At 38.7% G+C, this 143,142-nt stretch overlaps 3 protein-coding genes and 1 pseudogene across 9 annotated transcripts; 1 reads left to right on the top strand and 3 right to left on the bottom strand.

Moving 5' to 3' along the window:
* Positions 1-33,158: 33,158 nt before the first annotated feature.
* On the bottom strand, positions 33,159-42,714 carry HESX1 (HESX homeobox 1). Of its 4 annotated transcripts, none has more exons than XM_074878828.1 (7): positions 42,512-42,714; positions 40,108-40,209; positions 38,350-38,409; positions 35,421-35,679; positions 35,097-35,302; positions 34,684-34,785; positions 33,159-33,666 (listed from the first exon to the last, which is right to left on the bottom strand). In XM_074878828.1, the coding sequence occupies exons 4-7, from the start codon at positions 35,611-35,613 to the stop codon at positions 33,568-33,570; spliced, it is 600 nt and encodes a 199-aa protein (XP_074734929.1). In that variant the 5' UTR covers positions 35,614-35,679; positions 38,350-38,409; positions 40,108-40,209; positions 42,512-42,714; the 3' UTR covers positions 33,159-33,567. The 4 variants fall into 4 exon arrangements, with proteins under 4 accessions (XP_074734929.1, XP_074734928.1, XP_074734930.1 ...); XM_074878827.1 differs by having other exon boundaries at positions 40,113-40,209; XM_074878829.1 differs by lacking the exon at positions 38,350-38,409 and having other exon boundaries at positions 40,113-40,209.
* Positions 42,715-42,932: 218 nt separating this feature from the next.
* Positions 42,933-75,344, top strand: APPL1 (adaptor protein, phosphotyrosine interacting with PH domain and leucine zipper 1). Of its 4 annotated transcripts, XR_012630264.1 has the most exons (23): positions 42,933-43,100; positions 47,854-47,952; positions 49,019-49,078; positions 50,971-51,042; positions 51,838-51,925; positions 53,511-53,552; positions 54,368-54,426; positions 54,907-55,053; positions 56,510-56,592; positions 56,694-56,852; positions 58,133-58,321; positions 59,025-59,067; positions 61,021-61,077; positions 62,871-62,962; positions 63,537-63,719; positions 66,032-66,081; positions 66,471-66,645; positions 66,749-66,785; positions 68,294-68,440; positions 68,692-68,742; positions 69,100-69,189; positions 69,787-70,010; positions 71,253-75,344. XR_012630264.1 is itself a non-coding variant. In XM_074879318.1 (22 exons), the coding sequence occupies exons 1-22, from the start codon at positions 43,047-43,049 to the stop codon at positions 69,934-69,936; spliced, it is 2,103 nt and encodes a 700-aa protein (XP_074735419.1). In that variant the 5' UTR covers positions 42,933-43,046; the 3' UTR covers positions 69,937-75,344. The 4 variants fall into 4 exon arrangements, 3 of the variants coding, with proteins under 3 accessions (XP_074735419.1, XP_074735418.1, XP_074735420.1); XM_074879318.1 differs by having other exon boundaries at positions 58,157-58,321; positions 69,787-75,344; XM_074879317.1 differs by having other exon boundaries at positions 69,787-75,344.
* Positions 75,345-76,103: 759 nt separating this feature from the next.
* On the bottom strand, positions 76,104-86,529 carry ASB14 (ankyrin repeat and SOCS box containing 14). Its single transcript, XM_074879330.1, has 9 exons — positions 86,402-86,529; positions 85,819-85,878; positions 84,374-84,525; positions 84,119-84,277; positions 81,949-82,194; positions 80,135-80,306; positions 78,203-78,746; positions 77,187-77,340; positions 76,104-76,397 (listed from the first exon to the last, which is right to left on the bottom strand). Exons 1-9 carry the CDS (start codon positions 86,527-86,529, stop codon positions 76,204-76,206), a joined length of 1,809 nt encoding a protein of 602 aa, XP_074735431.1. The 3' UTR covers positions 76,104-76,203.
* A 3,162-nt stretch (positions 86,530-89,691) lies between these two features.
* LOC141947546 (dynein axonemal heavy chain 7-like) lies at positions 89,692-111,220 on the bottom strand (annotated as a pseudogene).
* Between the last annotated feature and the right edge of the window lie 31,922 nt (positions 111,221-143,142).

Genomic DNA, 143,142 nt, shown 5'->3' with positions numbered 1-143,142 from the left:
ACAACTAACGAAAGTATTACATATTCACAGGAGCTCACGACTGAAGAAAACTAATGCACATTGGTTTTGTAGGAACAACATACGAATAGACCGAAGTTTTGGTTCTGGAGGAGGCAAGGTAATTTAGCAATAACTCCACTCTACTGATTAGAGTGCCACAGAACTCATAAAACTTTTAAAGTAGATAGGATTTGGGATTGTTCCATGTTAATCCCTCCCTTTGAAGTAATGCAATTATTTTGGACATAAAACCTTATTCTTAGGGATTTACAAACACACAACTGTACTCATCCATAAGACTTTAAAACTGAAAATTCGTAAGCAGTACGGTTTAATTCCAGGAACAATCAATTATTTGCTTGCCAAAATCCCGTGTTCCAGCTTTAAAGAATCTTTCACCATTTCCCCAACAGTGTTTTTAATACCTCACATGAAACTTGTTTTTGCAGGAGACTAAGTAAAAAAACAACTTTCTTTAAAATGATATGAGCATCTCTTCCCAAAGTTACCATCTTTGTGAACTACATTACTTAAAAAGGCTCAGGCAATGAGAAGCTATGACTTCAAATGTGATAGGCATCTACTCAGTAGCAATGCAAAGGTACCTTTGGCATTAAGTTCAATATCATGAAGGACATAAGAAGAATAACAACATAGCAAAAAGTGCCACATTTGTTCCATATACAGCCATGTTATACAATCCCCCCATCAAAACTGAGGGGCAGATCGCTAGAGTTTCAGAATAGATGGCATAATGAGTAATCTGGATGGGAAAAAAACAAAACAGCAAAAACGGAGGGACCATTATGTCAAACATAATGACTAAAACTACTTTTTGGTTAGAAGTAAAAGTCCTTGTACATCAACTATGCTAATAAACTAAACTACCTTTCCCTATAAATCTGTCCCCAGGAAGCAATCAAGTATTCCTCCCTTTCTTCCTTTCACAAAATTAATGGACAAGCTGCATAAACTGGCTTCCTGCAGAGTTAGAACCAAGCCTCAGCTATGCTGCTCTTCCTTCTAACCGTGTTAAAGGTATGGGCTTTGGTTCCTTCACTGCTACGCATTGTTACTCCCACCTCTCTGAGACAAATATGCAAACAGCTATTCCTACTGCTGAACTATGCGCTTTTAGCAAATAAATTTCTTCTTAGAGCCTCCATCTAGTCCTGGTCCACAGAGAAGATGAAAATTACTCTCACAGCTTAAGCACTAATACAATCAGCAGGGAGGATTAGAAGGTCCAGTGCTTACTATGTACTGATGATCCACATGGTTGAGCTTCAGAGACACAGGCAGATACATTTGGTGGCTGAAGATTTAAAAGCTTCAGCTGCCAGGGAATTTATATAGACTCCTGGTTACCCTCTATGGAGTACAGCCATCATCTGCAGCCAAAAAAACTCCATTTGGAATGTGTCAGAAATAAACACAAAGCTGCACAAACACTTCTGGCTCACCTGAAGGATAAGTGGAAGAAATAATAGTCAAATATTCCAACTATACCGGCCCCTCTCTGCAAGCAAACTGGAGCCTCCCCACTTACAGCCATTTAAGTAGGAACGGCTCCACCAAATGATGATCAACGCCAGGAATTTGAACATAACACATTAAAACCATCCAAAATACAGCTTTCTGAGGAGACTTTCTTGAGAATGTTTCTGAGAACCACCAGTCTTGAATAGTTTACCTCAGAATTCACCTGATCGTCAAGGCTGACTTTCTTCTAGAGTTTTTATTTTCGCACTCTGCAAATCCATGTATTTTGTCCCTAATTGTGCTATTCAACCATCTCTTTACACAGAATAGCTTCTGCCATCAACACTGTTGAGGCTTTTCACAATGAAAAAAGGATGAAGACAGAACACATTCAGATACTCCTGTGTGCTCATCTCTCTTCAGTACTTGGATTTGAAAAGCATTAAGTATTGCTAAATCTTACTGTTGGAAAAAAATAAAGGAAATGTGTGTATTTCAAGTATATCTCTCATGGAAACTCTTTAGGCGTTATGTGCTATCAAGTCCCATGAGGTTTTTAACTACTAAAAAAGGGAACCTAAATAAAATTTTTTAAATAGAGATTTAATGTTTGAAATCGTATTGAAACTCCAGTCTGACTGCTTTCAGTTTCCACTAATAAAAGTCACACCCGATGGATATCACACTTTATAATACACTTGAACAAGTAAAACAGTTTAAGAGATGCATTTTTCCTACATATTTCATGTTAAGTGCTTTTGAAAGTAGGCCAAAGCAAAGGTTACACGTTCTAACCGTACAGTATATGGCCAGTTCATAACTGCCATTTTCATACTAATTAAGACACTACTTGACATGAAATGTGGTATCTGCTAAAACACTGACAACCTGTATCACAACCTGCTTGAGTTTTAAATTACTTCATTGGTGCCATTTGCTTAACTACTGTTTAAGCTCTTGCAATATTTTAATTCTAATTCTTTTTCATGAAGTATTGCTCTTACCCAGTTCCTAGAACCTTGGAGCACTTTTTGTTCTTGTATTATTGGTTAAAATTGGATTATCCAATTAAAAAAAAAATGGTGAAGAAATCTACATCTTGATAACATTTAATTTTTCAGTCAAAGCAGCTTTCTTTTAAATAAGAAATTTCCATACTCACTAATAAATAACAATAGAAACTCACACCTTGGGAAAAGTAACAGGAACCCTAAAATCAAATGCCTGATGTACAAATGCAGACTTGGCATATGGGTCTACTCTCTCATGGCCTACTCTGACAAAATGCAGGAATGGTACAAAGTGCATTTAGCCTCAGGAAAAATACCATTACTGTGCTGCTCTGAAGAAATTCCTCCAGTTTCCACAGAAGCAGCACCAATAAGATCCAGACTCAGTCCTCACAAGTGAAAGGAACCTGAAGGGAGTGTATCCTAAACTGTAATTTCACCCTACCTCACTCAAATTGCCAGAAATAAAAAAGTCATTTTAGAATACTGTATCAAACACATAAGCTGTTCAAGCAAAAAAAAAAAAAAAATTCAGTGAAGACATATTTTCTTACATAGCATTTCTACTGTGGCAACACCTAAAAGGTCAAGCCAGGCTAGGTGTCAGTATGCAGGAGGCTGTAACTGATTATCACCATGACGTATTTTATAATGTCCAGTCATAGACCAGCATGTTCCTGTGGTGTTGCACATACATGTGAGGGGGACAGTGACAATCCCAAAGCCTTAAAACTGAAAAAAAGATTCTCAAACTCACCTTCCTTCTCACCTAAGTCTTTGTGAAATGTATTAGACATGAAGCACTGACCATTAAAAAACAAACAGAAAATACATAAACACCTTTTGCACCGTGTTTTGAACAGAAGAATAATCTTGTGATTTCTCCCTGCTCAGACACTCAGGAAACACAGATTCATTTCCTGCTTTATCCATATCCTATGTCACCAGCTTTGAGGAAGTCATTTAATACCTTTCATGCTTTAGCCTCTCATCTGTAAAACGGGATAACAGAATTTCCTTTCCTCTAGTTGTCTATGAATAATTTCAGATAGCAAAGTACTCAGAGCAAGGAGTTCCATTTAAAATGTGTACATATACCACCACACACTCAGCGTAATGAGATACAGATTTCAGTTCACGTCCTTTGGTGATATTCATAGTAACTAATAAGTTTTACAACAGATCCATAGTTTAAACTTTTCCTGTCTTTAAAAGGGGAGTGTTTTGTTCTTACATACAGATTTAATTCATTATTTTTTTAAGACTACTCCTCAGATAATAAAACTTCTCCAAAGTGCCAAAGTTCAGTAATAAATCTTGACCCTATTAAGGTTTGTTTTTCAGCTTTGCAGGAATGCAAAACAAAAAAAATCCCATACACCTAAATAACTTACTTGATGCAGAGTTGATATACAGAAGCTAAGGCTTCACTGTAAAAGAAAATAGACTCAGTTTTCCTCTTAAAATTTGTGAATTATTTGCTTGAGTTGTTTTGATTAGTAATAAGGTGCGAGGTTAAGTTAGTATAATAGTATAATCAGGGTGACTGGCACTAAGTGCTGATAGAAATTTGACAAGAACAATTTGAAACCTACACTATAATCTACTGAGGCTTCAGAAAAAAAAACCTTACAAAGTTAGTATGTAAAACATTTAAAGATGAACAAAGGTCACATTTACAGTGGCAATACGTTGAGCTTTCTACAAGGTGATATTCAAGACACTGAATTACAATCTAGCAGAAACAGGGTGTCAAGTCAATAAAATAATCATTCACTCTGATTTTAGTGACAGGGTATATTAACTTTTCTCTTGATTAAGTAAATAGTTAGCTTTGTGTAATAATTTTACCATGATTGGACAGAAATCAATCAAGCAAATACGGCAAGTTATTATTATCTGAACTCTATTTAATCTGTCTAATGTGATGATCTTCATTACTCCATCCCAGATCCTCCAAGGCCTGAGACACACCAAATTCACTGCTTACTCGTGTTCTGTAAAATAATGAATAAAAAGCTTCAGAACTGATTTCTCTGTTTACAAATATACTCATCACATCAAGGTATACACACTCCCAGAAGGAAAGCAATCATACTAGACTTCTATTATTTCCATTTGAACACTACAATGAATTCCTTTTTCCTTCTAACACTTCTAACCTAGTCAAAGCATAACATAAATTAGTTGAAAGAGAAACGAAAATTATCAGATTTAGTGTTCAATGGCCACTACATGGTACTGTTTTGTTCTCACATGCTCTTCTCACATAATTTCCCTCGAAATAACACCTGATAAACTGGTTTGCACCAAAAAAGTTAAATTGACACCCACCTTTCAGTAAATGAATTTTAATTAGTCTCATACAGTATCTGTACTGTAAAAACATCTCTGTCTCTGCTACAAATCTTTGAAAGAAGGAAATATACAATTGGTTCCAAACTTTTATAACCACATATTAATGCACAACAGTATGAAAATGAAAAATGGAATATTTCAGGATGTTAATACATGCTAAAGATAAAAATGTAAAACTTCTTTCCCCAGTTATAATGTCCCCTAGACAAACATATCCATTTAAAATGTATAATTATTTGAAATGTTTTTAATGCTTTAAATTGTTAGAGCTGTTCAAATGCTACTTAACACATGAAAAATATACAGAAACTTCAATCTGACTGCTTGAAGTTTCCATTAATAAAGTTACAATCCATGGATCTCTCACTTTATAATACATCTGAAAAGGAGACAACTTGAAGAAATCCATTAAGATGGAAGAACCTAATCATCACATAGGAGTTTACACTCTTAAAAAAACCAACCAATTACAAATACAGAGGCCTGAGACTTTGAAGCAGTTTGGCCACCGTACAGTAACTCATCAAATTGCTGTTCACTTGGCATGTATATTTACCTGAAAATACATTACTATTATTCCTTCTGCCGTGAAAAGATTAAGAGATCAATACTGAAATACAGAAAGTATGAGACATTAAGTAGTATCTTTACATAAAATACTATAAAGCAAAAAAAAAAAAAGAAAAATTATACTCTTAAATAAATACTTTATTACATCGATATTCACAGTGATTTTTCTGAAATCAGATGCTTTCACCCTAGACCATAAGATTGAAGCGATTTGAAATGGAAATATTTCCTGTCCACTCGCTGCCAGTTTCTGTTCCCAGAGTGATATAACAGATGACATCCAGTACAATAAATTCTTTTATTAACCATAAATTTGAGACTGCTTTAGGGATTTAAAGTGTTCAGTTTCATGCTGAAAAAATGTAATGTTATCCACAGACCATCAGCATGTGTAACAAAAACAGAGCCACAGGTTATGTGACTTTGATCAAATTATGAAAAAAATTCTTTTGAATTTAAAAATACTTGAAAAAGCATTTACAATAATTTTTTAACCTCTTATTTTTAAAGAGCTATGCACACCGATCTTTTTCTGTAGGAAACAATCACTTCTAACAAAAAAATCTCTATACCAAAAGTCAATACCATGAACAAGTTCCCTTCTAGCAGTCATCTTATTTAAGAAGCCAGAACTGGTTTAGTTTTAAGAAGTTTTGGAAGCTTAAGCATTTAAATACACAGATTTAAAAGTTAAATTGAACCTCTATTTCTCTCAAACTTTTACTTGACTTCCTTTTATCAAAGTTAAACTGAATATATAAATAGCTAATCCTAAAGCACTGAACAGAAAGATAAATACAATACAGAATATAAAACCCTTTCAGTTTAAACCTTTGTCTCTATTAAAATAAGATCAGGTTATTGGAGTGAATTGAGAAATAGATCCAAAGACCAGCAAGTTTCACTTCCAATATAAATGATAACTTACAACACGAATACTACTTGGATGTGACTGTAAAATATAAACATGGAAACAATTATTTTCTCTGTTGCAACAAAACCTAACCCTATTGGGGGCAGAGGGGGGAAATCATGTCTATGACTACAAATCAACTTTCCACATACAAGCATGCAAATAAACTACTGGAGTTTACATATTGCTAACTTCTGCAGTTGAATAGAATATAATAAACAATAGCTAAAACATATATACCAAATGTAATGTGGCTACCCTGAACAGTCATCCATATCTATCAGCATTGTTAGATGATACCAGGCGTTATTCTATCACTTATTTTGAGGCTTTGATTCCTACATTTACTGCCAGAATGTAATAAAAAGAAAGTTCTGTCGTTGCAGCTCATTCTTTAGTGAGCTGAATGTCCCATTTTCAAACCTCTGCATGACATTTCACGGCTAGTGGTCCTTACTGAAAGAGAACCCCAAAAGTGAATGGCATGATTAGTGAATTACTCTTACAAATGCAACTATATGGAGAAACCTAAGCTATTCCAACTTGTATTATTCCTAACTAATGAATAAAAGATAAAGGTTTTGTTTCCATTGATGTTCTGAAGAAGCATGGAATAATAACTTTTCACCTGTTACGGGTCAGGCTGAGTTAGGTGTTTGTTTTGTCTTTTTCATTCCTATTTTAACTTTTTTTGTGGTTAACCTATTACTCCTGTCAGAAGGTAAACTAAGGTAAAGATAATTATTAAACACCACCAATATAATTTGCTGAAAAAATGAAAACAATAAAGCAAAACTGTAACTATTTTGGAATAGACCATGTTACTCTTTGAAAGTATCTTAGCTAAATATTTTGTATTATACAAGAGAAAAAGCAAAACATTAGATATTCTTTTATAACAAAAGCATCAGGCTATACATACGGCCCTTTCTTCTTTTGGGGCTGTGAATACATGTCTTGTGAAGCAGTATCAGGAGGCCTCAGATAAAATTCTGATGCAGTAAATAAAATCAAAGCTCTTTATAACGGGGAATAATCCTTAACTGTACTCTGTAACTACACAAATTTGCTCATAGATACTGTACTAATAGGAAATGTGGTCTACAGAGCAAGATAAGAAATAGAAGGAGTTATGTAAGACCTAGTGGGTCATTCTGTAATTTTAGTGGTAATCTGCCCAAATTCCATTCACAAACTATAGGCTGTATAGTGAAGTCCCCCCCTCGGGTTACAAATGAATACACTGCTCTTCATTTCCTGGCAGGAAGGGTTGTATAGCGTTACTGTGCACTCTGTATTCCACCACAGAGTTGGCTGCATTTCAACAGGAGGTGATTTCTGAAACATTATCATCTTCTTGCTTATAAAAAATTCACTGTTTAAAAAATGGTCACATGAAAAATCTTGTATAATTTAGACTTTAAAGTTTCATATATGCTCAGTATACTAACCTCAAACTCTTTTGATAAGGGACTTTTTTTAAAGGTATCTAAATTAACACACCTCAAGAGTGGGAATTTTAGAAATATCTGAATAGTTACACGGAACACTGACTTAATCACAAAATTAGCTCAGGGATTTCCTGACTCCCCTGTCCAGTCCTTGGCTCTTCCTTCACGGTGTAGTTCACCACTGCTGAACATATACTTTACATAACTGCATGGGAACCTCATTTTACTCATGTCACTGAAATGTCTCTAGTTGTGAAAAGAAAAAAAAAAAAGATACTTTCAATTCAAACTGTTTTAATAATGTGATTTACAATGCAGCTCACAAACAGGTGCATTAAAACAGGTGGGGAGGGAAGGGCAAACAGCAACACCAAAGTGGGAGGAAGCAGATGAGAGTGAAAATTTCACCAACCAGCTTCACTGCTGAGTCAATATAAGATGTAACTACACCCTGAGCCACAAAAGAGAACAAATCCCATTGAAAGTTAATAGGAGTTAGGGCACTCCATTCTTTTTCAGAATCCCACTCCAAGCTTCTAAGGATCTGCTCACACTTACAGGGTGAAGCTTAAATGACCCATTTATACTCCATATCGCTAAGACTTCAAGGGGAAGCCCAGCACAAGCTTGAAAACTTTGCTAAAAAGGTTTGTGATTCAGCAACGCCCCCTTCCCACACCATATTTAAAGCTCATCCAGACAGAGCAGTCTTTATGCTCAGAGTAAATTGCACAACTTACTGGTTCCAACTTCCATCCTCATTTTGTTACTACTGCCTATAATTAGGGGCAAGCCCAGACAGGGAGGTAACATTGATCCCCACAGAAATTGGAGGACTATGAAGCAGTGCATATAGGCTTTACAAGGGCTTTGAGACAAGATACAGACTGGCACCTGAATAGCTCAGGGGAAAGGGATGGAATTCTTCATTGTCTGGGCAGCTGTACCCAAAGTTACTCTGGTACATTAAAAAAGAATAAATCTATCCCTAAGGGCCTGTTTGTAAAGGAAGTTATTACTAAGATGTAACTTTACAGTGTACTACCTACTCCATGACAATACACTACATGGGTTATTCCGGGACACACCTACACAACCCTGAGATTGAAGATAGCTATTATCAAGAAAGCCTAAGCATCCGAAATTGCCATGCCAGCAAACTGCTCTGCTTTGGGTCAGCCATGAACACAAGTACACCCCACTACCACAGCTGTCCTGCTTCTGGTACTCAGTCCCCCCGGCTCCGAGTCAGTCCGGCTGTCTGCAGCACTGCCTTGTGCTGAGAAGATGCACCCAAAAACTCTCCACATGGGACGTTACTGTGGAAGCAAACTGCATTCTGAACTTACCGTCCTAGTTTAGTGGGTAGTAATATTCCCATATACACAAAAAAGCAGCCAGAAAAGGTTTGTTTTTCAAGTGTGCAAAGCACTCAGCTTTTGCACTGAAGTCACACAGCTGTTTAGTACTGGGTAATCACAAAGCATCAAGCCACCTGAGGTACAAAAGACAAAATCCTATCAAAATGAAAGTCAAAGTTTTGCCACCAATTTTAACAGGTAGGACTTCAGCTCTTAAAAAAAACCCCAGAAAACAACCAACAAACAACAGAAGCAAAACCACTCGACAAAACCCTTAGTATTTTATGTTTAAAAGGAAAACAGATTGGAGTGTTGTTTCCACAAGTAGATGACAAATAGAGGCCTGCATACAGTTTGCTTAAATCACTGCATAAAATAAAAAGATAGTGTGACTATTAAAAGTCTCAAAAGTTGTAATTTTTTATGCTTTCTGATTCCAGGCCAGTCACACCTGGAATACATATGTTTAACCAAGCTTCTAGTTTTAACAATTTAGAAGATTTACTGTTTGGACCTAAAAATTCTCATATTATGCCTTCCTACTAGCTAAACTAAATTCACACATAATTTTAACCTGCATTATTTAAAAAACAATAAAATCATTATCTTTTATCTTGCAAAATTAAAATTATAAAAAGAGGACTTTTACAAATCAGATTACTCTTTGGAACTTGATATGCAAATAGACAACACTGAACTTCACTATGGATACGCAAACAAACAAACAAAAATTTCCTTTCATGAATCCCAGAATCTAACCCAATAGCTTGTTTTAATCTTGAAGTTCTACAACTTTAACGGAAAATACTAGAAAAATACATAAATATTTTTTATGCTATAAATACAAAACTCAAGAAAATAAGTTTATTTTATAAAGGTAGGGTGTATTTTAAGTGACAATATTAGGAGTTTGGGATTCCCATGGAGGACTAAAATCCTCCATTTGAAAATACAAAGCAAAATTAATTAGAAAACACAGTTTGAGTGAAACGTATTCTTGCAAAAAGTTCTTAGAAAGGATCACCTTGAATGTGTTTGATGCTGAGGAGACGCCATAACTTTTCTTCACACAAAAGCAGTCATCAACAGAGCACAACCAGATGTTAAGTTTTCTTTTCTTAGTTTCTGTAAACCTCTGTGACCTCCCTCAAATTAAAAAAGGGAAAAGCATTTTTAAAGCCACAGGAGCTATCATTAGTGAAGCATTCTAAGGATTTTCATTAATTCATAGCCAGCCAACCAGGAATTTTCCCACAGCCGTATACAAAAAAAGTCAGAGAAGTCACTGATTGCTTGGTTGGATTTGAATGTAGTCAGAAGTAAGATCAGAAATATCTAGTCCCTCCCACTGATACAACAGTGAAGAACATAGGGAAGGTCAGAAATTAAAATCTGAGTCTGCCCACCAACCACGAGGAAAATCCAGCATTGCCGTTATTACAGTGGGTACAGAAATGGTCATTGCATAGCATTTTTGTGAGGTAAGAGAATCATATAGATAGATTGATAGAAATCAATTACCTGGACACCTTTAAGCACAGAATGTGCAGCTCCAAGCAGAACTGCATGCCTATCATCTCCACCTAGCAGCCTCAAGGCTTGGATTGATGTTGCCTAGTTAGTGTAATACCCACCATTTACAGCAACTTATGGCCTGGACACATGTTTAGTTAGAGCCCTTTGAACTCTGCATGCTCCTCATTTGCTCCTTATACTATTCTATCAACCCAGGGTTCCAGCACAGAAGCAGCTTGTACTTTCAATGTTAGAGCATCAGAATACAAAGGTTACAGAAAACTGAAGTACGCATTTCAACAGCACTTCCCTTGAAGACATTACAATGACCTCTGCATTACTGTGACACGTTATGCTCTGTACAGCATTTGTAAAGGAAAAGGACAGGTACAGACTGAGACTGCTAGCTTGCAGACTCCAGGCTGCCAACAAGAAGGTGCATCTGTCAACACAGATGTCATCATTTCACAGCCACCTCCGTACACTGTCAGATCACCAAGTGGTACAAATTTGATTTAGATCAGTCATGGACACACAACTCTGATTCTGTTGAATTAACCAGAATATACATTTCAGAGTTTATGCTCTCAGGCCTGCAAGACAAGATGTGATACACGATCTAGCATGAAATCTCCTACGACAACGCTACCTCTCACATCTATTTGGGCACATTAGAATAAGCAGCATGAGTGATGTGCCTCAAAACCAGAATTCTTGCTGAATAACAGCCCAAGACCAGACCCATAAGAGTAAGAAAAACATAAGGTGCTCACGCACCTACAGCTTTAAACTTAAGAGGCAACGTGAAGAAAGATCATAACATGCATTTAACAGGTTGCTATGACATATATTCCACATGTTCAATATCCATTTATGTACTACTGATAGATTTTGACACTTTATTGAAAATGTTGCTCACTTGTCTTGGAGCCAGCCTCAGTATGGTTTTCATGCAGTAGGTGAGCTATAAGTCTGTTTCTTCCTACCTGCCCTAGAAGTGCATTGCCCTCTTCTAGAAGGTCTTGATGACTATTCAGAGGTAGTGTCCTACCAGTGAAATGAAAGAGCAAGGATTCTTTGGTCATCTAAAAGAAAGTAATCCCCACCCCTTACGTTCTGCATCATGCACACCTGCAGGTTGATACTGAAATTAATCTTGTTGTACTGCTTATTTCATCTCTGCATAAACCTATTCAAAAGGTTTTGCTAGCCACTATTCCAACCCAAATGATTGATAACATATTAGGAAAAGGATTTCATACTTAACTCTTTTAACCTTGTCACTATAGATTAAGGAACTCATCTAGGGTCTTAACTCAGGCTGAAGGAGGAACAGAGGAGTTTAACGTACGGGATAGCTCTGGCAGTAGCAGACAGCTACTCTTCTAAGCCAATAGAAGGAATTCATCCATCTGAAGACATTCATCACCTACTGCCGAAAGAGCCTACTAAGGAATGAAGGGGGTTGAGTATGTGTGCTTTACTAGAATCTAACAGACCATTCTGAGTTTCAAATGTGTGAAAAATCCTCATCAAAAGTCAAGAAATGAGGAAAAATGTGGGTGACCATCGAACAGGATATCAAATTAGGATGCAGACACTTTCTAGCCCCTGAATTAGCTTCCTTTTGCTATCCCTTAGTATCTGAATGATGTGCCAAGTACAGGGTACCAAGAGGCAGCGTGCTGGCATACCAACAGGACTTCTGCACCATTATCGGCACAATGAATAATAAAACATGACCAGAACAATTCTTCAAAGCCAATAGTGCTATGACACTGTAACAGCCTTCAAGTGAGACAATTCCAGAGAATACAGTATCTCTTGAAACATGTGCTGATGCTTGCTAAACCTCTAATCCAAGCTTTAATTATTTTTAATAATCAAGTCAAACTTCGAGAGAACAAATCCCTACCTGCGCATTTAATTTCCCTTGTTCTCTTGGAATCTATCCATACAGTGGTGAGAGGTGGCAGGAGGACAAGAACAATGATGAGACTTGTAAATGTGGCTTCATGTACTGTTGCCTCTATTACCTTTTAAAACGTTACGAACACAACTGCAGATTGCTAATTGCAATTTTCCTTATCTTGGTCTGGAATCTGCTTCTCTAAGGCTTCCTCAGTGGGTTCCTGAAGTTTGTTGGCTTTGTTTGGTTTTTAAAAAAAAAAAAAATCTGAAATTTGTTCTTCGAACATCCTCTAGTTGACCTGTCCAGGTGACCTGTGCTAGAACCTAATCCCAGAACCGTCAGCTACGCCTCATCTTGCTCTGTTGTACCATGACAGGCTCCTTGGGTGCTGTTTCCATCTCTTCTGCCTCCAACTCTGCTCTGTTTGGAAGTCTAAAGACTCTACTTTGGGCAGAGGTGAGAATTTAGTCAAACTCTGCACAAGTATGACTGGCAGTTACTGCTGGACTGGCAGCTGCTCTAACTTGCCCTGTCATAAATGTTTCACTTTTTAGTGCTCTTTCTACTAGATGGGCTCCAGCTAAACTGACTTCCAACAATTTCTCTGAGGTACTGTTAAATCACAGTAAGTTTGTTCCCTCAGAATCATGTTCTTCATTGCAGTCACACCATAAATTAACCAGAAGCCCACTGCTATTTTTCAGTCAAGGAACAGTGCATTTGGACAGTATCTCCTACGGGTATTTGACTGATACTGCCAAACAGAACCCACCCCATGAACAGAGGGATTAACACACCAGGTATCAGCTTGCCTTCTGAGTGTCAGTGGCAATGAAGCAATTTGTAAGACAGAAAGCTTGGCAAGCAGAGACCCACTGAAAACTGGTTGTTACTAGAAGACTTAGCAAAAACTCAAATGCTGATATAGGTTCATCAGATGCATATTCACTGTAAAGTCAGTTACGCCAAGTCCTTTTCAAAACCAAAGCACAGGCCCTTGTCTATACACATGACCAACCAAGAAAGTCTGTGTTCAAAGTGTTTTTAAGCCAGATGCAAAAGCACTGCTGATAGGCTAAAACCAAACAGTTAAGAACCTGCAGTTATACAGTATTTATGACCTTTAGAAAATACAGCATTAAGAATTTATATATTTATTAGAAATAGGTTTACTGATAGTTTTCTGAGTTTTGGTGGCAAACAAGAAGTAATTTGTAAGACACTTGATATACATAGGCACAAAGAAAACTGCACAGCCACTGAAATTTACAGTTAAGAAGTATTTCTTAATACTTTCCTCTGTTCCTTAATATTTATTGTCTACATAGTTTGACTTACTTCCAAAAATTACATCTGCTTGTTTTGCACCAGTACACACATGTGATAAGGGGCATCTTCTCCAATCCACAGTGGTCACCCATGTTTTTTTAAAATCCAGAAATTATGTCTTAGATATGATGTTGAAAGTACAATCTATTAAGTAAAATAGGTTCAAGCATGTTAAAATACATATTTGTACTCTGGCTTGGCTGGCAGAATGTTGGATAATCAAAGTGATAATATATATGTTTCTGTTAAATAAATATTGCAGTGAAACTACAGAAATGAGTCTATCCATTACTGGCACAAGCCTGTATTCACTACTTTAGTGAGTGTATATCTGGTTAAAGTCTTTATAAGAAAATCATGTAGAAGTTTTAGGTGTCAAGATGGGTGACTCCTACTCAGGAGATCTGGAAAAAACAAATAGCTGGACAATGTAACAATTGTAAAATACTGTATGCATAGAAGGACAAAATCCTTTAGTTTTGATCCTTAAATAAAGTCTGACATTACCATAACCTAAAATTAGGTACTTAATATGTACTGATCTAGCCACAGTTCCTTGTTTTAAGTTACTGTAACTTTCACTTCCATAAAATAATTTCTCATAATTAATATAGAGAGGATATAACAAATAAACATCCATGTATTTGATATAACTTGTATGTGTTTTTCTAGGTGTGATGTATTTATGCATAATGCTCATTTTTAAACGTAAAAACAACATATGGTAAAGAAACATCAGCATTAACCTAAAGTTTCAGAAAAAAATGTATTTAAAATAGACATTATACTGGTAGCAGTACATATAAAAACAAAGCAATATACTTTAAAAATAAAAAAATATTTTTACTTTTAAAAATTAAAAATGGTATTCAAGCTTAACAGTTCTCTGGTAATATTTCACACTCCTCTTATTTTGTTTGCTTCTAAAAAAATGCTAGATTTATGGGTAATATTCAGCCTTTGAGCAGAATTAAGCAGGCAAGTTCACATCAAAGCTTTGTTTCATCATCTTTAGACTGATCTGTTGGAAAAGACAGCTGGTCCTTATTAAACACCTTTAAATGTTGCAGTTTTAATTAAGTAACATCCATGTTATATTAACATTACCAAATAATTAACTAAAGAAAAGCTAGTATCATCTAATCATGACTGCTTCACCAGCAGACTATAAAATCTATTAAAGCAGAACTTGTCTTAAATAAGTGTCTGAAGATTTTAAATTAAGAAGTCTGATAGAGTAGTTAACTACACTTCTACTTACTCAAAAGCAGATTTGAGGCTGGGAGTGGAGTTAAACATCTAAACTAATGGACATGATCTAGAAAAGAAAATTAATCAAATCTGTAACAGTCCTAAGATACTTCAGCTGCAGAAACCTTGTTAAGTCAACAGCTTATGAATTAGCCTCATATTCAGATTTCTCAATTTCACACAAACATACAAAGAAATACACATTTTTGTTGTTAATACTGAGAGTTAGTTTCAATTACGTAAGCAGGCTTATGTTTCCATAGTTCTGTTCTCTAGGTTGTGTGTTTGAATCTCATTCTGAAAACACAGCACTTAAACTGTATAACCTCACAGTTCCTGAAGAAACATTCATCTGCTGATTTAAACACTAGTTTGTGCATTTTTAAATTAACTTAAACAGGCAGATGGTCATCAACACTTTCTGACACTGGAGTGAAAATGGGGTCATGTTCTCTGTTACATTACTTGATAAATGAAACTCAGAAAAAAACCCAAACAACCAACCCTGGAGTGATCTTGAAGCCAAATTCTAAGCAAAACAAAAGTAATACAGATGCCTACCTGCATGACTGACCATGCTTGCAAAGCCTTGCACTCAACATGTTGCATTATATCTAATCAAGGAAACGCATTAAGCTTTAAATGACACGTCTAAACAATTTAAAATGCTATCACATTGTTCGATATGCCAGTGGAGAGAAATCTATTGATTCTAAAAATGCAGAAAAAAATCGAGGCTACAGAATTGCTGGCATCTGGTGTGCAGAGCTTCCAACCAACTCTGGAACTGTCTATAGATTAAAGAACCCCCTGATGGCAAACACTAACACCTTCCACTATGCTTCATCTTAGGTCTGTCTTCTGCTCAATACCCCTTAAAATTTTTAAATACTCTGCAAGAGAAATTTGATTTTTAACTGATGGAAAATAGTAAGAAATAAAGGGAGGAATTTAAATTCTGGTAAATTATTTCTTAGCATTTTAGGGGGTATTCTTCCTCCTAAATAAAGTTCTCAAAATATATATTTAGCTGGGAAAATTACTTCAGTATGACTTAGCTCTGTGCTTAGAAAATTCCTAGCTGTAGAGAAGAGTAAGTGTGTGTTGGGAGGGATGCTTGAGGAGATAAATGTAGGGACATAGCAGCATGAGCCTAAAGAATAATGAGGCAGGCAGAGCTCCTGATAGTAGAAAGGTAGGAAACTGGGATCTTCAGAGTCTCTGCTGTGAAAGAAAAAGGAAATCAAAAGTTCCTTAAATAAACAGAACAGAAGACACAGGGAGAGTTTCAGGGGAGAATGCACAGGAACAGAGACCCCTAGTAAGTCTGATAAGCTTTGCTTAGCAGTGCAAAGGAAGGTACAACTCTCTGCTAACAAGGGCAGGGGGGGGAAAGAGCTTTGCTAAAATGCTGTATTTTTTTTTTCTCATCATACAGTCTCATTAAATTTAAGCTTTATACTGAACACGGTTCAGTGACAGGAACTTCAGAGGAATTAAACATATGAAAAAAATTACTCATGTGTGTAGTCCCATTAGAATCTACAAAACAACTTGAAAGTAAAGTTGCTCATGTGTTTAACAGCAAATAAATGAATCTGAAATATATTCAAATCATCATCAGAGCCCAAGTCTGTCTTCTCTGTACACCTCATGGCTTGTTTATAGGATGAATTCAGACTACTTTTCCAGATTAGCTCCCCATGTGGACATACTTATTCTAGATTAAAAGAGGCCCTTCCCTGATTTATTTTTTCTGGATAAAGGTACACATATGATGTAGTAAGACCATCCATATGGAAAGCTACTTTGCAATACTATTCTGCTTTAAGCAAACGTTCTACCATAATCTGAAATAACATTAAGTGTAGGAAAACATTAAAATTTCTGTTAAAGATCAATGAAAGAAATCCTAGACTTAAAGTCAATCCCAACTCTAAAATCCTAGACCCACTGAAATCACTGATAATTTTTAGCAACTGTAATGTTAAGTTACTCATCCTGATATTAACTTCTTTCCTGCTGAAGATATATGTTGAGCTTGCAAGACAAATGCTAAAGTATTACTAGAGAAGGCAATTTAATAGAGGCATATATTTTGCAATGGAACTTGTAAAAATCACATCTAAAGACTTCAGTTTTGAAAACACTGGCTATTAAGAATAATTTCAGGAGCTGTGAAACAAAACATAAAATAATTCCTCATCACATTCTTTTAACCATACTTCAGTATGGTTCTCAACAAGTCAAGCTTTTACTGCCACAAAATACTGAGGAAACTTAAAACTGTATTTCGTAGAGTGAAAGGAAAATGAGCATTATTTGTATAAAAGTACCAAGATGGCACTCAGATTTTCAAAAACAACACTCAAACAATAAAAAAGATTCATCAGGGGTGGGAGGTGCACCACACAATCATAGTTTTAGCTGAGGAAAATATACGACATGTGTGTATCTAAATGTACATACAAACACCCAGCTATCTACATGTTATTTCTCCTTAGATTAAGTGACCATTAAAAGTTAACTGATATTTTTCTGGATTGTTTACTTATGGCAGTGAGAATTACCTCAACTGCTTCATTTAATGCAATCTAGAGATTTTTACTTTCTGTATATAGAACGTTAAGATTTATCCAGGTCCTTAACATACATTAATTAAACACTACTTATAAATAACCTGCAATAAGAATATCTATTTGAATAGGATACAATTACTTCAGGGCTTGTGTCTTTTCAATCAGTCAGTGTCCCTGCAGTGTTTAGAGTGGCAGAGGGGAAGTGGCCTGTGGTTAAACAGAGGAAATACCAAGGAATTTTAATAGAGCAAATAGTCTCTTTACTTCCTACAGGGTACTACTTCAAAGGCAACCCTGCTCCAGAGCAGACAATGTGTTAGAGGGGCCATCAGTCATTTAATAGTGTGTCAAGTCTACTCAAAACTTACATGCAGACCAAGATAAATACCACATAACTGAGACAACGGGTACCATCCTGCAGTCATTACTCTAATAAACACTCCCCTGCCTGGATTATGTAGGCAATCATAAACAAGATTAGTGTTACAAAATCAGACTATGAAATTATAACTAAACCATCAGACAAAATATCTAATAAACTGGCTAGCGAAGTCTGAACTTGAAGCTGAAAATATCATAAAACCAGAAACTAGTACAAATATTTAATAAGCTAAAATGTTACATTTCTTATGAGCAATAAAGACAAAGGTGTTTTTTATGCTAATTAGAAAGAGTGCAATTTTTACTGATCTAAAAGCCGGTCAAAACAATTATATGAAAATAATTATAATGTGATACATTCAGGTTTAATACACACAATGACATTAATTATCTAGGCAAAAATAAATCCAATACAAACTGCATCTGCATATTTCTACAAACGTCCAAATGCACTAACCGAGTCTTATGACTTTTAATATTGATAGATTATTTAATAGCTGATGCAAACCTTGACAGAAATATACATAGCAGTTGTTATGAGCCTGTGGAGTATCCTGCCTGAATCTGGTGAAACATACAATAGACATACTGAGCCAAAACATTTTATTCCTAATTTTCAGTTTAAAAGACCTAATAGGAGAGTCTAAACGTTCAGCAGTTCCATACAACAAAAAGATGTAGGTGTTAAGCTTTGTCGGGGTTTGAAGTTTGTTTTTCCACACTCTTCTACTCATTTTCTAACGCTTTCACCTTCCTAAACTATGCCCTACAAACTTCTGAACTGTGTGTTGCAGTAACGTTCTCAAAGGATCTGATCTGAAACCAAGACAATCCTTAGTGACAGTCTAACAAAAAGAAAAAGCAATGAAAGTCAGTTGTGTTCCCTCCAGTGTTCCTGGATCACCATGCTTCAACTAAATTTGTAACTAGACATCAGGAGAAAGGAAAAAAACAAAACCACACAGCTCAGAAGTTAAAATTATCAAAAAAGGAAAAGCAATCAAGAAAAGTCTGACAGCAAAACACACCAGGAACAGGAACAAAAGGCAAAAACCAGTAACAAAACGTTTATCACCTTCCTCCCCCCTTCCCCCTCCCGTAAATTTCCTACATCCTCTGTATAATGATCAGGCCTGAAGCTAAGACCCCAAGCCGGCCTCGAATCATTAAAATAACAAAGCCCAAGTGATCGCTTTTATCCTTCTCGCAGCGCAGGTCGACTTAAGGAAAGGGAGAGCGCTGGTGGCAAAGGACCTGTTGAGCGACTTCTTCACACTCGCTGGTTACAAGATGCCTCCCTCCCCCAGGCGAGAAACCGGTAAAGGTCCCTTCCCGGGAAATGCCACCCTCTCTCCCGGCCGCAAATTAACCACCAGATGCAGAGCCCCGGAGCAGCTTTATTAGTTGCAGAAGACGCTCTTCCCCTCGAAGGCAGCCCGCTGCCCCCTCGCCCACCCGGGCAAGTGCCCGTCCCACCTGTACTGCTCGCACGGCCACTCGCCCACGGGACAGCGCCCCACACCCCAAGAGAGAAACCTCTCAGCATCTCCCCTCAGACACTTCCTTTTTTTTTTTTTTTTTGCAAAAAGCCCCACTCCACGAACACGCCCGCCCGCGAGGGGAACCGAGCAGCAGCGCTCTGCTCTACTCACCCTCGCTCCGCAAGGCTCGGCCGCTGCCCCCCTCCTGCCGCCGGCTGCCCCGGCGGCCCCAGCGAGCTGGCGACCATCGAAACAGGCGACGAGCGCGAAGAAGAAGGAGCCGAGCTTCAGCCCGGGTGCCATGGTCACAGCGAGCCCGGCAGCCCGGAGAGCGGAGGCAGCCCAGCGGCACCGGGGGCGGAGGGCTGCGGCTGCTGCCGCCGCCGCCGTGTGCATGCGCGCCGCCGGCCCGGGGGCGGGGGGCTCCTCCTCGGCCGGGCCCCGGCGCAAGGCCCGGCCCGGCCCCGCCGCCCCCGCCCCAACCCCAGCCCCAGCCCCAGCCCCGCGCGGGGGGGCCCGGCCCGGCCCCGCTCCAGCTTGGGCCGCCACTGCAGACAGTAACAATGGGCATCGGCGGGGCGCGGGGCTGCCCCTGCCCCCACGGGTGCACCTCCCCCGAGGGGCTGCGGGGACAGCAGCGGGTTTGTGCGTCTTCCCTGGAAGGTAACGGGGTTGAGGTAGTGCCTGATCGCCTTCCCACGGTGCGGTGCTGCACTGCTGATCCCGTTACTGCCCTGCGGAGCGGGACGGAGCCCGCAGTAACGCTGCGGTTTGCGCCCCCTCTGCCCTCCAGCAAGGGGGGAGAGATGGGCACCACTTCACCTAGTCCGTGCCACTTCGCTAACGGGCCGGAGCTGCATCAGGCGGAGCGGCACAGCCCAAGGACTGTGCAAGATCAGGGACACAGGCCAAAGATCAGTCACAGAACTTCAACAATTAAAGAGTAACGCATGAAATATTAAGACAGACAAGCTGGAGGAATACACTATCATGGAAGTTCAATTGCAGAAATGCCATAGAAGTTGTATGTAGCAATAAATATGTCCGCTTTTTTCAAGTGGAGTCTCTACACTTCATTTTGGTATTACATGCCTTGACCAAAACATTTTTCTTCAAAAGAAAATAAATCACATTTCTTATAAACTTCAAATGCAAACTGCTCTGATATATCAGTGAGTTACATCAATTACAATTCCTTGCCTGAAATTCTCAAAATCATGTAAGAGACTTATTAGCCCAAGGTTCCTCCAGAGCACAGCCCCTGGTATAATTTAGCTTGGAAGGGTCTTCAGGGGGTCATTAGGTCTAACTGTCTGCTCAAAGTAGTCCTAACTTCAGTTTTAGATCAGGTAGCTCAGGCCCTCATCAAACATCACTTCTACATGTCACATAACTCCAATAATTTTTGAAAATTTTGATTAGCACATTCTGTTGCTATGATTAATAATGGACAAAACCATAATCCTAATAGAATAGCCAAACCCATCAGTATTATAAAAGACAACACGTTTTGGATTAAAATAGTATGCAAACACACCGCTAAGCCAATCAGTTGAAAGGAAGCATGACCAGCTGGTAATTTCTAAGCTAATACTTACTTTACACCTCATAGGGCTTTCCATCCTTTGTGGCTCTTGGCAAAAATAATACAATAAAACTCTCTCAAACTGCTTAAATTGATGAATCACAGCTCCTGCACTCACAGTTACCTTTGAAAACAGGTTTGTGACTTAAGACTGGTCATAGCCCTTCATTGTGACATGAACAGAAATTAGATGATTGCCATTAAACATTTTTTAGCGCAAATTGGAGATTAGGCCACAGTCCTTTTAAAGCTCTGGGAACACATGAACATAGTCCTTTTAAGGCTCTGGGGACAAGTGATACTTACTTGTGATCTTCATTCCCCCTGCAGGCTGAAAAAGGGACTCTTAAGACTACTCATTCTATAGGTGTAATTTCACTGATTTTATGATGAGAAGTTTTCTAAGGTCAAGTAAATCCCAGACCAGAATTAAAGTTTAGCGCATGTTTCTTCACTGTACACCATACATTTCTATCTGGGTATTATTGCTTTACTTTCTCCTTGCATTACTCAGAAGCGACCAAACGAGCCTGAAAACTATATAAGCCTTTTTTTTTTAATCAAGTCAGGCTGTATAAAAACTGTAAAGAACTCATCCTTTTTATGTTTTAATGCATTACAAAGGGTATAAAGCAACACAATATCATGGCTAAAGAAAGGAAGAAACAGGTACAATTTCTTTACAGGACAATAATATCTCTGCTGCCCAAAACCACCTATGACAAGCCATGACTCCCTGTTGAACACATCTCCACTGATCTGCAAACAGATCTTCTAAACTATGGGGAAATCTGTTTGGCATTTTCTGCTAACAGAGATTTAGACTGCTGGAGAAGCTGAAATTTCTAAGTGAGAACTAAGAGGAAAATTAGCATTATCTATGCTATTGACGCATTAGCCTACAATGATTTTAATATAAACAAAGACACATAGTAACATTTCCTGGGTAGCAGAATAATTGAAGAACTCGTGGCTACCACTGATTACACTGGCAGTACCCAGGAAGCAGCAAAATGCTTTGGTCTTATTTACTAAGACCTCAAACTTGTTAACACAAAGCAAAGATGCCACCTGACAAAATCAGCGTTGATGCCCCCTTCCCAGTATATCAGCTTCTGCTAATAACAAAATGACACATCTGAAAAAAAATTATCTCCATGCTGCCACCATGTCCAACTTACTAACATGAATGAACTGAATACAGAAGTTTTTCATTGCTTTGTATGCATTTAGAATAACTTCCACTGAAATATTTTGTGGAAAAGGGTAGGGGAGAGGTGGGAATCAAATGACAGCAGTTAAAATTTTTAGCTAGATTCTCCAAAATGCTGCTAGCTAATGTAAGGTCTAAAGTGGGGACTCTGCTTTTCTGTAGGTTCTTTTGTCCTTTTTACAACAGTCTCTTGTTTCCAAATAGTATAGAATGCATAATATCCAAGAGTCATGGGTATCAATATCATGCATTCTACAGCTGGTTTTGGTTGCCACTCTACCTTCTTGCTTAAAGCTAAAAAACATATTTTTTTTTCTTCCCCTTTCTGAGCAGCTGTTCCCAGATGGAGGGGACAGTGAGAACTCAGCAGTTCCTATAAATACATGAAAGCTTATATAATAAAAAGTTCTGATAATATGGTTAAAAATTCCCTACCAAATTTTTCTGTTTCTCAGTAAAAATTCCTTCTTAGACTTGGAAGCTGTATGCTCCATCCATGTTTCACATTTCTAGCACTGAAATCTCTCTCAAGAAAGACTGACCTTGATTGCAAAAGGAGTTATGAAAACAGATCATTTTTGGGCCAGAAAGCATGCATCATGCTTGTAAAAGTATTCAGCTTAGACAGTCATGACTATTGCAATATCACACTTCTGTTACAGAGAAACACCACCCGCTGTTAGGAAATGAGGATGAGCTACGGTGAACCCAGCAGACAGTATGCTAAAAGAACAGCAGGATCTCAGAAAGCTCTTACAGGTCTGGAATCACAAAGTATCATCTCACTCTTCATAAAAGCACAAATAAGATCCCAGAACAGAAAACCCACAATGCAAGGGTCTTCTGGAACTTCAGCTGGCAGATACCGGAAGACAGAAAATTTTGAAAATAACCACTTATACTAAAGTGTTCCTCTTCCATGGGGATGGTTTACCTATGGAATGAACATCTAGCATAAAAAGGAGGAAGAAAGATCTTCCAGTATGAAACCTTAAGAATAAAATTAGAAAGTGTGAAATGAATGTGGACACTCTCAGCAAGTGCGTGAACGTTCCCACCAGTGTCAAGGGTCCCAAAAATTCTTCTCTGATGGAATCTTCCATATTATAACATGCCATAGTCTCAAAAGGTCTGGCTAAGCTCAAGTAAAAGCGTATCACCTGATAAGACAGTGACCCCAGGCCATAAAATTGAAATGAAATTTGAATCAAATTTATCAATTCTTATGAATACCTATCTCATTCAAGGCAACTTTTAAATCTCTAGGCCTTGAGAAATATGCCAAAAATTCATGAAAAACACTGAGTTCTGAAAGGAAAATCTACATTACTAGTCCCATTTTATAGATGGGGAAACTTAAACACAGAGTCATAAAGATGCCTGCTTTTATGTGTTGCACACATGCTCAAGGCTAAACCAATAATTAGATTTGGAGTCAGGAAAGACTCTGCCCCTTAGTAAGGCAGGAAAAGACCCCTGGGTGTAGGTTTTTTTGTTTTTAATTTGCTCCTTTCTGTAGACACATACTCTACTTCCTAAGGTCATCCAGACATTACCAGTGGGTGCCTAAAATAGCGTGGGCCATGGAGCCCAGATCCAGCCTCCAGAGCAATTCCATCCAAGTGGCTGCTTCTATCTCACAAGTGGCAAAGAGCACAGCATGCTGTCCTGGCAGCCAGCGGTCTCCTGCTGTGTCCAAACATTTATTGGCACTTCTGGAGTAGCTGCTGCTGTGTCCAGATGGGACTTAAAAGTGGAATTAGATGCATGAATTCTGCTTTGACACTGGCAGCCACCACTTCTATATCCAGATGCTTTGCAACAAATCCTGAAATTGAGCATCCAGTCCTTAATGCCAAATAAGCTAGACCTTACAGAACCCCTTGTAGTGGACTAGCAGTTGTATTTCTCTCCCCCTCACTTTTTATGTCACACTGTTATGTTTGAGCTTTTTTCTTAAAAAAATCTTAAGTTTATCTTTGGGTATTTGGGGATGTTTTGAGGCTTGTAAAGTTCAGAGTAGGGAGTGAATGGTCTTGTGACCTTTCTGGATGACTTAATGTCTTCTACAGGAAATTGCACTTAATGACCAAGGAAGTTTCAGTCCTCTATTCCTAAAGGGTCAAGTTAGCATCAGATGTAAGAATAAGTTATGGTAAAAAGGAACTGACTGAAATAAACCAAACAGTCATTATATGAAAATTACCTCTGATCACCATCAAAATTACAATTTATCAGTGATCCATGGATGCAAATCTTCATATAATATTACCACTCCCCAGACCTCACAGTTCTTTCTATTGTATACAGGCCAGCTTGTTCTGCTGGCAGGGAATGTTTGCAGCCAAATGTCAACTTGCTATATTTCTGTTTAGTTTTGCATCTGTTTATTCATATGAATATAATAAAGGAACAGACAGCTCAGATGACTCAACGTACTGATGTGCCACCAAATACACTCCTCCCTGCTCCAAAAGCATGCTCATTTGGCTCACTCCGTGGCCACATGTTGTTTCTGAGAAAAAGAGGGAGCAGGGCAGGACCACATCTTTCAGCAGCAGTTTTCTGTTGTACTGGATTAGGTGTAATATGAAACTACACTTTTAGAGAAAGGTAGATTTGTGATGCAAAGAAAATTTAAAATTGCATGGAAGAGTCATTTTTCAATAAAAATTCTGTTGAACTAAAAATATTCCAAATCAACAACTGTATCCCCAAAGTTATGTATGCTTTATTGTTTAGCAATCATAATTTTTCATACTCAATTTTAAAATATTTTTCTGCAATATAGGCATTTCATCTCAATCAACTATTAGAAATGCAAATCAAGATCCTCACAATAAAGTTTGAATAAATGCGAGAAATATTAATAAAGTTTTCACAAGTTTCTCAGTTTTACTTCTAATCTCAACCCTTTCTTATTACAGCACAATACTTTCCATCCAGACAGCTTGACATTTTCCTTCTGCAGGGAAATATGGGGGAAGGGGGTTCAGTGAGGGGAACAACCCTAACCTGATTTAACAGTCTGTTCTGAAATTCAACAGCATCCTGTGGCAACGTCTGCAAAATTAATCCTAGCACACTAAGGGACCCCTCACTGAGCATAACCTGCCTTAAACCCTTTCCCATTTATCTGAAGGAGAGGTATTTGCTCAAGCACTTCAGGATGACATCATCTGTTATTTGAGGCCAAAAGCTAAGGGTAATTAATGCTAAAGAAAATGTTTTGAAGATTTTTGTAATTAAAACGCACAGAGACACTAGTAACAGATACTGTTACAGAACAATAGGAACATGGCTGGAAGAATTAAAAAAAAAATCTTACTATTGTGTAACCATTATGGAAGATTGGAAAGCACTTTGTCAATAGCACCTCATTCTACTCCCACTAAGGGAAATACACAAATGAAAGAAAATACGAAGGCTGGAAGCATATGGAAATTGCAATCTTTGTTTATATGATAGATATGTAACAATATTTCAGAGAAGAATTTTAAAACAATTTATAGCAGATTTATAAAAGAATCCACAGCAATTCTATAAGACTAAGCTAAATAAAAAGAGGAAGGGCCCTGTTAGGAATGACAACTGTTCCTGGCAGCCCTACCTCTCAAACAAACTCAAGATTCTTTTTATCTACAGTCTGGCACATTCTTTTAAAACAAAAATTTGAAGCATATTGGAATATATCAGGATTGAGTTAGCTGCTTATTTTTGGAAAGAGTAAGATAAATATGCAGATAATAATAGACTGATCAAACACAATGAACAAGATTTGTTAATAATTACATAGAAAGTTAATGCATGTTAATATGAGTTGCAAGAGATAATTATTATTTGTTTCTAATTAGATGATAATAGTAACAATCACTGAAAACACCAGTTCTACTAAACTGTAATTTGTGATAAAACTTATTGCCCAGGACCATATGTTTAGAGAGGAAAGAAGGGAAAGATTGGATCAGTTTTCTCATTTAAACAAAAATGTCTACAGAAAAGGAGGTTTTACACTTAACTTATGTTTCACAAAAATATCTAGCTATAGCCAACTGCATTCTAAGGGCAATGCTGGTGCCTCATTAGAATGCTTCCCTACAACTTCCTTTCTCTGTCAAAATCAATTACAGCAATTTGCAATTATATTGTCAGATAGCCACATCCTGTAGCATAGAATAAAATGCTGTTGCAACTCTGAAGTGAGAGAATTGCATTTCACTCTATGCCTCATATCCAGAGATCTATCTACCAGAACTTACAAATATTTGAATCGAGAAAGAAATTAAAGTGGATACTATCACATTTTTTATTATTTTAGCCTGCCTGAACACTTTGAAATGCAAGACAAACTGTTAAGAAATGCACAGTATTTAAACAGCACAAAGTAATTTCTTACCCTTCTAATGTCATAAACCAATAATAAATGAAAAGTCTGGTGGTAATAGGTGTTTCTGCATGGCAAACCTTTGCATTGTTGACATTGCATTTATTATAACAAAATAATTATATTAGTAGATATTGTACCAGAAATAATTCTAAGTTTTACACTGTAAGGGGTGTTTTTTTTAAGAATTACTGGACACTTTGTCAAATGCTTTCTGGAATGTAAAATGATTCTGCTACTATAAATTGACTATGTTGGGCAGTCTTATAAATATGTACTCATGAAAGCAACCTAAATTATTTTAGAGGCAAGATTTTAAAAGGTTGGCTGCCCAAAAGTGAATTCTTAAGATAATAGCTAATTATTAATAAATGTTCAGACTATCAAAAATATGAAGCACCCACCAATTTTCACTAGGTTCAGTTCAATATTGACCACTCAGAACTTCTGAAAATGAGGCCCAACATCAAGCATTTGTATGCATGTACAATATAAAATTGGTCACAAAGTTTGTACAACAATTAAAATAGGTAGTCACCTGCTGGTGTTCTGTCTATCCACAGACTAACTCATGACTGTAGATTTTACTCAAAATTAATTTAACATGTAGGACTGTAATTATAAAATCTAGACACAAGAGGGCAAAAGCAGCCCAGCATTTTTCTAGGCATTTCAAATACAGACCCTTTTGTTTCAGAATGTATTAATTTAAAGTCTGATTTAATATGGAAAAGGAAAGTGTTTAAGATGCAGCTAATATATAGCCAACTGTCTTTAATGCAGAATATTTGATCTACTACCTTCTTAATTTGCTTAATATGGCATCATTCATAGACACTGAATCCCAAGATTTGGAGTATTGCTCTGATTGATGCAATGCAATTCTGAATACTAAAAGAGTGTGAAATCTATCATTAAAAGATATATATTCATTTTAATTTGATTTATAAACCATAATTTGGATATACATAGACAAAAGACTGCCCCAGAATCTAGAAATTGAGGACAGGCACTTATCACCTTAGAAGCAGTAAAATTACATGGACTGATAAAATAAAAAATTGGTGTTAAAAGAGTAAGAAAGGATTAGAGAAAAATAAAGTACAATAAATTGGTGCAAGGTTACAGATTTTTTTTTTTTTTCACAATGAGGTAATGAGTTTGAAACACATTCTTACATATTTAATTAAAAAATGGCAAATTCCCAAACTTTTATAGTGATTAATAACAAGACTAATAACGTAGATAACTTTTAGTGAAAGGGACTATCTTATACCACCAGCTAACTTTTGTCCTTTTTGCTCCAAATTGCACAAGATTAAGGCAAAGCATCATAGACTACACTCAATGGGTTCTCCAGTCACCACAGTGGCAGAGGAAAACCTGGGTTTGGAGCTAGGAAAATAAAACATTGGACTGTAAATCTGAAAAGAAAGAATATGTATTTCCTTCCCAATCCAGGTATGGTTTCATGTTTATAGGCCACACATACAGATCCTTACAACATCCCAAGCCAGGTGACTGTGCTTGAAAATTGGTATCAAAAGCATTACTTGCACCCTGTGTGAATCAAGAGATACTCTGTTTGCTGAAGGCACTAGACTTTATGCCAACTGATTTGCACCATGGATCAAAACACACCTGAAAAATCTATTATTTCACTGCTTTTTTGTTCTTCTTTGCCTTTTTTTTTTTTTTTTTAATTAAGGCACAGGCAATGCACCACTTGTTTTATCACTCTAATACCAGCACCGTACCACATTCATATGACCGTATATAAAACATACATGGTGGTATGAAAGTCATTGACAGTTATACCACAACTACACCAAAACCTGTATATCCCTAAGCATTTTTCATCATGTTCTTACCTCATGGCTAATAACCACCATTCTGCAAAAACAGATACTAGAAGAAATTAAATTTATTGCTTCTTCTGAACTCAGCAAATATATGATTAGTTTTCTATTTTACTAGTCAATCTAAGAAAGCAAAACTGCAATGCTAATACTGTGTCATGCTAACTTCATACCTTCTGAGATTCCCCTGACTTGTCTAAGAAAATACTGCTGGCACATGCCAATATCAGTTTTGGGTGTCCAAAATAGAAAGACTGGTCTTACACACTTTCTGTCAACCCTTTCCCCCTCATGTCATACAAGTCAAGGGACTATTCCCCCACAAAGGAATCTAGAACTGATGGCTTTTCAACAGCCCTAAATTCCTCTCCCTCACTAACAATCCTGTTTGCCCATTCTGACCACATGAACTTCCTTTGTAATGCAATCAGATGGGATCTTTCCCCCTCAAGATGGTGAACAGCCCCAGCTCCTGCTCACATAATGATCATTACTATTTTGTCTTTTTGCAGTTCCATTATCAAATAAGTATATGAGATGTTCTAAATAGCTCTAATAAAAGTAACAAATATGATTTTGAGTCAAGATGAATCCATGACACAAATAACAGGACATGAAATAATAATTGAGGTCAATCACCATTGTTCAAAAGTATTTCTGAAATTAAAATATCTTATATTTCCCATCCAATTATGTAATAGTAAGTCCTTTAAAATGAAGGGACAAAGAGCATCGACCTAACAACTGATAGGGAAACTAAGTCAATCCAAGGAATCAAAAAAAAAAGTTATTTTACAACCAATTTCTAAAAAGCTTTTATTTTATGATTGCTAGTTAACCCTGAGAGCTAGTCTCAACTGTTTAAAATTTGCCTAATTTAATGTTAGGTAAACTGAAGGTGTTTGCAAATGATTTTACGTTACTTTTGTGTAAGTCTTTTGTTAAATCCAGTCACATAAATGCTGGATGATTTTTAAAGCCACATTTCCTTTTAATAATATTATGAACACAGAGTTAATCTTCTTACATACCATTCTAAAAAGTCCTGGGTTTCATTGCTTTAGAATTATTTTCAATGCAAAACTTTGAGCAACTAGAAAAATGTAGATGTACCCATGCACACCAGGAAAATTATAACATACAGTTTGGTGGTGTACTAGCTTGCTATTTGTAAGCAGACTTGATAAACTAAATAACTGCAAATTCAAAGTTTTAAATGACAATTTAATGAACGGTGTTCTAAATCTGGGCTTTCAATGTTAACATTGGTAATTTAAAGACTAAGTTTCAGACTATGTTTTTATATATGCCTCAAATAACAATGGAACTTTGGAAGCATTGGCTCTTTGGTATGAATTAATTTGAATCTGCTTTCAGACCATGAGCATAGTTCATCTTTTTTGGACAGCATTGGGCATTGCTAAAGTTTGTGGTTAGAAAAAAATTTTAAGATAGAGACACTAATTAAGAGAAGAACATCAAGTTAAAACAAATAACTATGCAGCCCAACATCCTAGTTAGGGTCACAGACACTGGACCTATTTCAGGAGAGCACTACTAGAATGTTTAAGTGCCATTACAGTCAGTGACAGAAGCTCATTATCAACCTGACCCTAGTCTAAATTGTAGCTGTTGATGGATGCTGATGTAACAGCTTGCCAATATTAAGAGTGAGAAGTCTTATGACTAGCCAGGTTTTTTGCTAGAACAGTTTTTCACCATCCTAGTAAATTTATCAGCTTATCACAGGGTCAAATGATCACTGGAGCCAATGAAAGGCAACATGGCTGGATGTAAAAGAGGTTGTGGCTTCACAAAGCTTAAGTCAGAATAGGAACCAAGAAGATTGAGACTTCTCTGATCACAGTTCTGAAGGGTAGACAAACAAACAGAAACACTACAAGACAACGTATGCAGAACTGGAGTGAGACCAGATTTCAGCAGGCATAGTGGCCTCTCCTGACAGTCTCATCCACTATCATTATTTGGACTGGCTGTGCCTAGACAGATAACATAGCGTATTACATGTATTACCAAGGTAGCCCAGAAAGCTGCATATTATCAGGAAGTACAAGATTAGAAAATCCTGAGGAGTCCAGACTACTATTTTTTAAGTTGGAAAAAAATTCAGCTGTATTTGAGAAAGTGATGGCCACAATTTAAACCCATGCTGGTCAAAGTAGGTATAAATCTAAAGTTAGAGGCTCTCCTTTAACTTGTTGATGTATTTACTTTAGGAAGAACAAGCTAAGCCAAGACTAACCAAATAATGCAATTATGCCATTAAACTTTTTGCCCCTCAGCAATATGTGCGACAATCTTAGTACCTTACATCCTCCTGGTAACATTTGCTAATTGGGAGCTGGATACCAGGACCAGTGCTATTATTATTCTGCTACTATTCTACTCCTTCTCTTAAATTGCTTTGTCAGACTTCCGTCACTTGAGACAAGTTCCATTATAAGAGACATTAGGTGTATTTAGGTATTTGCCAGATAATAGACTAAGGTTCTTAGGCATCAATCTGTACAGATTAGTCTAATCTGTTGCTGCTGGAAACCTTGTTTCCAGCAGTAAAGTAGACAATAGTTTCAAATTACCAGCAATAAGGTTAAGCTATGGGCAATATATGTTTTGAGGTGAGAAGAAAAACAAAATAGAACTCATGCATTCCCAATATTGTCTTTACCTTTACCAGATCAGGTAGGTATCTGAATTGAGATTCCAATTTCTCTAAAAAACTATTCCTAATGGATTTGGCTCCATTTAAACTGCTTTATTTGTGAATGTTCTCTTAATTATTTTTGAATGCAGGATACAACAGAAGCTCAGTTAGTAATGTTATTTCCTGAATCCAACAAAGCATGAACAATTAGCATTTCAATATTGGATAAAAGTTTGTCATTTTCACACTAATAGGTTTTCCTATTAGTTTAGGAGAAAAGTAAAACATTTCAAGATTTGGGATTCTATAAAAGTGAAGGCAATGAGCCCAGGATGTTAAAGACAGAAAATGGCAAATACCTGTAGTCCGGTTCTAAAGTAATGCAGCTGTTCAGTAATATTTTTCAGAAAACATAGAATTGTTTTTTATTTAAACTCTTATATCTCAACTTATCATTCAAAATATCAACTAAGGACTGAAGTCAGATCATCCTTCCCTTTAGCTTTTCCTAGTATGAGACTACATAAAATTAAGTTTTTTCTATGACCCCTTTTCTCAAACTTACCTTTCATTCTATAGGACAGCAGATACCATGGATACAAGCATCAGGAAACGAAGAGCAATACTTGGTTTGTTCATGATATAACAGGTACAATGTTATGTCGTAAAATCCTAAACTAACTGCATATCGCAATGCCTTGCAAACATTCAGCAAAGCTACATTAAATCCTCCATTATAACAACTGAAATGTAGAGAGCTGTTTTAAGAAAGAAAACAAAGAAAAGGAAAAGCAGAGCATGTTACAAGAGATACAGGAATCAAAAAATGCCTGGAAGCAGTAGAGACAGGTCTTTAAAATTTTAAACACTTACCTCTTCTAGAGACTATACTACATGAAAAGTAACATGCCAGAAAAAAAATAAATCCATTGTCATTTTATTATTATTAAACAAGAAAGTGCAAGTGAAGAACAATCTAACTGTATCTGCACTACTAAAGCACTACAAGAATCTATGGATTTAGTTTTTCCCCTTTTTCGCTATTTACATTTAGCCTGTATTAACAGTGAATTGCTGACTTCTGTGTCCTCAGTGTCCTAACTGACTTCATAGAAGCTGAGTGTCAGACTGAATGAGCCTGGTGGCTAAGGTAGGTAAATTGAAGACTTTGGCTCAAATTCTTCCTCCAGGGAACATCAGAGTACTTTGTATAAAGCAATACTGTTTCCACAAGAAATCTGGAAACATCATAGCTCAGTGGCTAGGCATTCCTTCAATGTGGGATAGTTAGTCTGAGATCTATACTCTGAATTAGATAAAACAATCTGAATGCCATAAACACTCACACAGTTTCTTCTCTCTAGTTTTCAGAATTTTTCCCTATTTTCTTTTTTTTTAAAAAAACAGATTAAATGATTCAATTCAGTTTTTTTGACTACTATAAATATAGTTTTGGCTCAAAATAAAACTTATTTTTCACATCAGCCAGTGGGAAAATCCAATTAACAAAGCTTTATGTCTAAATTATTTGGGATTTACTGGTTCTTTCAGATTTACAGATTGAAATGTTGCAATTTGTCATTAAAAGATAATAGGGCAACTTCCACAACTGAAACACTTATACTGACAAAAGAGGAGATATCCAAGTTGAAGTACTGAATAGGCAAATATCCTAAATTAATTAAAATATGATATAAAAAAAATATAATTTTCAGTTTCTTTTAACCAAACAATTGTTCAAACTGAACAGTCAGGTGAATACTAGCCCTTCCATTTGAGATACATTTTTCTAAAAAACATGTTCTTTATGAAAACTATCATACTCTTTATAAATAAACTCCAATGTAATGTGCAATCTGTTTCAGGTAGCAAAATCTATTTTGCATATTGTGTATTTCAGACTTTAAACAGATTTTGTTTTTTTAAACCATGAAATTTTGTTACGTCATCTTCAGTTAAGCTGCAGTAATTCATACTAGTGAAAATCTTGTACAACCTAGGGTTTGGATTTTTTTTAAACTGCAAAAATATCTGAACTTTTCTGGAAATACTTATTAAAATATATAGAAAAAGTTCACTTTTCCCACAAAAAGTAAATTATAATAATACTTCAAGTATTTACAGTTTATTTGAATGAAAATTATGATAAACTTTAAAATTGGGATAAAATCATAATTAATATATCATTATTACTTAATACAAGTTATGAAAATTCCAATAATTCTTCGTGTTCTACTGTAGTACCGTAACAGCAAACCATCCTTCTTTCTACTCTAGCAGGCTGGAGGTGAAAGTATTTTTCACCATTAGAAACTGAGATTCTCGGTGTGATCTTTTCAGCTTTGCACGACGGTTCTGGAACCAGATCTAAAATTGAAAGAAAAGGCATGCTTTTCAGAAATACAGCTCTGTAAGCAGAATAAGCATTGAAACTTAAAAGTATTCATACAACTTCACAGTATTTTGTGTAATGACAGTAGTTTGAAAGTTCAATACTAAATTTAAAATCTGCAGATGATGGCATGTAGCTACCTGCAATAATTTTAACACCACAGATGAAGAAAATAATACCTCAACTTGAAAGTGGACCTGAAACTTGGACCTCAACCAAAAAGTGAGGCCCAGTTTCACTGAAAAGTGAGGACCAGCTTCACTTTAATATAAAAATTAATATTAACTTCGGTGACACTAAATCAGACCCTGGAAGATCCTGAGCATCTGGAATTCACAAACAAGTCTTGAAGTCTTATTTCGTCAGCTGCTTGCTTAATCACAGCATCAAACTTCCCATCAACCTTAATATAATGCTTGCATCAAAAGCTTAATGAATGCCAAGGTCAGGCCCAAATTCTAATGTTTACGGTATGCTTCTTATCACATTGGACTACCTGGAAATCAATAATTAAAGTCCCTGAGTAGATTTTGCTTTTGGCCAGATGAAGACAGGCTCAAACATTGGTTTAACACATTTATGCTCTACTGACAGTCTCACAAAGTAATTAGACATTCATACAAATTGTTTCAATATTTGTTTCAGATTTGTTTTTCAAATACTGTGACAAGCATAATATAAGCATGATTTTAAAACGTGGAAGCAAATATCAAGTTCTGCACATGATAACTAGAGATTAACAGAGTAGATATCATGGAAATCTTATAGTGATGAATACCTCATCGATGCTATGGAAGAAGGTTTAAGATTTCAGAAGGAATTCAATGGCTTCCATTCCACAAATCATTGAAGGTATACCACATGTATAAATGTACATTGTTTTAAATTGAGACTGTTAAAATTATTGCTACTGCTGTCAAACTACTTATTCATATAATGAGAGAATATATAGAGATGGAATTACAGAAAAGTTCAAATAAATTTTTTATTACCTGGATCCTGTCTTCATCTAAATCTAATTTGCGAGCCAGCTCTTCTCTAATATCAATGCCAGGGTAGGAGTTCATTTTAAAAACATTTTCCAAGACTTCAATCTGAGGAGATTAAAACACACTTTTTGAATAGTTATCACTACCTTCATAGTAGTAACAAAGAAAATAAATATAAAAAACAGTTTAGTTTGTTCAGCAGGAGACTTCCAAGCAGTGTTTGCACAATTCTGATTCCATGCATAAACACAAGTCTTCTGAAATTAGCAAAATTACTATTAATTTATACTAGTTCCTGGTTTCTTTTCTCTCTACAGAGGTACAACATACTGAATTAGTCAGCTATTACAGGCTTCTACCAACATTTTACTAAACTACATCATTATTCATTTATTAAATACTGAGAAAATCCCTACCTGGTTTCTAGTGAATGCAGTTCTTGGTCTTCTACCCCTGTACCAGCTCAATTCTCGTTTGAAAGACAGCCTTTCAGTGACTGAAAAATATTTTTCACATTTCAAAACTTTTTCCTCTTGCACTGGATTACTGTTAGCATGAAATAATGGATTTTCATAGCAAACAACAGGAATTTGCAGACGGGGATTACTGTCATCACCTAAAACTAGGAAAAGCAAGGAATGGAGAGCTTCAGTTTACTGGTTTTCAGTAGAAACATGAAAATACACACATCTTTAAAGGAGCAAAAGCTTGAGAGATTACAAAGCAGACTACTGACTTACCCAAGTTGGTGCATGCATCCATCCATGGTCTGTGAGGTTTCACAGCTGGAATGCCATCTTTTTTCTGCTCCAGTCCCAAAATACTTTCAATGGAAAACGAGCACTGTGTGGTTTTATTTTCTACAAAACCAGACACTGTGCGAAGGTTCTGAGACGCTGATGTATTAGCAGCACATAGCGATGTACTTGCCATGCTTTCACCTTCTGCCAGCAAAGCATGTATACTGTACTTGCATTTCTCCACAAGTCCTCCTTATAGCTATGTTGACAAGGGGGTTGGATTTGCAACGTCATTAATTAAAATCTTTTATTAGAAAGTTTTAGCATGTCAATGAAAACTCTCCCACCAAGAGGCACGAGGAGTTAATTGTTTATTTGTTTGCAAGTAATTAGCAACTAATGGTGACACTAGGGGGGCCACCAAGAGGGACAAAAAGTGTTATCTCTCCTAACCAGAACATCGACTTAACTTTCTCAAAAGAAGCTGTGCACAAATATAGTACTTCTCTTTTATTTGAAATCATTAATGTATAAAATCAGTTTTTTAAAAAACTTTATACTCTAATGGACTCCACTTACCTAAACATAGCAGCATGATAGGAAACCAGTCAAGTAATAAGTAATCTCATTTAAGTGAATTTCCTTCCAAGGAAATTTAAAAAATAATCTCTTAATGCTATTAGGGTAATCCCGATGAAAATGCCTCTGTTTTTTCATATGCATATGTAATGGTGAACGTGGTCAATAAAACAACAATAGTTTTTGGCATAAGGCACTGTGCAGTGGGTTGGCAATGTTGTCAAAGCTCAGTGTAATTGCCTTCCAAGTGCCTGGATTAGTTAACAGGAACAGTTGCACCAACTATTTTAAATAATTCATGCATTAATTTTTCTTATTAAAATAACTTTGTTGCGGCTTTTTTGAAACATTCCATATGTGAAATTTCCCGATCATTCTTTACAACATAAAAACAAAACTTAAATTAATAGCAGCATTACATCAAATTTACTCTGTCAAGAACTTCCTTTTACTGCTAGATATTCCTCCCTTCTGGTAGGTTTACAACCAATAGAAGTTTATTTAAATCCTACAGAGCAAACACTCAAAACGACCAAAAACCATGAGTAATGGGGAGAAAAGAGGTAAAGATTTTGTAATGAAGTTCAAAGTTTGAAAACAGAATTCTGATTTAATTCATTATAAAGAAACTACCGACTATAACATTTTTACATTCAAGCTCACCTGTCAGCTGCACAGCAGTTTACATGTCACATGTTCAAAACCAGCTTTTGATTCAGGATAACCTCTCTACAGAGATTCCTCCTTTTCTTATTTTGGACAAAGCTTTATACGATAACATGCAAATATGGAAACAATAATTTAATTTCAGGATGCCAAAGTTACCCCTCTTAAATAAAACTTTTAATTTGGAGCACGCAGTGTAGGAGCACATGAGCACATAGGACTGTATGCTTTTAGAGGAAAAACCTGGCCCTCTATTTTTTCTTGTTTTACCAGAGTAGTTTATTCTGTATAATCAATCACATTCACATGGCAAACAACTAATATTAAGGAAATAAACAGTAACTCCACTTTGATTTTCTGTACATTTGTTAACAACCCAAGATTAATCTTTAGGGACAGAAACAAGAAAATTGTTAAGAAAATGGCACAATCTAGAACTGACAATACTGTGCTGAGGGAGATTCTACAGAGAAAAATGCAATCCAGATGTGGCTTTTTATCAGAAAGATGTTCAGCTGAAGAATATTGACTTACTGAACTGACTTTGTGTTGTGTGATGAGATCGTTGTCAAACCAAACTATCAAAAGGAGTGACAATTCCAGAAGTGATATTACCAAGGACACCTTATCAGTGTGCATCAATGAATCTTGAAGTCTCAATGTAACTGCAATGACCACCTGCAAGCTAAGGTCCAACCATCATTTAACAGCCTCAGCAACCACAAAGTGTAGATATAAAAAAAAGCCATAAGGAGCTATGTATGAAGCCACTGCTTGCTGGAATATTTGGTGAAGTAGAGGTGAGTGGGAAGCAGTGTTAAGCAAGGGCCTTACAGCCCTTCATGTTTCAGTACAGCTGTTCCCAACAAGGCATCCTATGAGCTTAAAGCAACAGGACTCCTTTTCTTGATTGTAGGCAGTTATGTTGAGTATTCAGACTGCACACCAGCTCCAGAGGTTAATAAAAGATAATGCAAAGCCTCTCATACAGCAGTGATTGGTAGATCAGCTTTCTGCCTCTACAGTCTCTACATGGAACACCAGATTTTTTTTAAAAAATTACTTTAAAAAATTCCCACAAAGCACATTAACTCAAAAAGAAAAAAATGCATCTTCTTCTGTACTGAACTTGGAGCTGCTTACCGATTTCTCTATCCCAAAGAGGTCAAAAGCATGATCACTGATAGAGACACAGCCTCCTGAATCCAGAAACTAATGTGGACTTTAGTAATACAAAAAACCTCTTAATGTTTATAATATAAACAGCTAGTTTCCAAATACAGCCTTTAAACTGGGCCACAAAGTTGAGACTCAGATTACCATGTACTTCAAATCCCAAAGGGATAAATACCTTCCTAGGTGTTCTTGTCAGAAAGCTATCAAGAACTATCAATAAAGAGAGGCATATGTGGTGGCAAGACATTTATGAGAGGCACATATCTTCCCAAAGCTAGCCATTAAGCTAGCCAAGTAATTATAACTTATTTTTGATCTCTGAGATTGTGGAAGATGGAAAATAACTTCAGGGTAGTCTGCTTTTAACTCCCAGTTGGAAACACTCATTCTTTCAGAGTTTTTTAATGACTTTTCAGGGAAAAGAGATCTTGATAGCTCTCAAAAAGAATTTTCATAAAACACGCCAAAACGAGTTAACGCATTTGCTAGGCGCAGGTCAGACGCTCACCTAATACTGCCATCTGGTGTTTAGGCTTGCCCAGCTGGTAAATTCATTCAGCAATGGTATCTGAGTAAGAAACCGTGTTATTATTAAAATTATCATATTACTTTCATTTGCTCAATGTTGAATTAAACCAGACCTGGAGACCGCAATGCAGTCACTGAAACATATCAGCATTCTTCTTTTTAAACAGAGTTCATGGCTGCAACCACATATAGGAACAGGGAGCACCAATTCAGAAGGTCACAAGGTAGATGCTCACATTATGCTCTCTAATTTCTGAGAAATTCAGTTAAATTGAATCACCGTATATCTATGGTGACCTTCATAATGCTAATGCAGGTCCACATAACTGTTTATAAAAATTCCACAAGAGATTATTCTAAAGATAAGAAGTCTGCATTATGCCAAAATTCCATTATATCCCTGGAAGTGTTCAAGGTCAGGCTGGATGAGGCTTTGGGCAACCTCATACAGTGAAAAATGTCCCAAAGGGGGTTTGGAACTAGATGATCTTTAAAGGGCCCTCCCAATCCAAACCCTTCTGTGATTCTAAAACAATGTATACTTAGAAATAAATCTAACTAGAAAGTTGGCCTGAGGGTCTAGCATTCAAATGTTCCTAGATTTGTTTGAAGAGAAGCTTGCTTAGTTGTAAAAGAAAGCTATTTATTTTCAAGATAAACAGTGAACAAACCTTTCTGTAAGAAATGAGGATTAAAATATGTTTTCCACAGGGCAGAAAACTTAAAAATTTTAGATCCAAGAATACCTCGTAGTAAAGAACCAGATTAAATTTCTACGATTTCCCACTGAAAGTGTAAAGAGACCTTGAGCCTTCACTCAAAAACTGTATTTCATTATTTTGGCCCATTAGAAATGATCAATACTTTCCTTGCAACCCGTATGAAATTCCTATAGAGTTTTAGCTAAATACCATTGTAGGGGCAATTAGAGCAACACAACAAACATGGAGTTGAAAATCCTAAGTAATCAACAACAGGAGAAATCACTGCTCCTTGGATATGCAAATCCAATCCTCTTACAGCATCACATACTTGATGAGGCAGCAAACTAATCTCCCTTTTAGATTTTGCACCACTGTTTTTTGCCCAGGAACAGTAGAGTTCATCTGTTTAGGAGATGAAGCTCTTGTTCTTTAGAGATGGGAAGCGTCTAAGGACTCTGTTTATACCAGCCGAAGAGACCACACCAAGAGCTCTTGGTGGCTTTGGTCTGAAACCCCCAATGCCTCTAGTGTTGTTACCTTTTGCTGGTCTCGCCCATCGCCACTCCACTGCCAGGTCACCTTTCACAATAGCCTGTGCAATATTTTCAGCTTTTTAGAAAGGTATAAATGGTATATATAATCTTTCCTGATTACTTATCACACACAAAAAAATGCCTTTCATCTCACCTTTCCCACAGCTTCTTTATACCACTGCATCTGTATTTCACCACCTCAGGTAGTCTGCTGCATATAGCTCCCTTTCAAATGCTTTGAACATGAATAATAAAGATTATATTCAAAGCCAACTTCAAAACTCAAAAGGTTTTTTTAGGCAAGAATACCTCAAAACTGCAAACACCAATTTTCACAAAACATGACTAAAGGCAGTTAGCTATTTCTTGACTGAGGGAAAAGCTGTTTTGACCCAGGGAGATTAAGTCAACACATAAATTCAAGGTAAATCCAAGGGTGGCACTAGCAAAAGTCTGAGAAACAGAGTGTTAAACAGTGGGTAATATGCAAATAAAGCCTACCTTACCCAGACAGCTACCTTCACCCTCCTGCAGAGGCAAAATGTTCTCTCCATTAGGAAACACTTCTGGAATCCTCTAAAGAGCCGTTGGCTGCTCTTCTCCCTGTTTACATAGTGCCAAGTGTTAGTTCCCCACATTTTTAAGGCCTCTTAGTATTTTGCAGAAAGAACACCCCCCCACCCTCCCCAAGAAACAGAAAATATCACACACTAACAAAAACCCTACAATGCCAAAAAAATTTTGTAACTTTAAAACCACACTTATTGGAGGGTTCAGAGGAATTCTTCGATCCATTACTATGGAATCTCATCTGTTGCTGTCACATTTGTATCTCAGATAAAACTTTTGGATATCTTGTAACGTTGTAAGAAACATACACAAAAGGTAAGAGGGAGATTAGTAATACCTTACAGAGTGCTTCAACATAAGGGATCTATTAAAAAAGCTGAATACTCATTCAAAGAAGCCCTGGTATACTACAAAATTATTACAAAGGCCCCCCCCCTCTTGCTACTAAACCAAACTGAATCATTAAACTGAATCACTAAGACCAACAGAAACAAGACACATTTTTATGCTACATGCCAGCTGAGATATCAAAGCACATTTATACATATTAAAGATATGTTTGTTAGTGTTTTGTTGTTTCTTCTACAAAACATTTAATTCTCAAAGAGCTGTTCTCTATTCGTAGCAGGTAGAGAAATGCGGGTTTTTTTTCCTCAGTCACTTATAGCTGTAAATATACAAACCTAACTAAACCCAATTCCGTTTAAAGTTAGTACTTTTCTAAATTCTGCTAGGGAAATGAATCTTATAGTACAAAACAGAGAACATTTCTTGCAGAAGACCACTGTAAAACTTAGTCACAAGTTAACTGACCTCAAAACCTGAAAGCTATCCACATATACATAGGTCACGAACCAATACTAGTGTTGTCACATAATAATTGCAGCTGCAAGACTTAGTCCTTAAAATACCTTGTAAGATAACTATATTATTGCTGTCATATGACAGGGAAAGAGAGAAGTGGTGTGACTCGCTTCAGTCAGATGAGTCACCAGTTGAGCTGGTAACTTTGAAATTTCCTCACCATACCCTAGAAAAAAAACCACAAAACAAACACCCCACCCCCACCTCAAAAATCTTTAATTGTTTGTAATTTAATACCAGCCTTTTCCTTTATCCGCTTTTAAAAGTAAAATGTGATCTGACACAACATAAAGAAAGGTCTCCATAGCAAGACTGCACAATAGTTAATCATTTGCTCTACTGGATGACTTCGTGTACTTTCTAATCTGGTTTTATACTAAGATCACCTGGCCCAAAAAAGGCAAAACCAGCACGGGAACAGCTTTTTTTTTTTTTTTTTTCCTTCCCTAAACTGTAATGATAAATGTATCTAAAAAGTTACCAATCTATTAAAATGCAGAAATGAAATATCATCAAGTAATTTCAGAGTTGAACCAGTCTGCAAATTCAAGTATGATGTACAATTTGGTTTTGCTTTTGTTAGTTTTAAGAGTGAGAATTTTATGCAGCCTCTTGTTTGACAGACAGTATATTTTAATCTGTTCTTAAATTAATGGAAATTTAGACGGATATTCTTGATTAGCAATTTGTACATACTCAAGACCTCCTAAGAGACCTACTCTTGAAATATGAATTGCTTAACCTGCAGGAATAACTTAAAGTGCAACAACTTTGGTCAAAACATACTAATCACAGAGGGCAATTCAAGAATACGCTCTTTTTTAAACAGTGCACAATGATCTGGTTCAATTCCAGCACACCCTCACAGTAGTTTTAAGCATTTAAAATCGGCCACCAACCTGTAGCACCAAGCTTATCCAGACTAAGAAAGTAGAGTCCGTTAGAACTCATTATACTCCTGCTTCTGAAGGGGAAAAATTGTGGTCAGCAATGGTTTTGGGTTTTTTTAAGACACAAGCAGATACACCAGGTCCTCAGCTGAAGCTGTCGCATGGTACCAAAAAATACTGGGTGGTTAGGGATAGAAATACTTTTTTGATAAAAGCCCTGGTAGATGGTGGAGAAAGACATGACAGGGATAAAAGGAGACTTCTGTGAAGGGATGCTCCAGGTAACATCAGGAATGCAAAAGATGCTTCCATCAGGACAGGGACACAACAGCATTAGTCCCACTATGGCCTTGCCCCCAAGTTAACTGTCAGTTCTGAGAAGACGGCAGCACCCAGAACAACAACGAACAGGGCTGGGAAGACCTATCAGTATGTGTAACACGGAGCATGTAACTGCAAACGCAAAAAGAAAAAAAAAAAGTTCGCTTGTTTTTTTTCCCAGCAGCGTCGCTTGGCAACCATCACCTGTCCACCGCACCTCAGCGTGGAAAGGCCCCTTGCTGCCTCCGCTCCCCACTCACCTCCCCGCACCGGGGCCGGCCCCACGCAGCGGGTGAGGGGCGCTCTCCCGAGAAGCGGGAGCCGATCCGGCCGCCCACAGGCGCCTCTTGGCCGTTCCTCGTTTGCACTGAGGGAGAGGAGGACAAGGAGGAGGACACGGGGTGGGGGGGGAAGGGCGCGGCTGAGCCGCAGGGACGCACTTCTCTTCCTCCGCTGAGGGACGGCGCGCGCCCCTCCCGGGCAGCCGCCGGGGCGAGGGCGGGAGCGGAGGAGCAGGAGCCGCGCGCCCACGCAGACGCGCGTCCCACCTCCCGGCGCCAGCAGCCCCGCGCGCGCGTGCGGGCAAACGGATGGACCCGCTCACCAGTAACGAGCTGGGCAGGCTGCGGGAAGAACCAATAGAAAGGCCAAGCGGGCGGCGTGGGGGTGGGACATCCGGCGCGGAGCGGGCGGGGGCGCCCGTGTTGTGGCTGGGGCCGAGGGGAGGGGAGCAGTCAGCTGGGCGCTGTGGGGTGCGGGAGCTGTAGCGGCGCAGAGTCAACCCCGGCGGCCGCCATGCCCGGCATCGACAAGCTCCCCATCGAGGAGACGCTGGAAGACAGCCCCCAGGTAAGAGAGGCAACACGCAGCCCGGTGGGCGGAGGCCAGATCGGGCCCATCGCGTGGGCGCCGGGCCTAGCGCGGCTCCCTTCTCTCTCCTTCCCCCCGTGTTCCCTCGGGGAGATGCTGAGGAGTCTCGGTGGCGGCCGGGCGGGAGGGGAAAGCTCCGCGGCCGCGGGGCGGGGACGCTGCGTGCACGGCCAGGTGCCTTCCTGTCCTTCTCGCCCCTGTGGCGGGGCGGGGGCTTGGCGCCAGGAGCGGCGGCTCTCGGGCTGTCAGCTTGGGCAGTGCCCCCTGCGAGGTCTCGCCCCGGTGTCCGCGGCAGGGTCTTCCCGTTCGCACCACCGCTTCCTCCCGGGTGTCCTGCGGGCTGGGGAGCTGTTTGCACAGGGGCGAGCTCGGTAGCGATTTTCCAGAGGTACTGTGCTTCAGCGTGCATTGGCTCCCTCACTGCCCCACCCCCGCGTTTACCTTCATGATTTATTTTGGAGACCTCGTGTTGACAAAACCCGTCTTTACTTCTCAAGTCGATTTTTCTTATCTTTATTTTTTACGATAAACGCATTAAGGTTTAATAGATGCGTATGAAAAGTAGTTATCGGATGCGGTTATCGTGGCGGTTGTTAAGGCTGTGAGTAGGTGGGAAACGCATGGTGCTGAGAGGCCTTTAATTGCTCTGGTGTCTTCACTTCCATCTCTGCTGCTTGACCTTTGTCAGGGATGCCATGTATTGCATTGGCATTTCATACTACTATTAAGCAGGAAGTGCTTTATTCAGTTGCTGTCGTTGCTGCCAGCAAGAGAAACCAGTGCAAGTACTTTGTACTGCTCTTCCTAGATGCAAAAGAAAAAAAAAAGTTTACAATGTATTTTCTTTTATCGCAGCCTTTTGAATTAAGATCCTTGTTTTGCTGCATTGTCTGGGTAGACAAGCAAGGCTTCCTATATTGTAATAATATATGCATTGGTAGTTTTGATACCTCAACCATAGGAAGAGAAAGTTTCACTTGCTTAATAGGGAATTTTAACACCCCAAATGACAACCATTTTAACAAATCTACATCGAGTGGAGGGACGACTTAGAAAAGGCAACAGAGAAAGGCCGTGCAGAAAGTGTATCATTGCTTTGTGAGTGGCCCATGTAGCTCAAATACTAGATGTTAGATGAGGGCTAGCCTGTAGTGTGGTCTCTGGGCCAGAGACTAAACCTGATATACTCTTGTGAAGAGAAAAAAAAATTTAAACTGTTACAGTAATTTAACAAAATTATCTCTTGAAGGTCTGTTCTCAGTATGCGGAAGTCAGAACTTTATAGGCAATGTCAAATGTAAGATAAACTTAGGACTCCTAAAAAGTGGGATGTAGGGGTTTTTTTTCCAAGCAATTAAGACTGGAATGTCATTTGGGAAGAACATGCAAAGAAGTTACATATTGGAACATAATTATAAATTCTAGAATCTTCCAGTTTAGGTTATTTGTGATACAGACTAGCAAAGCCTAATTTAGCCCAATGAGTTTGATGTGCTTAAACTATTAGATTTGCCAATATCTTCTTCTATTTTAGCCACAAAATTTTACATCTTCATGTCAAGGTGAATTCAGGTCTTTTTTTTACATCTTCAAGTTCAGGTGAATTCTCTGGCTAACCACCTCATAGAAGAACATAACAAGGACTCTATAGTCTTCTATTAGTTCATTTTTGTTATTTTGAAATCAGTACAATGAAAATGGCAACAAATGTTGCTTGAAGAAACAAGAAACCTTGCTTTCTTTAGGAGTTATCATGACTTTGTGATTGATGTGTTCATGCTGTAATTTCTGAAAAAGATCATCAGTCTAGGTTGTTTAGTGCTGAACTATGGACTGGAGTTTTGCACCTTTAGACACTAACTTCAGTGTCATGTTTAAGACACTAACTTTAGGTATATAAACATCATATCAAACTTACTCTGCATCTGAGGGAAGGAAAGGCTTTTCTAAAATGGCAAAACCCATTCATTTCCTCTTTTCTCAGGATTAAAATCTAACCACTGTTTTTAGATGTAAACCAAATGACAAGTTTAACATTGTCTTTTGCTAGGCAAAGCAGTGCAATTTAAATATTAACTTAGGACATATATATAAACACTGAGTATGTGTGTAATATATATTTAGAGAGAGTTTCTGCTCAGACTTATTTGCATTCCTGAAGCATTGCACAATAAAAAAGCCAAGAGACTTGATAGTATAGGCTCTATGTCATGTCACTTACATTGCCATACATATGATGACATAGAATGCTTTACAGTTCACTGACTTCTAACTAGGTGGTTTCTTTGTGCAGTTTACCACTGGTAGTTTCTAGTGTACCTGCTCGTATAAATGGGTTGAAAGCATCTTAAAGAACATGCAGAGTGATGCAAAATTTTACTAGAAACCTGAGTAAACAATTCCTCTAATTTTTTGCTAAGCAATAGTCTGCCATAGCCTGTTTGCAGTTTCAGGTTATTTTCTTTCCATCAATATCATACAATGTCAGTTTGAAGTTCGGATGTCAGTAACATATTTTTACAATAAACCAGAAATGCTTTTGTTCTACAGTTTTAAAGAGTAGGCATAATCCAGACACTTTACATGATACTCCTTTAAAATTGCAAGTTCAGCTTTATTGATGTTCAGGTTTAAAGGTCATGAGTATATAATTCAGTGGTTATGGTACTATGTAATTTTTTTCTTTTGCATTCCTTCATGTATGTCTCCTTTAATGGGAGAGTCACAGCTATTAAGGTGACACAACCTGTTGCCACACCTGGCAAACGTTTTGAGTTCTTCTCCACCTCTTTCCTCCTCTACCCCTCTTTTCCAGTTGCTTTATAAACTAGAACCACCATTAAAGTGATTTATTGTGTTGATGATGCTGTTTGATTATATCTTTTTTATATTTAACTATCCTGTAGGCATTATATCGTATGACAATATTTGTGAGACAGCCAGGCATCTAATTCAAGTTAAATAAAAGAATTTCATGTCCAAAGAATGGTCAAATAATACACTTTGTACAGGTTTAATATGTAATTCTTGGTTATCATTAAAAGCAGAAAATCAGAAAAGCAGCTGAAAAAGACCTCCATGGTTCAAGGGGAGATGGACTAAAGTCTAAGTCAGTTCAAGACAAGTCTTTGACATAGCAAGAATTCCTAATAATAAAACCCCCACAATTCATATGCAGGGTGATGCAGTGCTTTTTGCTAATCTCATCAGAGAGGTTTTCCTGATGTCCAGACTTCTTGTGTCAGTCTTTCATTCTTTTCCGAGGTCCCGTAAGTTCCTTCCCTTCCTCTTTGAGGAAACTACAGTTATTTAGCCTAGGAAGGACTAAGAAAAAGAATTTCCAATTTCAAGTGTTTAACAATCATAATTTTTCAGGAAAAACAGTTACATACTTATAATTCTTTCCAGTTTCTGTCTGGACATTAATTATAGTGTTAACCTAAAACCAAAGCACGGTCATCCTGCTAAAACATTACTAGAGTTAAAGGGTTTATTTTGTGCATCTTGCAAGCAATACTCCTGTTTCTACATCCAAGCATCCCAACCAGTATTTGCTATCAGGAAAAGCAAATGTAGTCTGTGGAGAGTTACAGGTACATTCTCTGCTCTTCCCCTTTTGGGTTTTTGTTTTGGTGGAAGGAACCTATTCCATATCCTTCTGGTAAGGAGTAACATTACTTCCAAGTGCAAAAAAGGATTAAAGAACACTGAGTCAGCATCTCCTTTAAGCCTAAGGGCAAATTGCGCCCGAGCAACCTGATTGCCCTCTCATCCAGAGCCAGTCATTTCATCACAGGGAAGATCAGTGGATGTCATTTACCTTGACTTAAGCAAGAATTCTGACACGGTTTCAGGTAACATTCTTCTGGCCGGAGATTGTGACCTGAGTGGAAAAACTGGCTGGATAGTTGGGCTTAAAGAGTAGTGATCAGTGTTTTGAAGTCTAATAGGTGGACAGTGGTAAAGAGGTTGATTTTGGGGTGGATACTGTTAAGCACCTTCATCAGTGATGCAGGCAGTGCAGTAGGATGCATAGTCATCAAGCTTGTGGGTGACACCAGCTAAGGAACAGACCGATTGACAAGTTGAGGTAAGGACAAAAGGACAAGGATGTTTTCACTCCCTTTCACTGTTAAGTGGTGAGGGGGAGAAACCTGTTGATCTTAAAATACATGATGTAGGTTGTACTGTTTTGGATTGGTTTAGCTTTTAGTTCCTCAGCCTTTTGATTACAGAATTGACTGTTATTGCACTGGTGAATTACAGGTCCAAGCACAGCCAGCAGCTGTCTTTGTGCAGGGTGGATAGTATCAGAAAGCCACAGCCTGGTGTTTTGATCTCACTGCAGAAGAAATGTGTATACCTGGCATGCTATTTAATACTAGTCATCTATACCCTTTTCCTTAGGGATGTACCATAGTGGGTCCAGGAATTGCCCACAGTTTCAACTTTGTTATACACTTAGCCATCTCCCTTGGTCCTTTCCTTCCTGAAAATGTACTTGTTTTAACCTGGAGAGAGGCACACAGCAGGAGTGAGGCTGAGCTTGGATATCTTTAAGATTCTCTGGCATGCAACAGATATCATTCCTGTAAACAGTATTGAAGGGTTTATAAACCTTTCAGTAATGAAACCTGAAACAACGCTGTTTAACTTTGAAATTCTGTTACATTTAAATACTGTTTTTCTAAGTTGACATGTTAGTGTCTTGGGTGTTTCATTTTTTTTACAGACCCGGTCTTTGCTGGGAGTATTTGAAGAAGATGCTGCTGCAATTTCCAATTACATCAATCAGTTATTTCAAGCCATGCACAGAATATATGATGCTCAGGTAATGTTAATGAAATTTTTGAATGCATTATAAAGCTTTTGAACCACATTTAATGTCTCTTGCTTTTTTAAAAATTCTTACAAGTAATATTTTTTTTAAACTTCTACATTCTTTAAATGTGGAAGTGAAACAAAATAAGAATTAAATTATTGTTTTTCTATGTGTTAGGGAGTGGTAAAGACTAAATTCTTGTGATTTCTTTTGCAACAGAATTTCTTATGACAAGTAAAAAGATTTTCTTGTCTTCTAGTAGTTCTATTGTATTTCCCAAGTGTTTCTAAAATGTTTCTTGTCATGACCTTAGTATGTACCAAGTGGGAGATAATTTTTTACCCACAATATATTCATGTTTTGCTTATCATCTATAAGTAACTGCACTTTTATGCCAAAGCCAGAATCTTGTTTTATGTGTTTTTTCTGAAAAATGAGTTTATGGCTGTATTTTTAATTTGTATGTACTTGAACTCTTTGACTTTTTTACTGATTTATTACTGTTGGTTTTCATATTTTTATTTTACTGTTGTTTTTACTGTTATGACTAGTGTGTTTATTGTAGGTTTGCTGCTATGTAGTTTTACTTTATTGCCTATTTAGCTTGTAATTTCTGTGCTTTCTCCTTCAACTGCATCATGAAAGATGAAGTTATTCCATACCATGAATCTGCTAATTAGGTCTTGTCTGTGTACATGTACAGAGCAGTTTGTAACCTGGTAGTACTGAGGTTCATTGTAATCTTGTCTTTCCTGCACAGATTCCTAATACTCAGTAACTAGGGCAGCTAATTTGAAATAATTAAATGTAAATATGCATTGCCTAATGTGAAAAATACAGAAATCAGTCCACATAGTACAGGCTGTGAACTTGGTATTTGTAAAAACTGATTACCTGTAACTCAGCAATGTTAGAGAAATTGAAGGGCAGGATGCTTAGGTTTTCTGAAAATCTGTAGTCAGATTTTAAGTTCCATGTCTGTAATAGTTTTCTCTTTAAATATGTGATTTTTTTAATATTAATTTAAATCAAAAAGTAACAAGCTTGGTTTTGTGGTTGTTTTGTTTTAAATCAGAATGAATTAAGTGCAGCAACTCATCTGACTTCAAAGCTTCTGAAGGAATATGAGAAACAGGTACTGTGTAAATCATTGTTGTCTTTATGTGGTCAGGACTGTGTATTTTTGTAGTCTTTTATCTCCCAGAGCACACTGTAGAACATGTTTAGGTTTGGTCCAGATAAAATAAATTGCTGTGGTTGGTGGCTTGAATTTTTGCCAAAAGAATTTACTGTCATCATGTTAGTTCTTCCAAGTAAAACAGAATGAAGTTTCTCTTACCATGATGAATATTAGTAAGTTCTGAAATATTTCACTTTTGGATCAGTGTCTGGGGGTTGCTCAGGGTCATGGTGGTGGTTTGTTTTTGTATATAAACCTGTTTACTGTTAAGTGCTTTAATTTTACTAGTCACAAAGAGGAGAGATTGCATATCAGTCTTCATTTAACAACCATAATTTACCCTCGTAGTGAGAATAATTCCATCTCTGAAAGCGTGGGTTGTGGACTCCTAACTTTCTCCTCTGGCAGCCTGTACTGTGAAGGGTTTCCTTTTTGTAGCTGTGCTTCTGGGACCCCTCTTCTGAGATGCACGTTAAAAACAAAAAGTTGCTTCTTTTAAGGAGGCTGGCAGTCCCTATCATCATTCTCCACCTAATGAGATAAACTGGAAAATGTACTATTTACAAATTATTTTGGTTTGGTGAGTCTTTCTAGAGGGCTGAGATGACACTATTTTTCTTTTGCTAAATGTTACTAACGAATAGGTGTAATGCAGATAGGATCAAAAATACAGTGGTGCTGATCCAAAAGAATAGTGAGTATTCATACCTACAGTAGTCCCATTAGGAAGAGATGGAGAAACAGGGAGATGTAGGGTGTCTTTATTTAAAAAAAAAAAAAAAAGTCTTATGTTCCTAATGACAGACTGGAAATGCTGCCTAAGATGTCTGTGCACTCTCTGAATTATAGCAGGAATTAAATTATTTCTGCTTTTTTTTTTTTTTTTTTCAGAAGTAGCTGCAATACTGCCATTTGAATTGTTTTAACATTGTTCATACAATACCAAATTGACTTTAATGGCACAGCTATTTAATGAATTGCACTGTTTCTGCCATTTCCTAGCAAAAATACAGTATTTGCAAAATCAAAATGAAAAGAACTAGTTTCAATTTAGAAGAACCAGTTAGGGGAAGATATTTGTTAGCAGTTATGGATATCAAAATATACACCAAATATCCTTATTTCAATTATAGTTTGTTACATTCATTGAGAAGAAGGAGGGGGGGACCTAACAAGCTGGAAGGAGCTGCTCAAGATTTTTAATAAAGAAGCTGTGTTTTTGAATATTTCCAAGTGTTTTAAATTATTTTTATGATTGGTCTCCTTTGGACTGCTTTTTTTCCCAGTCAGGAGATTATCTTAAAAATACACAAATGATGTTTTAACTGGATTATTTTTTTTTCAGTTGTGATCATTTTGGTCATATTTTGGGTAACCTCCATTGAGGCCTTTTAGAAGTAAACTGTTTTGGCTGGTTTGAAAATTTCATGTAATCACGTAATTTAAGAGCTAGGAATTTAAGATAATCACCAAATATTGCTTAATTTTTTATAATTTTAAAATAATTTGCAAAGCTGGATAAAAATCTTCATAGATGTCAAGTCTGCATCTTTCCTGATTTTTTTTTTTAATAATAAAATCTATTAATTACTTTGTAAAATTATTAATTGGATTAATGAATTAATATATTTTGAAAATAGAATTATTTTTTAAAAATGAGAATTGTTTATTACTTCCTCCCATGCCCCCAATATTCCTTCTCCACAGGACAATAAAGTGCTTCAGTGTATCTTAACTGTATAATGTTTGAATGTAATGGAATACCTAATATATTTATAGACATGATTAATACAGTTTTGTGAATGGCAGAAAACACTGCAAACATGCCTCCTTTTATTTTCTTTTAGCGTTTTCCACTAGGGGGAGATGATGAAGTTATGACTTCCACTCTACAGCAATTTGCAAAAGTGATAGATGAGGCAAGTACTTTTATTTGTTTCACTTACTTTGCTAATGTTGTCATGTATAGACTTTAACTTGCTTAATTATTCCAGCCTTTTTTAAGATAGGAGGTACAGAAATGGCTTTCTTTTGTCAATAAGTTAACACTGAATTGTATATTGCAGCATATATTAAAGTTACATGACCTGAAGATATAGAATCAACTCAGCAAAATGAGGATACATTGTTGAGAAAGAATGTAGTTTAACTTACTGTAGGTACAGCCATAAAATGTTACAGAATGGCCGTTAGAAACTCTTTTTCATGAGGGTATTTGCATTGCCTGATTTTTAGATACCTGATGGACAAATGAACCTCGTGCTGTGTCTGTATTAGAGACATACTGACTCTTACAAAAGACAATTTAGCATCAGGACTTTTTCTGTGATCCCTCTCCTTAAACAGAATTTTGGGAGGAAGAACACATTTGTTCTACCTCAGTAACCTGTGAAAGATGGGCTGTGATGTAGCTGGAGGGAGACTGGAGAAATAAACTGACTAGTCATCAGAATGTATGAGGCCATCTTCTGACATGATCCACTTGGAATAAAGTTGGAAAAGTAGGGACAAATACTAAACTCTAAAGGTTTCTATAAAAAGCTAGTGATGAGATCAGGAAGCTAGAAAAGAGTAGTTGCAAAAAAATGAATGTGCAAAATTATGTTTGAGTTGTATGTGTCATCTTTGAATGAAATTGATGTCAATCTATCTTGATTTGATTTAGTCTCAGCACTGTTTTCCTAAAATTTCCTTCTTTCTCTTGTCTTTTACAGCTCAGCTCTTGCCATGCAGTACTTTCAACTCAACTTGCAGATGCAATGATGTTTCCTATTACCCAGTTTAAAGAAAGGGATCTAAAAGGTAGAGTGCTCGAACAAATACCGTTTTTATCAACAGCAGCAATAAAAAACCACACCATTTAATCTCCATGGCTGCTGTTTCACTAAATAGAATACGCCACTTATTTTTCAGCTCTCAAAAGTAAGCATCTCCCAGTTTTTTAAAAAATGTAAGTTATTTCTATTCATGAGTATTACAGTTGAAGAACTTAACACTTACTGTTCCAAGAAAAATATTGTTTATATTATGGAAGCACTTCTATTCAAGATGAAAATTTTGCAGGTACTGTAAACATTAGGAAAGAATAATTTCAGATCGTTTTCATGTTCAGGAAACATTTGTATATATGATAATACCATGACAATATAGTGGCTGGACTAAACTCAAAAGGCAAAGTGCCAAAGTTGTAGTACTTGTTATATTATTAAGATTTAGTAAGGTGGCTCTTCCACACTGCTGGTAACATAGGTGACTTCTTACATGCAGGCATAAGATGCTTCCAACTTCTTTCTTTTGTAACAGCTGTATCTTACTCTGCCTGGTCTAGAATAATATATAACATGTCTGACTATGATAGGTTTTACTCAAGATGCTAAAGTGAATAGGCTGGTGTGGCACATGGTTTCAAATATAAATGATAACAGTTAAAACCAAAATAGCATAAATCCCTAATGTGAATATCCTAGAGTGGTTATACCTAACATATGAATGTCTTAAGTCTAAATTGAAATCAAAATTACAGCCCTTCCACAAGTCTTCTACTCTTTATGAATCTTGGAAAATACTTCTTTGGCAATAGTGTGTTACAAAATTATGGATTAAGTAGATGATGCTCTCTGAGAAAGGGCACATGAGTATCTCAAGGCTAGTATTACTCCTCAGAACCTGGAGAAATCTCCAGTTAATATTTCCTGAAGAAGCATCCCTGAAGCAATAATTGCAAATTGAATTTTCCTACTGGGAAGTTATTAACCACCAACTGATGTAGTATTTAATGATGCCATACTTTATGGACTTCACAGGCACTTTCTGTAAAGCTTTTCCATGTTTTTTCTTTCTCTTTGCTTTACCATAAAGTTGAACATAGCTCTCTGTTGATGTTGTAATATGACACAAAACCACGATGAAGATCAGAACAAGTGCTAAGTATTGCGCTGTTTTCTGCTCCCTGATACACTGGGACTAAAGAACCATCTAGAACATGACTGATTTTAGGTAGGAGGAATCACAATGTGTTTGGGGCTTTCCTTTGATCCCATGATACTTCCCCATCTCCTGTGTTTCCACTTCCCCAACTCAGACCAGAACTCTGACCAGAACTGTAGGTGACGAATCTGTATTGACGATGTCTTTCAAAGTATTTTGAAAAGAAGTTCCTCCTTAATTTAGAGTATCTTTTTTTGGTAAACCAAACAGCCACATAAATGATACTCGGGCCCTATGTAGGAGCAGACTTCCCTGGCCACATAGCACCTGTGCTTTTAACTCAGCATGGTACAAGGTATGACCTACAACTGTTCAGTAGTGAAATATTGCAATAGAAACCTTAATGTATAAATGTTATGTTAATAACAACTTATTTAAATTGTGATATGTTGTTTTGTAGAGATACTAACTCTAAAAGAAGTTTTCCAAATTGCAAGCAATGGTAAGTGTAAAATACTTAATGTTACAGATATTACAAGATGGCAGTATTATAGTAGATTATTTACTCAGAAAACTAGTGAAGTTATTTGCAAGGTTTAAAGTGACTGATTAACATGTAATTTTTTTCAGTGATACTTAAGCACCCAGCTTGCCTTGAGTCACTTGTAAATCCCTGCTTTGTGTACCGAAGTGTTAAGGCAAATTGACAGTATTAGTCTTTTTTTACAATACTCAAAATGTATATATAATTATTAAATAATTTAGGATTATGCTACCAAAATTACTAAAAATAGTAAGGTGCTACCTCACTTCTTAAAGTCAGGACTGGATTAATAAACAAATTTTACCTCCCTAAAACTCATTTGATAGTTCTCTTCCCTGTTGTCAGAAGTTACTTTTTTTAGCTAGCTCTACTACAGAGAACATATTATTTACGTAAAGATTAAGTAAGGATTCTGCTTATCTCAGTGTAAATTGCTTCATTGCTTTAGAAGCAAAAAAAGATTAGACACAGGTTTTAATGATGGAAAGTTGTTTCTACTTATAAAAATTTTTTTCTTTGAAGAATATTAGATGTTTAGGGAAATTTGTAACAATTTAGCCATATTTGCAGCTGGTTAGAATTCTTCTTCAGCCTAAATATTTGTGGTACTGAAGTAATTATAGACAGGCAAGAACAATTCTTAAAGGTTTTAATATAACAGAACTTTGCATTCAGCTGGCTGTGCAACACACAGTGATATAAAAGGTTTTCTGCTCTGTTTCATAAGCCATTAAGTTACCAAAATGATTGTACATTCTCTCTTGATTGCTTAGACCATGATGCTGCCATTACCAGATACAGTCGGTTGTCAAAAAGAAGGGAAAACGAAAAGGTTCGTAAAACCAAATACTTAATATTAAGATTTTTAGAGGAGATAAATAATTTTCATCTATGTATTTATGATGGAAGACAATGTATGTCAGATTCTACCTGAAGTTTGATAGTTTATGTTTTAGCACCCTAGACAGTTTGCTTCAGAACAGAAAAGCAGGCTTGCCCAATAAATGCCTCTTTTGTACTGAAAAATGCTCTATGATTAAGATTGTGATACTATATTCAATTTATTTTTGTAAAGAAATAACTGCACTTTCCAGGGAGAAAAGAACGTTGTAGTTGTTTTTCATGTATCTCTCACGTATAAGTTAGAGAAGTGGAATTGTAGGGTAAAATATGCAATTGCTGATGATAGAGTGTAGAGAACATTACTGTGTTGAGTTTTCCATGCTGACTATAAAGCTGTCCAGAAGGCATGTGATGAATACCAAGTCTCAAATGTTCCTTTTTCCCCCTCCCCCTGTCTGTTTCTCTGTAGATCAAGGCTGAAGTTACAGAAGATGTGTATACTTCAAGGAAAAAACAGCATCAGACTATGATGCATTATTTCTGTGCATTAAATACTCTTCAGTACAAAAAGAAAATCGCTATGCTAGAACCCTTGCTAGGATACATGCAAGCTCAGGTAATTTCAGATTCTGAAAGCTGTAGGTCTGAAAGAAGATGTAAAAGTACTTCATGTACTGAAATCCATTGCAAGACCTCTTTTGCAATCCAAGGAAGCAAATGGCGAAGAAGAAATATCCCATCCTCATCCCTGTAGCTGTCACAGCTGCTGCCATGAACAGTGTCATTAGCTAGCACTAGGCATTTCCCACTCAGTACATGAATCTCGTCATGACGTACCCTCACTCCCATTGGAGAATCTTTTAGGAAAGTCTGGGTGACAAATATAAAATTCTACCCCAAAACCCAGATGGCTAAATTTAATGCACTGCCTAAATTTTCATTGCTGGGAACTTTTTTTCCTCACTAATGGGAATAGCTGATGAAAACTTTCATGCATGGAAGTCCACATGGAAGTGTAACTTCTTAGAAAGTAATGTGAAGACAGTTAAACTCTCTCCTGTGGCAGCTATTCTGAGGTGAGATAATTATCAAAGTCACATCACTACTGTTTTCAGCCAAGGGTGTGGAAGAACTGAAATGCTAAAAATCATTCGGTCTTGGTTTTGTTTAATATAAATGAGTTTATGATTGGTTTATTTGAGGATGGGTGCAATAGAAAATACAGTTATGAAAAAGTTCTTTGTAGAGACTTAACTTGTATTTTCAGAAATATGTCATCGGTATGGTTTTTTTAAAACAAAGTCAGACTCAAGCATTTGGCACTGCCACAGTGTCCTGAGTAGAACTTAACTTCTACATACTGTCTGAAAGCTTCCCAAGTCCAAGAAAAACTCTTACTTCTTTTTGAAACTTTGCAGCTTCTATTTCAGAACTAAGCTCTGAATGTTTTCTGTAGCAAAGTAGATAGTGCAACTTGTTCAGGTGCAGGTTTTTGCTGAATCTAAGAATGGGAAGGGCAGGGCCATACCCTGTGATTCCCTATTCTGAGATTTCATATGGCTAAACTCAATTTAGATGTGGCAGGTTTTCTGGACCAATATGGAGCACACTCTATTTAAGATAAATATTGTCAGGTTTCCTTGGCAGGGTCCACAGTTAGAGGATGGTTCTGGACAAGTCCTCATAGGTTTCCCCTCCCCTATGCCCCCCAAATAACCCCACCCATAACACAACAGTTAGCAGACTGGTGATCTTGAAAAAGTATAGAGAGACTTTGACATCACTGAAAGATCAGATCTTTTTATTTTGCAGGGCACTATCTGCATATTTCTATATTTCCTCCAGGTGACTTTGCGCATTCTCTTGACACAGTGAAATCCCACTGCAATGTCAGCATCAGCCTTCACTTGCAGACAAAACCATGCCTTTACTGAGAGGCTTTGATGGGAGTGAGGGATGAAAGATTTCTCTGAGAAACTTTAACCTCCTATGGTTTCATCTGTTAATTGTTAATGTAGTTTTATTAATGACTAAATTCTCCCTTTTCCTCCTCTTTTTCTTTTTTTTGAAAGATAAGTTTTTTTAAAATGGGTTCAGAAAATCTTACTGAGCAATTGGAAGAATTTTTGACCAATATTGGCACAAGTGTACAGAAGTAAGTTGTTTTTGTTGCAATTTTGAACTATTAGACAATTATTTTTTATGTTTCTACTGATTAATAAGTTATCTTTGTTAATAACACATTATTTACCTTAGTGTTCGCAGGGAAATGGAGTGTGAAGTAGAAAACATGCAACAAACTATTGAGGACTTGGAAGTAGCTAGTGATCCACTGTATTTGCCTGATCCTGATCCTATGAAATTTCCTGTCCATAGAAATCTAACACGGAAAGCTGGCTATCTCAATGCAAGAAAGTAAGACTAACTTGGTACTTCAAAATTTCAGAGTATTTAATTTTGGGAAAGGAAAGCTAAAAAAAGTATGCAACTTTTTTTGAAGTTAGCTATGCTGATTTTACATACTTAGTTGAGTAAGTCACATAGGAGCTGTTCTGTTTCTTTCTTTGACTCCTTCACTTAATTAATATTAATTTAATTGTTACACTGACATAGTGTCATTCAGGTGCAAAGCATTATTCTGATTTTAGTCTAATTTTGCCTGAATTTTCACATCAAAAAGAAAAAGTTTGAGAGCACAGTTTCACTTGATTGTAATTGGAAAACGGCAAGATTGCAGCTATCAGGATTGTTCTGTAAGTATCTGTTAGAGATCTGAGATTCAAATTACTAATAAAATACGACAAGCTTGAGATATACAAGGCAAAACATTCTCTGTTAATCGAAATAACTTTGAATGGCCTTCTCAATTTCATGGGGTAGTCTTTTGTCCACTGGAGGGAGCTGTTACTCTATTAAAGTCTAGCAGCTCATTTTTATAGTTATTAAAAATAAGTTGTAATACTCAGAGTTTTTTCTGTAAATTATATAATAAGCTCCAAGGAATTTTTTAAAAAATGTAGATTACTTTTACAACAACAGTTAGAGTAACATACTTGCTGAATGAATTTCTGTAGTAGAACACAGTTGCAGCAATTAATATTGAAGAGAGTATCTGAACAAGAAGAGAGGCCAAACTGCAAGTGTTACTGATTTTTGGTTTCAGATTGTTCCTCTTCTGTAGTTCTGGGGAAAAAAAAAACAGAAACAACCCACACCACTAAAAAAACCAACATGCTCTAAGCAAAATTTTGGAAATGGTACAAAATGTTTGAAAGTTGAGGTATCTTACATGACTAAGCTAATTCTTAGCACGAAGTTTTTTAAAACTTAGTCTTAACAATGTAAGTGTGGAGTTCAGAGGTCTTATCAACTATATTGATAATGCATATCACTTGAAGATGCATATTGTGTAAAGCAATACCATAAAAGCTGATCATCAAAACTGATGCCTTTTTATTCTAAATTGTTTCACATAATTTAAGAAAGCAATTATTACTGTTTTATGTATTCTTTGCCCAGCAATAGGTTTAGCATGGAAAAAATAATGGGTGTAAAGAGACTAATTTAGCTGTAAAGCTAACCTAAAACAGTAAATGGGGAAAAAAGTTCTATTTAGTGCCAGATGGTTTGTTCCATGTGACTTTCAGCTCAGCTGAACTCTTAATCTACTAACTAAGAACCTCTTCATCTTTTAGTAAGACAGGGCTGGTATCTTCCAGTTGGGAGAGACAGTTTTACTTCACTCAAGGTGGAAATCTGATGAGCCAGGCAAGAGGTGATGTAGCTGGGGGACTTGTCATGGATATAGATAATTGTTCTGTAATGGCTGTGGACTGTGAAGACAGACGGTACTGTTTTCAGATAACATCTTTTGATGGCAAAAAGTAAGTATTCTTACATTACTGTTATCTGTAGGTAATACTGGACTCACTAATTAAGAAAAGAAAGATGGCCTACTTTTGGCCAGATTATAGCTTGATAGATTTTGGGGGTATTTAGAAGCAAAGTATGGGATGTCTTTTTAACTTTGTAATGTCTGGGTTTTTGTTTATAAGCTCTGTAACATAGCTGAATAGTATTTCAGAATAAAATTACCATAATCAGTTTACAGTTGTGTATTACTGCATTTTGTGAGTGCTTAAGTATTACATGGGCACAATTAGAATTTTGTTCTTTTTCTATTTTCAATTGAAATGAAAACGTAGAAAGAGTGGTCAGACAGTGGAATAGGCTGCCCAGGGAGGTGGTGGAGTCGTGGAGTCACCATCCCTGGATGTGTTTAAGGGTCGTTTGGATGAGATGTTGGGTGATATGGTGTAGGGGAGAACCTTGTAGAGTAGGGCTGATGGTTGGACTTGATGATCCCAAGGGTCTCTTCCAACCTGAATGATTCTGTGATTCTGATTCTGTGCCGCCCGCCCCGCCCCCGCCAATTAAATGTTGACTGCACTCAGCACGTATATGGAATCGTCAGCCTTTCTTAATTTGTTGTGCAGCGTACAAACATGAAAATGGAGTTTCCTGTCTGAATGTATTTGTGAGACATTTTAAATAGACAAAATTGCCTTGTCCGTTTTCATCTTTCAGGTCTTCAATCTTACAGGCAGAGAGTAAAAAAGATTATGAAGAGGTAAGCTTTTATAGGAGGTTTGCATGGAGTGCAATGATTTTCTGTTGCACAGAAGGAATACATTTGTTACAATAATTGGAATGCTCATTTTATGTTCTCTAGGTAGTAAGCAGTGAACTTTTAACTCATTCTATCCATAATGACAGGTTTCAAGAATTCTGCCAAAATATTACTGTGTTTAAATCCTAGAGAAAAAAATGCAGTTATGATCGCCACCAAGTCCTTTTCAGTATTACAGAAGAAAGGGAAAAAGAAGAGAAAAAAAAAAAAAAGCCCACATCAGAATAGCTAGCAGTAATGGAATCTTGACAAATGCTGCTTCTCCTTCTTCTCGTTCCTTCCTTCCTAACCTTCCTTCTTCCTACCTGCTTGTCAGGAATGGAAGCTAGAGGAAGTCTTAGGTTAGGACACAGATAATGATACAGGCAGCTGAGAAATGAGGAAACACTGGTTTTCTACCCCTGATGCATTATGGAAAACACATTTATACTTCATGAACAAGTTGAATCAAGAAATGTGAAATAATTTGCTTTTGGACTGCTTTCAAAGCTGCTTGTGATCCCTGTTTCCAAATAGCTGCTAAGTCTGGTGATGCAGATTTACTGGCCCGTGCAATGGGTGAATACCAGCTGAGAAATGTCAGTATTCAAACACTAGGTAGCAAACTTCTATGTTATAGCAAATACTGATGCGAAAAGGAAATGGAAAAAAACCTAGTAGTCCAGCAGGGATATCTTTTCCCTACTTTATTTAGCTTTCTCTAGAGGTGAAAATAAAAAATTTCTCTAGACTTTTTGCAAATAATAGCCTAGTGTTATAGGCTTGTACTGGTCTAACAGAGAAGGTTCTAGTTACTGGAATTTATGTTTTATTTGGACAGCCTTTTACAGCTTTCCAAAGGCTTGTAAAGATGGGCCAAACTTACAGATTCATTACATTCATAGTCTATGAATAGTCAGATTTGTCCAGAAACAAAGGAACAGATGTAGTAAGTGATATAAAGTATTTGTTAATTAAAAAGGTGTGTCTGTTTGCATTATTATTCAATATAGACTTCTCAGTAAGGGGTGGGATGGGAAAGAAAATGTTTTAAAAGCACTGTTGATTTAAAATGTGTTTGGACTAGCAGTTGGGTAAGGAAATATATAAAATATGGTACTTTCAGCTGCATTCCAATTCCTCTGCAATCTTCAATGTTACATTGATATAAAATGACCTTTTATGATATTTCTGAGGTTTTTAGCTGTGCTGTGTCAGGTTGGCCCTGGTTTGTTTGATCTGTTGAAGTTGGCTAATAGCCTAACTCTGAAACGTTTGCCCTCAGATGCCTCACTGGAGGAAGGGAGTTTATAGTCAGCTTTAGCAGCTCAGATGTGTGATTTTCTGGGCTGCAGGTGCTGTGCTGTCTTTTAGATAGCTAACAACAGATAGACAACCCTAACAACAAGCTGGGGTTCAGTGGAGCAGCACTGGCAGTATACATAACACAGTTAGTTTTCTCCTTTGGAGAAGAGTTGAAAAGCAAGGAGCAGGAGCAGATGATTTTCCATAGCACAGGGAGAAAACAGATTCTAGCTTACATATGCAAGAAATGGGCAAATTCCACAAAAGGCAGATGGATTCTTTGTAATGGTTTAAGGAAACAATGTCATCTGCAGTCACAGAATAATGGAATAGAGAGAATCCTGATTTATTTTTTTTTTTTAAATTTCTTAGAGTCATGATTTAAGCGTGCTTTAGTTTTGATCTTTAGTGTGACTAATAATTTTTTCAAGTAAAATGTGATATTGTAAGGTGCAGTACACAGATAGCGAATTTAATGACAAGCTGGGTGTGCAGAATACTGGTTTGGCTCCCTAAAGTGGGAAAAATGCTGAAACTAGCCAACTGGTATTAATCAAGTTTGTTAAAATACTGTGAAAAATAAATTTTTTTCTTTTCTCTCTCTTTCAGTGGATATGCACCATAAACAACATATCTAAACAGATATATCTAAGTGAAAACCCTGAGGTAACTTTACTAAAGTTTATAGTATCAGTGATATGTTAAGATGTAGATATGCACAAAATTAAAAGAGATCAACTGGATCTAATTGGATAGCATAGAATTAAGTTGAGTACTTCCTACATGTCTAATTATAAGCTTTCCATGGTATGAAAGCATATAGTCCGTTATCTCCTTCATCTAAATGCTTATACAGAAAGCACTAAAAATATGTGAGTTTTTTATATTTGGTATAATTTTTTGACATCTTCAGGATCCTGTATTTGTAGTTTCCATATGATATTTAGTTACAAACTAATACGACAAATATTTGGATGGATACATTTAATTTCTACCAGAGGGAACTGACAACCCTATGAATATGAATCTCATGAGTGTAGCAATTTTGTAGGAAAAACACGTTTTCACTTGATGAAAGAGTTATTTGCCTTTTGAAGAGTTGGAAATTGATTATTTGTTTCATGTAGAGAATTTTGGTAAGTACATTCATGTCATTTATATGGTCTACATTTATATTTATATAGTAAATCATATTGATACAAACTTATATAGTGATTTTTACTTACTAAATTAGGGGAATAGGCCCAACAAAATCTGTTTTATAGCAGAGCATTTATCTATATATAAAGTGTGTTGAAAGTGAAATTGTACTCCCTGATGTCCCTGCTGAGGTCTGGAACAGGTTATTGAGGTTATTGGAGAGGGAACTTTCCAGTGATCATATAGCAGAGATGAGACCTGTAGGTAGAGCAATCAGCAGGCAGCGTGTTCAATAATACAGGAATTCATCATTCAACCACGTCACACCAGGCTCTGGCCAAATGATCTGGAAGATCAAGGTGAAACGGAAAAGTGCGTCATGCCAGTTTTTGGTGTAGGAACTAAACGTAACTTTGTAGATAATACAAGTACCTGGCTGACTGTCTAAGTTAACTATACGGATGAGAAAGAAAGTAGTGCAGAGCTCAGTTACCTGAAGCCCATGTTCTGATGAATATGCAGCTGAGGTTCAGTTTAGTCCTGGTGTAAACAGGTGCAGCTGCCTTACATCAGTGAATTTACACCTCGGTGTTAGTGCCTTCTGCTCACTTTCCAATGACTTTACATTCTCATTTTCAGAGTCATACGCTCACACAAAATGTTGCTTCTTGATTGTTTTGTCTCCTGCACCTTCCCTCTCCAAAAATCCTCTTTCCTCAAGGACTTTTACTATTGGCTTTACCCCATGAAGTAAAGCTGTCAACATTAAATACTTATACTTCAGGATTAGTGATTTCAATGAAAGATTAAAATGGAATTCTTCAACTGTAAATGGCTCATAATTTGCTCAAATAACACTGTTGCATATTTCTTAGTTGATAGTTGTTCATGTCTTGGTTTTTCAGAAACATTTAAGTGTTCCCAAATTTCAAGTGCAGACTTTTGAACCTTCATGTTTTTCAGTTAGTAGTTGAGGACTGCATTTCTCAAATGAGATTTTTCTTTTTCTTCCTGGCTACATTTGCTTATTTTGTCAGACTTATCATTGGGACTTTCGTCTATTCCTGACTTTTATTAACATTTGCAGTATCATAAAGCAAGTGCATTTATTTAAATTTAGGAAGTGAACAGCAGGAAATGTGTTGCAAGTTAGAAGAAAATACTGCAACTATGTTAGTGAAAATTTAGGATTGTAAGATTCTCACAAAGGGTTGAGTTTATAACTTCTGTCAATTGCATATAAATAAAACTAAAATATTAAAAGTTTATTCTGAGGAAAATGGGGTTTTGTTCCCCCCCCCCCCATCTCTCTGTTGCAGGAAATTGCTGCACGTGTAAATCAGTCAGCTCTGGAGGCTGTTACTCCATCTCCTTCCTTTCAGCAGAGGCATGAGAGCATGCGGCCAACTGTGTAAGTTAATGAACTACAGGTCACTTGAAGAGCACATCTACAAAGAGAATCCTGGATAAAGTTCCAGGAGAAAAAAAAAGCCCAAGCAAACAACGAAACTTTCTATGTTCAGAATGAAATCTTTGATAGGCTAGAGGAAAAATTCTTGAACTCACCTTTTTAGCATTGTTTAGCATTCACTGTTACAAGTAATCCAGATTTCCAGCTGACTAGACATTTGTGTTGCCTGCGTCCTATGTCTGGTTTGTTCTATAAATTCACAATGAGATTTTTCTTAATGTGTCCAACTCCTGGAAGCAGTCCTCAGATTGTTTTAACATCAACATATAATCATACATGAAGTATAATACAGTCCGATGCAATTATTAATGAAAGTAGTAACTTACTTAAACTTGACTAGGAACTTAGATTCCATATTTGTTTACTATACCTTGATCATCTTCAGGTTTTTAGTTTTTGTTTTGTTTTACATCCAGGTTTTGGAATATTGCATCGGTCTCCCATATGGTTTGATTTATTATCAACCAACCTGAAATGAAGATATCTTCATTTTGATCTTTCTGTTTTGTTTTAGACAATCTCGTCCTCCTGCAGCTCGGACTAGCAGCACAGGGTCACTGGGATCTGAATCAGCAGCTTTATCGGCACTTTCCTTGGATTCACTTGTTGCCCCTGATACTCCTATACAATTTGACATAATATCTCCAGTTAGTGAAGATCTGCCTGGTCAAGCAAAATCTTCAGGGCAGTCGGGCAGGTAGGCAATGTAAAGAGAAGGAAAAAAAAAATCCTAAAGTTAATCTTATTAGTTTAAAAACAAACAAACAAGAAAACCATGTTTAGGCTGCAGCTCCAAAACACACATTGCCTTTGCACTGCCTCACATCACAAAATTTGCAGTGGCCAGCAGAGCAAAACAATTTTTTTAATTGTTACAGAGAGTTGTAAAATAATGGCTTAATTACATGCACTAGATTCAAGGTGTAGTTTTCTATTTAGCAGCAGCTTTTCTTGCTTTAACAGCTAATGCTTTAATTTATTGATTTATTTTAATCTTTCAGTTTCACAAAGTATTTTCCTTTCCTATTGCTTGCTCACCCAGCAGCTTGGGTTATTTCCTCTTGGAAACTCAAGAGAAATTTGGTAGCCCTGCCTCCAGGTGATGATGGCATACGATGACACTCTTCTTAACCTGAAAGGTGAGTGAAAATGATCTAGGCTTCTAGAGTAATCTCATATACAGACAAGTTAAAATTGTCTAAGAGCTCCTCCCAAAACATAAAAACATTTTCTCCTACTTGTTTTTTTGTAAACATCCCACTCTAATAATAAAAACCTATAAATCTGCACTGCATTTCTGGAATTATATGTACAAAATTCAGATATTAAGAAAACATATCTGCAGATCCAGCTGCTCTTAACAACAAAAAAAGCCAGAAAGCTGAAAACTAATTTAATGACTCTAGTCACAATAATGTGTTGTAACCCCCTGCCCTCTAGAAAAATACTAGAATTTTCAGTTGCACCTCACAGATTCATAAGAGTTAAATTTATATATATTCAAGGTTTTTTGTTGTTGTTGACAGTTTTCTTTTTGTTGTTGTTTGGTATAGCAGGATAATCAGTTGACTAGCTAGATCCTTGAGTATTTATTGACTTAAAATAGACTTGAACTGTATACCAGGAAGTGGAAAGGTTAATACTTCAGCTAAATTCATGTCATCAGTTATAACTCCATTCTAGAAAATCATGTTTTTCATAGTAGGAATGATAGAGTTGTGGTCAGTATTTTCAATTAACCATCACTGTCAACAAAGAACTGCAGTGTTCATACAGATAGACAACATGCTACTTTAGAAGTATTATTAAAAAAAGAAAAGACTTTCCTTAGTTTCTGATACTGATGACATTGTATTTAAATTTTATTTTTGCCTTTTGAGAGATCCTGTGAGATTTTGCATTTACTGTTCCAGTCTAACCGTAAACAACAATAAAAGTCTGAGCAACAGAAGATGTTAATAGAATTTCCCTTTAGTGTATTTACACAGGTCAACATTTAATGGGATGATTCTTGATTGAGTCCATGTTATATAAACATTGTAGCAATGCCATCTTGACTTCAGAGTGCAATCTAGAACAATTTTATTACTTTAAACTAGACATCTCTTAGTTAAAAGACTTCACTGATAAAATAAAACTGGCAGTCAGTATGACATGGAACTGAACAGGAGTGACTTTTTTTCTCTTAGTTCTGAAACTTGCCGTTAGAACACTGACTATTGAGAGGTGACACATTCACTACTCCCCTATAAAACCTAATTTGAAGTTTACTAACCCCTGATAATAGTTTTTCAGCTACCAGTTAGCCAGAGAGAAAGGGCTTTTGCCTCTTTAGAAGTTCTGAATAAAATGTGCCCATTTCCCATACTCTTTTCAGCATTGCTTTACTGCTTTTGGAAAATGTAGACTTGGAAGCCTAGAGTATTTTCACTTTTCATTGTAACTGATAGCAATTCTGTCTCTGAGAGCCAGAAATAGCCACGTTTCTCTTGACCCTCTAGGAGTAAAACCCCAGTGATGTTTTCAGAAAGCTGCATTTGAAACAAAACCAGTGACTTCTCTTCAGTAAGTAATTCAACAACTTGAGACAGTGATGAGAAGTGTGGTGCTCCTATAGAGTCCTGACAGGACTAGCTTTTGGTGGTATTTCCTGAAGCTGTTCTGTGAAATTTCATCCCCTAAAACTATTACCTTTTCAAATATTAACAAGGTTTTGACTTGGGCTTAATTCAGATATAAAAAAAAATACCATGTGAGCAAAAGTCTCTATGGAAGCAATAGGACAATAATATCTGGTATGTTTCCCATAATTTGAGCCCTCAAATATAGCAATTTATATCTAATTCCTGATTAAATTGCTTGTCCTTATGATTTATCATACATTCCTCCGGATTTCAAAGTCTGTGAAATCATTACATGTTCTTATTTGATGCAGCATGAGACTACTAGATCATTCATCAGTGGTTCTTGTAATCTGACTCGTGGTTTAATGTTTTCATTTTTTAATAGACGCACAAATCCTTTTGGTGAATCTGGAGGCTCAAAATCTGAAACAGAAGGTAAAACAAAAATTTTATTTCAATGCAAATTAAAAAACAGAATTTGAAAATTATTTTTCTATTTTCATCTATAGCTTCCCTGTTCTAATTTAACACCAGTTTTAGAATGCTTAGTTACATCAGCAAAGCAATGTATTAGATGAGTTAAATCAGGCTACTATCTGAAAGTCTGTTTTAAAAATAATTCATTGCATCTTTTGTATTCATTAAACCAAATGAAAAGATGTGTAACTTGCTGTTTAGTAATTCTACCTCTAATTTATAAGCACGGGCAATCTCTTTAAAAGTTATTAGAAGTTTGGAGTTTTCCTGACTTCAGTTCATCTCTGGTTTGAAATAGAAAACCCAAAATGAAGTTCACTTTTTCCCAATACTTTTCTTTGTCTTAGATTCAATTCTTCACCAGCTATTTATTGTAAGATTTCTTGGCTCTATGGAGGTGAAATCTGATGAAAGTCCAGATGTTGTTTATGAAACAATGCGTCAAATACTAGCAGCTCGTGCCATCCATAACGTTTTCAGGATGACAGAATCACATTTATTAGTCACTTGTGACTGTTTAAAGTAAGTTTGCTTTCTGACTTCTACTTGTGTTTATTTACGGAATGATCTGCTTTCACTTTGGTAAAATTTACTTTCTGGTTTGTTTTTAAAAACAAATTTTTAGGTTAATTGATCCACAGACACAAGTTACAAGACTACGAGTAAGTAACTTTACATTTTAAGATAAATACTCAGCAATGTAATTCTTCTAACTGAAAAATAATATTATTAGATATTATTAGATGTTAGCAAAAATCACTGAAAGCATGAGATTACCAGATGAATTTCCACTGAAATTAGGAGACTAATGCATACATTTAAAAATAGACAGAAAAACACCAGCAAATCAGGTTTAAGGGAAGTGATTTCAATAGGTCAAATAGGCTTTTGAAACTTTTCCCCTCCCCCAATTTAATAGGGTAAAATATCAGGAAAACAGATCATTGTATTTTAACAGTGTGTTTGATTATAAACATTTATATTGTCAGTAGAGGGGTAACATGAGGGTTGGAGTCAAATTAGTTCTGAAGTCCGAAAGGGTTTGCTTGGCGTTCAGGGTTTTTTTGTTTTGTTTTGGGTTTTTGTTTTTTAATGTATAATTGCACTGAGAGTGGTGTATGATTTCTGATTTTGGTTTTTTTTTTCTTCTGTATAATAAATGCACTTGAAAGAAATAAGTGGAATTCTTCTTAGGATATCAAATAAGGCCAGCTTAATTCTTTAGTAATAGCAGTCTTTATTTTTCATGTTTCAAAACTGTTCCCCGCTCCCCCTCTTCTTTATTATGCACAATTTATGGTCTGCCATTTCATGTCTTCAGGTCTTCTTTTAAAAACATTCGGTTTTTCAGGGACTCTGAATTACTTTCATTTCCATAAAAGGAAATCCTAAGCATGTGAAAATGTCTTGATATTTCAAGTAGTGTTTTTTTTCTTTCTTTATCTTTGTGGCATTAAGTTCAAAACTGCCCCAAAGCTGTAAGCTTTTACAGGTGAGATGTATCAACTGAGTGCATGTCCAGTATTCTAAATGTGTACATTTAAGGTTAGGAAAAACTCATCCTGTCAGTTTATAACAGCTGTAGTAGGGGCTTTCAGAATTTAACAACTCATCCTTTGGTAAGTCTTAAAAAGATACAATTGAAATTTCTAAGTCCCCCCTTTTTTTAGGAATAAGAACGCAAAATAGTTTTATTGTAGCAAACTAATGAGGATATGTGGTTTGTTCATTTTGGTTTTATTTTTCTTTTTTTTTTTTTTTTTCCTTGGGTATGTAATTCAGGAGAGCTGAACTAATTGCAATAAAGGTTTTGGAGAAGTAGTGCCTATACTGAAATCTTAGTCACAAATGTAATTTGTATGAATGATGTGTCTTTAAAGAAAATAAAGAGAAGGACTGTTCACACTTAGAAAGATGACTGATTTGCATTGCAAAAGTGGTCTCCTTTTCTTACATGGAGTGTGTTTTTAGAAGTTTTCCTATCTTTTGAATGATTTAATGCTTGTTTTTTACTGTTTGTGTTTTGTAATTACATGTTTGGTCAGGTTGTAACTTCTGGTGTGGTTGTGCATTTATGATACTGAAGTAACTAATGTGCAATGTATTGAAACCTCATACAGCAAGTATTTGGAACCAGTTTTAATACCTCCATATTTGATCCTTTTGGCAGTTTCCTTTGCCCAATGTAGTCTTGTATGCTACGCACCAGGAGAATAAGCGCCTTTTTGGATTTGTGCTTAGAACTTCAGGAGGGAGAGTTGAGAGCCGCCAAACTTCCATCTGCTATATATTTGAATCAAATAATGAAGGGGAAAAGGTATTGGTGATGGTTATACTTGTATTAGTTTTGAACCTGATGTGGATTCCGAGACCTTAGATCCATTCAAGCTGTCTAAGGGATTTCTGTGGGAGAGTATTTTGTTAATGTACTGAAAAACAGTTAAACCTGACAGTCTAAGTACCTGCAAGTGCTTTAATATGCTATTATACCTGATTTGGGAATCTGGCTTAGTTTTAAAGGCATTTGTATTAGTCTTTTTGATTATTTCCAATCTGTTTTGTCTTTAGATTTGTGACTCTGTTGGACTGGCAAAACAGATAGCTTTTCATGCAGAACTGGTAAGAATCTTTTTGGGGCAAGGGATACTGGTGAATGGAAGGGAGAGAGTATATATAATATGTGTAATAGAATATATTCTGCAAGATGTTTATAGATGCTGTAATACTGTTGTGGTGTATTTTAAGGGATTGGTTTTCTAGAATTTAAACCCAAGATAAGACAACTGACCAATGTCTACTGTGGAACAATATTCAAGATAGGATTCAGCTTGCTACCTTTAACAAACATACCAGTCCCTTAAAAGAAGAATAATCAAAGCAGTGGTATAACAGTTTTGAGCAAACTCATATAAATCAGTACTGTATCAAACATCTTAGGCTGTTGTTACTTCCTTTATTTACATTTTTGCCATTTAGGATCGAAAAGCCTCGGAAAAGCAGAAAGAAATAGACAGAGTCAAAGAGAAGCAACAAAAAGAACTGAATAAACAAAAACAAATTGAAAAGGTACATTTCATCATTATTTTTTAATACTCTTTTTTCTGCTTACTTTCTATTGCAGTATTGTATTCCAAGCTCCACTATCACATTCGTTAGTACAAGTTCATAGAACATTATGGAGTTAATTATTAGAAGTATTTCCTGTGCAGGTTTTGTATAACTTTGTATAGTAGTTTTTAGAAAGAGCTCTTCTGAGGAGGTAAACCACAAAAGGTCTTTATAGGAATACTTAAGAGTGGTGCTTGAAGGCACACCTATCACAGGCCCAGAATAATTTCATTTGCTGACAAGGGTTCAGTCACACAGTGAGGAGGGGGCAGGAGGGAGCAGGCTGCAGCTGAAGACGCTTGTTCTGACCTGTTGTGTTTTGTGGGTTACAGGCACAGGTGTGTTAATGTGTTTGCTGTTCTAACGCCAGCTGTACTGAAATGGAAATGTTTTGGTTTCCTATTCAATCTTTTAATTCCCTCTGTACAGAAGTCTGTCCACTGATAGTGTTAAAAGATAGTTTAGAGATCATAATAAACATGTCCTGTTTCAATTGTAGAAGGCTTAAAGTTAATATTCTTTTTCTGCTTTCCCAACCCCTCCTTCTCAAATTAGGATTTAGAGGAGCAAAGCCGGTTGATCGCCGCTTCCAGCAGATCAAACCAGAGCAGTGGAGAAGGACAATTTGTAGTCCTTAGCAGCAGCCAGTCTGAAGACAGTGATTTAGGAGAAGATGGAAAGAAGAAGAGAGAATCTGAAGCCTAAGGTTGCCTACTTGATTAAGATTGGCGTCATGGATATGTCAGGTGAAATGGCACAAGTTCCACAAGAAGTGAAATGTAGGTGGAGGGTCTGTTGTTTATGTAAAGGACTTCACAATATGTAGACCCTCTTCTGCCTTGATTTTTCTTTCTCAATTAAGTGATTTCCATTTTCATGTCAGTACAGTTTCTCTTCTGTATGCAGATGAAGCGTGGTGATGGTACCATGTTTATTACAAAGTTATGTTTTCTCAAGGCTTCTCTGCAGTATGGAAAAAACCTGTGGGTTTTTTTCCCCACTTACCTCTCTGTGCAATTGACTGCTCTTGAAGCAAAACTTAAAACTCTCATTGGACTTCAGCAGTACACTGAAATTTGTTCTTTACACTGCAGTATGGAGAACACCTTGCTGGAAACAAAAGTGGATGTCTAAATAAGACAGTGCTAAGCTTTACCTAATTTGTTGCACATAACTGTTCTTAGATTTAGAAAGAAAAATCCTTATTAACATCAGTGAGATGTGCAATAGTTCTAGACAGAAAGGTCTTAATTTTTGTTTCATATTGCACTGTATGATACTGTGTTGATTTTTTTGGTGAATATAATGCTGAAAGACTTCTTTCAACAGGAGAAGAAATACTGTCAGACCTAGATAAGAGCTGATGAGATGCAGTTGCACTTTGCTGCATGAGGAATGTATAAAGCATTCCTTATCAAATGATAAGAATAATGTATATATTCTTGTAGCACAAGTGCCATGTTCTTGGTTTTTCCCCAGTACATGTAATAAAATGCTGTAAGCCTTTAAGTTCACTTTTTATAAAACATACTTAAGAGTTGCAGGAACATCTTGAATTCCATCATTTGAAAAATCTTCTGAATATGTAAATGCCTTGCCACCAGTACACTACGGTTACTGAAAATGAGCTGAGGCTCTTTAAGGCTTTTTATGGAAATTGATTTTGCAAACAATATATTAGTTCTGAAGTAAGAGACTATGCTAATCCTCCATCCTAGAGTCAATCCCGTAAAGCATTTTTCAAAGCAGTGTCTGTTTACAGCTTATAATCTGAACTCCATGTTCCATACCTGTGTAATATTTATTTTGTATAGTACTAAATGTGCATTCACCTTTTGATCCAGAAGAGAAAACTTGTTTGAAGAGAAATATTTATTTTTGCACTAATTACTATAAATACTAAAATCCAGTGGAACAGAAGATATCTCTCTAATAGTGGCATGAACATAACAGGAAATATAGAAAAAGAAGAATATACTTATACTCCAAGTTATAATATCACCGTTATGAGTGTTTTACAGTTCGTTGCAGGGCAGTTCTGGTGACCAGGAATGGAAGCAATTTTCAGAGTATCTCCCCCTCAGCTGGTGATGGCCCAGCCCTTCATAGCTGGAGTTGCTCAGTGCTGGTAAGCGGGTGAGGAATCTCTGGCTCTCTCTGCGAGGGGGCTGTAGGGCTCTCCTCGTGCCCAGGAGTGTCCTGGCATTGGCTGGAGGCCTCACTCCCCTCCTGCCCTTTATGCTGGAGATGGGGATTTCTACACAGCAGCTCCCTGGGCCTGGCTCCTGTCGGACGGGAAGGGCGCAGGCCTGGGTAGGACCTGCTGAGGCTGCTGCCCGGGGGCTGCTACCGCAGCAGGAGCCAGAGCATGCTGGCCCCGCAGCCTCAGCCTCGGCCTCAGGGGGTGGGGGGTGGCCTTGGGCAGCCTTGGGAGGGGTCTCAGTCCCCCTGCCTGAAAAGAGGAGCGGGAGGGGGAGGCTGAGCAGCAGAGAGCCTCCAGGTTCTCTTCCCCAGTTAGCAACTCCTGTTCCAGTACACTTTTCATCCCCGGAGTAGCGAGTCACTTGCAGAAATACCTGCTTTTGCTGTTGCCCAGTTAGGCCAAATGGCATTGCCCTGTGGCCAAACTTGGCTAGCACACTGTCACGTGGACCAGACAAATCTGAGGCTTTTCTCTAAAAAGAGTGGCATTTTTATTTCATACATAGTCTTCTATTCTCAGCTTTCATCCTCAAGAGACTGTTTTTATCCTTGCCAACAGAAAAGTACAGAGGCAGCAAATCCAACTTTTTCCCTTTTTGTGCCTAAATCTAGGCTTACAGATAGTTGCATGGCAGCCACTTTATCTCTACAAATCCTTCCAGTTCATGTCTCTTTCTCTTTTTTTTTGTTTGTTTTTACTTACTGATATTTCTGTTTTCTAGCAAATAATGACAGCATAGCTCAAGGTTGCTGTGTCTTACTGTATCTCCCTCAAGTACATGCTGAAGACTAAGTAGTTTTGAAACAGCACAGGAAGAATATGAAATCGGTGGTCTCCAGTTTCTAGAATCTAGTCCCCCAGCTTGGCAGAGTAAGGGTTAACGTGTTAACCAGTTTAGCCGCAGTAGCCTGAGCTATGGAGGGAAGACAGTTAATACATCAGCAAGCTCAGCAAAAAGCATTTCTGAGGTGTAGCCTATTTTGCATCAGCCTTATTGAAGAAATGCCAGAAAATTGAATTACTCTATTTTTTCTTGAAGCCTACCATTACTGTTTTAGACTTAAATCTGCAAAGATGAGGAAGGAAGCTGGAGAATAAAGTTGGCAGATGAATTTACTGTCATATGGGATTTTTCAGATTTAGCAATACATGATTGGAATTACTCCATTTGCTTGTCAAGCTTTCCATCTATGCTGTTAAATGTAGTTTTCTAAACCAGACAGCATAGGAGTGAAGTACATTTCATTTGTGTTGGATGATTCTCACCTTAACCACTAAAAAAAAAAGGAAAAATGATTGAAGAGAGTGGTTAAAGAAAACAGATTGATATGCATGAATGAAATGAGGGTGTTATTTTTGCTTACTTAAGGGAGTTTCACTGGTGTAATATGAGCAAAAAGATGTAAAAGCATCTGGGAGAGTGCTGAAAGCTGCAAGAGCAAATGGCAGGTCAGAAGAGATGAGGAAGTTAAAGGAGAATGGTGCAAGGAGTTAGCAGTGGGGTGAGAATTGAGGAGTTCTGCTGAAGGGGAGGAGCACATGGCTCTGTAAGTAGAACTACCTCAAGGCAAAAAATAGCTGCTGAGGTTTTATTCATGTCCTCCTCCCCAAAATAAAAAACTACTTGGTACCTCTTTTCCTATGAGGTTTAGAACTATTTAATCGGAAAACATTTTTGTTAATTAAAAAAAATTAGTGTGCATAGTATTTTTCTTGAGAGTATGACTTTTAATATGAACACCTCATGTTCTTCTGGGAACTACTGCAGTAGGATTTCACCACCTGAGCATTTTATTGCTGTAAATAGATGACTGGTTGGTTTCCTCTCCTGTAATTTATTTCTCCTGATTAATATTCCCTCTTGCCTTTTACTTACAGACTGATCTTTCAGGCACTTCCAGCTGAAGCTGTAGTTTGCTTCATGTGCATCAGCCAGTATTTCAGACACTCCTAAAGTACTCTTTCATGTACATGATTTTGAAGTGACTTGGCATAGGTACTGAATCAGCAGTGGTGTTTAGGACTAACTTTTTATGTTGCTAATTGCAGCCTCTTAGTTCCTGCCACATTTTTTCCCCTTAGGTAAGGGGATATTAAGTTTGTGACGCTATGTAGATTTACACACTGCAGACCAAGCAAGTCTTGCTGTCAGTTGTTTCAAGCTACGTCCATTCTTTATGTATGTAATGGCATAAATATAAAAATATATAAAGTGTGCTTATGGGTATGAATTTTACTGCATTACAGCTAATACCTTGCACTCCTCTATGGCTACTAATAGATTTCTCCAAGTTTAAATCAGAGGACAAGTTAAGAGTCCTATACAACTTGGCCATATGTAACTGGTTACAGGCTGGTAGTGTACACTAACTTGAATTTGATAGTCTATTACTTCCTGAATCTGTTTAGGTTTGAAACTATATCAAGACAATTTACTATCTAACAGTAAAGTAATACTTAAGGAATATTCTCCCACTACAATACTGTCAGATTTCATCTTTATATGGATGTAAACCCAGAGCGGAAAATCCTGAAACAGCTGAAGCTATTTATGAAGATATGATCTATGTACATTGATATAAAGAAGCAAATTTGACTGTGTATGTGTTTAAGGTAAATTCAGATGAATTAGTTGCACAGAATTTAGGAGAAGCCAATAGAGAATACTATGTTACAATATAGTCTCTTGTTATTTTGGAAATAATTCACATAGAGAAAGAAACCCTGCCACTGCTTAGTGAGTCTAGTAGAGATATTGTCTAGTCTAACTGAAAGAGCTGATATTTTATATTCTTTCTGTTGCTCTGTTTAACAAAAGTCCTTGCAAGTCAACTAGTCTCCAAGGCTTTTCTTTTTAACTAAGCAGTAAGTGGATTCTTTTTTTCTTGCCACAGTGGTATCTAAGTTGTCATGACAAGACTGAGTCAGTGTGTCCTTGTGAATGCACTTGTATTCCTAATGAAGTTTATATTGCAAGCCAAGGATTTTGTACAATCTTTCAGGTCATTTTTATAATAGAGTGGAGTGGTCAGATTCTTACGATGATGTTCTGGACTGGTCCTGTTCTAGTGAAGTATAAGTGATTTTTGCAATGTTTGAGACTGACTTGCACATTTTCCCTGAATAGCTGTACTAAAACCCTCCAATGGCATACTTGTCAACTTTGAGTGTTGTGTCTTAATCTTGGAAACATGGATAGTAAACGTATTATGCCAGGGCTTCACTCAGCATTTTGTAGATTAAATAAAAGCTTAACTATAGTAACTTTCTGGGTGGGATTTGTACTGATGCAAAAACCTCCTTCGTTTTTCATAATACTGACTTTCAAGAAGTACTATTTTTGGTGCCAGGATGCATTCCCTGCCATTAACCAAAGTTTTAACATGCAGTTATAGCCCTCTGTTGTCAAAGTGTATCTCCATTCTCTTCATTTTAATCATATTAGCCAGATAACCTCAGAGGAAGTTATTGTACTTGGGAATACTGATAACTTATTTTTGCAACAATCAAAGACTGAACCTTAGAAGAAGAAACTCCTGACCGTGGTAGCTGGCTGTTCAGTGCCCAGGGTGGGGTAGTCCCAGGACAGCGCGTAGCACGCAGCAGAGCTGTGGTTGTGACACTGGCCAGAATTCACCTGGACAGAGGCTATACCAGCACAGCCCTTCTCATGGGTACTGATATGTATCTTTGCGGGCTTCATTAGTTTATTATATGATAAACACCATGTAAAAATCAATGGGTCATAACTACATTATGGTTAAATTTGTATTTTATAAGGTTTGTAGTTTTTTCTGGGGAAAAGCAGACTTTTGAATTATGTAACTTCTGTGATAAAGATGCATGTATAACTAGAAAAATAAAATCTATGCTTACTTGATAATGAAGGAATAAATACTACTAATGCCAACTGTGTTGAGGAACTTTTTTCTTCTAAAATACAGACTGACAGCTGCAGTGTTTTTAGAAAGAAGAGGTGTGCTGTGGGTACTTTGTAAGACTTCCTAGGACAACTGATGGCTGACAGATGGTGCTCCAAAAGCTTGAGCTCCAACTACATGAAGAGAAACTCCACAACGTGCAAACATGCCTTCGAACAGCACTGTGAAAGGAAAACCTGGTTCTAGAGAGGGTAGTCAAAATACATAATGGATGAAACATATCACTACCTGTGCATGAGATGCAGAACGAACATGTCTTTCAGAAATAGTGCTGCCTTGTGAAATACCGCTCCTTCTGTGATAAGCAGAGGTTTCTATAGCTGTTAATCCCATTTCACTGCTTAGAAGTGGGATTGTAGAAGAAATCTGTTTAAGCTGCTTTTCAGAACTTCACTGTAGGACTTCACAAATAAAAACTACTTCTTGGCAAGAGAAAGGGAAGTACAAGAAAAAAGGGCTATGTCCCTTCCTCGTTTTAGTTAAATCCCTGACCTTTCACTAAACCCTGAGTTTAACCCTGCAACAGGGGTAGTGTTATGTGTTAGCAATAACCCAAGGTTTGCAGCCCTACATTTTACAGTTCCCTAGCTTTTCACACTAAGCATTTAAAATAGTAATGCCATAACTCTGATAGTTTATATTCCAGTAGATCTGTAGAGTAGGATCACCAATACTTACATTTTGGGGTTCTCCCCATTTTCTTCAGGGTGTGAGGGGGAAATGCTGGTATTCCTTAATATACATAGGAGATAGAATCCCAAAAGAAAAAAGCAGCTGCACAACAGTCTTTTCCACATCAACATTCCCTTCAAAATATAGAACTAATAATTATGTACAGTCGGAGTTGCAGGTTCCCACGAAGTTTTTCTGTCCATAAAGATCATACTCCTTGTACCGTACGTAGTCTTTCAAGCAGTTTGGCAGTGGAAGGAAGGTCATGAAGACAGGACAACGGAGACGCAACCGGCCCATGCATGCCCGTATCTTCAGACGACACAGATGCTTCAGAGAGCGAGGATTTGCTAGAAATGAGAAGGCAAGATTGATTTTAATAAGTTATTTATTAAATCTTGTTCAATTTATTTATTCAGTAGTCTACTACCTTTCAAAAACGTTGTTCCTGATTTCGCTGCCTATTCATTCTGTGAACAGTCAGATAAATGAATGTGGCTGTCCCTGGACAACCAGACCTGTCAGGATCTAGCCTTTTTATCTCAGCCCATACATCTCTCAGTTATATTTACAATCATTGGCACCTAAATCAACAGATTTTGTTTCTTTCAAGTTGGCTAAATGTGGGTTAATTCAAATTTAAGTAGTAAAGTCTGGAGAATGTACTTTAACCCCAAGTAAGGTGGTGCCAGTTTTCTGTCAACCTGAAGAAGCTACTAGAAGTAGAATTTTGAGTCACTACTTCTTAATCTGTGAGCAAAAAGGACAGCATTAATCTAGACTGGAATTAAATCACTCAAAAATAGTGATTTATTAGATTTGTTCCATCAATTTGAGGCCCGGGGAGAAGCTTTTCTCCCCTTGAAGAGGATTATGTTGTCTACATTTTAATTAAAGTTTCCAAGTGCTCTACATAAATTGTGCAGTTACTGTCTATCAGAATTCTGAGAGAAACTTAGTTTGAATCCTACAGACTGATTTTTATGAGATCTCTTACTGTCAAAACATAACTTTTGGCCTAACAAGGGTCAAGAAAAGCTCCAGTCTGAGGTAAAGAAAATGAAAACTAAAATACTATCAACCAAAAGGCCCCAATCCCAGCTTGTTTGTCATTTCAAATGTAAACATCAGGTACTTACTTAAAATCAAATTGATGTCTGGCCAGAGTTCCTGTTCTTTGAGAACTGCCTCTAGCTTCCAGCAGATAGGAACGTGATCAACATAATCTAACATGACTCGCACTACTTTCCCAGACAGATGCTTCAACCATGACAAGGTTATCACTTCACAGAACTGATAGAAACAGAATGTTTAACAGGATAATATTTAATACTGCTGTAAATAACTTACACCTCTGCAGGACAAGAGCAATTAAATAACTTCAGCAGAATGGCAGGCAGAATGAGCGTTCTGTCAGCCAGGGGAGCTTTAGAGGTGGTCAGAGCCTGCATTAAGCCTCACTAGTAGCATCTGAAAATCTGAGATGGTTATTCTGTACTAGATCCAAAAATGAACTTAAGCAGCTGTATATTTGGTAACTAAATGCTTAAAAAGAAGTGCTACCACTCCCTAAGTGGACTCAGACTTGTGTCCCAGTGTGCTGAACAGGGGACCCACCAGCCCAGTGCCTGCCACATCCCCTTATCTTCAGGTTAAAGAAGGGTTTATTAGGTTCAAGTGGACTCTACAGACTGCAAAGCAATGCTGCTGCTGGGTGTCTCCAGGAACCTCTTCAGGTTGGCCCAGGTTTGTTAACTGCAGCTCAGTGCCGACCATGTCAGCTCCAGGGGTCCCCTACAACAGCCTGCCTAGATCAGTGTGCGGATCCAAGCCAACCCCGCGAGCCAGCCTGCAAATCCCTGCTTTCACAGCATGGACAAGACTGGCTTGGAGAGCCAGTTCTGTACTGATCACTAGCATATCATCAGCTGTATTTTCACAATACAAAAATACTGTTTATGATTGTTTGCTGTCATGAACCAGGCCTCATGGCAACATCTATTTAATTTTAAAGCCTTGTCTATTCCTGCCTTTATGTATAAACTCTTACAGTTTCAAAACTTCTTCTTCTGACACTACATTAAGTACCTTTTCATTTAGTTTTAGGAAGGATACTGGTAGTAAAACAACAGATGAAGCCATATGGTATCCTTACCATTGTATCTTTGATAACAGTAGAAGTCCATCCATCAGTCACATACTGGGAATGTGAACTGTTCCCCTGAGGGCAATCAAAGCAGCGGTGCACATCATACCCATAGTTCATCAGCATTCTTAACATGACTTCATCTTTCAGAGCATACTGTAGAGCTGATGGAAAATGCGTTGTATTCACTCTGCAGAAGTAATTGACGTTGGCCCCGTGTTGGAGCAGTAGATTCATTAACTCATAGTTGCCCATTCTCAAGGCTATTTGGAGACAGTTGATGGGATCTTGGTTTGGCAGGGCTCCAGCATTCAACAGCAACTGTGTTGAACAGATATCCCCGTTGGAAACAGCAAAGTACAACGCTGATTTCCGGTGGTCATCATAGCCTTTGCGAACTCTCTGATCCAGCATAAAATTGGCGTCAAACCCAGATTTGAGGAGAAACTCAAGGCACTGAGGATGTGCTCCTGCTGCTGCTGAGTGAACTGGACTTATCCCACTTTCTTTAATGGCATCAAAATTAGTAACTGGAACTAAGTTTTTTAGGGCTCTGAAGAATTAAAAAAAAAATAAATCTCAGAATCTTAAATGTACTTTTTCACCGAGCTCAGTCTTTGAATTTCTCTGTGTTGCTGGGCTTCAGAATTCATCACAGAATCACAGAATGGTTTGCGTTGGAAGGGACCTTTAAATATCATCCAGTCCGACTCCCCTGCCCCGGGCAGGGACACCTTCCACTAGCTCAGGTTGCCCAAAGCCCCCCGTCCAACTTGGCCTTGAACCCTTCCAGGGAGGGGGCAGCCACAGCTTCTCTGGGCAACCTGTGCCAGTGTCTCACCACCCTCACAGGGAAGAATCTCTTTGTTATATCTAATCTCAATCTGCCCTCTTTCAGTTTAAAACCGTTAACCCTTGTCCTATCACTACATGCCCTTTTAAAAAGTCCCTCCCCATGTTTTCTGTAGCCCCCTCTAGGTACTGGGAGGCCACTCTAAGGTCTCCCCAGAGCCTTCTCTTCTCTAGGCTGAACACCCCCAACTCTCTCAGCCTGTCCTCACAGGGGAGGTGCTCCAGCCCCCTGATCATCATTTTATATGTATACAATTGTCTTAATCTACCAAATCAGTACCATGGCACTGATACATACCTCTACACTGTTAGCCAGCAATGGATACTGACTTTAGACCTACTACATATGAAATATTATTCTATTATACTATTATTCATGAACAACCCCATTCCTTGCTAGAGGAATAATGATTCCTTCTCAATAGAAGCTTTTCCTGAATGTCAAGAGCACAGTGTTACTTCTTAACCTACAGGAATTAGGGAGTTAATAGAATATAATATAATATAACATGAATGCATATACTGTATAATTTAATATATACAATATGTTTAAGTTTAAATATGATTTCACTAATATATATAAAATATTAACATAGGAATTTAGAATCCTTAGATTCTTAACCACAATGCAACATTCCTAGTATTGAAGACTTGTTTCTCACTTACTGGCTGTGATTTTAACATACATATCTTCCAGTAACCCTCCTGTCTTTAAAATAGGGATAGCCCTTATCCCCTAAGTCTATTTGTTTATTTAGTACATTTACCTTCCTGTGATGGGGTGGAGGGAGATGAGGCATACCCAGAAAGAGCGAGGATGTCTCAAGAGCCTCAATGTCAGACTGGGCAGTGTTACTATTTGTGACAAGTGGGGAAATACTATAGGAATTAGTACATTCATCCTAAAACGATGAAGATTTTATCCCGACTGGTCTTGTACATTCAGATATAGAAAATTCATATTTACATGGTCAAAAAGAATTCCTTCTACAAAACTACAGATTTGCTGCCTGCTTTTAATATGGTAGAATTAGCAAAATTAGTATTTCTGGTGTCACCATTACTTGATTTTTAAGTATATCAACTCACAGAAAGTGTCCTCTATATGCAGCTCTGTGGATTGGCAAATGACCAGAGTGCTTTGGTACATTGGCATCAGCCCCATATTCTAGTAAAAGACGCAGAGATTCTGGATTTCCTCCTCCTGCTGCTTCAAATAATACAGAAGCACAATCCATTGCCTGTGAAAGAACATCCGCACCTGGAAAGAACCATCAAGGATTTGCACAGTACTCACTGTCAATATCCAGCAGTAATTAATATCTCCAACCCTCCAGTGACATGGTATTGTGAATTCTATTCTTCACCAAATAAAACCACTATGGGCATAAACCTTCATCTTGGATCCTTAACTTTAAATGTCTTTATGTAAACCTGGGAACAAGAGGGTCCAAATTGCTTTGAACACAGTAAGACTTGCTGCTAGAACTGGGCAAGCAAGGGGTTTGGTTCGTCTTCATACAAACAATTGGGTTTTGGCTTACATAAAACACATTTCAATTCTTCTAATATACAAAGACCAGATACAACCATAAATATGAGAGAACCCAGTATCAAAACAGTTCATACAATCCAGTTCCAGCACTGCTGAGCCATCATATAAAATTCCCCACTATAAATGTCTTGTCAGGCCTTCCCTAAGGTGACCTGTCTACATGAGAAAACAATATTGCATTTAGAAACAATTACAGCTACTTACTGAAATATTAATATATTATTTGAATATTATGAAAATATAGTCATTATCAAGCCTTTACTTAACTACATCACAACAATTCCTTTGGTGCAGATAGCATTTAATTTTCTTTACTAAGGAAAGTTACTTTGGCTGCTATTTCTGAAGGTGGATCTTACAATAACCAGTTTTAATCCAATCACAGAACTTTCAGAAGACTAATAAAAATGTGCATAAATAGGCTAACTACTTTAGAGGAAATATATATCTTATAATATTAATATCTTATAACGTGAAATTTAGATACTAGGAGTTCTTTAGATGGACTTCAACTCATGTGATTTGAGAGTCAAATTCTTCAAATAAATTAAGATGCCATCCAAAAATGCAAACAAAATACCTCCTGCAACATGTCAGATTTGCTTGCAGTTTTGCAAACTATTCACTGATGACTAGTACAGCTTGCTACAAGTAACTAATCTCTAAAAATGTATTTTGTATATGTTTGGATCTATTAACACTACAGGCTATATACTCAGTAACATGATAACAGTTCATTTCCTTTCACTTCAGTAATGCAAAGTTTTACTGGCTACTGAGCTAAGAACAATTTTTTGCCTCTGCATTTAGGAATAGTTTTCTGTTGGAAAGAAGATTTACTTTGTCCCATTTGGGCTTTAAACATTTCAGTACTAACACACGTGGCTTACAATTTCTACTCACTTGAAGAACACTGCCACTGAACCTACACGTTACTAAATCAATCTACTGAGTTGTAAAACAGAACCACAGAATGGTTGAGGTTGGAAAGGACCTCTGGAGATCATCCAGTCCAACCCTGTGCTCAAGCAGGGTCAGCTACAGCAGACTGCCCAGGACAGCGTCCAGTCAGGCTTTAGTATCTCCAAGGATGGAGACTCCACGTCTCTGAGTGACCTGTTCCAGTGTTCAACCACCCTACAGAAAAAAGTGTTTTCTTATATTCAGACAGAATTCGCTAGGTTTCAAGTTGGTGCCCATTGCCTCTTGTCCTGTTACTGGGCACCACTGAGAAGAATCTGGCTCCGTCTTCTTGACACCGTCCCATCAGATAGTTATAACACTGGCAAGATAGACCCCCCACCCCCAATATTCTCTTCCTATAACATTCTATATAATAAAGTCTCACCTTTTTGCAGTAAGAGCTCCATAATTTCTGTATGTCCGATCTGCGCAGCCAGTGCCAGTGGTGTGAGCCCATATCCACTGCGAGGGTCAGGATCTGCTCCAGAACGAAGGAGAAGCTTCACCAGATCCTTCCTGCCTAGTCTGGCTGCCTCATGTAAAGCAGTCCTCTCGTGGACACACTGCAAATTCACTTTTGCACCAGAATTTATCAACAAGGAGGCAATCTCATACGAATCAAGTTTAATTGCTGTAAGACAATAAGTGAAGTGTCAGCCAGGATGTTATTCAATGCTATTCTATGCACTATGGCTTCTGTTATGTGGCAGCCCAGGAAAGCTCGAGCTGTTCCTGGCAGTGCTATTTATACACTGAGAAATGTCACACACTACACTGAAAGGTTTAACTTATCAACAAGTCTGCTCTTTGTTTCCAGGATAACATTAAATATATAAATTAATGATTTTATGGTAATCTATTTTTCTCTCTGTAATCCTCTGCTGCATTTGGTAATTTCCTTGCCACTAGATGGGGATCACACACAGGGACTTGGTGCGGTCAGGAGCTGGGCTGCTCAGAGAGCTCTATTTAATCTTCATAAGCAGTAATATGAAACAAAGTTTAAAATGACCGTGTCATATGCCTTCCTAGCTTGGTAAGTCTGATCTGTTAAGTCAGTCAGGATCTTAAAAGAGTAATTTGCATTGGTTCGAGTGGATAGAATGAACAGGCAACACCCTTCCCTCCTCTCTTTGATCTTCCCAGCTGTGCGGGGTAGAACAGTGAGTGCCCTTCACCGAGACAGATTAGGCAGAGAAGCTTCATGGGCCACAGCTGCTGGAAATACCACTGACAGCATACTATAACCTGTGATGTCTCATTATCTGTAACCTGGGTGGCTGATTTAGATAAACCCCATACATCCCTTTCTTGGGGGATGGTGCACTTTAATATAGTGCACTTCAAAAGTACTTGGAATTCTCTATATCTTGTCTAAGCAGGTGGCCCTGACAAGAAGCTTTAGTCATTTCAAAAGGACAGACTGGGGTTCCTACAGATGGTTGGTAAGCTTTTTCCTCTTCCTTTAACAACAGTTTTGAAAAAAACACCCTTTCAACACAGAAAAACTTACAGGTTTGTCCAAGAAACTTACAGTGCTCCTTTTTTTTGGCTAGGACTCAATAAGAATAATAGCATTGTAGCCCAAACAGAGGGAAGGCAATGAAATTAATATAGAACAGTTTTGAAAAACATCTTGGCAAAATATGGTTCTTTATAAATCAAGAATTACAGTTCTTGTGCATGATTAAATTAAAATGGCATTCACACTAAGGGTGATACTAGGTATGGGACTTCCTTCTTCAATTAAAAAAAAAAATCAAAGAGCAGTGAACTGAGAATTTAGGCCCATCTAGCTTCTTCACTTGTCATCCTTGGATTAATTCCAACAATGTCTGAATAGGGACAAACACTGTTTTATGCTCTATGTAATACAGATAAATCAGGCTGGTTTGCTATAATTTTTCAAAATCAAAACCAATTACCATGTTTTTTGGAGAAAGAGAAGATGATGCAATGAAAGAGATACCATGTAAGCAGAAAATACGAATGTTTTATGCCTGCAGACATGACGAATAGTAATAGCATGAAGCAGCAGGAGGACCTGGTTACCTGGCACTACTGCATAAAGGATGCCAAGAAAAGCAGAGGAAGACACTCTGCACTTCATGGAGAAAGCTATTTGATTCTTTGAGGAAAAAGATGTATGTTCAACCTGAACCTCAAATTCTTTGCAACTGAGGGATGGAAAATGGTAGGCATCAGGAGCTCCCTGCATTGGATCAGACTTTGGGGAAAGATTTTTGGCTTCTCCTAGTTCTGTGTTTCCCATACTTTGGTAGACCAATAGGATAATACTTTAATTAACAAATAATGCTAAGAGCTTTGTGGTGACAGTCCCTAGCTTGGAATTGTCAGCTCATTTAAAGCCTTGATATTGTCTAAGAAAAAACAGACAGGGACACATTCAATACTGAGATTAACATTTTTTGCTCCTTATAGCAAAATATATTTGATATTGATTTGAAGTCAAATATGTCAAATTGAAGCCTAAAATATGTTACTATAATCTTGCCTCATTCCCTCACCTCTTCACCCCTAAATAAGGTATTCACCTATAACTAAAGGAGAATCTCCATCTTCATTCTTAACATTGGGATTGCAGCCATTGAGCAGGAGAAAACGGACGTTGTCTACAAAGCAATTTCTTACTGCCACCAAGAGAGGTGTTTCCCCTTTTAGAGTGGTCTGTTCCCACGTAATGGCACGGGAGGCTGAAATACAGAAAAGCAGAACACATTTGAAACTGGATGGTTCATCAGACCCAACTTTGTAAAACTTTTTGGTGGAAAACCAAAAGGATTCTGTACCTTTCAAAGTTATTTCAAGGATGTTCTGATTTAGCTGTGCTGCAGCTTCATGCACAGGAAGCCAGCCTTGCTGATCTGCTTCTTCAAAAGCAGAACTATGCCTCACCAGCTTCGTCAAGGCCTCTTCTTGGCCTGCAATATTTTGAGACACACTCATCATAAAACAAAATTCAGGCAACTAATACATTGAGTGCCATTTATCCCAACAGTGTATCTAGAATAAAGAACTTGTTTGTCAAAGCAATTTTTTCTCAGAGGATAGTTTACATGAATGGAACAATCAATGACTGACATGGACTCACTTTGCATTTTGAATTATTAATTGAAAAAACTTACTTATAATAGTATGACTAAAATATTTCAAATACAATCCTCTCATAAGCAATAGTGCATGAAAGTTTAATATATAAACAGGTGTCCTAGTGAAACTGTAGGAAAAAATATTTAGGTTGGCAAAAGTAAAATGAAGCTGATTTAACAGGGATGAGACCTATCTCATTACTTCTGCTTTTACTAACAATCTTATTGAATCTTTAATCAACACAAGTGATTATGTTTTCAATTTTATATCTCATCAAGAAACAGCAACACTTTCTTGGCTGGAAAGCCAAGTAGAGACCAGGTTTCTGCTCTTGTTTTTTATCCCATCATTCCTAGGAGAAGGCAATTTGCCCTTCTGTTAATTACAACTGTAGGGTGAGGGGACAGACTGCTCCCAACCTCTGCTGCTTATGTTCTCCTACATTTGGAAGAATTACATATTCATAAGGCCAGACAGCAAGTGTAACTAGTGTTTAGACACATTCTCCATCATGTAAGGAACATTTATAGTACTAGCTTTTCCACAAAATACTTGTTTTTTTGATTTCTATTTCACTAAATATTTCTATAACTACTACGACGTGTGTAAGGGCTGGACTGAAGGCTTCCCCACTGCCAGACAACTGTCCAAACAACTGTTCTACTTATGTTCATTGTTTAGTTATCTGTGCCTCAGTATATAAATTGATTACACCACAAAAAGTAAAAGTTTCAGAGGAGCAGACTAAGAGCATCTCATATTGGAATACACTGAAGTTTGGCAGTTAAGGAACAATTCTGGAACACTCTTCAGGTAGAGAAGGGATTTTAATCTGGGTATCTCACGAAGTGGCAACTGCTTTTATGAAGTATTAACTGACAGGGGCCTTGCCATCCTGTTGCTTATTTTACAAGAAAGACCTGGCATTTTCCCCTAACTCCAGGAGATGAAGCACTGGAATCTCTGAGAGGAGTGACATTTGAACATTGTCATGTTCCTATCTAACAAGTTAGCTTTTGGGTGTCCCGTTTTCAGTTGCCTTACTCCTTCCAAGAACATATAAAGAAAAACTGCACTTAACTGCTCAACAATGCAATACCCAAGTGATTCCTAGGGGTATAGGCTTAGTGTGGTGTATTTGTACTTAACTGTCCGAATTGCTGCAATTATCTTTCCATGTTCTTTACTTGCAATATACTGGAAACTGCATAAACAGAACAAAAATCAAGTGAGAAGTAAAAATTAATGTGAAGTTCAGGATATAATTATACCTTAATTTAAATACTCAAGTCTAGACTACATGTTAGATTTCTCTAAGTTATGTAGTTTTTTTCAGGGTTTAACACATTAAAACACTTTTTTTGTTGGTCTTCCCCTGCCACTACAATATTGGATTGCCACAAAGGCCAACAATTAAATACTAAAATCAAGGAAAGCTATCATACCAATCTATTTTTACATCACATACTTATCTTCTTTATCAAGCCTTGTACTCATTTAGAGATTGATGCAAAACGTCCCTGAAAGTTCTACACATTCCATATTTTTGAGGAAGTGGATATACTTTTTCAGGGAGAACTCCCAACAAGTGAACTACCAGTGGTTTCCAGTATCCATGAGACAAGGTCAAAGCAATACAACACATGGAGTCACAAAGGAAAATAAGGTTACTATGTGCTTATAATAATGGCAAGAAAACACCCCAAAAAGAAGGAATAACTTATTACCTTTCATCTGTTTTTGCACTGCAACTTGTCTCAATTTTATGCTTATCTCGCAAGCTTTCCTGAATAGCATGTTGGGTGGGGATTTCATCATCAGAATCATCGTTGAACATATATGTAGAATTATACATGGCAAATCAGCAAAACCTGGATCACTTCTCATAGGGAAACACTGCTTTTTAATTGGGAGCAGATGTTATATCTTCAGGTTAAGTCTGGAGCAACAGAAATAGCAATTGCTGTTTAAGTGTCAAGAGAAATGAAACACAGTTTATAATAAATTAATTGGAACTTTTCCATCTCAAGCTCCAGCCTTCTCCCAAGTACTTGAGTTTGTGCTGCAAAGAGTTATTCTGTTTAGAACAGAGTAAATGTTTTCTATCACAATAGCATGTGCTAGCTTTTATCTCTGTTCCACAAGCTGAACATAGAGAATAGCTACTTCTTCTGGCATTACTTATTAGAAAGCAACAAACATAAGTAAACTTAGTTTTCAATTAAATAGTCATTCCCTCTTACATCTTTCTGGCGCTCAAATATCACGACAATTGTGCTTTGATGTTTCCTTAGTAGGAAAACAGATGTGCAATAAGACTCCGGATATTTTTTCAGTTTGTTCACAGGGGGCCTGAAAGTGAAGGGCAAGTGAAGGACATGAAATTTTTTAATAATAGCTTTTGTCCAAACTGCTAAAGCAAAGATATTATTAGGGCCGTATCTTGTAGTCAGGAAAGATTTGTGCTATTAGGTGCATCAGACTTCTAACTGAAACAACATCAAACTCAATGCTTGAAAAGAATACCAACTTTACCATCTTACGTACATCATCTACAGCTATTTAGAAGAGGTAAACTTACAATTCTGCATTCTTCATCAATGCATGCCTGTTTTTTTCTAATACTTGTAAGGGATGTATATAGCAACAATATATATCCAAATACAGGAAGAAATAACACACACTGGTGTAACCACAATGGAGTTAGTAATTAAAAATAAAAACCCCCAAGCTTAAGAATAGCATTAGTTTAAAAAAAAAAGTTTGCCAAATTGAAAGGGTTCAATTGGAAATACCCTTTTACAATTGTAATACGAACAATGGAGCACAGAAATAAATACCATTGATACTGTCTGTTTAAGTCTAAATGTTAAAATGCAAGAAGAAATAATAAAAAACTATTAACAATCCATCAATTATTAAATAGGATAATGTGTGTAGATGTACACTGTTATATGCATAAGCAGTCGTACTGTTCTTTTGTACATTCAGCTACATGTTGTTATAGATTAAAATCACAGATGTGCTGTTAGGCTCCAACCTCTCATCTGTTTTACCTTATCAAAACTTCCACTTCTGTCTTTCAAGAGAGTTGGCCTGAAAAAAACAACAAAAAATACAGAGCAAAGTAAAATAAAATTAATAAATAAACCTGAAAGCAAGTAAATAAATTTGCAAAATTAACAAGTACAGCAAAATGAAGGAAGTTGTCAACATGCCACTTACAAAGTTTGGAATAATTCTAGAAATATCTTAAAGTTGAAGAGCTGTAATTCATAGTAAACCTGCATCACTTGATTTGTTACCTGATCCACCTAATGTGTGATTGCAAGGCCTTGCTCTGTAATTGCACATGTAGCAAAAAAGAGAAATATATTAACAAAATACACAGACAAGTAAAAGTTAGTAGTCAATTATACCTATAGCACAACGAGTCTATAAACATTTTAAATCTAGACTATTTCTTTTTTGTAAAAGGACTACTGATTTTCCTATGAATTGAGAAAATATACTGTTTTTCCTCACCTTCTGAAAGAGGGGAGACCTCACACTTTGAAGAAGTGATTATTAAGTTGAAAGTGATATTTTCAGGATTGAAAATGATCTCAGTAGAGCCTATGTCCATTAATAGCTCACTATAAATACCCGATCATAAGATACTCTGGGACTTTCTCCATGTTTCTTTCATATAGGTTAGTTATGTTTAATAATCTGATCTGACAAATGGTGTCAGCAAAAGAAGGAATTAAAAGTCCAGTTTCTTTGTAAAAATACTCTTGTTAAAAGTTATTTGAATGAGAATTTGAGAACTATAAGTAGTAACATTACGGAAAGAAAATTCTTTAGTGCTTTCTTAAGAGAGTAAACTGAAGATACTGTTAGGAGCTTACTTAAAAGAGTAAAAGTGTAAAAATAAGAACTAAAACCAATAGAAGTAAACATAAACAAGCAAATAAAATCAAGCAAGAACTCTATTAAAAATTATTATGTGTTTCTGATTGCTTAATCACAATTCACATATTAATATAAATAGAAAAGCAAACAAAACATAATATAGAGTCTTTAAGACAGACAGACCTATGCTGAAAACTTATGCTGGTGTAACACACATTAAGTAGAGAAATGAAGGATAATAATGCCTAGTTATAATAGTGATGGTAGGGTGGAGTGAGACTTTTGTGTGCTTAATTTACTCCTACTGTATTTTATGGAGGCATCCTTACACAGAAATGATGACGGCTGTGTCTGAATGCAAGGCAGAAAGAGTTCTTTGCTAGAGGAGATCTAGGAAGAATGCTTGAGTAATTATTTTTATTTTAGTTTTTTTTTTAAAGAAAACAAAAGGGCAGAATCGGTGAAAGAACTGAAACTGGACTGCCTCTCTGGAGCAGTGGGGAAACAGATAACATTTTATGGCAGGTAAGGAGATTTTATAATTTATTCTTCATGGAAACTATTTGAAAAAAATACCTTACAAAAATCAGAATATGTGAATTAAATATTGAAAAAATGAACTTGCTGAGGAAGGCAGGCATCAGAAGTACCTACTATAGCTAGTTAAACGATTTCTCATACTGCAGTCTTCACTGTTGCTATGACAGAACACAGACTATATATAAACTCAGACTGAAATCCCAAAACTTACTACCTACCAGCTTTCCACTCACATGATTCAGCACTCTTAATGCTCCAAGTTCATTAACCATGTTTTTCTCAGTGCACACTACTTTAATTTTCCATTAAGATATATTTTGTGATATTCAAGTAATGCATAAAATTGATGTTTACACATCGATAATATTACCAAAGGCTAAAATCCCAGCTATATCTTTTATACATTGTAAATATGCTAATAGTAAGACATACTTATTTAAGACAAAATATTGAGCATCAGAGAATATTTGCATGCCTTCTTTTAATATAAAAAAGTCCAGATGTTTCTTTTACACAGTATGTTCCACTTCCTCTGTAAGCCAACAAAAAGAACTTGTGAAGTCTGTATCTGAACTGCCCAAAGTTAGTCATCCAGCTGGCAGAGCAATGCAACACCTCACTTGATCCAGTGTTGAGCAGGTTTATCCGTGTTAAGTGTCAAAGCAATGACGAAGTTAGTAGAAAGTCCAGTAGTAGATAAGACTCCTTTACACTCACTTGTCTTGTAGAGTGGACAAACATATGCATTAGACTTCTTTATGTCCGATTTTGTAGCTTCAAAAAAAATCCCAAAATATTAGATTACATTCAGCAGATCTTTGATAGAAACACAATCTACATACAAATATTAAGTATTTACAGTAACATCCTTAAAGCTAAATAAAAATGCAAAATTGTTTTGAGTAACGTAATAAAATTATCTGGCTTTTTTGTGTGTTTTCTTGTGTGGTTTGTTTTGTTTTTCAACCCAACTAATTTAACTACAATTTGTTTTCAGGACTTGATGCCTTTCTGCGGTTCTACCAGCTTTGTAATCATTCAAACACACATTAAAATCTGAATAATTACATAGTTAAAGCAGAGTTTATACATGAGCTTTTAACAGCTCCACAAGAATTCTGGTCCAGCAGCCACAGAACCTAACTGCAATTCAAGTCACCTGAGATCCAAGGACACAACTCTGCAGGAACTCTTTGGATGCATAGACTGCTTACATGGAATTCGTGCAAAGTCTAAAACCATGCATGTCTGAACAGATTCATCCAACCTCAAAAGAAAGCAGAGGCAGAAAAAGTGGTAACTTTGTAAGACTGCCTAACAGCTAATAACATCAAAGTTGCAACAGTTGCAGGAGAAAGTCCTGCTTAAGTGAATAAATAAAAACAGGTATTTACTGCTGCTGAACAAAAAAACCAAGAGTTATGGAAAATATCTTACTAGTCTGATAGACAACTAGCATAGCAGCTAAAAATAACTGGAGGAAACCTTGCTAAATCATGTGATGTAAAACACTGAGTGTCTGTAAGTTGATTAAAAGTTCTCCTCAACTTGAGTAGAGCCAGGAATTCAAGCACCATGTTTCTCCTACCCAAATTAACTTTTGGTTGAAAAATAGATTGGGCAGCACCTAAACTTATTTATAAAAAATTAATTTAACTAGTCCTTTCATCTAATCCATGATCATAAACATCTGTGGGGAGAGGGACACACCTATTGGTCAGATGAGATGAGATCGAGTCAAGCTACCAGGCCAATTTTTAATGTGAAAGACACAGGTCAGATGCACATACATTCTGTGCACATTTGGGTACTTTGGTGAGGGTAGAAGCATTGATTTTCTGTAAAAAAGAAATTGTTGCAACTTTTTGTTGAGTAGCTCACACTTCAGAGAAATTATACTCACTTGGCTTTATCCAAATGGTTGGCATCATATCAAAGAGCAATTTAGGATACTGCTCAGCTAATATTCCCCTGGTGAGAGAAAGCAACAAAGTAATTATCTGTGGATTGGTGTTAAACCAAAGAGGGTTTTGGTGTGTGTTTTTTTGGTTATTGCTTGCTTACTTGTTTTTTTTTTTTCTTCCCCATTTTCCATGCATGAAAGAATATTTCATTTGGTGTATTATTTCAACAATATGAAAAGTATCACTTAAAATATTTAAACAAATCTTGTCTGAGCACCTAAGAAAGCTTTCCAGAACCACAGTAAAACACTTTGCTACTGACTTGGTCCTGTCCCAGCGAGCTCCGTCTAAAAATAATCCGTGGATATAAACACCATCTTCTGATGCAGTATCAGCAGTATCCTGAGGAATAACCTACAAGAAATAAGTGTTCCATGTTATTAAATGTGCATAGCTTTTTGAGGTACTATGCCAACAGCCAATTTTCTGAAGATAATCCAAAATGTGAATAACATATTAATACCTTCCTTTTAGTACTACTTTTATACAAAACTATAAAGATAGTAGATTTCTGTGGGTTTGTTAATTACCTTTATTGTAGGTTATAAAATAAGGCTTTAACCACACAGACAAACACGTACTCTATAGGCTGTTTTCCTGAGTGGAGGTCCAGGTCCAATGATAGAACTTTTAATATACCTCTTTTATGTATGCTATTTAACAAGCCTACATTACCAAAAAATTAAATGTATGTCTTCAAATTGCAGTGAGTTAGTTGCAAAATGAACCTTCCAGTCAGGATTTATTTACTACATCTCATCACAACATCAGTACTCAGATTAATAAAATATGAATTTATAATTTATCTCTACCTGAAATTCATATTGACCCAGAAGGTCAATAGGGATCCTGTGCTTCCTAGCATAGTTTTGCATAGCTCCAGTTAAGAAAGCTTGAGTAAAATAGAATCCTGACAGCCAAAAAACTGTGGGCTTCCCTAATTCATACCAATCCTGGGAAGAGGAAAATGACACATTCAATAATCTGAAAGAGACAAATCCTATATTGTTTGACCATTTTCTACATTACTCAGAAAATCTAAGCGAAGGCTATCACTCCTTTCCCAATACTCCTTTAACGTAAAGGACAAATTAGATTAAAAAGTAGATCAAATAATTGGGAGCACTGCTTCTTTTACCTTACCTGGAAAAATTTCAGCCTTTCTAGAAAATCTAGAATATAGCTCCCTAATGGTTTTAGACTTGGGTATGAACGTTTTGCCCACTTCTCAGGAACTTTTCCAACAAGTAGACTGCCAGACAGAGCCTCCAGTTCATCATCCATAATAACCAGTCCTTTAATGGCTTTCTTCAGGTTAATTAGTGTAATACGAATAGTTTGGATTAAACTAGAATTAAAAAACAAACCAAAATTTTCATACATTTTGCATGACTTGTAAAACATGACATCCTCACTGGAAAAAAAACCCCAAACTCTATTATGGAACCATTTATAGACTTTGTAGAGCTGCTATATAACTGCATAATTAGCCACATCTGTAAAGTCATGGATTTGCACATTTGTGATGATTTATTTAAGACTAGGAACAATTTAATAAATTAGCTTATTATCTCTGATATATTCCTTATTATTTGGTAAGAGGATAAATTTGGAACTCCAAATGTATACACTGTATACTAGATAAGGAAAAAGGTTTAGATTACAAAAGAAGACGTGCGTAGGGTTTGCAACAAAGGAAAACATGCAGACTGAAGGCCAGAGAGCATTATTGAAAGTCTGGGAGAAAATGAAGTGGGAGATGTGAAGAGACAAATAGAAAAGAAGGAGGACAGAGAAAAACAGAGAAGAAAGAATGGAGGAACAGCTGAAGATAAGAAAGAAAATTAGGAAACAAAGTCAAAAGAGAGACTGGGGACCCAAAGAGAAGAACAAAAGTGATTATAGGTTTGTAATCTTAGAAGAATAATTGTGAAAATAAGGTATAAGAAAGGCATCAGGAAGGGGGGAAAAAAAGGAAAAATTTAAAAACAGAAGCGTATGAGACAATAAAGAAATAAGCAGAAATATTTCCAACTATCAAGGAAAAGGTTTCATAAACTATAACTGTGTGTGTATTACAGTTTCTAGCTCCTTTACCCTACAGGTCAGAAATATGGAGAAAATAAAATATAATTGAAGGTAAGGATGGCAAAAGAGAAAGTGAAGTTAAAAAAACCCATAAAAATATTGTTCATATTTTCTTTTCCAAGTGCTCCCCCTCAAACTCCCTATTTCTATCACTTATTTTTCTCTTTCAGTTCATTTTGCCACTAGATCACTTCTCCTAACATCTGTCCTACATTCTGATTTTCCACAAGGAGTAATGGTGCTTGGACTGAAGATGTCATTGCAGACAATTAGAAGGGAACAAAATAAATAAATAAAATATTTCACACAACATAGGGTTTAGAATGTATGATTTGCAGGAAAATTTTTTCTGCAAATGGAATTATTTTGGTTACATTTAATAAAATATTACACTCTTACTTGTTAAATCTTTCCATTTCTTGCACCAACACAGTGTTCATACTTTCTTCATATCTCACAGGATATTTACTTAGGCAACCTTCAATGTCAAAATCATTTGGAAGCTGTAAATGACAACATATTTGGAAATCATTCCATATATCATTGTGCATCGACATTACATTAAAAGTATGCCGATGTGAAAACTGCAGAGTAATAGATACCATTAAACTTTCTGATGAGTATTTTATCAATACACTATTCAGTAGTTTAATACAGTACTTAGCAGTTTAATCTGAAGAAAAATTATGGGTTTTTAAAGTAACGTTCATCTTTTAAAAAACACCTAGAATTTCTCATACCATGAAAAGTTATGAATACAATTTAATTTTATTTATTTTAAATTTATTCACATGAATGAATCAACATTCTTTCAAGTTGTGTTTGCTCTGTTTTCTCTCTCTGTCTCCTACCTATTTAATAAAACTTCTTTCAACTGAAATATAACTGCGGTCTGTTACAGACAGCCATGTAAGTTCTTACTTTCATATTGCACTAAATTCCTCCCAGGAGGTTTTTCCTTCAACATAAAATCAATTTGACACTGAAGATTCTAGTTAAAGAATTTCTGCTCTGTAAAAAGATAAATGTGAGTCATTGGTATAATAAAATACCTTGCTGAGAATATCATCTGCAATTTCATAAAGAGCACTGTCACCACCTCCAGAAGTTCCCTGAGTGTCTCCTCCTTGTGTTAAAAGCAGAGATTCGAAGAGGATCTTAGTTTGCTGAAGATCTTTTGAAATATCCACATTTTCATGCAAACCAAATACCTCTGGATGCTGACTAAAAGGAATACTCTAGAACAAAATAAACATCTGCATGAGATAAAGCAGCATGCTAGGAATTAGATCCAAGGCTTCTTTAAGAAGTCAAGTGAAAAAATACCACTGACTTCAGTTGAAGGTGGATAAGGACCTTAGTGGTAGGTATTTGCAGACAGTATTACTGGTGATAGAGCCATCATCTCACTTACAGAAAGACATTTCCAAGGAATTCTCGATTATCTATGCTAGGTCCTCCTATGTACTTACTGATTCCGTCTCCCTGTCAGAAACGTTCTAGATCGTGGCAAGGATAGAAGGGTGTTAGGCAAGAAGCCAAGCACACACAGTTTAATGTGCTGCAAAACTGCCTTTTTAATGCAGAGAAGCCTTTAAGGATTGCCTTCTGAGGGCATCATCATAAAAGTTAAAAATCTTGTTGCTAATTTTTACCTTGATAAATTCAACGTAGTCCTCATATGCGCCTTTTGGTGGAGCATAATAGTTGCCACTGGGAGAAAAAGTGTAATGAGGATTTTCAATTATATCTGGATTATAGAAGTCATCTAACATTGCCAGCAGTAAACGTCTGTCCCAGTCATCTGTCACTCGACCTCCATAGTTGCACTCACCAGTTAGGTAAGACAAAGCTTCAAAAGGAACATGGTTATACAGTGCATGCAGAACTGCAGTTTATGGAGTCTTGTCCCTAAGTGTTGGAAATTTTTCTTCCAGTCTGCAGAACCCTCTGAGCTCTTCCATTAACTTCTTGATAACTTTTCCAACTGATCAGCCTCAATTTTTGTAATTCACAGGTTTAGTTCTCCTGACTTTTCTACATAGGGCCTGCAGAAGACTCGAGGTCAAGTAGTGTTCAGTATTTCATTTTAGGTAAGGTGAATAGCCTGAGGCTCTGTTTAACTAGCAGTATATATGTAAAAAAAATTTCCTCCTCCTAACTACAAAACCCACTATAATAGGTGACTGTCACTAATGTGGTGTTACTTAAAGCACAGTGAGCTCTTATATGACAGTTTTAACTCTTTATACTCATATATACTCATTATATTCCATACGTCTGTATGAATCTAAATCTCATGAAGAACAATTTTTAATTTTATTTAATTTGTAATTTTGAAAATATTTATGATTGACATTCCTTTCCTTTGTAGCTGAACTGAAGTCACAAAAATCTATGAACGTTTAATGTAACTTAAGTGTATTTCTCCTTTTCACTGCTTTGCAAGATCAGAGTTAAAGGTAGGAATAGATTATTTTACCTGCAGCTGTCTGATACTGATTCGCAAGTCCAATTCATTAAATCCATAGGGTATATTCCAACCAAGAGGCCCGAATTTTCTTCTCTCCTGAACAACAGCATGGAAAAAACAAACTCCAAAGAGCAGTTTCTCCCATACCTTTGATGAAAACAAACCAAAAAAGTATTATTAACTAGCCTATATGGTCATGTTCAACTTGTATAGAGAACACACCATTTGAGTACCACTCACCATCTAGGGTACAAACACAGGCAACTATTAAGCATGCTGTGGTTATTTAACTTGGGAACAAATACACACATGGTTGCCACATATGCAAGAACATTTAGCTAGTTTCTCAAGTATCATTACACAAGATTTTTCTCTTCTTCCATGTAAAGGGCAGCTAACTTCATAAGAATTCAAATAGCACCAGATATTTATTTTTAAGGCTCATTAAACAAACATAAAATACAGATGCATTATTTAATACAAATCCTTAGATGCACCCACTTATACCTAAGTATACTGATTACCATACTCATATCTCTGAGTAATCCCCCTGTTTTTTCATTTCCTTCACAGGCAATGATTAGCTAAGTGGTTCATCACTTATCAGCAAGACAGACAGGCACTGCAGCACTGGTCCCTGGTAGCAAGAGAAGATCTTCTCAGTGCTTACTATCTCAATAATGATAGGTATGCTCTACTAATGAATGTTCAGACTTTATGTACATTGTATAATGTGTATGTGATATGTAAGTAATTTAATAAAGTCCAAGGAACCATTTTAAATATTGCCATGTGAACCTGGCAGAGTAATTCTCAACTAATCATCTTTATCATTGCAAAACCTAAACACACAATCATAGAAAAAATTTTAGCTTATAATATTCACTGAACAAAAATCAGTAATCTGTGGATAAAAAAAAGAAGAAATAATAGAACTGTCAAGAGATAGGCACATTACCAGCTCCTTTTCAGGGCATCCAGAGAAGAATGCAGGATCAGAAATAGGATCAGAAAGAAATGACTGCAGTAGGTTTAACCGGAGACCAGTAGGAGGTTCATTTGTCATCTTCACTCCATTGTGCAAAATGGTTACTGGAAACTAGAAATAAAAAATAGCATAACTCCATTCAGAAAGTGTGGAATGGATGCTATATTGTTATATCAATATATTATTACTCTGTGTTTGTTATATAAACAATAATCTATAATAAATTACATTTTAAACATCAACAGCTTTTAAAAAAATTCTCAAAGGCATCAAGAAAGTAAGACCTTGCTGTAAACAACAAACCTATGTTTTAAAATGTTTTCCTGGTATTCAACACCTTATAAATAAAATGCAAAATTAAATTTTTGAATTTATGTGAAATAAAACCTTGGTGACAGCAAAAAGAATTGTTAATTATTATATGCTGGCAAAATGCAGTTCCATTCAGTAGTATACAAATTATCACACATCACAATATCAAAATATTACAAAGGAAGCTTGATATTGCTATGTTTATAATGCTTTTTTTAAATGTTCTTTCTTGATTAAATTATCTCTTCAACAGCCTCGTTGTATTTCAGAGAAGTTCTCTATTATCAGCTCATTCAGGGATATGAATATTTCCTAAAAAAGTCATCAACTTCTCCTTTCCCCAAATACAGAATATTTGACAATGCAAAGTACCTTTGGTGAAGGGTAACTAGTAAGCCAAAGTCTGAAGACGGGATGACATTTTTCACTGTTAAATTCTTCACATATTTTCTCCAGCATTGGCATCCAGGAAACAGCTAAATGACAATTTTGTAAACAAACCCATGTTCCTTCTTCCATTCCTTTCTGAATCATTTTTGCAGCTATAGGTCCTTGTCCTTGTCCTAATAAGATGGACTGAAACTTATTTCCAACCATCTTTGTCATTTGCCAATTTCAGGAGGCCTTGAACAGAAAGCATAAGATTTTAGCATTTCTTCATTAAAAAGAAGTTACGTCAGGAAAAAAAAATTAAAACGTCTATTACTATTTTGTTAAAATGTACATACAAAAAAATGGTACAGCTTCTATGTAGAGTGTAAAATTTATTCAGTTTAAAATACCATTCCCATTTTTAGGGAGCACAGAATTTTACTAGTGTGACATGATGCACTCAAATCTACTTGCCCAAAGTGCAAAATAATCTTCATTGTGTATTGAAGGGGAATATCAGGTCCCTAATCTGAAAAGCTGTACTATGCTTTTGTTTCCTCTTTCTGCGTATACTTACTAGACATGGGATCTGCTCCTGGAGATAGCACAAATATTAAAGGGATTGTAGAATTTGAATCTAAGTAACTTTTTGTTAGATCAAAAGGTGGTGGCTCTACAAATTTCTTTCCCAGGTTATCAGTTACAAATGTTGTTATAGCTGGACCAATCTGGTAAAAAAAGTAAATGCAAACCATTAACATGAATTAAACATAACTGCATATTTAACAGCATCTTTTATGTACCATATATTAGTTAAATTCCTGAGCCTACAGACACCTCTCTGATTTGCATGAATTTGAGACTAGTCTTGCAGAAGGCTTCAGAAGCAAAGGTTTCACCCCTTGTTGACATCCAAGAGGAATAATAATGCTTTTAGAAAATAAAAAAATAACATACCTCATATAAAAAATATTAAATTACATTAACACTTTAATTCAGGCTTTATCTGATGTGAAGGACCAGCACATTCCCCCTTAGTAAGTATTAATGTAATTAGTTTTAATTAATTCTATGGAGCAATTGCAATATGTACTTTAAATCCTAACACTGTTTGTTCCTAAAGTACTCCAAAAGATACACTGACATCACATCAGACAAAAGATCTCAGCTGATGCTTGTGGTGTTTGTATTGCTCAATTGAAAGTTAAAGATTTTTCATAATAAAATATGATGAAGAACAGACTAGTTACCACCAGTGCCAACTATGCTACAAGACATGAAACAGTCTACAAACACTTGATAACAGATCATTTTACCTTGTCTGGTCTTAAGCATCAAAGAATTATGATCTTTTGTAATTCACTTAATGTATTATTCAATTGTTCTGGTAATGGAAAGCTTTGTGGCTCTCTGCTGTCATAAATTTTTTGACATTCACTTGTATTTTCAGAGACGTGACTCCTAGAGAAAAAAGCACTTACGATTACTGTAAACACCTGGGGTCTGTGTTTTGATGTTTATCAAAAGCCAGTTACATTCTATTGTCATACATCCCACTCCACAGCTACATCAGCAAATAATTCTACAGTTCAGCTTCTCCAAGCTGAAGAGTGAAAAGTCTTTTCCCACCATGCTGTTGCAGACATATAAGACTCCACCTGAAAGGTTCTGATTTAAAGTAATTTCTTCCTAATCCTCCACCCAGCACTGCTTGGATCTCCACAGGTCTGGGCAAATCTTCTGCCTATTTCAGGAAAACTCCACTCTTTACCTGAAGAAAATTACCAGGAAATTGAGCCAGGGAAAAAAATTTTTTCCTTCACGCAACATGCTCTGCAATGGGACAACTCTCAGACTATTTAAAGGCTGGATCATCATCTACATTGCTACTAAACCTCCAAAGGGGGAGAAACACAAACCAGCCCCAAACAATTTCTTCTAACAGAGCAGTGCTTCTGCAGTCAGGTCCAAATCCTCCAAATATTCGAGCTCTGTCAGCTATTTATATGCAAGACTGGTACAGCCATGGTGGTTCCAGAATTTAGGGTTAAATTCTATTTAAATCCAGGATGAAATTCTCCTGATTTCAGGAGATTAGATTTTACCAGAAAAATCCCTCTGCCAGCATGGCAGTGGAATTTTGCTACATATACTTCCTTTGGCCTCCACTGACCTTGAAACACTGTTTCTCTACCACTTAGACATTCCAAAAGAAAAGTTTCTTTAGGGAATGCCTCAAATAATTTAGGAAAATAGTTTAATTAAATAATATTATAATTAGCCAACTGACTGCCTGACTTAAGTGAAGCAAACCTAATGATGAAAAAAGGGGCTGATTTGACCATGTTGGCATTCTGGCACTGGTTTGGAAAACATATAGGAAATATTTCTTTCAGCACATACTTTGGTCAAAACCAATTAAGGCTAATTCACATCAACATTTTACTATACCTCAGTCCTTTCAAAGCTGGGATTTCACTTGCATGGCATAATTCATCCCAGCTCTTATCTGGTAGCCAAGATGGATCTGGATTCTTGTACTTATTCTTGAGACCCACACCCCCCTTATGTTAGTAAGAACATAAACTCTTGATGTTCTATTTCATTTTTAGCCCTGTATTTTAAAAAAAGACGGATAATTTTCAGTTACTGAGATACAACTCTGCATAATATAAAGAGTTGTTTAAAATTAATTAAAATTTACTGCCATTTAGTAATACTTCTACTGCAGTAACAGCTGAGATCAGATCTCAGTTTTCTATATAGTTAAAAAACTATGGTAAAAATGACTGATTAAGACTACGGTAAGGGTTTCAAGAGGTAAATGGTATATATTTCTGCTTTTTTTTTTTTTTTTTTTTTTTTTTTAAAGTGCAATTATTCCTGATTTTTAAAGGTTTTATAGAAAATAATGGATTCTGGAAAGACAGTAGCCTTACAAGTTGGCCCAGGAAGAACAGTCCATACACAGATGTGTATACATTGTAATTAAATAAGTATGCACATTATGGTTGTGATCATGTAATCATGAACTTATCTTTTCTTTCACAATGCATTCACACAAAATCACAAAAACCCAGGAAAACTAAACTAAAAACCCAGTGGAAGAGAGAAGACTGCAACTAGGATCTCATGATGTACGCAAAAGGATAAAAGAGAAAGAAGAAAGAAAATGAAAAACAAAGGCAAAAGCCTAGAAGTTGCTGGGATGGCACATTACTGTCTTATATTTCTTTCTAAAATGTGTTCTTAAATAACAGCAATTGTTCTTGACATAGGATACTATGTGGTACTACCCAGGCCCTTTAAAGGGAGTCAAAGATGTATCATTGACAAAACCATTGATTTTAATAAGCATAGGAACATTCTTTTCGTAACATGCCCAAAGGCTATACATAGTAGTGACACATGCACTCATATACTCTTTTACTTGCTAATATTATCAGTATTAGAAAACCCCAAACATTCATGATCTTATTCCAAATGCTATATTATCAATATGGACAAGAACATGTTATCTCAACAATAACTTTTTCCTTTATAAGAAAATAATTAGTTTCTGTTATTAAGAGACTTCATAAAAATGAGCTTACATGAGAAGATTACAACATAGCAAAAATGAGAAGAGCAGCTTGTCCTTTTCAAACAGTGAACGACACACATTGCAATACAAATTGTATGTAAAGTGTTCATTTAGATATCAAAGTCACTTCTCCAAAAATTTGGATTTGTTACTAAAAAGAAAAGAAGTGAGAAACTGAGACTTCAAACTGAATAACTTAGGCAAATCTGTTAAGAAATCTAAATCTATTTAGAGTTGCAGAGGAATTATATTAGGCCCATACGCTACACAACGGACTTAGATGCCAATTTCCCCAAAATTTCAATTATATTTAATGTTTTACAGCTCTTTTAAAAGTCCCAAGCAAAATAATGAGCTGAAATCAATTTGCCAGTTAGGTGGTGGCACTCATTGTGTTCATAATGAAGCCTAGTTCAGAATCAGACTTCACTCTTTCTGTAAGTTACATTCCAAAAATACTTAGATGTATTACTTAGATGTAATAGTTAGATGTAGCATATACTTAGATCTAACGCTTAGATGTAGCATATGCTTACAGTTCATTGTTTGCTCAAACAGTAACTAAAAAGAGCATTTACTTAATTAACAAATCATATGTTGTTTCAAAAACCTGCATTTAACAAGGGATAATAGGTAAGTGATTTCAAAATGAAGGGAACTGTTCATAAGAAGAGAAAGAAAACACCTTATTTTACAGCAGAAAGACTGTATTTACCTGTCATTAATAGAGTTGATGAAAAGATTAACAAACCAGTTAAGGGAACACTGGTACATGGGATCAATGTTTGCCAAGTCTGCAATACCGAAGAACAGCACTGATGAATGCTTTGCAATAGGTCGATAGCCTTCTCGAGATTCGGCTATTTTAAGTTCCATTTTCTCAGCAATCTAAATATAAATGGTAGTTGTTAAAGGAAAGTTTTCAATATTCTTTTTTGTACAAAAATATTACTACTTAATAACACCATTAAAATAATTCACTTTATGTGATTAAAATAATTCACTTTACAGCACTTTATAATGCCAGAGTAAGACAACTTTTATGTTCCAAAATGCACAATCACATAATTACAGTAGATAAAATGAGTACTCACCCTTAACATAGTACTGCCTGATCTATTTACCTATACTACATGATGCAATAGTCAAAGCAAAGGACAAAGGAGGCACAACAGTTTCGATGCATCATTTAGCATCAAAAGTATCAATCTTTATCTCTGCGATATTAAAAACTATGGGCAATTTCAGACTGGTTATGTATTTAAACTCTAGTTATTCTACCATAAATCAACTTTATACAAAACAATACTTTGAATATAAAAAGGTTTTTCAAAATTTGGCCATTAGACATATTCTAGGATTACATTTGAGAGGCATTAACAAATAGCAGGAAGGCCAACATCAGCTTAAAGAAAACACTAGTACTGGATTTCTGTTAAGGCTATAGCAATTAAAAACCCACAACTTTATGCTCTTACTAATGTTATTTATCTCTCATTGATTCAGCTGGTATTTCATACATAACATATGACAAAAGAATCTGTGTTTGCATACCGACGTTGGCCACCAGATTATTAATGTCTCCCTGAATATTTTTGTTGTTTTAAAAATTTAGTTCGTTCATCTTAATATGTTACCTTAACTTCAGAATTTGTTACTTTTCACTCAGTCCTTATAGTTAGATAGATATTCTTCAAAATACTTCTAATTAAAGACTGAATAAAACATCAGTGAAGATTTGAGGATGGATTCAATTTTATTTCTCTTCACATTTCACAAGCACAGAATTTCCTCCTTGTTCTTTGCATCTAATTTGCATTCCTTCTGCTAGCTGCAAATGTTAACATTTAATTTCTATGTATTGTTAAGGAAAACACATATACATACTCCTTACCTGCTGGTTTTTTGTGATCTCATTAGCCATCATTTTAGCAGAATCCAAGACCTCAATAGCAGTCTCGTCTTCCAGAATATTCCCTTCAGACGAATGTAAGGTTTCTAAAATTTTCTTCTCAATTTCTTTTAGATGCTTTTTATTGGCTGCAGATTGAAGGATGAGAGCATTTCTTTCCTCTTCTAATTCTGATCTAATGAAAAAAAACACATACAACAAAACCAGTCAATGTTCATCTTCCACTAACTGTAAAGGAACCCCATGAAGATGACTCCCTCTTCCTACAATAGATATTTGTGAATGTTGTCTTCTGTTTAAATAGGTTGTTATTGTTCAGCATATGTTTATAATTCTGAGTACAGATTTCTTTGCATAACTTCAGTTCAGCATTTGGAAATGATGGTCTAAACTTTAACATCTTAGCATTTTGCACATGTCAGCACATCCTAGTTTTCCTTTATTATCTCTGCTGCCTGAAAAAGCACCATGTGATATGTGGAATAAATTTACTGCTGGAAACACATTTTTAGCGAACAGAATTTAGCCCAATTGCACAGACATTTCTGTACAACCCAGAAACTACTTCTCTGTATCTCTGTGAGGGTTCAGATAAGACCCATAAATCAGTTTCAGAGGTACTGTGCATTTACTTCATATGAAATTAAAACTAAATCCTCATAGTTCTCCATCTTTGTCTGGCAGCTCGGTCAAATTGCAAAAATCACAATAATGATTTAAACTTCAAATAATATTTCCATAGTGTTCTAACTTTCAAAGAATATTTCAAGAGAAAATTGCTATGAAAAAACAATGATTTTAAATTGCTATTTTAATTAACCTGGGGATACTCACCCCACAGTAAATATGACAATCCATTTCCTTAACGAACTATTTAGATGTGACAACTTTTTTTGTTTTTTAAAGTTGTTACTGAGCAACATTTACACCATGTAACGTTCATTTTGCTTTACAATAAATTAATTGCTCATTTCCTTGGAAATATGCCATAAAAAATTTAAATGGCTATTTGCCATAAAGAAAGACTTACCTCTCTTTTGCTACGACAATACCTAGCAATTGGTCTTCAAGTCCCTCTGGTGTTATCATAAAATTGATTAAAGAAACTTTTCTAGAAATTTCAGGCATATAATGTGGATTTCTCAGTTTTGTGGTAATAAAAAACTCGAAATCACTGAAATACTCAATAGTGGTCTCACCAAGCCTGATACACTCCATGCCTCCTAAAGTTGAGAAATATTAAGAAAATCATTATCTACCTCAATTACAAAAAACCCCCCAAACTTTTGTGATTAAATAAAAGCAAATCTTTCGTCAATGATAAATTTCCTGAAAAGTAAAAATAAATAAATAAATAAATCTGATGCTCTGAAAAATTCTCAGAGACTTCAGTGAGACCACATTTTACTTTTAGCAGATGAAATTGAGTCAATCCAATTACTACTGTACTTTGAATGTGCATACACAATACTGGAGATGGTAACAGCTGTGGAATTATTCTCAAATAAGATATTCTTACAGGCTATTCTTTCCTTGAATTTCCTTGAATTACTCAAAAAACCCCCACACTGAACCAAAGAATAATTTAATTGAGAATCTTCCCTTTTCAGAGTCAAGTGTCTTCATTTAGTCTCCTATATCAACATGGTGAAGGTTTTCACATAAAACCGTTATCATGTGATCTATGAATGATGTTTATTAAAAAATAAAATAAAACTTCAGGCTGTTGTGAAGTTACCCTCTTACCAGAGGCAACAGTAAACCAGAGAGTAATAAGAAAAACATCAGACAGTACCATAGACTACAAGATGAACACTAATGTACTTCAGGTTTCAAAATTAATTTTGATGTACCTTGTTTAAAAGTCTGTTTAAGTAGCAGAGGTTCAAGTGATGGGTCTAGTTCTTCTCCAGCATTTTCTAGCAGAAGTGGAATTCCAAACTGAATGCAATTCTCCAGGGTTCTCATATAATCTGGGTCACTGAACTTGATAACATTCAGGCAGTTTTCCTTCTCAAAATTCTTGATCCATTTATTTGCTTGACCTTGAGGATCAATCATTAATGGCCTACAGCATACAAGACAGTTTTCTCAGCGCTTGCATGAGTTTTTAAAAATTTTAAACTATTTTAAAATGTTTCTGTGTCAGGCTGTCAAGGAAAAAGTGATACAGTTTTGATTCTGTTATTTTAAGAGATCAGTGAAAAATGGAGGTATAGGTGTTTTATCATAATTTGAAAAGTAATAGCAAAAAATTGTTTTAAAAGTTGCAAAAGATGGTCATAACATTTTCCATAAAATACACCAGCAGGCAGAATTCTTGTAAAATCTTGTTCTGCCTCTCCCCTGGAATTCTCAATATTTAGAATTTATTTAGTTTTACAAGTTTTGAGTTACTTCTCATATTTTTTCACTTAAAAAAATAAAAGTCAACAATTAGGTGCAATTTAAATCTGATATCTTGGTATATCAGCTAGTTTAAGACTGGAAATGTAAGCAAGGCAGGGAAAGGTGACAATATTTTAATTTTGTTCAACAGATTTGTCCCCCTTTGTACTTTCTGATTTCAACTATATGTATGTATTTTAATGTCAGGCATCAATGACATCAAACACCTTCTCTAATTGCACCCTCGGAAAACTAAGCAACATTCTAAAAATGGAATTATACACTGTAATCTGAATATAATCTGAATCTATCTAGAAGACTAATTCCTAAAAGGACACAGATCACAACACTAGAAAGTTTTATAATCTTATATTTCCACTGTGTGCAGATTATTTGCAGACAGCTATCACGAGTTTTCATATAATGTAACAGACATCATTCTTGAAATAAAATTTCAGTTGGAATTTTAAAAAGTTGTTAAAGGTCCTAAAAGAAACCTTTATATAGATGTGAGTTTCACACACAATAAATATCTATAAAACACAAAAATGTCATCTGAAAACCTTGTAACTGTAAGAACTTGAAGTGGACTGTGGTATATCTGGACCCAGCAATTTACATAACCTGAATCTTATTAAACATAGAAATGCACAGAAATCCTCATGCTTTACAAAACTCACTGTTACAAATGCTTCATTAGCTAGTAATAGGACAACAAGCTATAATATTAAAAAAGAAAAAAAAAAAAGAAAAAAAAAGAAAAAAAGCCAGATAACTTCATCCAAGAGCACTGCATCTCCTGAAAGGAAAGCTTTCAAGTAACTATATACACAAACATCTAAAGTGTTATGCCTCTTAAATTTCACAGGAGCTGGACATAAAGATTCCACTCCTGCTTTCAATTACATTGTCTCTAGACATTTAGTTTGTTTTTTTAAAAAAAGTGAAAACTTGTTTGGATTTGAAAATTAAACCTTTTTGTCACCTACCAATGTCTTGAATTGTTAACAATGACCCCATTGTCTACAGAAAATATGTCAGTTGGCAAACCAGCAATATTCCAGGCTCTTATTTTTATTGGGTCACCAAGAGTCTTATTCAAAGAGAAATTCTCAGAACAAGGGATATTCTTCTCCTGCGAAAAAAACACAAAAGAAAAGAAAACCCATTTTATCTTTATCCCATGTTTCTTTCTATCTTTTATTAAATGCCACTTCAATTCAAAGTGACTATGTGCATTTCCTTTTAAGGGTTTGAAACCATCAAGCAAAATTCCTGGGAAAAATAAAAACATAGTTTCAACAGCTAACTGTATTTCCCCACTGATTACTTACTCTCTCTCCAAAATTGTAGGATTTGTCTATTTTTTTTGTATATTCTAAATGTGGTTTTCTTGTTACACAAAGTTATGACATTGCATTACCTTAAGAAATTCATACAGTCGGAAATAATCTAATGACTATATCTTTCATTAACTCAATACAGTAATCCAGTGCTGATTTGTTACTGTTTAATGTCTCAGGTCACAATCGGTGACTTCAAATTAATTGATTTATGAATTAGAGCATTAGTATAAGTATGTTGGAACTGTCCCATTGCAAACAGCATAATCAACCATTTAATTAATATATTTATATGTGCCGGTGTAAGTTATTATAGAATTTTTTTTACATTATACATAACTGCATTTTAAAGTTAATTCTTTCATTTAAAGACAAAAAGAGAAAATTATGAGATGTCATTTAAGTAATAATCAAGCTTTACAAAGTCAATGATGTTGCTCTTGTTTCCGATATGCTACTTTAAGTCCAGAGTAAATTCACTGATTTAGCTAAATTCAAATATACAGAATATGGGAGCAGCAGAATTTATCCCATTGATCTTAATGAGTTTTACTAGGCTAATATTAAATAAATGACAAGTGATTTTTTAGGCCTTTTACAGTAGTCTGAAAAAAGCAAACACTTGTTTAAATCTGAAATAACCTTCTAACCTTGCACAGTTTGCTCCAGTTTTTGATACATTCTTGTCGAAATCCAGCAGTAAAAGCTCCCAGATATGCTATCACACCAGCTGATATCAGAACATCTCCTGTCAAATTATCATATATGTCTTGAAGATAATTTGCAGCATTATTCCATCTATGAAAAGCAGAAAATACAGAAAAAAACGGTGCTGAAACCCCCATATTAATGGTATTGATGACAAAAATCAACCTTTTTTGTTGTTGTTTATCTTAATTTCAGGTGGAGAATAAGGACACTGTGTTTATGGATTTTATTCTCATTTTGAAGACTTTCTCTACCATTCTCCCAATGTTGCTGCCCATATTTTTACTTTACAAAGAATCAGAATCTTTCAAGGGCCCAGACTGTTAACACTCATCAGCAGTATAGTCCTCAGACAGAGATATGGCATTAAAGGCTCAGAGAACTGATGTTCAAATTTTATTTCTACAATGGCTGTTACATCTGACATCTGAGCTTTAACCTAACCTTGATTTCTCTCCACCAAGGCCTCCAATCAACTTCTCTACTCAGTTTAGTTTTTTAGCACACAGATCAACCTGGAATTCTAAACAAGTCTTTTCTTCAGTTTTCTCAGCAAAGGTTTGTTCCAAAGCAGCCAAACGATTTTCAACTGCTGCAAGTTGTTCTCTCTTCTGATTCAAGAGTGTCAGTGTCTCTGCTAAGGACTGCTGTGCCTCTCTTAAACGATCTTTCTTGGGTGCAACCACCTATTCAATTACAACCAATACACAAATATTTAAAGCACATTTTGTGACTTATTTTTTGTGACTTATTTAATACAATGCTTAGGGTGAATACACCAAGCAGAGGAAAGATCTCTCAGCACTTAAGGACTATGATCAAAAACGCACCTTTGCAACCCTGTCATACACCTCCATTGCCATAATCCATTTACATAAACCCTCTGCTGCTGAGGAAGCTTTAGCCACCTTTTCTGGATCAAACTCAGGATTAGTCAAGTATTCAGCCCGAATCTTCCGCATGATAGCTGCCTGGAAAACAAAAACATTATAGCTCATCAAAGCCTTGTGGCTGACACTTTAAAATTACACTGATTGATCGCTGTTTCTCTACACAATGAAAGAGGAAAGAACTACTCAGTATTAATTGTAGTAGAAACCACTGCTCATTTATTTCTGATCATGCTTTGTGGTTGTCCTGGTTTAACCAGGATAGGGTTAAGTTTCCCCAGCAGTGGGGGGGAGCTCTACCCGGGTTATTCAGATACCATGCGGACGTCACATCCTGGCAGGTCACATTTTTCCTGGCGCGGGAGCGCGGTGCACGTGTGGTTTTGTACATCTCCTCCCACTGCTGTATTTGGTAGCTATTTTGCTCTGTTCACTGCTATCACTATTACTGTTATTGTTATTGTTGTTGTTTGTTGTGTTGCTATTGCATTGTTGTATTAAACCTCTCCTTATTTCAGTCTTGGGGCTTTGTATTTCACTCCCTTTGTGGGGGAGGGGCAGCGGCCGCGTGGTCTCAGACCCCGGTAGGGGCTAAACCACCACAGTGGTCTTTTCTTCTTTTCATCCTAATCCTATCCTTATCTTTTATAATCATATATTTGGTATGTCTTCCATGTGGCAGCTACCTAAGTGCTAAGAGCATTGCAGTCACATAGAAACTGCATGTCTGGAGAAGAGGAGGCTGAGGGGAGACCTCATCGCCCTCTACAACTACCTGGAAGGAGGTTGCAGAGAACTGGGGATGAGTCTCTTTAACCAAGTAATAAGCGACAGGACAAGAGGGAATGGCCTCAAGTTGCGCCAGGGAAGGTTTAGACTAGATATCAGGAAGCATTTGTTTACAGAACGAGTTGTTAGGCATTGGAATGGGCTTCCCAGGTTGGTGGTGGAGTCCCCATCCCTGGAGGTGTTTAAGAGTAGGGTCGACATAGCGCTGAGGGATATGGTGTAGTTGGGAACTGTCAATGTTAGGTTAATGGTTGGACTGGATGATCTTCAAGGTCTTTTCCAACCTAGACGATTCTGTGAAACCTTAATTTATGCTGTCCCTTGTGCAAAACATGCTAATTTCATTATTTGCTGTCTTTTCTCAAGACACAACTGTTGGGGATCATTATAAAAATGTATTTCTACTACTGTAAGACAAAATCTAAATGAATTATATTGCTTGTGACTACTTTTGCAGACCAGTTTTATAAAGGACAAAGCATATTCAGTTTCCACTGAACTGGGCAAATGGCAAGAATCACACTCTTGGACACAGAATAATGAACAGGACAGACCATTTACTCTGATACAGTTTTTTTATGTGTTATTTTTACCTTTTGATGAAATACTATCTATAAATTGCTAAGTTAGAAACATTTGTGCATGGAAAGACATTTCAGTCTAACAGAAAACAGGCTGTATAGAAGCCTCAGAAATTCCCAAAGGGAATTCTAAAACTTTCTGAAATGTCACTTAGAAGGCTCACCCTGAGGAAGTTTCACTCACTTGCCATGACCATACTCATCCTATAGAGGTGCCTTATCATCTTGTAAAGATCCTTGCTCATTACAGAAGTTGACTAACTTGGGACAAATGGGGCCTCTGATGTAATATTTTCTATTTTTTTCCCTGCAAGAAAGTGTCTACATGGTAAAAATCACTGAAAAATTAGACAGAAGTCTTACTGGAATATTCTCCTTGTCATATTCTTTCAAATCCTTTAAGAAATTCATGTGACCAAGCAGTTTCTTGCTTGGACCCCAGTAATCCAAGACCTACAAAACACAATAGGAAATATTTTTTCAAGCTTTAAAACAAAGAAACAAACAAAAAATGACAAATTTCTTTTAACTGAAACTCATGCATACTTAATACTGATGACCTTGTATCTCCTTGAGATGTCGATAAAGGAGAAAGTCTACCAGATCAAACATTTCCCCCCAAACCATACCTAAAGCCAGAAACTGAACAGTCTCAGGGAAGAGTTACGTATTATCTGTATACGAGTCAAGCAAATTAAATGTGTTCTCTTCGCACATTACAAAACTTAGAAAACTAGAGTCTTCTGCAAGTTTTCAGTAAAATAATGAATAGAGGCTGTAAGTCCTTGCCTACTTTAGCGGACCTTGGGTTATCTTCTTTATTGAACAAGTGCTTTGTGTTGAGAAAAACATGAATTACACTTTTATTTGAAACGATTGTCTGCCATTTTACCTTGCCTCTAGACTCTGAAGGATCTGCAATTTTTTCAGGTTTTATGTCTTTCATGACACAGACAGCAGCCATGACAAGTTTGACACCAGATGGAGGATTTTTCATTGATTTGACAATTGATATATCAGAAGGCTAAAATAAAAATCACATTAAAAAGAATTATGACAAACGTTATGCCTTTCTCACTGCTAAGTTAAATGAACTAATAGAAACAAAGGGGAATTATAATGCCATTACCAATGAACATAATTACAGAGGACTTTTAAATGGGATGATACAGTGTTAGCAAGACAATTAACAATATCCATCAATGTATTCTATTCAGGGGAAATAAAAATGAAATAAATGCTAGTAACTGTAAACTAATGATTAATTAAAATTATGTTTTTAAAAGTTCAGGTCAGAATATTTTTTGATACACTTCCATAAGTGTCATCTAAGACATCTCATATACTTCATAACTTCTGCTAAACGAACTCCTACTATACTAAATTCCTGCAGGACTCTCTCAACAATACCGTTTTCAGATTATGTGTAAATCATAAAAGGACAAAATCCTTAAACCAAAGATCCAGATAATTTTAGCCATAAATAAATGCCATGTTACACACTGGCGGTCAACACTGCCTTAGCTGAAAGAGGAAATTCAGCTGATACCACTGCTGGAAAATACAGGTTTTGGTTACTTTTCCCACAAGTGGGCTTTCTTGCAAATAAACAATTTTTTAAATGCACCACGCCCCTTAGTATTCTGAAGACGAAGATGAAATATACTGAACAATGACTGTACAAGGACCTCTTCTTTGCCGAAACTGAGGAAATTTAACATTTTTCAAATTCTTTCCATCTTAGTGGTTAGTGTTAAGGGTTAGGGTTTAGGCTTAGGGTTACGGTTAGGGGCATAGGGTTAGGTTTAGGGTAATGGTTTGGTTTTAAGGTTAAGATCTAGGGTTACGGTTAGGGCTTAGGGTTAAGGGGGGCTTAGGGTTAGGGTTAGGGTTAGGAGTTAGGGTTAGAATTTAGGGTTAGGGTTTAGGCTTGGGGTTATGGTTAGGGCCATAGGGTTAGGTTTAGGGTTATGGTTTGGTTTTAAGGTTTAGATCTAGGGTTAGGTTTAGGGCTTAGGGTTAAGGGGGGCTTAGGGTTAGGGTTAGGGTTAGCAGTTAGGGTTAGAGTTAGGAGTTAGGGTTAGCGTTTAGGGCTAGGGTTTAGGGTTAGGGTTACGGTTAGGGGCATAGGGTTAGGTTTAGGGTTATGGTTTGGTTTTAAGATTAAGATCTAGGGTTAGGGTTAGGGCATAGGGTTAAGGGGGATTTAGGGTTAGGGTAAGGGTTAGGAGTTAGGGTTAGGGTTAGGAGTTAGGGTTAGGGTTTAGGCTTGGGGTTATGGTTAGGGCCATAGGGTTAGGTTTAGGGTTATGGTTTGGTTTTAAGGTTAAGATCTAGGGTTAGGGGTTAGGGTTAAGGGGGGCTTAGGGTTAGGTTTAGGAGTTAGGGTTAGGGTTAGGAGTTAGGGTTAGCGTTTAGGGTTAGGGTTTAGGCTTGGGGTTATGGTTAGGGCCATAGGGTTAGGTCTAGGGTTATGGTTTGGTTTTAAGGTTTAGATCTAGGGTTAGGGCTTAGGGTTAAGGGGGGCTTAGGGTTAGGGTTAGGGTTAGCACTTAGGGTTAGGGTTAGGAGTTAGGGTTAGCGTTTAGGGCTAGGGTTTAGGGTTAGGGTTACGGTTAGGGGCATAGGGTTAGGTTTAGGGTTATGGTTTGGTTTTAAGGTTAAATCTAGGGTTAGGGTTAGGGCTTAGGGTTAGGGCTTAGGGTTAGGGTTAGGAGTTAGGGTTAGCGTTTAGGGTTAGGGTTTAGGGTTAGGGTTACGGTTAGGGCCATAGGGTTAGGTTTAGGGTTATGGTTTGGTTTTAAGTTTTAGATCTAGGGTTAGGGTTAGGGGTTAGGATTAAGGGGGGCATAGGGTTAGGGTTAGGAGTTAGCAGTTAGGGTTAGGGTTAGGACTTAGGATTAGCTTTTAGGGTTAGGGATAGGGTTAGGGGCATAGGTTTAGGTTTAGGGTTATGGTTTGGTTTTAAGGTTAAGATCTAGGGTTAGGGTTAGGGCTTAGGGTTAAGGGGGGCTTAGGGTTAGGGTTAGGGTTAGCAGTTAGGGTTAGGGTCAGGAGTTAGGGTTAGCGTTTAGGGCTAGGGTTTAGGGTTAGAGTTACGGTTAGGGGCATAGGGATAGGTTTAGGGTTATGGTTTGGTTTTAAGGTTAAGATCTAGGGTTAGGGTTAGGGCTTAGGGTTAAGGGGGGCTTAGGGTTAGGGTTAGGGTTAGCAGTTAGGGTTAGGGTTAGGAGTTAGGGTTAGCGTTTAGGGCTAGGGTTTAGGGTTAGGGTTACGGTTAGGGGCATAGGATTAGGTTGGGGGTTATGGTTTGGTTTTAAGGTTAAATCAAGGGTTAGGCTTAGGCCTTAGGGTTAGGGCTTAGGGTTAAGGGGGGCTTAGGGTTAGGGTTAGGAGTTAGGGTTAGGTGTTAGGGTTAGCGTTTAGGGTTAGGGTTTAGGGTTAGGGTTACGGTTAGGGGCATAGGGTTACGTTTAGGGTTATGGTTTGGTTTTAAGGTTTAGATATAGAGTTAGCGTTAGGGGTTAGGATTGAGGGGGGCATAGGGTTAGGGTTAGGAGTTAGCAGTTAGGGTTAGGGTTAGGAGTTTGGGTTAGCGTTTAGTGCTAGGGTGTAGTCTTGGGGTTATGGTTAGGGCCATAGGGTTAGGTTTAGGGTTATGGTTTGTTTTTAAGGTTTAGATCTAGGGTTAGGGTTAGGGGTTAGGGTTAAGGGGGGCTTAAGTTCAGGGTTAGGGTTAGCAGTTAGGGTTAGGGTTAGGAGTTAGGATTAGCGTTTAGGGCTAGGGTTTAGGGTTAGGGTTACGGTTAGGGGCATAGGGTTAGGTTTAGGGTTATGGTTTGGTATTAAGGTTAAGATCTAGGGTTAGGGTTAGGGCTTAGGGTTAAGGGAGGCTTAGGGTTAGGGTTAGGGTTAGCAGTTAGGGTTAGTGTTAGGAGTTAGGGTTAGCGTTTAGAGTTAGGGTTTAGGCTTGGGGTTATGGTTAGGGCCATAGGGTTAGGTTTAGGGTTATGGTTTGGTTTTAAGGTTTAGATCTAGGGTTAGGGCTTAGGGTTAAGGGGGGCTTAGGATTAGGGTTAGTAGTTAGGGTCAGGGTTAGGAGTTAGGGTTAGCGTTTAGGGTTAGGGTTTAGGCTTGGGGTTATGGTTAGGGCCATAGGGTTAGGTTTAGGGTTATGGTTTGGTTTTAAGGTTTAGATATAGGTTTAGTTTTAGGGGTTAGTGTTCATGTGGGCTTAGGGTTAGGGTTAGGGTTAGGGTTAGCAGTTAGGGTTAGGGTTAGGAGTTAGGGTTAGCATTTAGGGCTAGGGTTTAGGGTTAGGGTAACGGTTAGGGGCATAGGGTTAGTTTAGGGTTATGGTTTGGTTTTAAGGTTAAGATCTAGGGTTAGGGCTTAGGGTTAAGGGGGGCTTAGGGTTAGGGTTAGGGTTAGCAGTTAGGGTTAGCGTTTAGGGCTAGAGTTTAGGGTTAGGGTTACGGTTAGGGGCATAGGGTTAGGTTTAGGATTATGGTTTGGTTTTAAGGTTAAGATCTAGGGTTAGGGTTAGGGCTTAGGGTTAAGGGGGGTTAGGGTTAGGGTTAGGGTTAGGAGTTAGGGTTAGGGTTAGGAGTTAGAGTTAGCGTTTAGGGTTAGGGTTTAGGCTTGGGGTTATGGTTAGGGCCATAGGGTTAGGTTTAGGGTCATGGTTTGGTTTTAAGGTTTAGATCTAGGGTTAGGGTTAGGGCTTAGTTTTCATGGGGGCTTAGGGTTAGGGTTAGGGTTAGCAGTTAGGGTTAGTGTTAGGAGTTAGGGTTAGCGTTTAGGGCTAGGGTTTAGGGTTAGGGTTTCGGTTAGGGGCATAGGGTTAGGTTTAGGGTTATGGTTTGGTTTTAAGGTTAAGATCTAGGTTAGGGTTAGGGCTTAGGGTTAACGGGGGCTTAGGGTTAGGGTTAGGGTTAGGAGTTAGGGTTAGGGTTAGGAGTTAGGGTTAGCGTTTAGGGTTAGGGTTTAGGCTTGGGGTTATGGTTAGGGCCATAGGGTTAGGTTTAGTGTTATGGTTTGGTTTTAAGATTTAGATTTAGGGTTAGGGTTTAGGATTAAGGGGGCCTTAGGGTTCGGGTTAGGGTTAGCAGTTAGGGTTAGGGTTAGGAGTTAGGGTTAGCGTTTAGGGCTAGGGTTTAGGGTTAGGGTTACGGTTAGGGGCATAGGGTTACGTTTAGGGTTATGGTTTGGTTTTAAGTTTAAGATCTAGGGTTAGGGCTAGGGCTTAGGGTTAAGGGGGGCTTAGGGTTAGGGTTAGGGTTAGGAGTTAGGGTTAGCATTTAGGGTTAGGGTTTAGGCTTGGGGTTATGGTTAGGGCCATAGGGTTAGGTTTAGGGTTATGGTTTGGTTTTAAGCTTTAGATATAGGGTTAGGGTTAGGGCTTAGGGTTAAGGGGGGCTTAGGGTTAGGGATAGGATTAGGAGTTAGGGTTAGGGTTAGGAGTTAGGGTTAGCATTTAGGGCTAGGGTTTAGGGTTAGGGTTATGGTTAGGGGCATAGGGTTAGGTTTAGGGTTATGGTTTGGTTTTAAGGTTTAGATCTAGGGTTAGGGTTAGGGCTTAGGGTTAAGGGTGGCTTAGGGTTAGGGTTAGGGTTAGCAGTTAGGGTTAGGGTTAGGAGTTAGGGTTAGCGCTTAGGGCTAGGCTTTAGGGTTAGTGTTACGGTTAGGGGCATAGGATTAGGTTTAGGGTTATGGTTTGGTTTTAAGGTTAAGATCTAGGGTTACGGTTAGGGGTTAGGGTTAAGTGGGGCTTAGGCTTAGGGTTAGGGTTAGGAGTTAGTGTTAGGGTTAGGAGCTAGGGTTAGTGTTTAGGGTTAGGGTTTAGGCTTGGGGTTATGGTTAGGGCCATAGGGTCAGGTTTAGGGTTATGGTTTTGTTTTAAGATTTAGATCTAGGATTAGGTTTAGGGCTTAGGGTTAAGGGGGGCTTAGGGTTAGGGTTAGGGTTAGGATTTAGGGTTAGGGTTAGGAGTTAGGGTTAGCGCTTAGGGCTAGGGTTTAGGGTTAGGGTTACGATTAGGGGCATAGGTTTAGGTTTAGTGTTATGATTTGGTTTTAAGGTTAAGATCTAGGTTTAGGGTTAGGGCTTAGGGTTAATGGGGGCTTAGGGTTAGGGTTAGGGTTAGCAGTTAGGGTTAGCGTTAGGAGTTAGGGTTAGCATTTAGGGTTAGGGTTTAGGCTTGGGGTTATGGTTAGGGCCATAGGGTTAGGTTTAGGGTTATGGTTTGGTTTTAAGGTTTAGATCTAGGGTTAGGGCTTAGGTTTAAGGGGGGCTTAGGGTTAGGGTTAGGGTTAGGAGTTAGGGTTAGCGTTTAGGGCTAGGGTTTAGGGTTAGGGTTACGGTTAGGGGCATAGGGTTAGGTTTAGGGTTATGGTTTGGTTTTAAGGTTTAGTCCTATGGTTTGGGTTAGGGCTTAGGGTTAAGGGGGGCTTAGGGTTAGGGTTAGGGTTAGAAGTTAGGGCTAGGATTAAGAGTTAGGGTTAGCGCTTAGGGCTAGGCTTTAGGGTTAGGGTTACGGTTAGGGGCATAGGGTTAGGTTTATTGTTATGGTTTGCTTTTAAGTTTAAGATCTACGGTTAGGGCTTAGGGTTAAGGGGGGCTTAGGGTTAGGGTTAGGGTTAGCAGTTAGGGTTAGGGTTAGGAGTTAGGGTTAGCGTTTAGGGCTAGGGTTTAGGGTTAGGGTTACGGTTAGGGGCATAGGGTTAGGTTTAGGGTTATGGTTTGGTTTTAAGGTTAAGATCTAGCGTTAGGGTTAGGGTTAGGGTTAAGGGGGGCTTAGGGTTAGTGTTAGGGTTAGCAGTTAGGGTTAGGGTTAGGAGTTAGGGTTAGCGTTTAGGGTTAGCGTTTAGGCTTGGGGTTCTGGTAAGGGGCATAGGGTTAGGTTTAGGGTTATGGTTTGGTTTTAAGGTTAAGATCTAGGGTTAGGGTTAGGGCTTAGGGGGGCTTAGGGTTTGGGTTAGGGTTAGGAGTTAGGGTTAGGGTTAGGAGTTAGGGTTAGCGTTTAGGGCTAGGGTTTAGGGTTAGGGTTACGGTTAGGGGCATAGGGTTAGGTTTAGGGTTATGGTTTGGTTTTAAGGTTAACATCTAGGGTTAGGGTTAGGGCTTAGGGTTAAGGGGGGCTTAGGTTAGGGTTAGGGTTAGCAGTTAGGGTTAGTGTTACGAGTTAGGGTTAGCCTTTAGGGTTAGGGTTTAGGCTTGGGGTTATGGTTAGGGCCATAGGGTTAGGTTTAGGGTTATGGTTTGTTTTTAAGTTTTAGATCTAGGGTTAGGGCTTAGTGTTCAGGGGGGCTTAGGGTTAGGGTTAGGGTTAGCAGTTAGGGTTAGGGTTAGGAGTTAGGGTTAGCGTTTAGGGCTAGGGTTTAGGGTTAGGGTTACGGTTAGGGGCATAGTGTTAGGTTTAGGGTTATGGTTTGGTTTTAAGGTTTAGTCCTATGGTTTGGGTTAGGGCTTAGGGTTAAGGGGGGCTTAGGGTTAGGGTTAGGGTTAGAAGTTAGGGTTAGGGTTAGGAGTTAGGGTTAGCGCTTAGGGCTAGGGTTTAGGGTTAGGGTTACGGTTAGGGGCATAGGGTTAGGTTTAGTGTTATGGTTTGGTTTTAAGGTTAAGATCTAGGGTTAGGGTTAGGGGTTAGGCTTAAGTGGGGGTTAGGGTTAGGGTTAGGGTTAGGAGTTAGGGTTAGGGTTAGGAGTTAGAGTTAGTGTTTAGGGTTAGGGTTTAGGCTTGGGGTTATGGTTAGGGCCATAGGGTTAGGTTTAGGGTTATGGTTTGGTTTTAAGGTTTAGATCTAGGGTTAGGGCTTAGGGTTAAGGGGGGCTTAGGGTTAGGGTTAGGGTTAGCAGTTAGGGTTAGGGTTAGGAGTTAGGGTTAGCGTTTAGGGCTAGGGTTTAGGGTTAGGGTTACGGTTAGGGGCATAGGGTTAGGTTTAGGGTTATGGTTTGGTTTTAAGGTTAAGATCTAGGGTTAGGGTTAGGGCTTAGGGTTAAGGGGGGCTTAGGTTAGGGTTAGGGTTAGCAGTTAGGGTTAGTGTTACGAGTTAGGGTTAGCCTTTAGGGTTAGGGTTTAGGCTTGGGGTTATGGTTAGGGCCATAGGGTTAGGTTTAGGGTTATGGTTTGGTTTTAAGTTTTAGATCTAGGGTTAGGGCTTAGTGTTCAGGGGGTCTTAGGGTTAGGGTTAGGGTTAGGATTTAGGGTTAGGGTTAGGAGTTAGGGTTAGCGTTTAGGGTTAGGGATTAGGCTTGGGGTTATGGTTAGGGCCATAGGGTTAGGTTTAGGGTTATGGTTTGGTTTTAAGGTTAAGATCTAGGGTTAGGGCTAGGGCTTAGGGTTAAGGGGGGCTTAGGGTTAGGGTTAGGGTTAGGAGTTAGGGTCAGGGTTAGGATTCAGGGTTAGAATTTAGGGCTAGGGTTTAGGGTTAGGGTTACGCTTAGGGGCATAGGGTTAGGTTTAGTGTCATGGTTTGGTTTTAAGGTTAAGAGCTAGGGTTAGGGTTAGGGCTTAGGGTTAAGGGGGGCTTAGGGTTAGGGTTAGGGTTAGCAGTTAGGGTTAGGGTTAGGAGTTAGGGTTAGCTTTTAGGGCTAGGGTTTAGGGTTAGGGTTACGGTTAGGGGCATAGGGTTATGTTTAGGTTTATGGTTTGGTTTTAAGGTTAAGATCTGGCGTTAGGGTTAGGGTTAGGGTTAAGGGGGGCTTAGGGTTAGTGTTAGGGTTAGCAGTTAGGGTTAGTGTTAGGAGTTAGGGTTAGCGTTTAGGGTTAGGGTTTAGGCTTGGGGTTATGGTTAGGGCCATAGGGTTAGGTTTAGGGTTATGGTTTGGTTTTAAGGTTAAGATCTAGGGTTAGGGTTAGGGCTCAGGGCTAACGGGGGCTTAGGGTTAGGGTTAGGAGTTAGGGTTAGGGTTAGGAGTTAGGGTTAGCGTTTAGGGCTAGGGTTTAGGGTTAGGGTTACGGTTAGGGCCATAGGGTTAGGTTTAGGGTTATGGTTTGGTTTTAAGGTTTAGATCTAGGGTTAGGGTTAGGGCTTAGGGTTAAGGGGGGCTTAGGTTTAGGGTTAGGGTTAGGAGCTAGGGTTAGGGTTAGGAGTTAGGGTTAGCGTTTAGGGCTAGGGTTTAGGGTTAGGGTTACGGTTAGGGGCATAGGGTTAGGTTTAGGGTTATGGTTTGGTTTTAAGGTTTAGATCTAAGGTTAGGGTTAGGGCTTAGGGTTAAGGGGGGCTTAGGGTTAGGGTTAGGGCTAGCAGTTAGGGTTAGCATTTAGGGTTAGGGTTTATGCTTGGGATTATGGTTAGGGCCATAGGGTTAGGTTTAGGGTTATGGTTTGGTTTTAAGGTTTAGATCTAGGGTTAGGGTTAGGGCTTAGGGTTAAGGGGGGCTTAGGGTTAGGGTTAGGATTAGGAGTTAGGGTCAGGGTTAGGAGATAGGGTTAGCGTTTAGGGTTAGGTTTTAGACTTGGGGTTATGGTTAGGGGCATAGGGTTAGGTTTAGGGTTATGGTTTGGTTTTAAGGTTTAGATCTAGGGTTAGGGCTTAGTGTTTAGAGGGGCTTAGGGTTAGGGTTAGGGATAGGAGTTAGGGTCAGGGTTAGGAGTTAGGGTTAGTGTTTAAGGCTAGCGTTTAGGCTTGGGGTTATGGTTAGGGCCATAGGGTGAGTTTTATGGTTATGGTTTGGTTTTAAGATTTAGTTCCAGCGTTAGTGCTTAGGGTTAAGGGGGGCTTAGGGTTAGGGTTAGGGTTAGCAGTTAGGGTTAGGGTTAGGAGTTAGGGTTAGCGTTTAGGTCTAGAGTTTAGGGTTAGGGTTACGGTTAGGGCCATAGAGTTATGTTTAGGGTTATGGTTTGGTTTTAAGATTTAAATCTAGGGTTAGGGCTTAGTGTTCATGGGGGCTTAGGGTTAGGGTTAGGGTTAGCAGTTAGGGTTAGGGTTAGGAGTTAGGGTTAGCGTTTAGGGTTAGGGTTTAGGCTTGGGGTTATGGTTAGGGCCATAGGGTTAGATTTAGGGTTATGGTTTGATTGTAAGTTTTAGATCTAGGGTTAGAGTTAGGGGTTAGGGTTAAGGGTGGCTTAGGGTTAGGGTTAGGGTTAGCAGTTAGGGTTAGGGTTAGGAGTTAGGGTTAGCGTTTAGGGCTAGGGTTTAGGGTTAGGGTTACGGTTAGGGGCTTAGGGTTAGGTTTAGGGTTATGGTTTGGTTTTAAGGTTAAGATCTAGGGTTAGGGTTAGGGCTTAGGGTTAAGGGGGGCTTAGGGTTAGGGTTAGGATTAGGATTTAGGGTTAGGGTTAGGAGTTAGGGTTAGCGTTTAGGGTTAGGTTTTAGACTTGGGGTTATGGTTAGGGGCATAGGGTTAGGTTTAGGGTTATGGTTTGGTTTTAAGGTTTAGATCTAGGGTTAGGGCTTAGTGTTTAGAGGGGCTTAGGGTTAGGGTTAGGGATAGGAGTTAGGGTCAGGGTTAGGAGTTAGGGTTAGTGTTTAAGGCTAGCGTTTAGGCTTGGGGTTATGGTTAGGGCCATAGGGTGAGTTTTATGGTTATGGTTTGGTTTTAAGATTTAGTTCCAGCGTTAGTGCTTAGGGTTAAGGGGGGCTTAGGGTTAGGGTTAGGGTTAGCAGTTAGGGTTAGGGTTAGGAGTTAGGGTTAGCGTTTAGGTCTAGAGTTTAGGGTTAGGGTTACGGTTAGGGCCATAGAGTTATGTTTAGGGTTATGGTTTGGTTTTAAGATTTAAATCTAGGGTTAGGGCTTAGTGTTCATGGGGGCTTAGGGTTAGGGTTAGGGTTAGCAGTTAGGGTTAGGGTTAGGAGTTAGGGTTAGCGTTTAGGGTTAGGGTTTAGGCTTGGGGTTATGGTTAGGGCCATAGGGTTAGATTTAGGGTTATGGTTTGATTGTAAGTTTTAGATCTAGGGTTAGAGTTAGGGGTTAGGGTTAAGGGTGGCTTAGGGTTAGGGTTAGGGTTAGCAGTTAGGGTTAGGGTTAGGAGTTAGGGTTAGCGTTTAGGGCTAGGGTTTAGGGTTAGGGTTACGGTTAGGGGCTTAGGGTTAGGTTTAGGGTTATGGTTTGGTTTTAAGGTTAAGATCTAGGGTTAGGGTTAGGGCTTAGGGTTAAGGGGGGCTTAGGTTTAGGGTTAGGATTAGGATTTAGGGTTAGGGTTAGGAGTTAGGGTTAGCGTTTAGGGTTAGGGATTAGGCTTGGGGTTATGGTTAGGGCCATAGGGTTAGGTTTAGGGTTATGGTCTGGTTTTAAGTTTTAGATCTAGGGTTAGGGCTAGGGATTAGGGTTAAGGGGGGCTTAGGGTTAGGGTTAGGGTTAGGAGTTAGGGTCAGGGTTAGCATTCAGGGTTAGAATTTAGGGCTAGGGTTTAGGGTTAGGGTTACGGTTAGGGGCATAGGGTTAGGTTTAGTGTCATGGTTTGGTTTTAAGGTTAAGAGCTAGGGTTAGGGTTAGGGCTTAGGTTTAAGGGGGGCTTAGGGTTAGGGTTAGGGTTAGCAGTTAGGGTTAGGGTTAGGAGTTAGGGTTAGCTTTTAGGGCTAGGGTTTAGGGTTAGGGTTACGGTTAGGGGCATAGGGTTATGTTTAGGTTTATGGTTTGGTTTTAAGGTTAAGATCTAGGGTTAGGGTTAGGGTTAGGGTTAAGGGGGGCTTAGGGTTAGGGTTAGGGTTAGCAGTTCGGGTTAGGGTTAGGAGTTAGGGTTAGCGTTTAGGGTTAGGGTTTAGGGTTAGGGTTACGGTTAGGGGCATAGGGTTAGGTTTAGGGTTATGGTTTGTTTTTAAGGTTTAGATCTAGGGTTAGGGCTTAGTGTTCAGAGGGGCTTAGGGTTAGGGTTAGGGTTAGGAGTTAGGGTTAGGAGTTAGGGTTAGCGTTTAAGGCTAGGGTTTAGGCTTGGGGTTATGGTTAGGGCCATAGGGTTAGGTTTAGGGTTATGGTTTGGTTTTGAGATTTAAATCTAGTGTTAGGGCTTAGTGTTAAGGGGGGCATAGGGTTAGGTTTAGGGTTATGGTTTGTTTTTAAGGTTTAGATCTAGGGTTAGGGCTTAGTGTTCAGAGGGGCTTAGGGTTAGGGTTAGGTTTAGGAGTTAGGGTTAGCGTTTAGGGCTAGGGTTTAGGCTTGGGGTTATGGTTAGGGCCATAGGGTTAGGTTTAGGGTTATGGTTTGGTTTTAAGTTTTAGATCTAGGGTTAGTGTTAGCGTTAAGGGGGTCTTAGGGTTAGGGTTAGGGTTAGGAGTTAGGGTTAGGGTTAGGAGTTAGGGTTAGGGTTAGGAGTTAGGGTTAGCGTTTAGGGCTAGGGTTTAGGGTTAGGGTTACGGTTAGGGGTATAGGGTTAGGTTTAGGGTTATGGTTTGGTTTTAATGTTAAGAGCAAGGGTTAGGGTTAGGGGTTAGGGTTAAGGGGGGCTTAGGGTTAGGGTTAGCTTAGCAGTTAGGGTTAGGGTTACGAGTTAGGGTTAGCGCTTAGGGCTAGGGTTTAGGGTTAGGGTTACGGTTAGGGGCATAGGGTTAGGTTTAGGGTTATGGTTTGATTTTAAGTTTAAGATCTAGGGTTAGGTTTAGGGCTTAGGGCTAAGGGGGGCTTAGGGTTAGGGTTAGGGTTAGGAGTTAGGGTTAGGGTTAGGAGTTAGGGGTAGCATTTAGGGCCAGGGTTTAGGCTTGGGGTTATGGTTAGGGCCATAGGGTTAGGTTTAGTGTTATGGTTTGGTTTTAAGATTTAAATCTAGGGTTAGGGCTTAGTGTTCATGGGGGCTTAGGGTTAGGGTTAGGGTTAGCAGTTAGGGTTAGGGTTAGGAGTTAGGGTTAGCATTTAGGGCTAGGGTTTAGGGTTAGGGTTACGGTTAGGGGCATAGGGTTAGGTTTAGGGTTATGGTTTGGTATAAGGTTAAGATCTAGGGTTAGGGTTAGGGCATAGGGTTAAGGGGGGCTTAGGGTTAGGGTTAGGGTTAGGAGTTAGGGTTAGGGTTAGGAGTTAGGGTTAGTGTTTAGGGTTAGGGTTTAGGCTTGGGGTTATGGTTAGGGCCATAGGGTTAGGTTTAGGGTTATGGTTTGGTTTTAAGTTTAAGATCTAGGGTTAGGGCTTAGGGTTAAGGGGGGCTTAGGGTTAGGGTTAGGGTTAGCAGTTAGGGTTAGGGTTAGGAGTTAGGGTTAGCATTTAGGGCTAGGGTTTAGGGTTAGGGTTACGGTTAGGGGCATAGGGTTAGGTTTAGGGTTATGGTTTGGTTTTAAGGTTAAGATCTAGGGTTACGGCTTAGTGTTCAGAGGGGCTTAGGGTTAGGGTTAGGGTTAGGAGTTAGGGTTAGCATTTAGGGTTAGGGTTTAGGCTTGGGGTTATGGTTAGGGCCATAGGGTTATGTTTAGGGTTATGGTTTGGTTTTAAGGTTAAGATCTAGTTTTAGGGCTTAGGGCTCAGGGGGGCTTAGGGTTAGGGTTAGGGTTAGGAGTTAGGGTTAGGGTTAGGAGTTAGGGTTAGCGTTTAGGGCTCGGGTTTAGGGTTAGGGTTACGGTTAGGGGTATAGGGTTAGGTTTAGGGCTATGGTTTGGTTTTAATGTTAAGATCTAGGGTTAGGGTTAGGGGTTAGGGTTAAGGGGGGCTTAGGGTTAGGGTTAAGGGGGGCTTAGGGTTAGGGTTAGCAGTTAGGGTTAGGGTTACGAGTTAGGGTTAGCGCTTAGGGCTAGGGTTTAGGGTTAGGGTTACGGTTAGGGGCATAGGGTTAGGTTTAGGGTTATGGTTTGATTTTAAGTTTAAGATCTAGGGTTAGGTTTAGGGCTTAGGGCTAAGGGGGGCTTAGGGTTTGGGTTAGGGTTAGGAGTTAGGGTTAGGGTTAGGAGTTAGGGTTAGCGTTTAGGGCTAGGGTTTAGGGTTAGGGTTACGGTTAGGGGCATAGGGTTAGGTTTAGGGTTATGGTTTGGTTTTAAGGTTAACATCTAGGGTTAGGGTTAGGGCTTAGGGTTAAGGGGGGCTTAGGTTAGGGTTAGGGTTAGCAGTTAGGGTTAGTGTTACGAGTTAGGGTTAGCCTTTAGGGTTAGGGTTTAGGCTTGGGGTTATGGTTAGGGGCATAGGGTTAGGTTTAGGGTTATGGTTTGTTTTTAAGTTTTAGATCTAGGGTTAGGGCTTAGTGTTCAGGGGGGCTTAGGGTTAGGGTTAGGGTTAGCAGTTAGGGTTAGGGTTAGGAGTTAGGGTTAGCGTTTAGGGCTAGGGTTTAGGGTTAGGGTTACGGTTAGGGGCATAGGGTTAGGTTTAGGGTTATGGTTTGGTTTTAAGGTTTAGTCCTATGGTTTGGGTTAGGGCTTAGGGTTAAGGGGGGCTTAGGGTTAGGGTTAGGGTTAGAAGTTAGGGTTAGGGTTAGGAGTTAGGGTTAGCGCTTAGGGCTAGGGTTTAGGGTTAGGGTTACGGTTAGGGGCATAGGGTTAGGTTTAGTGTTATGGTTTGGTTTTAAGGTTAAGATCTAGGGTTAGGGTTAGGGGTTAGGCTTAAGTGGGGGTTAGGGTTAGGGTTAGGGTTAGGAGTTAGGGTTAGGGTTAGGAGTTAGAGTTAGTGTTTAGGGTTAGGGTTTAGGCTTGGGGTTATGGTTAGGGCCATAGGGTTAGGTTTAGGGTTATGGTTTGGTTTTAAGGTTTAGATCTAGGGTTAGGGCTTAGGGTTAAGGGGGGCTTAGGGTTAGGGTTAGGGTTAGCAGTTAGGGTTAGGGTTAGGAGTTAGGGTTAGCGTTTAGGGCTAGGGTTTAGGGTTAGGGTTACGGTTAGGGGCATAGGGTTAGGTTTAGGGTTATGGTTTGTTTTTAAGGTTAAGATCTAGGGTTAGGGTTAGGGCTTAGGGTTAAGGGGGGCTTAGGTTAGGGTTAGGGTTAGCAGTTAGGGTTAGTGTTACGAGTTAGGGTTAGCCTTTAGGGTTAGGGTTTAGGCTTGGGGTTATGGTTAGGGCCATAGGGTTAGGTTTAGGGTTATGGTTTGGTTTTAAGTTTTAGATCTAGGGTTAGGGCTTAGTGTTCAGGGGGTCTTAGGGTTAGGGTTAGGGTTAGGATTTAGGGTTAGGGTTAGGAGTTAGGGTTAGCGTTTAGGGTTAGGGATTAGGCTTGGGGTTATGGTTAGGGCCATAGGGTTAGGTTTAGGGTTATGGTTTGGTTTTAAGGTTAAGATCTAGGGTTAGGGCTAGGGCTTAGGGTTAAGGGGGGCTTAGGGTTAGGGTTAGGGTTAGGAGTTAGGGTCAGGGTTAGGATTCAGGGTTAGAATTTAGGGCTAGGGTTTAGGGTTAGGGTTACGCTTAGGGGCATAGGGTTAGGTTTAGTGTCATGGTTTGGTTTTAAGGTTAAGAGCTAGGGTTAGGGTTAGGGCTTAGGGTTAAGGGGGGCTTAGGGTTAGGGTTAGGGTTAGCAGTTAGGGTTAGGGTTAGGAGTTAGGGTTAGCTTTTAGGGCTAGGGTTTAGGGTTAGGGTTACGGTTAGGGGCATAGGGTTATGTTTAGGTTTATGGTTTGGTTTTAAGGTTAAGATCTGGCGTTAGGGTTAGGGTTAGGGTTAAGGGGGGCTTAGGGTTAGTGTTAGGGTTAGCAGTTAGGGTTAGTGTTAGGAGTTAGGGTTAGCGTTTAGGGTTAGGGTTTAGGATTGGGGTTATGGTTAGGGCCATAGGGTTAGGTTTAGGGTTATGGTTTGGTTTTAAGGTTAAGATCTAGGGTTAGGGTTAGGGCTCAGGGCTAACGGGGGCTTAGGGTTAGGGTTAGGAGTTAGGGTTAGGGTTAGGAGTTAGGGTTAGCGTTTAGGGCTAGGGTTTAGGGTTAGGGTTACGGTTAGGGCCATAGGGTTAGGTTTAGGGTTATGGTTTGGTTTTAAGGTTTAGATCTAGGGTTAGGGTTAGGGCTTAGGGTTAAGGGGGGCTTAGGTTTAGGGTTAGGGTTAGGAGCTAGGGTTAGGGTTAGGAGTTAGGGTTAGCGTTTAGGGCTAGGGTTTAGGGTTAGGGTTACGGTTAGGGGCATAGGGTTAGGTTTAGGGTTATGGTTTGGTTTTAAGGTTTAGATCTAAGGTTAGGGTTAGGGCTTAGGGTTAAGGGGGGCTTAGGGTTAGGGTTAGGGCTAGCAGTTAGGGTTAGCATTTAGGGTTAGGGTTTATGCTTGGGATTATGGTTAGGGCCATAGGGTTAGGTTTAGGGTTATGGTTTGGTTTTAAGGTTTAGATCTAGGGTTAGGGCTTAGGGTTAAGGGGGGCTTAGGGTTAGGGTTAGGGTTAGCAGTTAGGGTTAGGGTTAGGAGTTAGGGTTAGCGTTTAGGGCTAGGGTTTAGGGTTAGGGTTACGGTTAGGGCCATAGGGTTAGGTTTAGGTTTATGGTTTGGTTTTAAGGTTAAGATCTAGCGTTAGGGTTAGGGTTAGGGTTAAGGGGGGCTTAGGGTTAGGGTTAGGGTTTGCAGTTAGAGTTAGGGTTAGGAGTTAGGGTTAGCGTTTAGGGCTAGGGTTTAGGGTTAGGGTTACGGTTAGGGCCATAGGGTTAGGTTTAGTGTTATGGATTGGTTTTAAGGTTTAGATATAGGGTTAGGGTTAGGGGTTAGGGGGGGTTTAGGGTTAGGGTTAGGAGTTAGGGTTAGGGTTAGGAGTTAGGGTTAGCGTTTAGGGCTAGGGTTTAGGGTTAGGGTTACGGTTAGGGGCATAGGGTTAGGTTTAGGGTTATGGTTTGGTTTTAAGGTTAAGATCTAGGGTTAGGGTTAGGGCTTAGGGTTAAGGGGGGCTTAGGGTTAGGGTTAGGGTTAGGAGTTAGGGTCAGGGTTAGGAGATAGGGTTAGCGTTTAGGGTTAGGTTTTAGACTTGGGGTTATGGTTAGGGGCATAGGGTTAGGTTTAGGGTTATGGTTTGGTTTTAAGGTTTAGATCTAGGGTTAGGGCTTAGTGTTTAGAGGGGCTTAGGGTTAGGGTTAGGGATAGGAGTTAGGGTCAGGGTTAGGAGTTAGGGTTAGTGTTTAAGGCTAGCGTTTAGGCTTGGGGTTATGGTTAGGGCCATAGGGTTAGTTTTATGGTTATGGTTTGGTTTTAAGATTTAGTTCCAGCGTTAGTGCTTAGGGTTAAGGGGGGCTTAGGGTTAGGGTTAGGGTTAGCAGTTAGGGTTAGGGTTAGGAGTTAGGGTTAGCGTTTAGGTCTAGAGTTTAGGTTTAGGGTTACGGTTAGGGCCATAGAGTTATGTTTAGGGTTATGGTTTGGTTTTAAGATTTAAATCTAGGGTTAGGGCTTAGTGTTCATGGGGGCTTAGGGTTAGGGTTAGGGTTAGCAGTTAGGGTTAGGGTTAGGAGTTAGGGTTAGCGTTTAGGGTTAGGGTTTAGGCTTGGGGTTATGGTTAGGGCCATAGGGTTAGATTTAGGGTTATGGTTTGATTGTAAGTTTTAGATCTAGGGTTAGGGTTAGGGGTTAGGGTTAAGGGTGGCTTAGGGTTAGGGTTAGGGTTAGCAGTTAGGGTTAGGGTTAGGAGTTAGGGTTAGCGTTTAGGGCTAGGGTTTAGGGTTAGGGTTACGGTTAGGGGCTTAGGGTTAGGTTTAGGGTTATGGTTTGGTTTTAAGGTTAAGATCTAGGGTTAGGGTTAGGGCTTAGGGTTAAGGGGGGCTTAGGTTTAGGGTTAGGATTAGGATTTAGGGTTAGGGTTAGGAGTTAGGGTTAGCGTTTAGGGTTAGGGATTAGGCTTGGGGTTATGGTTAGGGCCATAGGGTTAGGTTTAGGGTTATGGTCTGGTTTTAAGTTTTAGATCTAGGGTTAGGGCTAGGGATTAGGGTTAAGGGGGGCTTAGGGTTAGGGTTAGGGTTAGGAGTTAGGGTCAGGGTTAGCATTCAGGGTTAGAATTTAGGGCTAGGGTTTAGGGTTAGGGTTACGGTTAGGGGCATAGGGTTAGGTTTAGTGTCATGGTTTGGTTTTAAGGTTAAGAGCTAGGGTTAGGGTTAGGGCTTAGGTTTAAGGGGGGCTTAGGGTTAGGGTTAGGGTTAGCAGTTAGGGTTAGGGTTAGGAGTTAGGGTTAGCTTTTAGGGCTAGGGTTTAGGGTTAGGGTTACGGTTAGGGGCATAGGGTTATGTTTAGGTTTATGGTTTGGTTTTAAGGTTAAGATCTAGGGTTAGGGTTAGGGTTAGGGTTAAGGGGGGCTTAGGGTTAGTGTTAGGGTTAGCAGTTAGGGTTAGTGTTAGGAGTTAGGGTTAGCGTTTAGGGTTAGGGTTTAGGCTTGGGGTTATGGTTAGGGCCATAGGGTTAGGTTTAGGGTTATGGTTTGGTTTTAAGGTTAAGATCTAGTTTTAGGGCTTAGGGTTCATGGGGGCTTAGGGTTAGGGTTAGGGTTAGCAGTTCGGGTTAGGGTTAGGAGTTAGGGTTAGCGTTTAGGGTTAGGGTTTAGGGTTAGGGTTACGGTTAGGGGCATAGGGTTAGGTTTAGGGTTATGGTTTGTTTTTAAGGTTTAGATCTAGGGTTAGGGCTTAGTGTTCAGAGGGGCTTAGGGTTAGGGTTAGGGTTAGGAGTTAGGGTTAGGAGTTAGGGTTAGCGTTTAAGGCTAGGGTTTAGGCTTGGGGTTATGGTTAGGGCCATAGGGTTAGGTTTAGGGTTATGGTTTGGTTTTGAGATTTAAATCTAGTGTTAGGGCTTAGTGTTAAGGGGGGCATAGGGTTAGGTTTAGGGTTATGGTTTGTTTTTAAGGTTTAGATCTAGGGTTAGGGCTTAGTGTTCAGAGGGGCTTAGGGTTAGGGTTAGGTTTAGGAGTTAGGGTTAGCGTTTAGGGCTAGGGTTTAGGCTTGGGGTTATGGTTAGGGCCATAGGGTTAGGTTTAGGGTTATGGTTTGGTTTTAAGTTTTAGATCTAGGGTTAGTGTTAGCGTTAAGGGGGTCTTAGGGTTAGGGTTAGGGTTAGGAGTTAGGGTTAGGGTTAGGAGTTAGGGTTAGGGTTAGGAGTTAGGGTTAGCGTTTAGGGCTAGGGTTTAGGGTTAGGGTTACGGTTAGGGGTATAGGGTTAGGTTTAGGGTTATGGTTTGGTTTTAATGTTAAGAGCAAGGGTTAGGGTTAGGGGTTAGGGTTAAGGGGGGCTTAGGGTTAGGGTTAGCTTAGCAGTTAGGGTTAGGGTTACGAGTTAGGGTTAGCGCTTAGGGCTAGGGTTTAGGGTTAGGGTTACGGTTAGGGGCATAGGGTTAGGTTTAGGGTTATGGTTTGATTTTAAGTTTAAGATCTAGGGTTAGGTTTAGGGCTTAGGGCTAAGGGGGGCTTAGGGTTAGGGTTAGGGTTAGGAGTTAGGGTTAGGGTTAGGAGTTAGGGGTAGCATTTAGGGCCAGGGTTTAGGCTTGGGGTTATGGTTAGGGCCATAGGGTTAGGTTTAGTGTTATGGTTTGGTTTTAAGATTTAAATCTAGGGTTAGGGCTTAGTGTTCATGGGGGCTTAGGGTTAGGGTTAGGGTTAGCAGTTAGGGTTAGGGTTAGGAGTTAGGGTTAGCATTTAGGGCTAGGGTTTAGGGTTAGGGTTACGGTTAGGGGCATAGGGTTAGGTTTAGGGTTATGGTTTGGTATAAGGTTAAGATCTAGGGTTAGGGTTAGGGCATAGGGTTAAGGGGGGCTTAGGGTTAGGGTTAGGGTTAGGAGTTAGGGTTAGGGTTAGGAGTTAGGGTTAGTGTTTAGGGTTAGGGTTTAGGCTTGGGGTTATGGTTAGGGCCATAGGGTTAGGTTTAGGGTTATGGTTTGGTTTTAAGGTTAAGATCTAGGGTTAGGGCTTAGGGTTAAGGGGGGCTTAGGGTTAGGGTTAGGGTTAGGGTTAGCAGTTAGGGTTAGGGTTAGGAGTTAGGGTTAGCATTTAGGGCTAGGGTTTAGGGTTAGGGTTACGGTTAGGGGCATAGGGTTAGGTTTAGGGTTATGGTTTGGTTTTAAGGTTAAGATCTAGGGTTACGGCTTAGTGTTCAGAGGGGCTTAGGGTTAGGGTTAGGGTTAGGAGTTAGGGTTAGGGTTAGGAGTTAGGGTTAGCATTTAGGGTTAGGGTTTAGGCTTGGGGTTATGGTTAGGGCCATAGGGTTATGTTTAGGGTTATGGTTTGGTTTTAAGGTTAAGATCTAGTTTTAGGGCTTAGGGCTCAGGGGGGCTTAGGGTTAGGGTTAGGGTTAGGAGTTAGGGTTAGGGTTAGGAGTTAGGGTTAGCGTTTAGGGCTAGGGTTTAGGGTTAGGGTTACGGTTAGGGGTATAGGGTTAGGTTTAGGGCTATGGTTTGGTTTTAATGTTAAGATCTAGGGTTAGGGTTAGGGGTTAGGGTTAAGGGGGGCTTAGGGTTAGGGTTAGCTTAGCAGTTAGGGTTAGGGTTACGAGTTAGGGTTAGCGCTTAGGGCTAGGGTTTAGGGTTAGGGTTACGGTTAGGGGCATAGGGTTAGGTTTAGGGTTATGGTTTGATTTTAAGTTTAAGATCTAGGGTTAGGTTTAGGGCTTAGGGCTAAGGGGGGCTTAGGGTTAGGGTTAGGGTTAGGAGTTAGGGTTAGGGTTAGGAGTTAGGGTTAGCATTTAGGGCCAGGGTTTAGGCTTGGGGTTATGGTTAGGGCCATAGGGTTAGGTTTAGTGTTATGGTTTGGTTTTAAGATTTAAATCTAGGGTTAGGGCTTAGTGTTCATGGGGGCTTAGGGTTAGGGTTAGGGTTAGCAGTTAGGGTTAGGGTTAGGAGTTAGGGTTAGCATTTAGGGCTAGGGTTTAGGGTTAGGGTTACGGTTAGGGGCATAGGGTTAGGTTTAGGGTTATGGTTTGGTATAAGGTTAAGATCTAGGGTTAGGGTTAGGGCATAGGGTTAAGGGGGGCTTAGGGTTAGGGTTAGGGTTAGGAGTTAGGGTTAGGGTTAGGAGTTAGGGTTAGTGTTTAGGGTTAGGGTTTAGGCTTGGGGTTATGGTTAGGGCCATAGGGTTAGGTTTAGGGTTATGGTTTGGTTTTAAGGTTAAGATCTAGGGTTAGGGTTAGGGCTTAGGGTTAAGGGGGGCTTAGGTTTAGGGTTAGGATTAGGATTTAGGGTTAGGGTTAGGAGTTAGGGTTAGCGTTTAGGGTTAGGGATTAGGCTTGGGGTTATGGTTAGGGCCATAGGGTTAGGTTTAGGGTTATGGTCTGGTTTTAAGTTTTAGATCTAGGGTTAGGGCTAGTGATTAGGGTTAAGGGGGGCTTAGGGTTAGGGTTAGGGTTAGGAGTTAGGGTCAGGGTTAGCATTCAGGGTTAGAATTTAGGGCTAGGGTTTAGGGTTAGGGTTACGGTTAGGGGCATAGGGTTAGGTTTAGTGTCATGGTTTGGTTTTAAGGTTAAGAGCTAGGGTTAGGGTTAGGGCTTAGGTTTAAGGGGGGCTTAGGGTTAGGGTTAGGGTTAGCAGTTAGGGTTAGGGTTAGGAGTTAGGGTTAGCTTTTAGGGCTAGGGTTTAGGGTTAGGGTTACGGTTAGGGGCATAGGGTTATGTTTAGGTTTATGGTTTGGTTTTAAGGTTAAGATCTAGGGTTAGGGTTAGGGTTAGGGTTAAGGGGGGCTTAGGGTTAGTGTTAGGGTTAGCAGTTAGGGTTAGTGTTAGGAGTTAGGGTTAGCGTTTAGGGTTAGGGTTTAGGCTTGGGGTTATGGTTAGGGCCATAGGGTTAGGTTTAGGGTTATGGTTTGGTTTTAAGGTTAAGATCTAGTTTTAGGGCTTAGGGTTCATGGGGGCTTAGGGTTAGGGTTAGGGTTAGCAGTTCGGGTTAGGGTTAGGAGTTAGGGTTAGCGTTTAGGGTTAGGGTTTAGGGTTAGGGTTACGGTTAGGGGCATAGGGTTAGGTTTAGGGTTATGGTTTGTTTTTAAGGTTTAGATCTAGGGTTAGGGCTTAGTGTTCAGAGGGGCTTAGGGTTAGGGTTAGGGTTAGGAGTTAGGGTTAGGAGTTAGGGTTAGCGTTTAAGGCTAGGGTTTAGGCTTGGGGTTATGGTTAGGGCCATAGGGTTAGGTTTAGGGTTATGGTTTGGTTTTGAGATTTAAATCTAGTGTTAGGGCTTAGTGTTAAGGGGGGCATAGGGTTAGGTTTAGGGTTATGGTTTGTTTTTAAGGTTTAGATCTAGGGTTAGGGCTTAGTGTTCAGAGGGGCTTAGGGTTAGGGTTAGGTTTAGGAGTTAGGGTTAGCGTTTAGGGCTAGGGTTTAGGCTTGGGGTTATGGTTAGGGCCATAGGGTTAGGTTTAGGGTTATGGTTTGGTTTTAAGTTTTAGATCTAGGGTTAGTGTTAGCGTTAAGGGGGTCTTAGGGTTAGGGTTAGGGTTAGGAGTTAGGGTTAGGGTTAGGAGTTAGGGTTAGGGTTAGGAGTTAGGGTTAGCGTTTAGGGCTAGGGTTTAGGGTTAGGGTTACGGTTAGGGGTATAGGGTTAGGTTTAGGGTTATGGTTTGGTTTTAATGTTAAGAGCAAGGGTTAGGGTTAGGGGTTAGGGTTAAGGGGGGCTTAGGGTTAGGGTTAGCTTAGCAGTTAGGGTTAGGGTTACGAGTTAGGGTTAGCGCTTAGGGCTAGGGTTTAGGGTTAGGGTTACGGTTAGGGGCATAGGGTTAGGTTTAGGGTTATGGTTTGATTTTAAGTTTAAGATCTAGGGTTAGGTTTAGGGCTTAGGGCTAAGGGGGGCTTAGGGTTAGGGTTAGGGTTAGGAGTTAGGGTTAGGGTTAGGAGTTAGGGGTAGCATTTAGGGCCAGGGTTTAGGCTTGGGGTTATGGTTAGGGCCATAGGGTTAGGTTTAGTGTTATGGTTTGGTTTTAAGATTTAAATCTAGGGTTAGGGCTTAGTGTTCATGGGGGCTTAGGGTTAGGGTTAGGGTTAGCAGTTAGGGTTAGGGTTAGGAGTTAGGGTTAGCTTTTAGGGCTAGGGTTTAGGGTTAGGGTTACGGTTAGGGGCATAGGGTTAGGTTTAGGGTTATGGTTTGGTATAAGGTTAAGATCTAGGGTTAGGGTTAGGGCATAGGGTTAAGGGGGGCTTAGGGTTAGGGTTAGGGTTAGGAGTTAGGGTTAGGGTTAGGAGTTAGGGTTAGTGTTTAGGGTTAGGGTTTAGGCTTGGGGTTATGGTTAGGGCCATAGGGTTAGGTTTAGGGTTATGGTTTGGTTTTAAGGTTAAGATCTAGGGTTAGGGCTTAGGGTTAAGGGGGGCTTAGGGTTAGGGTTAGGGTTAGCAGTTAGGGTTAGGGTTAGGAGTTAGGGTTAGCATTTAGGGCTAGGGTTTAGGGTTAGGGTTACGGTTAGGGGCATAGGGTTAGGTTTAGGGTTATGGTTTGGTTTTAAGGTTAAGATCTAGGGTTACGGCTTAGTGTTCAGAGGGGCTTAGGGTTAGGGTTAGGGTTAGGAGTTAGGGTTAGGGTTAGGAGTTAGGGTTAGCATTTAGGGTTAGGGTTTAGGCTTGGGGTTATGGTTAGGGCCATAGGGTTATGTTTAGGGTTATGGTTTGGTTTTAAGGTTAAGATCTAGTTTTAGGGCTTAGGGCTCAGGGGGGCTTAGGGTTAGGGTTAGGAGTTAGGGTTAGGGTTAGGAGTTAGGGTTAGCGTTTAGGGCTAGGGTTTAGGGTTAGGGTTACGGTTAGGGGTATAGGGTTAGGTTTAGGGCTATGGTTTGGTTTTAATGTTAAGATCTAGGGTTAGGGTTAGGGGTTAGGGTTAAGGGGGGCTTAGGGTTAGGGTTAGCTTAGCAGTTAGGGTTAGGGTTACGAGTTAGGGTTAGCGCTTAGGGCTAGGGTTTAGGGTTAGGGTTACGGTTAGGGGCATAGGGTTAGGTTTAGGGTTATGGTTTGATTTTAAGTTTAAGATCTAGGGTTAGGTTTAGGGCTTAGGGCTAAGGGGGGCTTAGGGTTAGGGTTAGGGTTAGGAGTTAGGGTTAGGGTTAGGAGTTAGGGTTAGCATTTAGGGCCAGGGTTTAGGCTTGGGGTTATGGTTAGGGCCATAGGGTTAGGTTTAGTGTTATGGTTTGGTTTTAAGATTTAAATCTAGGGTTAGGGCTTAGTGTTCATGGGGGCTTAGGGTTAGGGTTAGGGTTAGCAGTTAGGGTTAGGGTTAGGAGTTAGGGTTAGCATTTAGGGCTAGGGTTTAGGGTTAGGGTTACGGTTAGGGGCATAGGGTTAGGTTTAGGGTTATGGTTTGGTATAAGGTTAAGATCTAGGGTTAGGGTTAGGGCATAGGGTTAAGGGGGGCTTAGGGTTAGGGTTAGGGTTAGGAGTTAGGGTTAGGGTTAGGAGTTAGGGTTAGTGTTTAGGGTTAGGGTTTAGGCTTGGGGTTATGGTTAGGGCCATAGGGTTAGGTTTAGGGTTATGGTTTGGTTTTAAGGTTAAGATCTAGGGTTAGGGCTTAGGGTTAAGGGGGGCTTAGGGTTAGGGTTAGGGTTAGCAGTTAGGGTTAGGGTTAGGAGTTAGGGTTAGCATTTAGGGCTAGGGTTTAGGGTTAGGGTTACGGTTAGGGGCATAGGGTTAGGTTTAGGGTTATGGTTTGTTTTTAAGTTTTAGATCTAGGGTTAGGGCTTAGTGTTCAGAGGGGCTTAGGGTTAGGGTTAGGGTTAGGAGTTAGGGTTAGGGTTAGGAGTTAGGGTTAGCGTTTAAGGCTAGGGTTTAGGCTTGGGGTTATGGTTAGGGCCATAGGGTTAGGTTTAGGGTTATGGTTTGGTTTTGAGATTTAAATCTAGTGTTAGGGCTTAGTGTTAAGGGGGGCATAGGGTTAGGTTTAGGGTTATGGTTTGTTTTTAAGGTTAAGATCTAGTTTTAGGGCTTAGGGTTCATGGGGGCTTAGGGTTAGGGTTAGGGTTAGCAGTTCGGGTTAGGGTTAGGAGTTAGGGTTAGCGTTTAGGGTTAGGGTTTAGGGTTAGGGTTACGGTTAGGGGCATAGGGTTAGGTTTAGGGTTATGGTTTGTTTTTAAGGTTTAGATCTAGGGTTAGGGCTTAGTGTTCAGAGGGGCTTAGGGTTAGGGTTAGGGTTAGGAGTTAGGGTTAGGAGTTAGGGTTAGCGTTTAAGGCTAGGGTTTAGGCTTGGGGTTATGGTTAGGGCCATAGGGTTAGGTTTAGGGTTATGGTTTGGTTTTGAGATTTAAATCTAGTGTTAGGGCTTAGTGTTAAGGGGGGCATAGGGTTAGGTTTAGGGTTATGGTTTGTTTTTAAGGTTTAGATCTAGGGTTAGGGCTTAGTGTTCAGAGGGGCTTAGGGTTAGGGTTAGGTTTAGGAGTTAGGGTTAGCGTTTAGGGCTAGGGTTTAGGCTTGGGGTTATGGTTAGGGCCATAGGGTTAGGTTTAGGGTTATGGTTTGGTTTTAAGTTTTAGATCTAGGGTTAGTGTTAGCGTTAAGGGGGTCTTAGGGTTAGGGTTAGGGTTAGGAGTTAGGGTTAGGGTTAGGAGTTAGGGTTAGGGTTAGGAGTTAGGGTTAGCGTTTAGGGCTAGGGTTTAGGGTTAGGGTTACGGTTAGGGGTATAGGGTTAGGTTTAGGGTTATGGTTTGGTTTTAATGTTAAGAGCAAGGGTTAGGGTTAGGGGTTAGGGTTAAGGGGGGCTTAGGGTTAGGGTTAGCTTAGCAGTTAGGGTTAGGGTTACGAGTTAGGGTTAGCGCTTAGGGCTAGGGTTTAGGGTTAGGGTTACGGTTAGGGGCATAGGGTTAGGTTTAGGGTTATGGTTTGATTTTAAGTTTAAGATCTAGGGTTAGGTTTAGGGCTTAGGGCTAAGGGGGGCTTAGGGTTAGGGTTAGGGTTAGGAGTTAGGGTTAGGGTTAGGAGTTAGGGGTAGCATTTAGGGCCAGGGTTTAGGCTTGGGGTTATGGTTAGGGCCATAGGGTTAGGTTTAGTGTTATGGTTTGGTTTTAAGATTTAAATCTAGGGTTAGGGCTTAGTGTTCATGGGGGCTTAGGGTTAGGGTTAGGGTTAGCAGTTAGGGTTAGGGTTAGGAGTTAGGGTTAGCTTTTAGGGCTAGGGTTTAGGGTTAGGGTTACGGTTAGGGGCATAGGGTTAGGTTTAGGGTTATGGTTTGGTATAAGGTTAAGATCTAGGGTTAGGGTTAGGGCATAGGGTTAAGGGGGGCTTAGGGTTAGGGTTAGGGTTAGGAGTTAGGGTTAGGGTTAGGAGTTAGGGTTAGTGTTTAGGGTTAGGGTTTAGGCTTGGGGTTATGGTTAGGGCCATAGGGTTAGGTTTAGGGTTATGGTTTGGTTTTAAGGTTAAGATCTAGGGTTAGGGCTTAGGGTTAAGGGGGGCTTAGGGTTAGGGTTAGGGTTAGCAGTTAGGGTTAGGGTTAGGAGTTAGGGTTAGCATTTAGGGCTAGGGTTTAGGGTTAGGGTTACGGTTAGGGGCATAGGGTTAGGTTTAGGGTTATGGTTTGGTTTTAAGGTTAAGATCTAGGGTTACGGCTTAGTGTTCAGAGGGGCTTAGGGTTAGGGTTAGGGTTAGGAGTTAGGGTTAGGGTTAGGAGTTAGGGTTAGCATTTAGGGTTAGGGTTTAGGCTTGGGGTTATGGTTAGGGCCATAGGGTTATGTTTAGGGTTATGGTTTGGTTTTAAGGTTAAGATCTAGTTTTAGGGCTTAGGGCTCAGGGGGGCTTAGGGTTAGGGTTAGGAGTTAGGGTTAGGGTTAGGAGTTAGGGTTAGCGTTTAGGGCTAGGGTTTAGGGTTAGGGTTACGGTTAGGGGTATAGGGTTAGGTTTAGGGCTATGGTTTGGTTTTAATGTTAAGATCTAGGGTTAGGGTTAGGGGTTAGGGTTAAGGGGGGCTTAGGGTTAGGGTTAGCTTAGCAGTTAGGGTTAGGGTTACGAGTTAGGGTTAGCGCTTAGGGCTAGGGTTTAGGGTTAGGGTTACGGTTAGGGGCATAGGGTTAGGTTTAGGGTTATGGTTTGATTTTAAGTTTAAGATCTAGGGTTAGGTTTAGGGCTTAGGGCTAAGGGGGGCTTAGGGTTAGGGTTAGGGTTAGGAGTTAGGGTTAGGGTTAGGAGTTAGGGTTAGCATTTAGGGCCAGGGTTTAGGCTTGGGGTTATGGTTAGGGCCATAGGGTTAGGTTTAGTGTTATGGTTTGGTTTTAAGATTTAAATCTAGGGTTAGGGCTTAGTGTTCATGGGGGCTTAGGGTTAGGGTTAGGGTTAGCAGTTAGGGTTAGGGTTAGGAGTTAGGGTTAGCATTTAGGGCTAGGGTTTAGGGTTAGGGTTACGGTTAGGGGCATAGGGTTAGGTTTAGGGTTATGGTTTGGTATAAGGTTAAGATCTAGGGTTAGGGTTAGGGCATAGGGTTAAGGGGGGCTTAGGGTTAGGGTTAGGGTTAGGAGTTAGGGTTAGGGTTAGGAGTTAGGGTTAGTGTTTAGGGTTAGGGTTTAGGCTTGGGGTTATGGTTAGGGCCATAGGGTTAGGTTTAGGGTTATGGTTTGGTTTTAAGGTTAAGATCTAGGGTTAGGGCTTAGGGTTAAGGGGGGCTTAGGGTTAGGGTTAGGGTTAGCAGTTAGGGTTAGGGTTAGGAGTTAGGGTTAGCATTTAGGGCTAGGGTTTAGGGTTAGGGTTACGGTTAGGGGCATAGGGTTAGGTTTAGGGTTATGGTTTGTTTTTAAGTTTTAGATCTAGGGTTAGGGCTTAGTGTTCAGAGGGGCTTAGGGTTAGGGTTAGGGTTAGGAGTTAGGGTTAGGGTTAGGAGTTAGGGTTAGCGTTTAAGGCTAGGGTTTAGGCTTGGGGTTATGGTTAGGGCCATAGGGTTAGGTTTAGGGTTATGGTTTGGTTTTGAGATTTAAATCTAGTGTTAGGGCTTAGTGTTAAGGGGGGCATAGGGTTAGGTTTAGGGTTATGGTTTGTTTTTAAGGTTTAGATCTAGGGTTAGGGCTTAGTGTTCAGAGGGGCTTAGGGTTAGGGTTAGGTTTAGGAGTTAGGGTTAGCGTTTAGGGCTAGGGTTTAGGCTTGGGGTTATGGTTAGGGCCATAGGGTTAGATTTAGGGTTATGGTTTGTTTTTAAGTTTTAGATCTAGGGTTAGGTTAAGGGGTTAGGGTTAAGGGGGGCTTAGGGTTAGGGTTAGGGTTAGCAGTTAGGGTTAGGGTTAGGAGTTAGGGTTAGCATTTAGGGCTAGGGTTTAGGGTTAGGGTTACGGTTAGGGGCATAGGGTTAGCTTTAGGGTTATGGTTTGGTTTTAAGGTTAAGATCTAGGGTTAGGGTTAGGGCTTAGGGTTAAGGGGGGCTTAGGGTTAGGGATAGTGTTAGCAGTTAGGGTTAGTGTTAGGAGTTAGGGTTAGCGTTTAGGGTTAGGGTTTAGGCTTGGGGTTATGGTTAGGGCCATAGGGTTAGGTTTAGGGTTATGGTTTGGTTTTAAGTTTTAGATCTAGGGTTAGTGTTAGGGTTAAGGGGGTCTTAGGGTTAGGGTTAGGGTTAGGAGTTAGGGTTAGGGTTAGGAGTTAGGGTTAGGGTTAGGAGTTAGGGTTAGCGTTTAGGTCTAGGGTTTAGGGTTAGGGTTACGGTTAGGGGTATAGGGTTAGGTTTAGGGTTATGGTTTGGTTTTAATGTTAAGAGCACGGGTTAGGGTTAGGGGTTAGGGTTAAGGGGGGCTTAGGGTTAGGGTTAGCTTAGCAGTTAGGGTTAGGGTTACGAGTTAGGGTTAGCGCTTAGGGCTAGGGTTTAGGGTTAGGGTTACGGTTAGGGGCATAGGGTTAGGTTTAGGGTTATGGTTTGATTTTAAGATCTAGGGTTAGGTTTAGGGCTTAGGGCTAAGGGGGGCTTAGGGTTAGGGTTAGGGTTAGCAGTTAGGGTTAGGGTTAGGAGTTAGGGTTAGCATTTAGGGCCAGGGTTTAGGCTTGGGGTTATGGTTAGGGCCGTAGGGTTAGGTTTAGTGTTATGGTTTGGTTTTAAGATTTAAATCTAGGGTTAGGGCTTAGTGTTCATGGCGGCTTAGGGTTAGGGTTAGGGTTAGCAGTTAGGGTTAGGGTTAGGAGTTAGGGTTAGCATTTAGGGCTAGGGTTTAGGGTTAGGGTTACGGTTAGGGGCATAGGGTTAGGTTTAGGGTTATGGTTTGGTATAAGGTTAAGATCTAGGGTTAGGGTTAGGGCATAGGGTTAAGGGGGGCTTAGGGTTAGGGTTAGGGTTAGGAGTTAGGGTTAGGGTTAGGAGTTAGGGTTAGTGTTTAGGGTTAGGGTTTAGGCTTGGGGTTATGGTTAGGGCCATAGGGTTAGGTTTAGGGTTATGGTTTGGTTTTAAGGTTAAGATCTAGGGTTAGGGCTTAGGGTTAAGGGGGGCTTAGGGTTAGGGTTAGGGTTAGCAGTTAGGGTTAGGGTTAGGAGTTAGGGTTAGCATTTAGGGCTAGGGTTTAGGGTTAGGGTTACGGTTAGGGGCATAGGGTTAGGTTTAGGGTTATGGTTTGGTTTTAAGGTTAAGATCTAGGGTTACGGCTTAGTGTTCAGAGGGGCTTAGGGTTAGGGTTAGGGTTAGGAGTTAGGGTTAGGGTTAGGAGTTAGGGTTAGCATTTAGGGTTAGGGTTTAGGCTTGGGGTTATGGTTAGGGCCATAGGGTTATGTTTAGGGTTATGGTTTGGTTTTAAGGTTAAGATCTAGTTTTAGGGCTTAGGGCTCAGGGGGGCTTAGGGTTAGGGTTAGGGTTAGGAGTTAGGGTTAGGGTTAGGAGTTAGGGTTAGCGTTTAGGGCTAGGGTTTAGGGTTAGGGTTACGGTTAGGGGTATAGGGTTAGGTTTAGGGTTATGGTTTGGTTTTAATGTTAAGAGCAAGGGTTAGGGTTAGGGGTTAGGGTTAAGGGGGGCTTAGGGTTAGGGTTAGCTTAGCAGTTAGGGTTAGGGTTACGAGTTAGGGTTAGCGCTTAGGGCTAGGGTTTAGGGTTAGGGTTACGGTTAGGGGCATAGGGTTAGGTTTAGGGTTATGGTTTGATTTTAAGTTTAAGATCTAGGGTTAGGTTTAGGGCTTAGGGCTAAGGGGGGCTTAGGGTTAGGGTTAGGGTTAGGAGTTAGGGTTAGGGTTAGGAGTTAGGGGTAGCATTTAGGGCCAGGGTTTAGGCTTGGGGTTATGGTTAGGGCCATAGGGTTAGGTTTAGTGTTATGGTTTGGTTTTAAGATTTAAATCTAGGGTTAGGGCTTAGTGTTCATGGGGGCTTAGGGTTAGGGTTAGGGTTAGCAGTTAGGGTTAGGGTTAGGAGTTAGGGTTAGCATTTAGGGCTAGGGTTTAGGGTTAGGGTTACGGTTAGGGGCATAGGGTTAGGTTTAGGGTTATGGTTTGGTATAAGGTTAAGATCTAGGGTTAGGGTTAGGGCATAGGGTTAAGGTGGGCTTAGGGTTAGGGTTAGGGTTAGGAGTTAGGGTTAGGCTTAGGAGTTAGGGTTAGTGTTTAGGGTTAGGGTTTAGGCTTGGGGTTATGGTTAGGGCCATAGGGTTAGGTTTAGGGTTATGGTTTGGTTTTAAGGTTAAGATCTAGGGTTAGGGCTTAGGGTTAAGGGGGGCTTAGGGTTAGGGTTAGGGTTAGCAGTTAGGGTTAGGGTTAGGAGTTAGGGTTAGCATTTAGGGCTAGGGTTTAGGGTTAGGGTTACGGTTAGGGGCATAGGGTTAGGTTTAGGGTTATGGTTTGGTTTTAAGGTTAAGATCTAGGGTTACGGCTTAGTGTTGAGAGGGGCTTAGGGTTAGGGTTAGGGTTAGGAGTTAGGGTTAGGGTTAGGAGTTAGGGTTAGCATTTAGGGTTAGGGTTTAGGCTTGGGGTTATGGTTAGGGCCATAGGGTTATGTTTAGGGTTATGGTTTGGTTTTAAGGTTAAGATCTAGTTTTAGGGCTTAGGGCTCAGGGGGGCTTAGGGTTAGGGTTAGGGTTAGCAGTTAGGGTTAGGGTTAGGAGTTAGGGTTAGCGTTTAGGGCTAGGGTTTAGGGTTAGGGTTACGGTTAGGGCCATAGGGTTAGGTTTAGGGTTATGGTTTGGTTTTAAGGTTTAGATCTAGCGTTAGGTTTAGGGCTTAGGGTTAAGGGGGGCTTAGGTTTAGGGTTAGGGTTAGGAGCTAGGGTTAGGGTTAGGAGTTAGGGTTAGCGTTTAGGGCTAGGGTTTAGGGTTAGGGTTACGGTTAGGGGCATAGGGTTAGGTTTAGGGTTATGGTTTGGTTTTAAGGTTTAGATCTAAGGTTAGGGTTAGGGCTTAGGGTTAAGGGGGGCTTAGGGTTAGGGTTAGGGCTAGCAGTTAGGGTTAGGGTTAGGGTTAGGAGTTAGGGTTAGCATTTAGGGTTAGGGTTTATGCTTGGGATTATGGTTAGGGCCATAGGGTTAGGTTTAGGGTTATGGTTTGGTTTTAAGGTTTAGATCTAGGGTTAGGGCTTAGGGTTAAGGGGGGCTTAGGGTTAGGGTTAGGGTTAGCAGTTAGGGTTAGGGTTAGGAGTTAGGGTTAGCATTTAGGGCTAGGGTTTAGGGTTAGGGTTACGGTTAGGGGCATAGGGTTAGGTTTAGGGTTATGGTTTGGTTTTAAGGTTAAGAACTAGGGTTAGGGCTAGGGCTTAGGGTAAGGGGCGCTTAGGGTTAGGGTTAGGGTTAGGAGTTAGGGTTAGGGTTAGGAGTTAGGGTTAGCGTTTAGGGTTAGGGTTTAGGGTTAGGGTTACGGTTAGGGGCATAGGGTTAGGTTTAGGTTTATCGTTTGGTTTTAAGGTTTAGATCTAGGGTTAAGGCTTAGTGTTCAGAGGGGCTTAGGGTTAGGGTTAGGGTTAGGAGTTAGGGTTAGGGTTAGGAGTTAGGGTTAGCGTTTAGGGCTAGGGTTTAGGGTTAGGGTTACGGTTAGGGGCGTAGGGTTAGGTTTAGGGTTATGGTTTGGTTTTAAGGTTAGTATCTAGTGTTAGGGTTAGGGCTTAGGGCTAAGGGGGGCTTAGGGTTAGGGTTAGGGTTAGCAGTTAGGGTTAGTGTTAGGAGTTAGGGTTAGCGTTTAGGCTTAGGGTTTAGGCTTGGGGTTATGGTTAGGGCCATAGGGTTAGGTTTAGGTTTATGGTTTGTTTTTAAGGTTTAGATCTAGGGTTAGTGTTAGGGGTTAGGGTTAAGGGGGGCTTAGGGTTAGGGTTAGGGTTAGGATTTAGGGTTAGGGTTAGGAGTTAGGGTTAGCGCTTAGGGCTAGGGTTTAGGGTTAGGGTTACGATTAGGGGCATAGGTTTAGGTTTAGTGTTATGATTTGGTTTTAAGGTTAAGATCTAGTGTTAGGGTTAGGGCTTAGGGTTAATGGGGGCTTAGGGTTAGGGTTAGGGTTAGCAGTTAGGGTTAGCGTTAGGAGTTAGGGTTAGCATTTAGGGTTAGGGTTTAGGCTTGGGGTTATGGTTAGGGCCATAGGGTTAGGTTTAGGGTTATGGTTTGGTTTTAAGGTTTAGATCTAGGGTTAGGGCTTAGGGTTAAGGGGGGCTTAGGGTTAGGGTTAGGGTTAGGAGTTAGGGTTAGCGTTTAGGGCTAGGGTTTAGGGTTAGGGTTACTGTTAGGGGCATAGGGTTAGGTTTAGGGTTATGGTTTGGTTTTAAGGTTTAGTCCTATGGTTTGGGTTAGGGCTTAGGGTTAAGGGGGGCTTAGGGTTAGGGTTAGGGTTAGAAGTTAGGGCTAGGATTAAGAGTTAGGGTTAGCACTTAGGGCAAGGCTTTAGGGTTAGGGTTACGGTTAGGGGCATAGGGTTAGGTTTATTGTTATGGTTTGGTTTTAAGTTTAAGATCTACGGTTAGGGCTTAGGGTTAAGGGGGGCTTAGGGTTAGGGTTAGGGTTAGCAGTTAGGGTTAGGGTTAGGAGTTAGGGTTAGCGTTTAGGGCTAGGGTTTATGGTTAGGGTTACGGTTAGGGGCATAGGGTTAGGTTTAGGGTTATGGTTTGGTTTTAAGGTTAAGATCTAGCGTTAGGGTTAGGGTTAGGGTTAAGGGGGGCTTAGGGTTAGTGTTAGGGTTAGCAGTTAGGGTTAGGGTTAGGAGTTAGGGTTAGCGTTTAGGGTTAGCGTTTAGGCTTGGGGTTCTGGTTAGGGGCATAGGGTTAGGTTTAGGGTTATGGTTTGGTTTTAAGGTTAAGATCTAGGGTTAGGGTTAGGGCTTAGGGGGGCTTAGGGTTTGGGTTAGGGTTAGGAGTTAGGGTTAGGGTTAGGAGTTAGGGTTAGCGTTTAGGGCTAGGGTTTAGGGTTAGGGTTACGGTTAGGGGCATAGGGTTAGGTTTAGGGTTATGGTTTGGTTTTAAGGTTAAGATCTAGGGTTAGGGTTAGGGCTTAGGGTTAAGGGGGGCTTAGGTTAGGGTTAGGGTTAGCAGTTAGGGTTAGTGTTACGAGTTAGGGTTAGCCTTTAGGGTTAGGGTTTAGGCTTGGGGTTATGGTTAGGGCCATAGGGTTAGGTTTAGGGTTATGGTTTGTTTTTAAGTTTTAGATCTAGGGTTAGGGCTTAGTGTTCAGGGGGGCTTAGGGTTAGGGTTAGGGTTAGCAGTTAGGGTTAGGGTTAGGAGTTAGGGTTAGCGTTTAGGGCTAGGGTTTAGGGTTAGGGTTACGGTTAGGGGCATAGGGTTAGGTTTAGGGTTATGGTTTGGTTTTAAGGTTTAGTCCTATGGTTTGGGTTAGGGCTTAGGGTTAAGGGGGGCTTAGGGTTAGGGTTAGGGTTAGAAGTTAGGGCTAGGATTAGGAGTTAGGGTTAGCGCTTAGGGCTAGGGTTTAGGGTTAGGGTTACGGTTAGGGGCATAGGGTTAGGTTTAGTGTTATGGTTTGGTTTTAAGGTTAAGATCTAGGGTTAGGGTTAGGGGTTAGGTTTAAGTGGGGGTTAGGGTTAGGGTTAGGAGTTAGGGTTAGGGTTAGGAGTTAGAGTTAGTGTTT

Source organism: Strix uralensis, chromosome 10, assembly GCF_047716275.1.
Source record: "Strix uralensis isolate ZFMK-TIS-50842 chromosome 10, bStrUra1, whole genome shotgun sequence".
Classification (NCBI taxonomy): Eukaryota; Metazoa; Chordata; class Aves; order Strigiformes; family Strigidae; genus Strix; species Strix uralensis.
Note: the sequence above shows the minus strand (reverse complement) of the source record. Positions and strands in the feature narration are given on the sequence as shown.

What these genes read in the sequence shown, in the direction of transcription:
- APPL1 (XM_074879317.1), top strand. Translation starts at nt 43,047, where the DNA reads ATGCCCGGCATCGACAAGCTCCCCATCGAGGAGACGCTGGAAGACAGC. An exon ending in TAAAGAAAGGGATCTAAAAG is followed by an intron (nt 51,926 to 53,510) that starts GTAGAGTGCTCG and finishes GTTGTTTTGTAG; the next exon opens with AGATACTAACTCTAAAAGAA. An exon ending in TTTCCAAATTGCAAGCAATG is followed by an intron (nt 53,553 to 54,367) that starts GTAAGTGTAAAA and finishes TTGATTGCTTAG; the next exon opens with ACCATGATGCTGCCATTACC.
- ASB14 (XM_074879330.1), bottom strand. Translation starts at nt 86,529, where the DNA reads ATGTATAATTCTACATATATGTTCAACGATGATTCTGATGATGAAATC. An exon ending in CCTTGAAATAACTTTGAAAG is followed by an intron (nt 84,278 to 84,373) that starts GTACAGAATCCT and finishes TCTGTATTTCAG; the next exon opens with CCTCCCGTGCCATTACGTGG. An exon ending in GGAGCTCTTACTGCAAAAAG is followed by an intron (nt 80,307 to 81,948) that starts GTGAGACTTTAT and finishes GGTTCTTTCCAG; the next exon opens with GTGCGGATGTTCTTTCACAG.
- HESX1 (XM_074878828.1), bottom strand. Translation starts at nt 35,613, where the DNA reads ATGGCAAGTACATCGCTATGTGCTGCTAATACATCAGCGTCTCAGAAC. An exon ending in GGATGCATGCACCAACTTGG is followed by an intron (nt 35,303 to 35,420) that starts GTAAGTCAGTAG and finishes TGCTTTTCCTAG; the next exon opens with TTTTAGGTGATGACAGTAAT. An exon ending in TAGATGAAGACAGGATCCAG is followed by an intron (nt 33,667 to 34,683) that starts GTAATAAAAAAT and finishes TTTCAATTTTAG; the next exon opens with ATCTGGTTCCAGAACCGTCG.